This window comes from Prinia subflava, chromosome 1 (assembly GCF_021018805.1).
Source record: "Prinia subflava isolate CZ2003 ecotype Zambia chromosome 1, Cam_Psub_1.2, whole genome shotgun sequence".
Classification (NCBI taxonomy): domain Eukaryota; kingdom Metazoa; phylum Chordata; class Aves; order Passeriformes; family Cisticolidae; genus Prinia; species Prinia subflava.
In genome coordinates, this window is record NC_086247.1 from 47,783,367 (window position 1) to 47,905,262 (window position 121,896).

General features: G+C 40.1%; 1 protein-coding gene across 3 annotated transcripts; it reads right to left on the minus strand.

The window, feature by feature from the left end:
- Window positions 1-33,776: 33,776 nt before the first annotated feature.
- MIB1 (MIB E3 ubiquitin protein ligase 1) lies at window positions 33,777-111,433 on the minus strand. Of its 3 annotated transcripts, none has more exons than XM_063395519.1 (21): window positions 110,972-111,433; window positions 101,202-101,373; window positions 98,438-98,567; window positions 97,334-97,438; window positions 89,877-89,943; window positions 88,894-89,098; window positions 87,290-87,473; window positions 86,847-86,991; window positions 85,565-85,698; window positions 84,456-84,563; window positions 80,398-80,595; window positions 77,796-77,947; window positions 59,713-59,845; window positions 59,250-59,336; window positions 56,388-56,549; window positions 51,375-51,556; window positions 49,989-50,181; window positions 47,672-47,750; window positions 46,032-46,145; window positions 44,809-44,909; window positions 33,777-40,139 (listed from the first exon to the last, which is right to left on the minus strand). In XM_063395519.1, the coding sequence occupies exons 1-21, from the start codon at window positions 111,198-111,200 to the stop codon at window positions 39,999-40,001; spliced, it is 3,021 nt and encodes a 1,006-aa protein (XP_063251589.1). In that variant the 5' UTR covers window positions 111,201-111,433; the 3' UTR covers window positions 33,777-39,998. The 3 variants fall into 3 exon arrangements, with proteins under 3 accessions (XP_063251589.1, XP_063251606.1, XP_063251598.1); XM_063395536.1 differs by having other exon boundaries at window positions 56,421-56,549; window positions 110,972-111,208; XM_063395528.1 differs by having other exon boundaries at window positions 46,059-46,145; window positions 110,972-111,208.
- Between the last annotated feature and the right edge of the window lie 10,463 nt (window positions 111,434-121,896).

Here is a 121,896-nt window from a genome sequence, read left to right on the forward strand (position 1 = left end):
TCTGGCCTCATTCTCTGTCAAGCAGGATGCCATTAGCTTGAAGATCCTTGGGCAGATCCCTATTTCGGGAGCTCTGCACAGTGACAAGTGGTTCATTGACTTTCCTGGCCTTCAACAAAGCTAGCTTTCGTTAAATATAGCTCATTGTGTTTTATCAATATTGCAAATGGAAGGAGCAGCTGGGGGAGAGCAGTTAGGAAGGGGCTTAGGTTTTTGAGAGTCAGGACTGACTAATACATTTTGCTTTTCTTCTTATTTTTGACATTTGCCTCTGTGTTTAAACTGTATGAGAACTGACAAACCTTCGCTAACACAGCCTGTACTTCTCTCTGACCTTGCAGATAACCATGAACCAAAACATGCATCTCCCTAATTGCTGTTCCTGGTGGCGCTTTACAGGCTTGTGCTAAATTTAACGAGGAGGAGGATCTGACTGCAAACTTTTCCAAAAGTTTCTTTCCTATGGTATGGGGAAGGATTGGAGATGCAGGAGGATTGGAGTCGCTGTGTGCCTCCTGTGGCAGGGAACAAAAGTGCAAGAGATACAGAAATACCCAGAGGACCCAACCCTAATGTAGGGAGTTAATACAACCAGAGACTGGAGCCTGCATGCACTTTTATCCATATTTGTATGTCCATATGGCCACAGCAAACATAATCCCAGGGTTTTCTACTGGTGGTCACAGTCCCCGTGCTTCAGGTCCTGCCACACACACCCATGAGGTTCATGTGACAGCTGAGGACCTGAGGGACAAGGATCCCTTCCTTGGCCAGGGTTTCTCCTGCCCCACCAGCCCGGGGAGACCCTGCACAGGGGTAAGGACACAGGGCAGCAGCTGGGTCCACAAGGACCACACGTGGCTCCTGGAGGCGCAGTGCCAGCCAGGATGGCATTCCTGGGGCACGGGCACGCACTGCCCACGCTGGGCCAGCCTTGGTGCTGGGACATCGCACTGACGCACTGCAGCCGCTGAAGGGTATTCTCAGCTTTTTAACATGTTTTTCTCTCCCAGTTCTGTCCCTTCTGGCCTGGTATGTTCCACACTTGTGATATGTCAGAGGAAGCAGATGTTGCCCTGACCACAGAAATTGCCACAGTGTTTAATGTTATTGGTCTCTTGAGCAAAAGACTGTAGGCATCTTTCACAAGCTGCATATGCCAGCCTGAGAGCTGCAGATGACACAAGGCAAAAGCCACCCCTCAGGAGGATCACAGTGTGTCCAAAGAACAACTTCACAACAGGAGACATAGGATCAGCTTGAAATTACCTTCTTATAAAGTTAGTGTTGCAGGAAAAAATAGAGAAAAAAAGAAAATCAAAAAGAAACAAACATCAAAACCCAAACAAAAACTCCCAACTTACCAGAAACACACAAATTATATAAAAGTCATAAAGATGAGACTACTCACTGATCAAGTAAAAAGAGCTATAAAATTCAGTGGGTGACTTGGAGCCCTGAAGAGCCCTCCCTGAGCAGGAATCTGGTTTAATTATTCCTTATTCCAGCACCCATCTCCCCATGCCTCCTCTCCTTGCTGCTATCTGCCTTGTCTAACAGGACTGCAAATTTCTCAGGCCAGGGGTTGTTTCTCACTTGGGTTTTGCATATTCCCAAGACAGTTGTCTGGTTGTTTCCCCACTCTAAGCAGTGGCAACAGGAGCAGCAGCAGCAACCAAAGTCTTTGTACCTCATCAGACTCAGGCTGTTGAGGCTTTTCCAATTGTACTGTATCATTTGGCTCTGGAAAAGAGGAGAAACATATGACTTACAGGGATATGGGAGAGTCTCTCATGTTCCCCTTGCATATTTCAGTCAAGCAAATTTAACTCTTTGTGGGAGATGAAGATTTAGTGCAGGTAGGGTTACAGTGACTGTGATATTTATGGCAAGGAGGAATAGAGAAGAAATCAATTCACAAAGAGGAAACAAAAAACTGCTGCAGATAATCCAGTACAAAAAAAAAAAAAAAAAAGTGGGCCAGCTGCAGAGAGTTACCTGAGCTGAAAAAAAAACCAAAGCCTGTGCAGTGCACAAAAAAATAAAACCCAAACCATCTTGAAGGATTAGAGAGCCACATCCTTCTAGGTGCATACAGCCAGTTGGTTGTGGCTGATAAGTACCACTTATCATGGCAGAGACAGAAGCCACTTCATCTTCTCACAAAGCATTTAAATGAAGACAATGTTTTCTAACATGTGAGGGACAGGGGCGTGGAGGATATAGCAAGGGAAATGCCAGTGGATGAGCTGCACATGGGAGAGGAGCATTTAATAATACATGCTTGTGTTCCAAAGGGCCTGTTATCCATTTATTTTTCCTGAAAGAGCATTCAGCCTTAAAATAGTGTAGGAAGCACCAATTAAGGCAAATGCCCACACTCCTGTAGTGCAAGGAAATGGGCTGTCAGCAGTTAGAGTACCTCCCTAGGTTTTCTCCCAAAGGTTGTTGAGTTAAACCACCCAGCAGAAACCTAAACTTTTGCCCAAGTGTGTTGGGTGTTTTCCCACCTTCCCTCCTGCCTGAGCGTGCCTGGGTGTGTGGTTGCCAGCCTGGTGCTGCAGCATGGGGAAAGGATATCAGCAGGTGGCCCAGGACAGCGATCCCAAGGCGCTGCTGTAAGGCACCGAGCATCTGGCAAAATACCTGAATTCACTGATAGTATTTTCAGGAATAAGAAACATGAGGATGCAGGTCCAAAAGGCCCGTAGGTCTTTCCTGTCTCTAGCCATGTGTGGATGTGCTGGGATGTAGTACCTGACAGAGCCTGTATGAACGTCTGGTTTTATTTCTGCTGGAAACCAGGCTTGGAGCAATGACTCCAGCCACCTCAGGTGGCAGACAGGGAAACAGCACTACTGGCAGAGTTTGACCAAAATTGTGGCACAGCTCTTGACAGATGCACACATTTCCTCCTCTCCTTGCCAGCCCTGGCTCCAAAGTCAACTGCTATGTAAAGCAGAAGAAGCTTTAACTCTACTGCAAGCAGAGGCAGGGAAATTTTGTCCAGAATTAACTGGTTAATAATAATCCTTCCATTTGTCCTAACTGCTGTGTTCCAGGACACTTGAATTAACAATTCACCAAGCATGTTCACTTTGAATGACTGCATTGAAATCGGCACAAACTCAAACAGAAGCCCTATAAAAAGCCAAGGCTTTATCGTGTGCTCGGTGGTGGCAGCAAGGAGGCCTGTGGGAAGGAAACAATACCCGTCTGAGTGGAGGGAGGGTTTATCTGCCTGCCATCAGAACAGGCCGGCCGTGTTGTTTTTCCGTCCGTTCCCCGTGGAAGCCAGCTCCGGTGTACAGAACCAGCCTGGGCAAAAGCCCGCGGCCGGGTCCCTCTGTTTGTAGGGCTTGCTGACATAAGGTGGAGTTGAGGTTATTGTGGTGTGGGACGTTTCCTGCCCTGGCCGCCGATAACCGCAAATCCCAGCAGCCCCACAGGCTCCCTTTGTCTGCCTGAGCTGTGCACAGCCCTGCCCGCGCAGCCCGGGCAGACATCCCTGTGCCCGGGGATGCTCTGCCGCACACTGATCGCTCCCCGGCCAGCTGGCTGTGCTGGAAAACCTTTCAACACAGGGTCCAGCTGGACTTCTTACCTCCAGGAGAAAAGGAGGAGGCTGGGGATGGGTCTGTGTGGGGCAGTCCCAGCCACCAAGCACACATTCTTTCACATCAGAAGTAAAAGGATTAAACTGACTGCTAAAATCTGGCGTCATTTATACCAGCTGAGGTGTAAATGAAGACCTTGCCACGAAAACAGCATTAAGTCCCTTTGTGTTGTCCATCTCGGGGCCAGTGTGGACAGTGAACAGTGACACCTTCATGTCAATGTTTCCCCAGCCCCAGAAGTCAGTGTGGTTGTGCCAGCCGATGCACATGAGGACATGACTCTGTGTGTGGCTCTCATGAGCAGAAAAGAGGTGCAAGGGATGTGTTTTCATAAAGAGGTGATACAAGAGTAGGTGTGGACAGTCAGTCAGGAGAAGGATGAAGTGTGGGATGCAGGAGAGGGGAGCACAGGCACTGGATGGGTTGAGCACCAGCTTCCAGGATGTGGGCAGCACAGAGCTGTGCAGAGAGGGCAGGAGAGCTCTGGGAAAGTGATGGAGCAGCAAAGGGTAATGCACAACACAGTGCAAAACCAAAGGGTGTGGAGCCCAAAGCTCCTGCCTGAAGCCAGGGCTCTCTTCCAGCCTACCTGCTGCAGGATCACCCCAGGGACCATGCTGTGCCTAGTGCCAAATGCAGGCTGCAGCAGGGAAGTGTAGTTACATCTCTCTAGGTGAATAAAATCCTCCAGGGATATCCCCTGCTCTCAAAGCCTGTTAGCCCAGTGCAGTTCCCAGCCATGTGGCCAGTTCTCATACCTCTAAAAACAGACATGCCACAACTAATGTGCTCAGTAGTCACGGCCGCTGCAAACACTCAGATAACAGAATCACAGAATTATCAGGGTTGGCCACACCCTTCTCAATGCACCTCGGGATACCACAGGTCCTCCTGGGCACAAGGCACTGCCAGCTCATGGTCAACTTGTCATCCACCAGGACTCCCAGGTCCTTCTCCATAGCTCTGCTCTGCAGTGGTTTGGCCTCCAGCCCATGCTCACACTTGAGGTTGTTCTTCCTCAAGTGCAGGACCCAGCACTTGCCCTTGTTGAACCTCATTAGGTTTCTTTCCACCCGACTCTCCAGCCTACCAAGGTCCCACTGAATGGCAGCAGAGCCTTCAGGTGTATCAGCCACTGCTCCCAGATTTGTATCATCAGCAGCCTTGCTGAGGGTACAGTCTATCCCTTCATCCAGGTAAATAAACAAGTTGAATAAGACTGGGTCTTGATCCCTGGTGAATGCCGCTGACTACAGGCCTCCAATTTCAGCTCCACTGATTACAACCCTCTGGGCTCCGCCATTCAGCCAGTTCTTGATCCACCTCACTGGCCATTCATGTAACCCGTATTTCCTGATTTCCTGAGCTTACTACAAGGACGTTCTGGGAGACAGTGTCAAAAGCCTTGCTGAAGTTGAGGTAGACAACATCTACTGCTCTCCTCTCATTGTTCCACCTTGCCACACCATCACAGATGGGATGACCAATCCTCAGCTTGATCAAGCATGAATTACCCTTCATAATTCCATGTTGATTACTCCTGATTAACTTCTTTACTTCTATATGCTTGGTGACGACCTCCAGAACGATCTGTTCTGTCACCTTTCCAGGGATGGACATGAGGCTGACTGTCCAGTAGTTTCATGGATCCTCCTTCTTGCCCTTTTTGAAGATGGGAGTAACATTGGATTTTCTCTAATCACTGGGCATCCTTCCATGGTTTTTCAAGGATGATGGAGAGTGGCTTAGCAACAAAATCTCAGAGTGGTGGTAACTGGCATGGGCTGAGCTCACGTAGGTACTTGTGCTAACAATTCAGTGATACAGCTATATCCTGGCCTAATTTAATTTATTGACAGAGGTATGCCTGATGACATGGAATCCTCTTTCCTCTTTTGATTCTTTGTGTGTGGGAGACAGCCTAGGCTGGAGGCTCCCTGAGCTGCCCTGTACTGACGCTTTCTATGTCCAGAGCCACCAGCCAAAGCACGCAGACCATCACTCCCACTCAAACAGGCTCTGCTGCCCTGATCCCTCATTGTGGCAGCCATAAGAGACAAGGTGCTGGAAAGATCAGCCTAGTCTGGTAAACTGCTTTGGTGCAGGGCAGAGGGTCACAGTCCTTCCCATCAGCTGGGCATTGGGACCATGCTGTGGGAGGAATTGGACTCAGAGCCAGCCGAGGGGCAGCACACACCCTTAAAGAATGGCAAGCCCCTGGTTTCAGGACTGGTGCTGACACTTGGCAGGGAGGTGTTAAAAAGCAGCAGTATTTTACCTGGACTCACGTGAAGCCTCAGCAGGCCCTGTGGTTAAGCTGTGCTGCTGGAACAAATGGCAGTCTCCCTGAGCACTCCAGGGGGCTTATGAGGTGTCCCTGGTGACATCTGTTATCCCAGAATGGAGAATTTCTTCTCCCCACCTCACTGGTGAGCAGACATGCTCTGCATGGAGGTTGAGGCTGCACAACCTCCACCCTTGAAGAGGAAGACAAAGGTATTTCTGGCTGCCTTATGCCAGTCCTCCAACTGCTCACTGAAAATCTGGCTTTGGTGTGGGTCTGTGGATGGCAGAGCAAAGAGTGTGGTGGGAGAAATTAATTAAAATAGGGCTTGAGGGTCTTGGTGGCTAGACCTTACTTTGCATGAGGTACAATTCACTTCTTGCCTCCACAAGGAGCCCAGCAGGTCCTGTTACTGCTGGTATGGAGCTACAAATGGTGGGATGGTACATTCCTTTCACAGCAAGCCCAACTGATGAGCCCTCCAGCTAGGAGTCACTGAAGACTTTCCCTTTTATACTGTATTTGCTTTACTGCATTCACACCAGCTTGGGAAAAGAGCATTAATACCATCAGCTACCACTGTCTGCCTCTGGTAATCAAATATCCTGCTCCCTGTGAAACTCAGACATCAGGCACCCGACACTGCTACTCCCAGTAGGCTGAAAAGCAGGAAGATCCCCCATCTCTAGAGCAAATTCAAGTGAGAAAATAATCTGAATAACGTGTCCTACTCACCTCAATCTACAGCTGTGATGCCTCACACTCACAAATTACCCAGCCCTAGTAATCAGACTCATTTAACACAAGTGTTAATTTATCAGGTGTTCCATCTCTCTTTAATGTTCATTTCTCTGCTGTTGAATCAGACAACATCCACATCTTTCATTTGGTTCACTGTTTCCCCACCCTCTGGAATGCTCAGGGGTTTCATTCCTCTCTTCCACTTCGTCAGCTGAAGAGTTTGCCCTATCCAGGCGCTGCCATTCTCTCCGAGTCCTGTCTGTGCCTCTTGTGGGGACAGATTTCTCTGCCCAAGGATGATGCTGCACACATGGCAGTGGGTGTGGTGGTGAGGCTGGAAAAGGCCTTGGGAGAAGGATGTGGCAAACACAGCCAAGGTGGAGCTGCTCTTACATGACGTCTGTAACACCAGTGGCATAGTGAGTCAGACCTTGGAGACTTCTCTCACTTCTCTTACCTGTTCCTTGTCAGAACTTGGCCGTGTCAGAGGCCAAGCTGTGGCATTCCCAAGGCCCTTCCATCAGCCAGAGGGACTCATTGAGTGCTCTGCTTGGAGGAGAGACCCTTTGATCCCCTGCTTGAGGACAATTTTTTGGTGTTAACACATCAGTAAGGGAATGCCCTCCCCCTAGCCACCCTTGAGCTGGAGCTCCAGCTCTGCAAGATCCCAGCAAACTCCTCTGACCAGCCAGCTGTGCTGGCCTGCACACCAACCACAGAAGGTAAAAACCAACCCATAGAAGAGAGGAGAATAAACAGGAAGAACAAGGAGGGCTGGGAATGTCCAGGCTGGGACCGGAGCAGATCCTCTGGCTGTGCGTGGTTTGGCTGGGCTGTGCCAGTAAGAGGGAGCACAGGTTCAATTCTGCTGGACGGACAGAGCGGTGGAGAAGCCTCAGATTCCGTCCCTCTGGAAGGACAGGAGTGTGGGTACAATAAGCTAGACCCAGGGTGACATGTCAATGAAGGCCAAACACTCCATCCATCTCGCTGTGCGAGTCACTGCCGGCAAATCTCGCTGTGAATATTCCACCCAGCTCCCTCAACTCACCCGGATAATGGCATTTCTGTTCCAGTTGTTTAAACCAACAGCAGCACAATTCGCAGCCAGCGGCTTCAGCGCTTTGTGCTCATTTGCTCAATCAACATTCGCCCCCTGGTAAGTGACTTTCAGAGAAAAGTGTCACCGCACACAATGGGCTGGCAGTTAGCAGCAGCAGCTCTGTGTCTAAATGTTTGCAGACGCTCGGGTAAAACGTCTCAACCCAAATTTATAAGGACAGCCACCTCCCCGCGGTGCAGGCAGCGGGGAGAGGAGGGTGGCTTTCCTTCATCCCTGCCCTGCGCTGGCAGGGCCGGGGGAATGCGTCTGCGGGCACAGCTCGGCGCTCCTGCTGATGCTCGGCGCTCCTGCTGATGCTCGGCGCTCCTGCTGATGCTCGGCGCTCCTGCTGATGCTCGGCCTCCCGCCTTCCCCGCGACCCGCCCCGACACGGAGCTGTGTCTCCGAAGGACACGACTCCTCTCTGCAGCACTGCTGCAAACATCCCCGCCGCCTGGGCTTGACAGCCCCCTGCCACCAGCAGCTCCCTGGCATCGCCCCCAAACCTCAGAACTTCGTGAGAATAATTTGCCTCCCTTTCTGCGGCTCACGTAAAACATTTCTTTTGACAATGAAAGCGATTATTAATTCCCCCCATTGACTTATTTTTCCTAAAAGCCCATTGTTATCCCCTAAATGCGCATGATAACTTGCCATTTGAGATACCAGCAAATAGTTTATAGACTTGTCTACCAGGAAAAGCCACTTCAGTTTATAAACAGGCTGGTTAAGTGGCTCCCTTGTGGCAGTGTCCTTATTTTGCTTTGACAGTAAAGCTCGATATGGTTTGAACTGTAGACAAACCATTGCTTTTGTAAATGGATATGATTTTCTTGTGCAGCTGAGACACCCTCTTGGTTTTGATAATGCCATAGAAGTCCTACGTACCAGCAGGTCACCTAGAAGGTACTGTTAGACAACAGGGTCCTTCTCATCCTTCTGACAACGACAAGGCCTGGAATTGTGAATTTCCCTGAAACTTTTATCAGAGTCTTTTAAATAAATATCTCTGCTTTATTGCCTTAGAAAAAAGAAAAAAGGCATTTCTAGCGTTCCTGGCTGCACAGAAAATCTTGACAGATAGGTATTCCAAAGAGTCAAAAGCCAGAAAAATGGAGAGTGTCTTGGGGTTTTCTCTGTTTCTTCAGGCTTACAAGAGTCTTCAGCTCCTTAAGCCAGAGCTGACTGCTGCCTGTGTGAGCCTCTGGCAGTGCAGTCTGCCAGCCTGTCAGGTGATGGAGATCCAGGTTTTATACAGCGTCTGTTTTTTACCACCAGTGTTTCCCACACAGCATACATGAAAATGAAAGCCAAGAGGCGATGCTGACATAAATCACTTCGGGCACCTTCTGTCTGCTCACCGAGCCTTTGCCTAGCCCAAGCCCTGTGGCCCTGCAGAGGCCCCCTCTCCAGTCACACCACCAAGCCCCTGCTCATGCCAGGGATGTCCCCTCTTGGGACCGGCTGGCAGATTGATCCCAGCTCCACGACCCGGAGCAGCGAGCCTCCCACCGCACCCTGCATTTTGGGAAGGTAAACACACAACCAAAATATCCAAGCTGCAGGGCAGCGTGACCTTCGGGCGACCCTTAGCCTGACCTAACGCTGGTCACTCTCACCAGAAGATTTGTTTATCTTGGGACCTCGAACCTCCCAACCTGAAAGCACCGGGCTGGCTCCCAGCTCCAAGGCCTGCCGGAGCTGGCTGTCAGCCCCCGTTAGGATCACCCAGCGAGAGGCAGATTTTATTTTTAGTCCCATCCCCACAACCTCACGCCAGGCAAGTGGCTGTGATCGTGCTAGAAAAGCCCTGGTAAAGTTAAATTGGAGTGTGAGCCCCTTCCTCAGCCTGTGGAGCAGCTGTGGGCATTCACTCAGGAAACAGCTCCAAGAGGGGCTTTTCCTTTTGTCAAAACTAGGAGGAAATTTCACCCTAGGGTTTCCTCTCTTTTGGCTAGAGAACTGCAGTGTGGACTGGGAAGCAGTTAGGGCAGCAGATGCAAAAGCAGGGGGAGATTTTCTCTTACCATAAGATAGCAGAATGCAGGGGGCAGGGGCGGCAGCAGCACGCATCATTTCGGGAATGTCTGCTATCCCAGAACTGAGTGGAAACAACCCATCTGAAATATGCAGAGCCATTATCAGGCCAGGGCTTAAATAAACTTTACTGTCCATTCAGTGATCAACCTCCCTGGGAGCCACCGCCTCCATTCATCACTGTCACCTTTTCAAAGTGACTGTGATGACAGTTCATGATCATTAACTAGTAATGGTGTGCTTTGCATTAACAGGAGGGCACATCAAACGGGCAGGCTCGCAGCTCGGACTTTAACTGAATTATATAATAACATTCTCCAGCTAACCATGTACAGATGGTGACAAAAGGTGGGACAAAGTGACAGGCAGGAGAAAGCGGGGAGTGGGGGCATGCGTCGGGAGAAGAAGCATTTTGGTATCTATTGGGTGACTCGCCCCTCTACTTGCCATTAATTAGAAATAACACAATATGTCTCTCCAGCTGGAGGGACCAGACCCGCTTACCGAAGTTGCAGAAGTTTTGCTGTCAGAAAACTTGCCTTAAGATTTCACAGATCTGCCATGGCCATGGGATTTTTTTTCTGCACTTTGTCTTTTTTTTTTTTTTTCCTCAAATGGTATTCATTGCGGGCAAAGCTGAGGCGCTCCAGGCACAGTTCAGATGGGAAACGTTGAAAACTGAAAAGAAGAGGATGTGAGGAGGGAGATTTCAGACTTGTCCTTCATCTCAGAGGGCTGGGGTGGCTCATTACCACTTCCTACTGGCACAGAATACCAGGCTCCTGTGCAGCCCTGGTGCGTGCTCAGAGCAGAAGTGCCCACGCTCGAGTGGGCCCACCAGCTCAGCCTGTTGAGGCAAACCAGCCTTGTTTAGAGAATAGCTTGGGAGGCAAGAGCTCCTAGCACAATTTCCAGTACAATCCCTACTGACTGAGAGGCACAGAAAAAAAAAAAATCTGATTTTTTCCATCTATTCACTAGCAAAAAAGGAAAAAAAAGCCATAAATCTATTTTATTACAATTTATTATATTATACTTGTAACCAGATCATTCACACAGAGAAAAATGGTGCCTAGAGTCGGGTTTTTAAGTCCATAATTCAGCACTTTAAGGAAATGGAAATATATTTTAAGTGGGACTTCAGCAGTAGCTGCCAGATGCTCAAAGCTTTTGCAAAAGTCCAGCAAAATTCCACTAAATGCACCTCAGCAAAAGGGTCTTCTGTCAAAGAGTCCAGAAACCTCCCTACTAAAATGTCCAACTATGGATTTGAAAGGGTTTCGTTTTAGGCACCAATTTTTTAACTATTCAACTTAATGTTCTAAATTAGTGCAGTCCCAATCAGAAAAACCTTTGTGTTCCCCATGACTTAGAAATTACAAAAGAATTCATCAGTCAGGGACAGTTTGTCTTCCTTCACATCCCCACAACTCAGCCCCTCAGCAATCTCTCAGATTATGTACTTTTCCATTATTTACCCCTCTCTCATATCTATGACTTCACAAAAAATGCCCCAGAAGAGGTAATCTGGACTGAGCTTCTATCCTAACCTAAATAGATGCTGGAGGGGAAGAGAAGGAAAGAAGATGGCCTGATTTTTGTAATTCATCTTCCAACAGTTCTTCCATCTGCACTTGAAGGGCTGACATTCCTTCCTGAAACATTTTTAGACTTGTATTTTCAAAAACAGTCCCTTTTTCAATGCTTAAATTATCCCTGATTGAAGGGATTGACTTCTTCTCTGCTCATGCTTGGTTTTCAGGCACCACCAAGCAAGGTGACTTTCCCACTGGGTCACTGTAACTGTGGGAAGTGTTGCTAGAACTGAGATTTTCAAAAGAGGCTTTTAAATCTGGGTTATTTGCCATTTGGGAGCATAATTTTAAAAGCATGTGGCTTGGCTGTCTGAGGTGCCCAGAGCTCCCACTTGTGTCAGGTCTGTGGGAATTCCACGGGCATTAGGCCACTAGTACTTCCAAGGATCCACGAGACCTGCAGACAGAAGGTCCTGTCCAAGTATTTGAGCAGATAAATTGCATTTCAGAGCACAATCATCTGTAGCTGCCACCTCCCCTGTCCCAGAGGTTGCTGAGTTCCACCAGGAGGACAACAGCAGCAGAATTGAGGTCTCTCAACTCAGAACATCCCCGTTGCCTCCAGCTGCTGACAAAAAGAGGCTGATCCGATACAGCCAGCTGTGAACTGCTTTGACTGAGATACAGCCCTGTCTCTGCCCCTGAGAGAGATGGGTGGAGCAGACACCATCCACTGCCATCTGTGTTGCCTGCCAACAGCTTAAATAGGGAGGCACAGTTCTGGCTACACATCCCTTCAAGGCTAAGGACAAGAGAAAGAACCTTAACTACTCCTACAGCTGCTCTTTTCTCTTTTAAGCTGCAGGAAGAGAAGTGACAGTGTCCAAACACTAGAAAGCCTGCTAGGACACCCACTGTCTTTCACCCCCCCTCTCATGCTCTGCCAGGATCCCAGCTGGGCTCCGCCGCCTGCCCAGCACAGCATTTCTCCTCAGGATTATGTTGGGACACCAAGCGTATGCTGTCCTACAAGGGAAGAAAGCCTTTCAGAAATCAGATAGAATGAAAAAGCTGCATTATTTTCTCAGGAGATTTATATTTCTTGTGGGATGTTGCTTAACAAATCTTTCTGTCTTTCTTCCTTGGTCCTAAAACAATGTTTCTGACAGAAAAGAAAAGCAGAAAGCTACAACTGGCTTATGATTTGTTCTTTTATGCATGCAGATGTTTCACAAACATCTGTAGAATAACAATCCACCCTGGGACAGAGTGGGTGAGAGAGGCAACACAGCCGAGGACTCCTGGGCCCTGTTCCTGGTCTCTCATCTGTTGTCAGCTGTGTCATGTCACTCAGGATTACATCGTGCTTCTCTATGACTGTCTTGCAAATGAGATGTTCTGTATTTTAGCACCCACACAGTCTTTCAAGCAACCCTAGAGGTGATATTGAATGGGAGCTGATGGACTCAGATGCAGTCAAAGCAAAAACAAACAAAAAACAAACAAACAAGAGCTAAGCCATTCTCTAATATTAACCATATGCCCCATACAGGAATGACAGAGGTTTTGCACTTACTCCTGAAGGTCTGTGTTGGATTAAAGGTTACCATATGCCATAGGAATGCTCTGCAAACACCAAGTGGCCATCAAAGCTGAAAATTTGGAGTTACTATACTGTCAGATGTGGTTAATTGCAGCTTCACCAGCCTGCTTGCCTAGGTGTACAGAGCATTCAACTGCTTGGTTACCAGGGATGTTAGCTTTTCTCCTCACACATGACTGACTAATTTTCTACGTACCATTCAAAAGAAAATGCAAATAAAAGTGGTTTTCAAACAGAACACAATTTCTTCTCTAGAGTGGCCTCTACAAACCTTTATGAGTTCTACAGTGACTGGTCAGGAAGGGAAGACCAAGAGCCATAGCCAAGTGGCTTAGGAAGGAAAGGGAATGGAGTTCTAAGCACAAAAGTCAAACTCTGATTGCCAATAATGACTTTTTGGCTGTTCTGTAAGATGTTCATCTATTTTACAAGCAGTTAACTCCTTTCACACATCTCATGCATCAAGCCACTTTTCTCAGCCTCTGATGTGGGTAAGGGCATGTGATAAAGGGCATTTTATCCTAAATAAAGACTAAGAACACAGATGGACATCAAGGAACATGGATCCACAGGGGCTACATTTACAGCGACAGATGGTGACTGCCATTCTTCAAGGACTGTGAAATCAGGGACTAGCAAAGTGGTGCAGGCAAGCACCAAAAGCATGAATGAGATTGGGATTATAGCATTGTATTGTGGGATCCAGCTATGATCAATGGACAGAAAATATTCAGCTTCACCTGAATGGAGCTGTGTTCAAACTGAGAGATGGGTGACAGGTGCCCATCTCACAGGCATGGCTCAATCTGCAGAGGAAGATGTTCCTCTGCAGGAATGTGTCTCATCATACACAGAAACTAGATGAAAGAATGTGCTGGGATGAGGAATGACAAGCTAAGACACAATAAGGCACATATGGGTCTTCCTCTGTCACTGCAAGGTGCAAACTCACAAATTATAGAATACATGTAGGTGCAAATCGCACCAGAAATCAGTCTGAGTTGGAGGTGAAGGCAGAGTGGAAACTGGGACTTCCAACAGTATAATTCAGCCATTCTCCTACAGTCTTCATTCAAAAGCAGGTGGTGATTCAGGTTCTTCATTTCCAAAGAGCCCATTGAAGAACCTCTGCCCCACAGTGTATGCAGCTGAATAATCTTTTGCAAAATGACTGCCGTGGTCTCTTACTAAGGAGCTACTCCTATCCACGGGCTTTTGGAAACATCTGCCCACACACACTCAATTCCTTTTTTGGAAACAAAAAAATCCTGAAAAGCCAAGAAACTAAAAGTGACAAAGCCATTCTCACCTGGTAGAAGATATGAGAGACATCACTACTAAAGTGACTTGAGCATGAAAGCCTGCCAAAAGTAATTTTATTAATCCAGACAGACTGGAAAAGACACGGTGCAGGATTCTGATGCTAAGCTTTGCTCTAAAGGTATGACAAGTATAGGCAGCAAATATAATATACAATATAATGAGTAAAGAGGAAAACAGAACAAACCTTATATACTGAAGAGTGAAAGAAAAGTGTTTCCTGACCTGCTCCATTGCAAATTAGACCCATGCAGCTGGATTCCTACTTCCCACTTTCAGGAAAAGTGCTCCAAACAGAAAACGGCAAGCTCAGCTCTGACTAGGAAGCAGGTCTGGTTAACATTATGAAAGGAACTAAATTTCCCTTCCCCCAGCCTCTTCAAGGGCCAGAGATTTGTGTGCAAATAACTGGAGTTTTTCCCCGTGGTCAAAGACTGGTGTTTTATTTATTTGTGGTCAGTAATGCTGGACTTCTGTCATATTTTGCTGTGGTACTCCATTATTTAATAAAGTCCCAAGGAAACTGGCCAATGCCTTTGCTTGACAGGGACTGCTTTCTGATATTGCACCTGGCCAACAGGATCACTTTTTATTGAGAGAGGAGAGGAATTAAAAGTACAACAAGAAATTGGTTTATAGCCTGAAGGAAGGGGAACAGTCAGCCCTGCAGTGGTTTGGGTTTTTTTTAACACATTAGACCAATACTGCTGCTTATGCCACAGAGCATTTGTGTGTATAGCTCAAGCTGCTTTTAAATCCTTCTAAGCACCACAGGCCTTGGCAATTTCCCCCATGACCAAAGCCTTAGGCTGCCCAGCCACTGCTTAAGAAAAGCCTTGGGTCTTATCCATTCTGAAAGCCAGGAGTGAGACTCCTCAAACAGCTCCTTATTCCCACGTCCCAGGAAAGGCAGCCCAGCTCCTGCATTCCCTTGTGCTGATAGCCACCCACTGTAGTTGGATTTTAAAGCCTTTCCTTAAGGCAAGGAACCTTACCACTGCCCACCATCAGCCCAGAGCCTTTGAACCTTGAACATTATTAGGCTTTTAGGATGGAGGCTAAATGCAGCAGCACTGTAATACCAAATCCTGCAATTGCAGGGATGAAGACAGTGTGAAAACAGGGACCTCTCCGCCTTCCTAGTGAGAACATTTCGAGACAGCAGCTACTAAGCCTGGGAAAATAAACCAGGGGAACTAGACAAGAGAAAATTATAAACTGTTGAAGTCCTGGAGTACTTCCAGGTATTCAAACAGGTAATAGATTTGTTTAAATAAGTGGAAATAGTTTCAAAACGTCAACTTTGCCACATTGTCTAGCTTCTCCTTTCTGGTTCAGCTCCAGTCTGGGAGGTTTCTTCATGCATGAGCTCAGAGAAAAGCACCTACTGCAGAAATATAGCAAAATCTACAGTGTTTCAGCAAGGGGATTTTCAGCTGGCACATGTCTAATGCTTTCATGATTTCCTGTTGGACAGATAGCTCTGGGGAAACAGTTACATGACCTACTGACCAAACAGCATCAAGGAACTATGCACAGGAATAAATAAGCAAGCTAGATAAATGTGACACTTGTTCCTCTCCTCCCTGCCAGAGTCCTAAAGGCTGTTGGATTCTTGATAATCCAAACTTGTAATTTGGCCAAAACTTTACAGCTAATTTCAGTTAGGTAGGTGACACAATAGAGCAGGGCCTAATGACTTCCAAAGCCCATCAATATACAACCATATACATATATATACAATATACACATGTACACCATATATATACACACACACACACACAATACCAATCAACAGGTTCATTAGAAATAAAGAAGTATAATGATATTTCATCCAGGATGAAGCACGTAAGTCTATTGCTTCTCACAGGAATGATGGTATTTCAAACCTGTGTGAATAGCCCATTAAACTCCACACATGGTTCATTTTAAGACATTTTACCTTTTCAATATCCAACATTATTTTGTAGCAAATACCGCTATCTACATCTTTCCAAAACTGTTCTTTTTCTCTGCAGCCCTGGCTAGGACAATAATAACACACTCATGAAGTACAACTTCTGCCTGAAGGTATTCTTGCAGTTTCTGTAGCTGCTGTCCTTGATTCAGAGTTATGGGAAAACAAGGCAGACAATGATTATTGGATACTCACAAAAACTGTGGCTGGTGAGAAGATGACACAGATCTCCCAATTTTCATCAATGTTCACACACTTCAAGGCAATTCCCTTTATTTGTATAAGTGATCACAAACTGGCTGCAAGATTTAAACCAGTTTGCATTTAGCTCAGCATTCCCATGGAACCAAACCTTGGGCAAACCAAATTGCAGAAACTGAACTTCAACAAAGACTTAGAAAAATAGACAACTGCATAAAAAGGAAGAACAAGTGGGAAGGATGGGGAGAGAGAGAGAGACCCAGAGAAAGCAGCATGGTTCACAAACGGAACAGCCGGAGCTCAGAGAATCTGCTCCAGTGAAAGCTGATAAAAATCTGATTCAGTTCATTCCCTTACTCAGAGAGTGACTTGTTCCTCCATATGCTCTGTAAAAAAAACACTCCTCATGTCAGTAACATGTGGAGACAGCAAATATTTCTCAATTGTGAATGATTCATTGACTTAATAAGCATCTGGCCTAAACATCTGATATATATTTAAAATTCCATCTATTTCCTAAAAAATAGTCCTTTCTTTTTGAGTGATCAAAACCAAACGATAACAGTAAAAAAGGCAATAGGATAGTCTTTTTTATGCCATTTGTGATCGGGGGAAAACTGTTTACCATTGGTGTGGACCGGACTGGGAGCAATTCCTTGCTAAAACCCTTCAGCTGCTCCTCTCTCAAGTGGAAGAAACTGAACACGATGCGCCTGAATCTGGACAGTGCATGACCAGTGATGCTACCGGGCTCTGCTGCAGCAGGGGAGGTGATGGTGACATTCCTGTGCAGAGGGCTATTCCCAAAGGCAATCAGTGACTCAGCCTGCCAGGTGCACACCCTCTCCAGGAGGGCACGGCTCCTGGCTCCAGCTCCAAGTCAATCCCGTCACCACTGGTCCCTATCAGGTGACTTTTGCCACACACAGAAACTGGCATAAGTTACAGATCAATTTATCACTTTGGAGCTGTATCAAGCACCAGCCCTCCAGGCCACTGTGGCTCCAGCTACACATGAATCAACATTGAATATGGCATTAAAATTCTCTTGTGATTGCTTTTAACTTTTGCTCAGTGTGTGCTTAGGACCGCAGAGTAGGGGTTCTCCTGTGCAGCATTTTGTAGGCCGGTTTGAGCTGAGTGTCCAGAAATTCCTCCTCTTCTGGATGATCCAGAACATGATCCTGCTCCCATTTCCCCTGTCTCTTCTATCCAGAAACAAAGCAGCCTGAGCACAGGGATGCACAACACATCCCTCTGTGGTGTGCAGTACAGTCAGGATATGAAGGACCATAACGCAACAGCAACTTGTTATCATTCATCCTCCAGCATTTTAACTTATTTTCCTTCCCTGTTTTTAATGGATCAAGCTTTTCCAACATAACTGGGCCAACTCTGGGTGTCTGGGCTAGATTTAAAGTTCAGTGAGGTTCTTTATTTTCCAGGAAACATTCTTCCTTCCTCTCCTTCCATGATTGTTCCCACAGGTTTTAGTTTCTTCTTGTGGGGATTTTTTTCTCCCTTTCTGAGTTTGACCTTTGTCCAGCTGCTTTTTAAACAAGAGTCTTGAGGGTCTCAAAGCAGGTTTCAACACAATTGTGCTTCCAGTCTGAAAGGGGATTTAGCTGGGCAGATTGGAAGTCTCAGAGCTGGAAGCTTGGGCTCAAACACTGCTTGGTCACCTTACTCCACACAGAGATTTACACCTCCCAACAGACTGTGCAGGGGCTGCTGCTCTCATTAACTCAAAGAGCTCATTCCTGTCCCTGCCTACCACAAGCAAGGATGGCTACAAGAAATTTAAGGCAGCATACTGAAGAAGGAATACTTTCCTTCAATGCTTTTCATGTAAACTACATATATATATACCTGTTGTGCATGTGTAAAATAATATAGAAAGAATATAGAAAGCAAATCCATTGTCTTCCTTCATCACTTCTCACATCCACATAAGTCTCTTCTCCATCACCAGATGAAGCATTTGCCATCTAGCAAAACTGCATTCCAAGATGCCTAATGCCTTTATATTGGCAGGGAAGACAAGACAAGACAAGACAGTGCAATTTGACCTAAAGCCTCTGCATCTTTTCTGTCTTTCCAGCACAGTTTGTTTGGCTGAGGACTGTCCCTGCCCTTCTTTCCTAAGGATCCCTCTAACTAGGCCAGTATTACAATGAATATTGCCCTCACTGCTGCTGGCTTGATCATCTGTCTTTGCCAGTCTAATAATGTACATACTAAACACTTACACACTCACCAGGTTTTCCAAGCTGCCCATCTTGGAAGGCTCATCCAGAATCTCACAGCTCAGACTGTGGGAATCTCCCCTTCAACCTGCATTCTATATTCTTAAATCTACACTTAATTGTTCTCCCTACTATTTTATACTCATGTATACTCCTTATAGCCACTGTCCTCAGTTCCAGTTCCTCTTCTTTGCACCTTTTCCCTTCTGTGGCTTGTGAGTGAAGCTGGTTTGCCCTCTCACAAGACAGGGTTTCCAGCCTCCTGGTTGTTCTGCTAGCCTGGTGCTGCACGTACTTTCAGCATGGTCTTTTTTCCAGTTCTTCCTACAGAGCCATACAAAGCACTTCACACTAGGTCTCTCCTCAGCACCTGGCTCAGCAGGATGGCTACAATGCTCCCCTCTTGTCTGGAAAGGGTTGTACTGACACTGCATCCAACTTGTGCTTCCTGTGACTCACTGCAGCACTCTGGCTTTCTCTGAACCCTCTGGCTCCAGTTCATTGCCAAAATGTTTGTTATTTCCTAAATATGATGAGATCTTCTGAGCATTACATTTCACACCTCTTCTGCTATGTGATCATTCCTTCTCCTTGTGGAGATCCAAATTCCACTCTTTATGTAAAATGCTTCCCAACTCCAGGTCTTCAGCATACTCCTACACTGACACTTGGTGAAAATATTAATAGTGCAACTTAGTTGCCCAATTTAATTTTAGGAAACTCTGCCAAGAAAACTCCCTCAAATCTATTATTTCTTTTTACCAGATAAGTCACTTGAATTTGTTGTCTGTTAACCACACATTGAATTCTCAATGTAAATAGTTTGAGTCAGAGTTCAAATAAAAATCATGACCAATAATTTAACATGTGGGTTTTTCTTAGCTTTGTGAGACCAAAATGGAGATGAAAAAAGGTTTTCCTCTAACTCTTCCATTGGTGTTACATGTGCTAGCTCTGTCTTCAATAACCAAAGCAAAAGAAACAGGCATTCTTAATTCGAGTCAGCTGCAGTAAAAATCCATGTTAAAAAATAACGAAACTTTTAGGTCTTTATGAGCTAGTAGGTTTTAAGTTCTAACAACTCCTTTCCCACAATCTTTAATTTAGTCTGCTGCAGCATCCCTTACTTGGCTAGACTCTCCTTGGAGTTGATGCTGCATTAACACTCCTCTCCTGGCAGTGAGAAGATCTCAGATCAGCAATGTCAATGCAAGATCCTCCAAGTCTTTCACACAGCCTTTCTGGCATGTTTGGTCCACAACTGTTTCTGCCTCCCTCTCTAAAGAATCCCTTAAATACAAGTGACATGAATTGCTTTGCCAGATGCCTGATTCGATTTCTCTTGAGAAAAACACACATTGATGTTAATCTCACATGACATTGGGAGATTACAAGTATATTCCCTCTAAGGATAAAAAAAATAGAAATCATCCTGATTTTCCTCTTCCATGCTCATATAAAGCTGGTTATATGAAAGACAGAACCTCATAGGTCTCTTGTCCACCAAAGTATTTTGTTCAATACACATTCTGAATCACATTGCACTGAATTTGTGACTATGACTCTACAGCTATGAATTGTCCATGTTCCCTTCATTCCCAAACAGCCTCATAGGTTTGAAGACACATTACTGAACAAATACAGCAAGAAAAATCTTATTTCCATCTATTTGGGCCAAATCTTATGCTGGAGACTATAGAAGAAAAGGGAAAAAACCCAAACCCAAGTGGTAGGAAAGAACAAGAAGCTGCAGCAGCTGAGGACAAAACTCCAGGGCAGGACTTATCCAACATGACCACAAGCAATTCTGTTAAACTTATAAAATCTGCATGAATGCCAGGCAAGGCAAAGATATACACAACGTTTCAATCAACTCATTGGCACCATTCCACCTCCCTGGTAACCCACCACACTGCCTGTGCTTCAAGCTCCCAGTCCCCTATCATGGCAATATTGGGGACAAGGGCGCTCCGACCCTTCTGCCTTCCAGCTGGTTTTTCCATGATGGCCTCATCAGCCAGGAGCAGGCCATTGAAGATGGGCACACACACACCCTGCTTCCAATATCCATTAAAAAGCACTCAACATGCTTGCAAAGTGAGGAAAACTGGGGTCACTGAACATCAGCGAGCTTAGCATCCTTTCCTGGGGGTGCCCAGTGCCTTTGAAGATCAGGCTCTCGGGTACTCGCTACGTGAAGACATGAATAGACCTTTCTCTGCCCTCACTGGAGACACTGGCAGCATTGTTAGAGCACAAGAACAACCAAGTCTAAACTGGCTGAAAATTTGGCTGGCCTTTTTGCTTCAGCGTGATCAAATGGCAGCATTGCTCACCGAGTGTGAAGGGCATGAAAGGATTAGCCGACCTCCCCCAGCAAGCAGGTGAGCTGAAACCCTTTCCAATTCACTACATGTCAGTTTACAAGTAAAACATAAGGTATAAATGCAGCTATTGTTAAGGTGAAGCAGCCATCCTGGCTGCGGAGTAAGATTAGCAATTTACCCTTTGTAAAAGGATTAGCATAGCCCCATTGTTTCAGTGTTTATTTATCAATTTGCATTTTTAAAAGGGGACATATATCTGATGAGGGCCCACGTTCTCCAATGTACCCCGGGCCACACTATTTCCTTCCAACTCCCCACTGACAGAACTCACCAGAGCATTTTATTGACCAGGAATCGAGGAGAACCCAAAACTTTGGCACTGCTGCTGCTCACACAGCGCTTTGTTGGGCCAGCAGGCATTCCTCCATCCTTCAGCTGAGAGCAACTGCTGGGTGCTGCCAGCCATGCAGATCAAACACCAGAACTGGCTTCCCACTTCTCCTCAGAGACCTGAGCTGAGTGCAAAGGTGTTTACAGCCCATTCACCACAGTTTCTAAGGACATGGAAACCTGTGCCAGGTTCTTCCCTCACATGGACTGCAGGCACCAAAGCAATGAAGCACCTCTCTGTAATTAGCACTGGTTCCACACTTGTGGTCTTCAAACCCCTTCAGATAATTCGTATAGCTTCCACTGAGCTCACAAAAGCCTGTGTTTTTTCACTGACAAGGGTAGTGAAGAAATTACTCGGTCCCTTAAGCACAGAGGTTAGCATCAGACATAATTCCTTGGCATCCCAACATCTCCAATGGGTCCTGAACTTCAGTTGTGCTGGGCGCTTACGGAGTCTTTGGGAGCCTTGTAAAGGAGCCTTTATTGCTGCGAGGACCGGTTCAGTCTCCACGTGCCGCAGGGACTCCTTGCCGGAGTTCAAGTTGAGGGAAGAGGTTTCACACGGAGCCGCTCGCAGCACGGGAGAGCGGGAATGCTGCTCGCCCAGCCAGCTCCGCCAGGAGCACACACTGGCCATTTGGCAGAAAACAGCTGCTCACTCGGATTAGGCAAAAATTCCTTCGTTAGAGGGAACAGGGGTGTTTTGGAAGGTGAGAGAGCAGATTTTTTAATTAAAGTGACGCCAGTGCATTTGCGCTCTGGCGCAGCCCCACACCCCGCTTTTCCATAAGACAGCGATCTAGGAAGCCATTCTTTTAGACCATAAAAATAGTTTGAAAGACGAACAAGCATCCAGCTGTGCTAAATTATTTTCCTGCTCCCTCAGGACCCAGCAGCAAACCACAGCATGTATTTTACAGGCGTATGATTTATTTATACGGACTAACACACAGGTATTGATTTTGACCCGTAAACCCCCTCTGTGGCTGGGGGCCTACACATCCCAAAGCCTTCTCCCAGCCTGGGCTCCACCACCACAGCTGTGCAGGAGCAGGATCCCCATTTGTGAGAGAAGGAGAAGAAACCACAGGGTGTTCTCTGGCTTTTTCCAACTCCTTCCTCACATCCATTTCTTTTTCTTTTCCCAAACAATTCTAGCCTGTTGATCAAGCATCTCACACAGGTAATTCATTTTTCCTGGTCATGGGGGAAATGAGGAGGCTCCAGTGGGAGCTGTTAAAATCTTTAAAAACTCTCTGTGCTGCTGGCTTATTGCAGATACTCTGATTCATGGTCGAAAAGAGAGGCCGCAAGTGGGCTCCATTAAAGACATGAATTTCAGAATCATCAAGGAGCATATAAGGCAAGCAATGGATACTCTGCCCTGAGGATCATGTGCAAATGTAAAATGAAATAAAATAAAATTAAATTAAATACACACAAAAGGAAGGGAGAGAATGTAAAGACAGACCCTGTCCCACAGGGCTTACAATTTACATTTAGATTAGCACAAGTAGAAGCAACATTGCAGGGAAGGGGGAGTGAATGTTACAACAACAAAACTTTGTGGCTGGCCTGCATTGTAATTTCACTAATTAGAAAAAATGAAGTTTCTAGTTAATAAATCAGTGCTATCGACATTTCCATGAATTTGAGGGAGGTACACAAATACCTGTGGGATAAACTCTTTGATTTGATTTAGCCATTCTACTCTCTAGAGTAATGGTTTTAAATCATTAGCCTTTGAGGTCGGCTTTGAAGATAAATGAAACGCACCTCAAAAAGAAACAAGCCTATTTCCTAAACTTACATTCACTGTATGTCCCTGAGTAACGCCGGTGGGCACAACACAACAAATCACGTGATATTGCAAGCAATTGCTCCAGAATGACACATGGAGAGGATTTCTTGCTCTTTTTACTCAACTGAGAAAACCAGTCACCACATCCTCATGGACAGGGGCTGGCAATCTCCCAGTGCGTGGAGCTCCTGACCTCTCCATAGGAGCTGGACTAACCAGGCTGACCGCTGGTGAGCACTCAGGCATCTGTAAACACTGACCTACATACAGATGCCTCAACTTGAGAGCAAGTCTCCTCAGCAGACCTGCAGAGCCCTCAGTCATCTTTCAGACTGGACTAGCGTGGCTGTTAGCAATAAATATCTAATCATTCCTCAGCACAGCACCAGCCCACAGACATTCATCAGTCACCAGGTGCCATGGCTACGGCACAACACAGCGCAGCACAGCCACGGCACCACTGGCACCATCACCGTCCTTTATCGGCGCTGCCTCCCTTCACGAGGCAGCAGCGTGCTCTGGGAAGGCGGTGGCACTGGCAAACACGATTATTCATGGCTCTTTCCAAAACAGGGCCCTCTCCTGCTCCTGATTTACCTAGATTCCCCTCTCAGTGTGGAAGCGGAGAAATGACTGTGACTCTCTGATACTTCTTGACACTCCTCCAAAGGCTGCTGATAACCAGCCTAAGATTTGTGAAGACAACTGCTGATGCCAAGAACTTTACTGAAGTGTTGGTTTTGTTCAGCTCAATGTTTAAGGTTGGATAGTATAGGTGAACTACCAGATGGCATGGCTGAAATGAGCACTGTGTGGATACAACTGAATATATTGCCTCATCCAAAAAGAAAAGAAGAGAAAAGCCAATTACTCTGCATTGAGAATGCTTTCCCATTCAGCTGTCTAGAAACAGACCTGGGATCTCTTTGTATTGTTAATATTTGAGCCACTTTATTTTTCTATACCAAATTATCCCCAGGTTTTCAGCCTAATTTTCTGTTGTCATGAGCTTTCTGGATTTAAATGAGGAAACAGAAAGCAATATACATTTGAAGCCAGACAAGCTTTTGGATGGCAACCATGTTCTGGCAATTTAGCATGTTAGCACATGGTAACACGTGCTGTGTCTGGGGTGAGACTTCAGCTTCCAAAGGAACCTTTCAATGCCCCGCTTCAGATTCCCCTTCCTCACCCTGACAAAAGTGCTCAATGAGTGAAGGTGGTTTCCTGAACCCAGTGACTGGCTGCAATCATGACACTTTCTACGTTAGCTTCAGGAACATCAAAAGGCAATTCAATTATGATTTTAGAGTGCCCACAGTCAACTGTTTTAAGTCAAACAAAGGTTTAACAACACATTCTTGTTTTAAGGCAAGTTTCAAAAAATACTGTACTACTGGATGACCACAGAGTATTCCATGGTCAAGGCTAAACGGACACCACTGTACCAGGCAAATATTCTAGAGAATACCGTGGCTACTGTTTAAAGGCAAACAGATAGAGTGAATTGATAAGGCAAAGGTCAACAAGTGGTTCTGATATAAAACATTTTTAAAAAAAGCAGACCCAGGTCATGGTACAGTAACTTTTATTGCAGAGATCAGTAGGCCAGCACAGCTATTCATAAGTACTGTGCATACACAAGTGCCTCATGCTTATGCCAGCCTGCACAGGGCTAAAATGGAAGCATATAACCAATTAGTGTTAATAGGCAAACAATCATTAGAAGTGTTAACAAGTGATGGTGGAGAGGCTCTGTTTTTCATTTTATTACTGATCTCTAGTAAGTGTTATTATCCTCATAGAATAACATTCTATTATGAAATGCACATGCACAGCATTAAAGCCTTTGATAGTCCAATGCTTGCCAGCGGCAGCAAAACTGTAAACAAAGTGAAAGAATAATTTCTGAAATGCCAACAGCCATTAGTATTCACAAAGTTTAGAGGATGCAGAGAGCCAATATGCTAAAGTGTAAATAACAGGAATTCACTATGACCTGAGGATCTTCGGAATCAATTGAATATTCAGTTCCTTCCCATTTTTTTAAAGAGCCCAAACACACATGCTTAATCTCAATTGATTTGTGCCTGAACTAGGGTCTTAAGTCTGTTCAGATCTTTTTAGCCAATAGAGTCCCCTAACATTTTTCTCTTTTGTAACACAGCAAGCAGCTGCAACTAATCATATTTCATTATGGTTTTGAATATGTTTTGTTTTAAAATAAATTTTACTTAAGCAACAGAAATGCAACTGAGCAACTTCTGCTCACTATAGAAAAAGATTTTTCTGAAGACTGGCAGAATTGGACATGACATCAGATACAATTAAGACAATGTATTGATTTTAAATTTTAGCTAGGAGGACATGGGTTGAGGGAAGAAAAAAGCCACCTTGAAATGAAGAAGCTTACAGGACAAGACAGAGTTAATCCTTGCCTACTTTCTATTACTGTTCACAGACAGATGACTGGAAAATTATGGATGCATTTTATATGACTACCCATTTATTGCAACAATTTCTTCAGCTTTGACATACACCAGAACAACAAGTGAACAAGGCTTACATTTGTTTTGGAAATATGCAGTCTCCATCCACCAGGAAAAGTCTCAATGGGAACTCAACCTACAATATCCTGTATCATAACTGAGTAATACCATGTTCTACCCAAGCCATCTTCAGCACCAACACAACAGAGCAGGGAAGTGGACACAGGTCACTTTACTACCCTGCATAGGCTACATTTAGGAAACTTTACTGAACTATTAAATAACCAATTATGACAATATAAGATATTAAATACAGATAGGGTTGTGTCAACCAAGCTACTAAATTTGGGCTTTGGGCTTTTAAAATTCCCCCTGCAGAAGTATTTGGGGTATTCAAGTAAGCATTATGCATTTCCTTCCAACAAGAACCTCCTTCTTCAGAAGATACCTAAAATTCAGCGAAGAAATGAAAAAAAAGAAAAACGTAACACAGCAAAGTCCTACTGGGGAATAGGGTTTTAATGGACACACAAAGCAACTAGGTGACATCTTTATCAGCCCTCATAAACCTTGATTGAATACACAGTGATAAGGCCTGTTTAAACTGTCATCCTCACGATAACACAGGCAGAGACAACGCGGGCCTCAGCAACGACCTGTGCGAGGGAGGCCCTTCCCAAAGAGGCCACCCTTCCCACTGCTAGGCAGTGTCTGTGCTGTGAGCAGCCCACAGCCTGCAGGGCTGCCTGGCCTATGCCACACTGGGAGGCAGAGGCCTGGGGGCTGCCCAGGATGGTACAACCACATCTTCTCCCAGCATGGGCTTGGAAGAGCATCTGCATCAGAGCTCATCTGGCTTTAGGGATGGCCACCTCTCTGGGGAAGATGGGTGCTTTGAGTCAGAGCAACCCTTAGCACTCAGATCTGCAAACACCAAGGATTCCATAAAAGAGGTTTTAAAGAATTCAAGGAAAGGCTTTTGGGGGTTCTTTGGTGTTTGGTTTTGGTTGTTTTGTTGTTGGGGTTTTTTTTGAAACCACCATCATCTGTGAGGTGCACAACTGCATTCAGCACTAGGAAGCAAGTAGCCATTTGGGGCCAGCATGGCTATGGAAGTTGCCAATGACATGACTTCTATCAGAAGATTGGCCTTGGCCATCTAGGATACTTTTTTTTGGTAAGTATTTCAAACCTTTGAGCATCTCCAAGAAACATCTATGCAAATTGCCAAGTTAGTCAGCTAGGATTTAATTGTTCTTCTGCAATTATTTCTAACTTCAAGAAAATACAACCTACACTTGAACTTTCATTCTTTCTCCCCAAAATCGTTCTTCCCTCACTGCAATGCTTGCAGTGACACCCACTGGCTGTGGGAGGTGGAGTTCCAGAGAGCACTTACTAAAATGCTTCAGTGCACTGACAAGATCATAGAGACAGAAGCTCAGAGAAATGTTGCCACCCAAAAGCTGGCATTTCGTCAGTTCACTTAAAGTTATAACTCAGTAGCGGTACTGAATACAGCTCTTTCTCATTAAGACTTTAATAAGGAAGTAATGATCAACAGTTACTTGTTAAGTATAATAAAATACATATTTGTATGTAATTATTAGTTAGTTAATAACTCCCATTGCTTGGGTGGTGGAAGGTATTAGTTCATTTTATGCCTATTTGCTCTGTGGCAAGACTGAAGTAGCACTAGTACCTGGTTTCAGGTTTTCATCAGGAGAACACTGAACTGAGCTGGTACACCCCTGTGTGACTGGCTGGCAGGGGAGGCATCTTACCTACTCAGGAACTTGTTAAGGCTGTTGTAGGATTCCCTGCATACACCAGCAGATTTCCTTTCGTGCCCCCAAGCAGTAATTTCTCATTTCACACTTAAGAAAGAGAGGAAATGCAAAACTAAGAGACTTTTGTAAAGACTCCCAAGAAAATCATGGAAACTAAATCTAACAATTCATAATCTAATGGCCTCAGCCAGAGGATAACTTGTTTCTTCAACTGCATTAGAGAAACTTCTCTATAATATATACATATAGGTTCTTAATGTTTAAACAAAATTATCCAAGTTTAAGCTGAACCACAAATCACTCCTGTTACACAAGGTATTTACCAGAAGAAAAGGCTGAGTTTTAATTTAACTACACATGACGACTTGGAATGCATCAAGGGAAATTTCAGAAATACTTAGAATAAAAAAATTAGAACAAAAAGAGACCTACTTTTTGACTGCTCCATGGCATGAGCCAAGAGCAAATGGCTTCTGGCTGTTAGCATGCAAGGTGTGTTTGCTGACTTACTCATATTAAAAATATTTTAGTCACCCTTGTGTTATTTCCCGCATTTACAGCACTAATGTTCTCTCCAGAGAGTCAGAGGCAGAACTATTACATTCATGGAAAACACATTTATACAGGACTTCCCGCAGAGCCAAAAAAAAAAAAGTTATCCATTGCCTTCCCAGCCAAACTTCCTCCTGAAGTGAAAAATCCTTCCCTTTGATAAGAAAGCTGTGTCAGACCACATTTCTGTCCCTGACAAAAGAACTGCTCTCCCTTGGCTTGCTCCAGTGTTGGCAGCTGTGCTCAGCAGAACCAGGCTGCTCTTCCCAGCCAGTCACCATGCTTAGCAGCAACACCACTTTATCTTTCCTGAACAATAAAACAAAAATGAACTATGCACAAGCTAGCAGTAACTGTGGGTAACACTGCCCACAGCTCCAAGGCAGGCAGTTCTCTGGGTTAGAAATTCCATCAATAACGTAACACATCATTAAAGACCTCTCTGTCCTCCCCCCTCTCCCTTTTTTTTTTTTTTTTTTTGCCTGTCCACATTCAAAGCTATCTAAGGAGATGTTCAATGCTGCATATACACAGCCCACAGCAAAACAAGCTAGGCTTCTTAGCTTCCTTCGTTCTTTCCGTATCAGGAGGAAGCAAATTAATAAAGCGCAGGGAAGGACAGTTTTCACACAAACATGGAAAGCTGGTGCCCTATAGATCCTCTTGTTTTGAATTCACTGACAGCCAATCCACAGCTACACAAGCAAACTTGTTCTGGAGTTTTGGGCTAAGAGTACCAAGCCCTACCCAATGCTCTATGTCCAGGTTCCCTAGGGTACCTACTGACCCCATCTCAAGCTACCTACCCTTCCAGAAAAACTAGATGTACTAACTCATGAAAAATATTATGTTATCATGGATGCAGTGCACTTCTGCTCTCACTGCTAGCTCCTATGGACAAAGCACTGTGCCATGAAGATGCCTTAATCTGTATCTACCCTTCAGACACTGCAGGTCACACGGCATTTAGCATTCAGCTGTGACAGGGAAGAGCTTAACCTAGGATGTGCTAAGCCCTTCCTTATCTTCCCTAGAAAAATCTGCCAGCTCCAGGCCATCTCTATTAATACCCTTATGAGCAGAGCCGGCTAGCTTAGTGTTTAAGTACCTGTACCTCACAAAACAACTGACTTTAGGCCAACAGGCCTAATTTTGTAGGAAAGGATGGGCCAAATCCAAGAATTCCAGGCATAGCAATGATGCCGCCATTGAATTCCTCTCAAAATTAAATGCCATGTAAAAAAAAAAAAAAAAAAAGAAAAAAAAAAAAAAGAAAAAAAAAAAAAGGCATCTCAATATTTGATAATTGAAGATGGTCAGAAAGAAAAAGATCAGACCAAATCAACATTAAATTCCTCTCCCTGTCCTGGAAAGTTACAGAGGATAACACTAGCTCTCCCATAACCCCACAAGTGCATGCATACTCATATCCTTGGAAGGACATTCTGGTGTTCTGAGGAGAAGTAGTACGATGGTCAGGAACAGCCATCTGGGATATATGTTTGATTTTGGTAAATTCAGGTGGCAAGCAGCAATTATGGCAGCATTTTTGGCTAAATGAAAATTGGTAAGAGAAATGAAAAACCAGGCACAGTTGCCATCCAGTAGAGGGCAAGAACAAAAAAACCCAAAACAAACCAAAAGTCAACCAACCAATCAAAAAAAGGATAACTCTCTTTTGAAACACTCCTGCTAGTTGCTTTTTTTCTTTCCTGAGGACTATTTGACTACAGCCTCAAAGTTGAGAAACTCCCAGAAAAGTCAGTGATGAACCTTTCCTGGAGTGTAACAACTGCTTGTCAAATCTTGGTGTCACCATTTGATTTAGCACAGCAGATAAAGCCTAAAATTAAATGTCTGGTATCCCAATCTTGTTAATAAAGACATGCTTTTCAAATCTATTTCATTTCCCTGCCACTTACCAATAAAGCAATGTCAGCTCAGGATAAGTAGATGCCCAGAGGGCTTGGCCCACTCAACCCTACTTGGCAGCAACACTTTAAAAGTGTAAGTGGCTCCCAACTTCTACTTGCTGCAGGGCAAGCACCTCACACAGCTCATTACCGAGCAGTTCATTTGCAGCAGCTCCTTTAAGCTGCTGCCTGGGTGCAGACAGCCACAGTATACAGAAAATCTACGTCAAGATCACTTCTTTACATCCTCTGTGAGTGTGCCATGGGAAGAGAGCTGTGTTAAATTGAACAGCACATCCACTTTTGCACGAAGGACTGGCTTGTAACTCCCATGTCTTCCTTCTCCATGGACGGAATTGTTTCAGTATAAGACATATTCCTCCAGGGAGATTTGGTGTGGAGGGACCTATCCAGGTGGTGGGACATGCAGGACATGGCAAGGTTACAGCAGGACTCAATGTTACAGGCTCTCCAGAGAGGGTACTGAAGAATTTTAACCTCAAATTTAGTAGATCACACCTCTCTGTCAAATTTGCCGAGTTTCTCACCTCAAACTCCAGAACTAGGTCTGTGACTGTATTTTAGCTTTAGGCTTCCCCATGCCCTTAACTCTAACACACTTTTCTATCTCAACAAAGTAAGTGTGGTACTTCCAGACTCTACCTCCTCTACATGAAATGGTGGGAGAATGCAGTTTCAGAGGACAACGATATGAAGACTTCCTCAGCCTTACACAGAATCAGAATCACCTGATCAAAACCCAAGATCAATATAAATTAGTGTTTTAAGTGCCACAGTCTATAAATCAGAAAAATAGACAAAACACTTGAGCACGATGTGGCTGTACCACAAACAGCTTAACTAGGACCTCTGTGTTAGGAAAAGCCACCCTGTCTGGATAGACCTGAAGTAATCTTTATTTTACAGGTCTCATCACAGAAGAAGAAGAAGAGAGGAAGAATAATAGTATTCTATTTCAAAGCCAACAATCTGTAGTCACTGGGAAATAAATGCTATGTAATTGCTATATGGTTTATATAGCTTTCATACAGATCATGATACCTTACAACTGTAAGGTATGTACACAGTAGGGGTTATATAGTCTTAGCAGAAAAGTATTACTTGGAACATGGCTTCCATGGCAAAGAGATGGAACTCTTTTCCTAATTCTTTATGGAGGCAGCAAGAAGTCCAAAACTAGACCCCTTCTCTTTGCAAGCAATCCTACTGAACTTCCTCCAGGCAACAGAAGTGCACAGGACCCTAGATGGAAGTTTCTCTCTTCTAGTTGTTTGTAAGTTTCTTTTAAAAGAAATTCTTAAGCTGTCACCAAAAACCAAACCCAGGATACAGTAAGAATGAAAATGACAGGTGCCCTATGGGACAAAAAGACATCACCAAAGTCAAACAACCTTGAAACATTTATTTGTTTCTGAATTTTGTCATACGGTTGAGATCAGAAGTGCTCGTGTCCTTTCCTCAGGTGGTAGAGAAAATGTCTCTTATGCCACCAGTGGAGAGAAATAAGGGATGCCAATAAATTAATATGAAATTATGCCAAGACCAAATTCAGGAACTGCTCCTGTCAGTACATGAAATTCAGAGTGGAATTAGGGACAAGAGGACAGGGCTTCACTATGCTTATGCCAACCTCAAGCGTAAAAGAAAACAGGAGGACGTTCAGAAGGGACAGACCAAGAAGGAAGGGACACAGTTCTGCTATCAAAAATACAGACAAAGAAAGAATTGAAATGGAGGATTTCAGTAGCAGGGACAGAAGCACTGAGGACATAAATACAAACACCACAACAGATGTGACACAGAAGAATAACACAAGTTGCAAACACGAAGGTAAGGCAGGCTCCTCGTTAAATTCAACACACATAAGAATATGAGCTTGAATGACATTGACTATCTCAAAGATTCTAATTTGTGAAACATGACTTTGCTACAAGGGATGGAAATTTTTGTTGAAGGCATAGCTCTCTGGTCTGTTCAGCCTTTTGGGAGAAAGATTATGAGTTACTTCAAACTTCTGGCCTTCAAGTAACTTGCATACTCAGAGAAGCCTTGAGAAGCTGAACATTCCTTCCACTGAGCAGCCTGATAGGCTTCAAAGCATATTTAACTATAAGCTGTGTTACTATAGAGTGGAAAATATTAATCAGCTCGAGCCATCTAGGGAGACTGGTTATCATTAAGAATATGTGGGACACTCATACAAGAATTCTTTTCCCCTGCTCACTGGACAAGCTCTTTAATATAGTTTATCTGCTCCAACTGCATGCTTTTGAAAAAAAGCTTGACTAACTGAATACTTTCAACTAGAGCTAAAGGCAAACACTCCACTGGAACTTTGCCCTAATCAATAGTAGCAATGTTCATGTCACATGAGAGTCAGAGGATAGAATATGGTGCTTACTGAAGTCAGCAAATAACCTAATTATACTTAGCCTGCTTGAAGAAGGAGACAAGTGAGGTCTGGTCCACCCACATATTAATGCAATCATCATTATCCTTATCCCTTGTTTGCTTGCTGCTTATATTGTAATAAAAACTTGTGCCAAATAGAGGGTGCTACTGACCCCTTGTGGGAGAAATACATTTTAGGATGCAGACATGTCAGTGGGGAAATCGGCTCAGAATTAACTTTGTCTCCTTACCTCCCACAGATTTATTTCTAAGGAAAATGCAGTGAAACAGTCTTAGTGTTGCAAGAGGTCACTATAGTCTCACAAGTGTATAAGCACAATTTTAGGCAATTTTACAGAAATTAAGGTTTATTAGCTTCTCTAGGGCAGTCACATAAGCATCAATTAATCCTAATTGTAGCATTGTACTGCAATGACTTTCCCATAACTGAAAGTCTTGCATTGCTGAAGACTAAAATTTATACATTGCCATTTAGGACTGTTCTTGATTTTTAATGTAATTTAAACTATTTTAATCCATCATAATAGCATCACTTGCTCAAGACTGCAAAAAACCCCCACCTCACTATCTCCTGGAAAGCAAGGACATACTACTCGGCTGAAAAGGGAACAGACTATTTAAAACGCTGAAATATTTTTCAGCCAAAACCTTCTTGTAAGTACCAAGAAAAGTTGGTATGATTCATTCTTGAAAGCAAAAGTTTTCCAATGCATGTCACCATCATGAGCAGGGCTGCAAAAAGCACAAGAACTTCAATGATTTTATTTTTGACAACTTGTATTTCCTTTCCTTTTGGTGGAAAACTAAGTCTAAAAAGGAAGGCTAATGCTTTTTATTCCAATACTACTGCTAACCTTTACCCCCTAAATGAAACAAGGTACACCTATGAAGAACCATCCTCTGCATTTGATTCACGTCAAATCCAAAGGAAATCTCCATGCACTTTCACCACTCCCATCAAAAACAGATGATTGTAAATGGGATATAGCTGGAATGACTCAGAACAGCAAAGTGCACTATACAGAAAGTAAATGCATTACACAGCATTTCTATTACAAAATGATTATAACTATTTATATTGTACAGTATGAAACAGCCTTCTCAAAATCTAAACTCATCAATACCAAACACTAGCAAAACCTGCAGCTTCCACTGCAATCAACAGCAGGGCTGAAACCCTTGAGACACAGAGATGAAGTCTTGAACCAATCCCATTACTGCTCCCATCACGTTCAGTGAACACCTAAGAAGAAATATGTGAACAGCTTGTAAATCCCAAAGCAAAGAACAAAAGGCTACTTCAAATGTATTTCAACAATTTGCATCAATTATTTTTAGATAGAGCTTTTTCAAAAGTATTTGAAAACACTGTGTGTTCATACAGATCTGTCATATAAACCAAGGCTGAAGAAAACTTGAAAAATGGAAACTGAGAAAGAGAGCAACAAACTTTTTATTCTGTCAGTTCCTTTTTCAACCTGTACACTAGGACAAATAAAAACACTAAGCCGTATAAGTCTGGTTGGTTTTGTTGCCTTTGATTACATAGACTTTTCTTTTTTTACAAATGCATCCATTAAATTGAATCCTAAAAGTACAAACTATGATGCAGCATCTGTTGTCTCAGAATATGGAAGTTACTGTATCTGGCAGGAGATGTTAAACGATCACATTCACGTAGCCAGATCTGTAAAGGCCATTCAATTACAAGTAAACACAGAGTCTAACATACACTTAACAGCAACTCTGGTCAGTAGAACAGTACTATGAACTGCATATTTACAGAAAAATTTGCACATAATCCAGAGATTATTTTAAATCAACCTTTCTATTGTTACAACATAATCCACCCTTCGAACTTCTACTGGGCTGCTTTAACAACGTTTGAGTACCTTGGAGATTCAAAGGCACGTAAGCACTTCTGATGCTTCCACAAACTCATTCTTCAGGAACATATTATAAAAGAACCAGGTTTTTTAAGAACTTTGGACTGCAAAGTTTCTCAAGTCTGGCACACTTTTAAACACTGTATGCCAAGAAGTAACCAAGTTTGCAAATATTTTTTCAGGTATACAATTTTCTAATTCCATGGTGACATCTAGCATCATTACACCTAAGAAGGAGGAAGACAAATGAGCCACCACCCCTTTTCCAATGTTGTGTGCAAAAAATCAGTATTAATTCAGTCCAACTATACTTTAAAATCAAAGCTCTTGAAAAAGTCAGTATACATCTTATATGACAAGTTTTACTAACCATACAGTACATCATCATTTCCTTTGAAAAGCTTAGACCTTGCTAAGCAGTTTTAAAGTAAGCAATTATATAATGCTATCTGTATACAGAAATACACTACATTCACACAGGCAACCTTAAATTTCTCCTATAAACAGTCATGTCAAAATCTACAGTTTACAGAAAATACAAACTTAGTTTTAACAAAAGCAAAAATGTTCATTGTGATTGAGTAAAATCTGTTTTCTTACATGAATAGTTTGCATTCATAGAGACACTAAGGTTGGGACAAATCAAGTATTTCCTAGAAGCTCAAAATGACACAAAGTTTTCTAACCATGAAATGGCATGCAAACATACTGATTTGTTGTTGGTTATTTCTCTCTCACAAAAGATTTACTAGATCATAGTAAAGCAGGTACTTTTACATGTTATACAATGACCTCTCCCTCACACTAAAAACATCACATACAGAAAATTTTCTCAGCTGTCTTTGACACAAAAGCTGCTTCTCTAAGTTTGAATATTATGCCCTTCAGATCCTTATGACCAGTGCAACAATTAAACGGCTTTCAGAAAGCTTAACAGTATCTAAATTTGCCAATTTTCCTTTATAGAAAGTTTATACAAGTTTATAAATCCACGGCAAGGGCATTACAACTATATTAACGTCAACTTATTAGCTGAATTGAAAAGATACTTTGTGAAGACCCTATGGCTGCTGCCTATTCAATAGTTCTATCAAGGCACTGTACAGTCATTAAATCTCTAGTATTCTCCAAGATGTGCTGAAGAATATCGTGAATGTGTTTTAAGTTGTTAAAAAGCCCTGAGTCAGAACTTGTGTATTTACCACAGGCTTAGCTATAAAAATGGCACATACTAAAGCTTCTGCAGACAACAGTTTAGCTTTGTCAACACAAACAAGTTATGAAATACAGAAAAAGACAACAGTACAAATTCCAGCAACTTATGCACAGGTATACAATGTACTTTGAGGCAAATCACACACTACTGCAATTTACACAGTAATTTCAGAAAATAAAAAAACCCTCTGCAATGTATTCAGACATCACAACAGATGAAGCAAAAGAAAACCGATGCGTTTCCCATCTCTTCCCAAAGACAACAGACAGCTAGAGAAGAATTCAGCACTTTGACAGAAAGGAGGTAGCACTGCTAAAGGTTAGACCGTAGTGTTGTTGGGGTTTGGTTTTTGTAAGTGAAAACTTGACACATGCAGCACAAAGAACAGGATAGGCTCTTCGGTTCACCAGCTGCTACTGGAAGAGTAACATTAAATTTCTGACAATTAGTTTTGTAGAGGAAGCTCAGATCACTAGCTGGAGGCAGCTTCTTCAAACAATTTAGTGTTTACACTAACCGCAGTTAATACTGCTAAAGATAATTACACATACATAAACCTTCATCTCTAGAAAATATCTACACAATAAGTACTTATTTATTTTTAGAAGACCATTTCACATCTTTCAAAGAAGCTAAAATACCAATTGTAAGACTATGCTAACAAGGCACAAGTACTTGTGCAAATCTGCTCTATTCTCACCCAGTCCAAGTTAAGAACACCGCCTTCTAATCAAACTTTTACATTTACGAAGTAACTTGTTTGCTATCTCACCAGTGTAGATTTGTTATCCACTTCAAGAGAAAGGGATTTGTCCAAACCCCAACATACAAATACATAGTAATCCAACAAATGTAAAGTAGGTAATAGCAGCCCAGATTTTGAGAAGTGCCATATAAGCTTGGGCCACAGTATGTGATGATACAAGTTTTGAGGGGCAAAAAAAGTCAAAGGTAGTTTTACAAAAGTTAATAAGCTACAACTATTAGTTTATTCTGTTAACCTCTTAGGTTGTCTTTATACTTTAAATCACTGTGTAGTGATATGATTGTTTATGTTTCCTAATGAATGGAAATAAAGTATTTTACTTAAACATTTGAGCATACCTCACACTGAACAATACATATTTTTACATGTCTTGTTACTTGTTTCAAGAAACAAACAAAGATATTTCATTCCATTTAATTTCAAATTTGCTATTAAATGTTGGGGAATAGACATACAAACCTTACAACCCTTACATTCTACGATTTTACAATTAATTAGAGATAAATGCCTTACTGATTTTTCTAATTTTCACTTTGCTCAGGTGAAATTTAGACTTTAATCTTTCACTGAAGACAGATGCACAGTGATATTTCCTTAACTCTACTATTTGTTATGATCCCCTTTGGCTTTCAAGTGAACTTCTCATCTTTCAAATATGTGCTGTCCAATGAAAAATTTGCACTCCGTGCACATGGCACAGATAACAGAATAAAGTGAATGAGCTTACTGGGTCCCTCAACAACACTAAGTTCACCTTCAACATCCAGATGCAAAGAGAGGGTCTGAATATGAATATTTGTTTCCATAAATGATACAGGATTTGCAAGCATTTTTCCTCATTAAATTTTCTGAAAGGCAAACCATATTGCCATCTCCAGACAAGATACAGCTCTTCCTCCTGTCAGTAAGGGACCTATACAAATAATTCAAGCATCTTGGTTAGCTTTCCTAGTTTTTTCTAATTCAGATGTTTTTCTTGGCACCAAAATAGCATCAAGCTGACATACTTCAGCTTTGACTGACACACAACATTGCTGAATGGGTCCAATCACAAACTCCTGTGCAGTCATATACACCTGCTGTGACTGCAGTGTAGGACACCAGAGCTGCTCCTGCAGCAACACCTTCAGTCATTGTGTCCCTTTCCATAGGACTGTAATGGTATTCAAGTACTGAGGGTGTTAAACAGTAACTTACATCATACACCCAGTTTCCTACCCAGGATGCTTCAGATCTGTTCTAACTCATCTGAATTATTCAACTGATGCTAATCTGGAATACTTTCAAGTAATTCTGGCTTGTTCCAGCAAAAAAGAACTAGGAAAATGCAAACTGCTATATTGAGGTTTCAGTTTTGAGTTGCATTATCAAGAAGAGATCTACCCAGCATCTGCGAAGACAAGTTTACAGAGGTCCCCTTGAAGAATTAAGAGGGAAAAAAATGTCTGCCAGAGAGAGAGGAAATCAGGGTACAAATCTGATGCACGACAGGCTAAAACTCAGAATGGATCATCAAATTATATATCCTATTATAGAAGTATTTCCAGGGGAAGCCTGACAAGAAACTGAAGCCTACTATATAAAATTCAGCATGTCAAACTTGCTACCAAAAAAAACGCTGAAAAAAACCAAACCAAAAACCTCAGTGACGTTCGTATTGGCCAAATGAAAATTGCAGTGAACACTCAGATGCACGCAGAGTTCAAGTGGAGATACCAAAATGCTGAACTGAAAACAGGCCTTATATCAAAAACTTTCCAGAACTCCTTGAAATTTTGGTATTTTAGTATAAGAACCAAGAAACCAAAAAAAGGAAGGCTGCTTCATTTGGCCACGAAGACAGATGCAGATTATCTGAGAACAGATGACCACTAGTATACAAAATAAACCAGACTGCTACAGTGACTCCAGACTGTGATTGTGTCCAATGAAAAAATACTGAAAATCATGATGAACATTTGGAATGCTGGATGAGGATTAAAGACAGCTACTGTAAGGCTGTGTATTACATCATTTCATGATGTTAAAAGCCACTCTACATACACTTTTCCAATATATCATTGTTATTGTTTCCTGGAAAACTTTACTCAGTGTTTAAATCTTATTGCTTAAAGATCTGTCTATCTTTACAGTTTATTAGTAAGTCTTCTGAGACATTTGCCAACATTTGTACAGTTCAGGCATATCAATGTAAGTTTCAGAAGACAGATTGATTTATCTGAACAGACCACAATTATATCTTTATAATTACTTGGATCTTTCCCTGAACTATCCTTTTGTCCACATTTTAGACACATGCAATGAGAATTCAATGATAAATTAATCTTAGCTTCAAGTAAGGCACCTAAGTGACTCCAGCATAGATTTCTTCAATGTTCTGCAAGAGCATGTCCAAATGAAGTCTGCACAATGGCAAAGGGCTGCATGAACTATGCATTCAGAAAACTATTGAATCACTTAGGAGTAAGCACAGATTCCCTTTAGCTGCAAGAGACCCTTAAGTCAGCGTATTTTCTACCACCAAAAAGGATGAAAGGATGCATTTGTTTTCAAAATGTTAATAGTTTGCAGTCCCTAAATCTAACAGCAGCCTTTTGGGGGTCAGGAGGAACAGCTCTTTATCACATCAGTGACAACCAACTCCTTCAGCCAAATTCAGCTCAACTAGGCACAGCTCACAAAATTCACTGTTCTGTCAGCAGTGTCTTCATTTGCAGTATTACTCAGTAATGCTCACAGATGAGTTCTGCTGTTAACACCCTACTTGGATGAACAATCAATATTATTCTTTTGCTGTTGACACTGTTTGCCTGGAGACAATGAAACTCACTTAAAAAGAAAGGAAACTTTGCAAAATCTGTTTTTTCTGAATTCACAGACCCACAGTTTTTAAGCAGCTCCGCATGTATGTGTTCCTACACAATGGATCCAATTCACTTATCTAAAATGGATAACTGATCCACTGGTCAGATGTTCTCCTTTCCACTCAAGTTAAAAGCAATTCCATGGAAAGTCAAGTAATTAGCAGAATTATGAAGCTCACTATTTAAATTACTTAGCTTGAACCTGTTAGACTAAAGTTCCATTTTGGAAACATAATGCTTCTAAAACAGATTTTTCTTTTTACTGTTTCCTATACAACCCATCCTCTAGAACAAAAGGCATGATAAAGTCAGAATTACCTTAGCATTGTATTCTGAGGCATGACCTTATGGGAAGAGTATATTTATTACTACTGTGTGTATATTTTGTATTGATTTTTCATGACTGTGTATGTCAAGACAGTGAATCTGTCTTGACAGACTGTGAATCAGAACTGCCACAGGAAATGCCGACACTCTCCAGAAAGGCATTAAAAAAACCAACCAACCAACCAAACAAAAAAAACCACGCCTATATATTTATGTTTGGTAGTAACTGACAATATAAAAACCAAAATTCCCTTACATCACTTGACATCTGACACATACATGAACAAAACCAAAATAATATTGTCCCTTTAAACTTTAAGGGGAAGAAGAAGACAGAAACAAAACGAAAAAAGACTGCTTTAAATTAGCATTAGGCTTAGATGTTTCTTAAGAGTAAAGCTACAAGCTGACTGTTCAAATACTGTTTCTTTTATTTGGCGTGTTCACAGTCTTTAAACAATTGCTATGTAACAAACCTGTGCTACAGTATTAGAAATGTTTTCATCAGAACCCTTTACTGCCTTTCAAACTTACAGAGGTTTAAACCATTAACATGTCCTTACTCTTTCACAACCTAGTACAAGACAGTAGCCCCTGTTCAGTAGAGAAGGATCCTCCGTTCAATTGCCTTGCGGCAAATGGGGCACTCGCTCATTCGGTCTCCACACAGCTGGCACGTCCCATGGCCACACAGAAAGATCATGTTCTTCAGGCGGTCCAAACAGACAGGACACATGGTCTGCAAAAGATTTTGACAGGTTACATAGTCAGTGGTAGTAGCTACACAGTACTGAATGTGCAACATAGAAATTGCTGAAATTTAACAACAAATATGTCATCCTAAACAGAGCAGATAATTGCCATAGCCACTAAACTAAATTGGGCTCTTTTTTTAAAACCCCATTTTTATTCCACACTGACTTACAATACATGGGCTTTTCCTACTCCATCATGACACAAACAATTATGTAGCTTTTTTCCTAAATATGATTCCTTTATTTAAGGCAGTCTAATAGTAGGCTGACATATTTTCAATATCATTATGCAAGTTTGCAACATGAAAACATTCTTGAGAAACATTCTCCTTTACCATGTACTCTTGCAGGGAACAAAACATAAACAGCTTGATGTATGCAATGCTTGGGTAATGATTTACAAATTCCTTCTCAGGCTATCTAGCCATTCATATACTTACCTGTAAACACCAAGCACTCAACACCCATAGAAGGAATAAAAATGTTGCATAATCAACATGATATGTAAAAATTTAGTACTTTGTTCATGGAAGTTATCTAGATTTTTAACCAAAAGAACACTTCAAGTTTCAAATAAAGAACAGTTTAGTAAATCTGTAACCTTCACTCATAACAGCAGCACAGCAAACTTTTAAAATCAGTTTTAATTGCTGAACGTGAAGTGATAGTCAATGCCCAAAAGTTCTTCAACAGCAAAATTCATTTTGTACCAAGTCACTAAGGAACAATGTCCTTCACCTTTTGTCATGTGCAGAAATTGAAGTTTTCATAAGGCATGTTCCTTCACCATAAACATATTGCAGCCATATTAGGATTTCATTTATAACAGTTTATCAAATGTTAGTAAATGAATAAATGTTGCAACAGATGAAAATAGTTAAGACCATTCTATAGATCAGATCAAATCAAATCTAAGATGTCCTCATACCCGAGACATACTACATGTATCTAACAATTATAAATGTTGATCTCATACATAACATGAAATACTGACAAGACTTGTATTTCAAATACAAATTCATTTTATCACTATCTTGCACCTGTGACTTGCTCTTGTATTCTTCATTGGGGTTTTATTTCAAATTGCTCATCACATGAGAGAGAATCCATACAAGGTACCCTATTCAGAAAAACCCCAAAGCATGTTTTCTATGAAATCAAGAGGTATTACATCCTAGGGTAGATAGTTTAACTGAAGAACAAAAAAAATTCATTATATTTCTGATTAAGAGTTTAAACTGGCATGGAATCTGGCCAAATCTCCAGGATACTAGTATAATGGTCTAGCAGGAAAACAAAACTTCCAGGTAAAATCTTAGGTCAATTTATGTTTAAAAAAAGCCCTGAAGGGGGGTGTGCTCCAGCTTTGCCAGAATTTCTACGGTGCTGTAACAAAACATTCTCAAACTAAAAATTTACAGAGGACTGTCAGTCAGTCCTGCTCATTCTTCCATTCACACTAAGCCATCACCTTCACATCCCACACATCAACGGGACCTTTAGAGTATTCCTCCTTCAACAACTCACAGACTTCAAGTACAAGCCAAACAGCTACTTCCAAGGCAATGAATACACAGCTGTGTTACAAGTGTCTATAACTTGACAGCACTGGCATGATGGCTTTTCACAAAGGACTGACAAAGCAAACACTCATCTCATCTTTGGGAAAATCCCCCATGTGTAGCCTTTATTCTATGTTTTAGCTAATTATTTGCTTTTGTGCCTAAATATAATGTCAGAACTACTGAAGTTACAAGGGTCTGTTTCTCTACAAATGCTACACCATCATTTAAAAATGAAAACATCCATTAAGGGACACAGAAATAATAAAATACAGTCTGTTGAAACCATTAATTTGAGCTGTTTCATTCAGGAAAGGACAGAAATCCCAACATTTTCATTTTATAGATAGGTAGTATTTGAAAACTGCCCTATTTCTTCTGCTTAGTACAAAAGCAAAGTACATAAAATACATTAGTAGTTTAATTTCTTAATATGATACTATCTTAAAACACAAGTTACTTCACACAGTAGGAGGACTCAGCTGGCAGAATAACAAGCTTCCTGTTTGCTACACCATTCTTTTCTGACAGGCTCTTCTCAACCAGTTTCTCAGTTCAGCAGTTTTCCCAGTGGGATACAAGCCCAGATAACTGAGTTTTATCCAACTCTGAAGGAGAATTCCTTACTTAACCACCATCCTACATGTACTTTTACAGTGAAAGAAAGTTCACTGCAAGCCTTATGCCCCATTTGGGCAGTGGAAAATAAGGAGTGTGAAATAAGCATTTTCTGTAACTACTGCATTATTTGTTAGAACATCCTCTGCATGAAATTCCATTGTTTATCTGTCTGAAACATTTGACTCCCATTTTTTGAACAAAAACAGATAGTATAAAAGGGCAAAAGGGCACTATGCCTATTCTATACGAGAATTACTTCTTCGGGGAAGTACTCTGGGAAAGTGCTCACTGCACCTTACGTACAACTGGGTTTGCAACTCAGATAATTTTTTGTCACTAACAAGGTGTTTTAAACTGCTTGAAGTATCAATTCCTCACTATCAAAAACAGTTTTTACAACAATATATAGGTGCACAGTGACAAAATAAATTTATTTTTTAAGGAAGAAGAAAGTGATGTAAGTATGGTGAAGGAACATACATAAGATATTAGATGGATGATGATGATTATGTATGAAATGGAGTGAAGGTATTGCAATTACAGTCAAAAGGGTTCACATTCAGGGAATCCCTGAAGAATGGTGTGGTCATCAGATGTGGGAGATTCTGTTGACATCAGCATCACTTCTGCTTGGCACCAGAAATAGTTTTAAAAGCTTGCTGCACTAACATATTAGATTATCATTGAAGGTATGAGTTGAAACAAAGGCTTATACCTGCTGAAAGAGAACAAATTAATTTTAAGTAGAAAAATATCAATTGAACACAAAGACCGAACTGTTACAGCACAAATCAAAAGAATACACAATTACAGTGGAATGCTGTGCATAACTTCAAGCATGAATTTAAAAGATGAGATGATCAATTTTAATCAAATCCAACTTGCTGTTCACAAGTATGATACAACTTGCCCTGTCACAAGACTAAGCACAAAAGACACTAAAGAAAACATGAGTGTCTCAAGCCAAGAGGCACACAAGGAATGACCAGAACTATCTCTTTCTAGTCAGAGGCACTGAACAATTCTGGCTGCTGTCTAGCAAAATCCCAAAGGTTAGATAACATCATAGAGAATAAAACAGCATCTAAGGAAAACTGACAACAAACCTCTGAGACCATATCTAATGAAGAAACAAAACTGTAACAAAGTAGTTTTCTTTTCACGTGCCTATACATAAGAACATCAGCATACCCAAACAGAACTCTAATCTTCTATAACTCCTAAAGTACCCTGAAAAGATGTATCTGAAGAAAACAGATTACTTGCATTTAAGCATGCATCTGGCATCTTTTGCATAATTTCAAATCATTTCTGATGTGCATCATTTCAAATGCCAAAAGAATAACCTTATTCTTTCCACTCAATGCTAAAAAAATAAAGCAGAAGCTAAACAGTGGATGCAAAACATCAGAGATGACAGTAACATCTGGAGCTTCTAGGTAAGACAGACATCCATTTTCAAATTACAATCTTCAATCTGCATGTTCTTTACAGATAAAGACTACACAGGAAACTGTTTTGAATTTCTATTACTGGGATGCTGGCCCAGTTGCCATATGACAGGAACATCTCTTCACAGACATTCAGTTGAATATATGAGCTCCCACATTTAAGGCATTTAGAAACACAGGCCCTACAACTGGCAATCTAAATGTTCTAGCCCTGGCTTTCATGCACATGAACAGCTGAATTCAACAGCTACCAGGACTAGATGTGATGCTGCCATCACTGAAGTCCATAGACTGCTGTAAACCTACTAGAGGAAAAGGCAAGCTAGAACACCTCAGTTTCCCGTGTCCATGAAAAGTTTCTTTCAATTATGTTATACACATGGAAGCAAAAAGTCACATTTTCAGGGTTCTAAGAGAGTAAGCTAATTCAATAATCAGATTCTCCAGATCCCTTACTGCTGAAAGATCTGCAAACACTATAACTAATTACAAAGATAAACCTTAACATTGAAATTCCAAATATTTGAATTACATGTATAATAATTTCAAAGTTTTAACCTTGCAGCCACACAGTTTTTTGAAAAGTGTGTTCACTACACCCTTCATAAGACAGATAGCTGTCAGCCATTGTTCCAAGGCAGTTAATGAACAGACAAGTCAAGACTGAGGTAGATACAGAACAGTGAAGATGATCTACTTTTATGACAGCTTCTGCTGCACCTACATATTCAGGTCAGCTAAACAGAGAATATACTGAGCATCCTTTTTTAGTCACATCAACACACATACTCTAATAGATGGATTATCAAACATGGCCATTTGAGTCTTTCCTTTTAACTCTGTACTTAGAGGACATATAAGCCACATCACACAAAAAAAATTGGTCTTTTAACTGAAGTTTAAGACCCGATGCACTTCAACATGTCATTTTGCTTTAAATAACAGAGGCTGTATTGGCTTTTTCAATCAAGTGGTTCTTGCCCTTAGTGGTTCTTACAATTTTTATCCAGCACTTTTACCTGTTCCTTGATGTCTTGCAATTGTTGCTGCAGCTTCTGTACATCTGCATTGACATTAGTGTTGTCTTTGTCTTTCTGCAAAACTGGAATGTTTCCACTTGCTGTAACATAAAAAGAAAATAAAGATACGTCACTACTCAGCAATCTAATGAATCAGGAATAATTATTTCCAGTGTCACAGCTGCAATTTTTCAATTACCTGAAAAAAATGTTAGTCAACCATGTTTGATAATCTAATTAAATTCACTACACCATCACTGCAGCTCAACAAAGAATTTCTTTGAATTTAGTGACAACACTTCTTTGACAAGTACTTCCATAATAATGATGCTCCAAGTCCCTTAATGTTCTCAGAATTCTTATTTGTCAGTCAAGTTCCTAACATAAATATTTTTGCACATATTTAAAGAAAAAAAAAGCCAAATTCCTTAACACTGAAATGACTTTTTTATATACAGAGATGATTCTATTTGGTGTTCAAAACTGCCCAAATGTCTTGGAAGTAGTTCGTTCACAATTTGAACAAGATCAGATTAACATTCCTATATTTGACTGATCTGGGAAGCAACATTACTTTATGAAAGAAAAATTGCCAAGTCTTAAATTTCCAGTGTGAGTACTGAAAACCTGATTTTAATGACTATTTTTATACGTATCTATTTCAGAACATTATGACAAGAATGAACTAAAATTCCAATTCTCATAAACTCAACTGAAATACTGCGTACCAAATACATACACACAGAGCAAATACAAATAACTTATAAAAATTACTCAAATAAGTCACAAGAAGTTTAAAAACCAGTCAAAGGAGGAGACGTAAAACTGGACATTCTGTCAGGAAAGTTGCTTGTACCTAGATGCAAAATACTTACCATTCCTTCAGAGTACCAGGGGTAAAAAAAGAAAAATTCTTTGCTCATTTGCACAATCACAGACAATCTTCAGCTTTTACTTCTTAGGGCATTTGTAAGTGGCCAAGTCATCACACATGTTTTGGATTCTACTCCAAATGCTGGAAGCAACTCTCCAGTGTAATGACTGGTAGTGTTACCACATTTGCTGCTACCGATGCAGCAAGTAGTGCAAACGACAAAGCGATACCTGGGTTAACACTGTTCCCATGAAACTTCTCTTCAGAAAGGAGAGAAATATATTTACATCATTTGAGAGAATAAGTTGGTGGAGGAATGTGAAAGAGTATGGGCTCTGGAGTCACTCACAAATATCATCACTGGTATCTTCTGTACCTTTCCCTCCGCAGCACATTATGAAAGGCACTCTTCGCTCAACCACTGCCCGACACTGTACACATTTCTTCATCAAGCTTGCACAGTCTGAAGGAACAGAGAAATAAATCAGCTCTGAATCTTCCCACTTCATTTTTCTTTTTTTCTATCCATGAGTTTGTTTATTCACGGTAATTATACTGCAATGACTTAACAGATGCTTACAAGGAACTACTTCAGTTTATCTTCACATAATTTTCTGCAAATCACACCTAAACAATGTCCTGTTTGGGACTCAAAGTAAATCTGTTCTTTGTCTCCTTTTAAGATATTTCAAGTGAACAGGTTCCTCTTTCTCCAAAGGGATATCTAGTCCACAAGAATTATGGAAGTTAAAAGGTAATCACACATTTGAGACCAGAACTTCCAAGAATGTCCTGACTACCTGCTTTTTTCTTTAGAACAAAGGATCTCACTAACTGTCCTAATGCTCCAGGGGAAAAGAAGTGCAACTCTTCACCCTTAAGAGTAAACCTACGTCTTTTGATATAATCCTAGAAAGAGGACTGTAATTTTTCTAGTTATTTTCTCATAAATGCTAAAAGGTTACTGTGAATCAAGAGAGTGGATCCTATAGAACACACCCACTTGAAAATGCTCTCGTCCTGCTTGAACAAGATGTCCAGAAAAAAATCTGGAAAGAGATCATCTACAACTGTTAAACCTTTTGCTGTCCTTGTTACAGCTTAGACTTGGTAATGTGTACTGTGCTGCTGAAATCCTTCATCACAGTAATCAATCTTTTTGTTGTCTTCTTTCCTGGGAAATGATTCAGAAAAACCTCTCTCATCATCTTTCATCTGCAGACAGTGAAAGAGGCCAGATCAGGCTAACTACAGTCAGTGATTTGATGTCAGCTGCCTCAGTCAGAACAGAGGAAGAAACCAGACTTCTTTAGCAAGTGCAAGTAAGCAGTTACTCATGGGAACAATTAACTTCCCTCTTATGTAGATCCTCATCAATAAGGACTGCTCTTCTCTAGGGAAATGACCCTTCAACAAAGCCCTGAAATGTCTGGAGACAAGGATGATAATTCTCATCCACATATACTCAAAAGCAAAAAATTTCTGGAGATCTCCTACATATTTTTTCACTACACAGGATAAATCAAAGTGAACTATAACTGGTGCTCTTTGCAAGGATATATAATGTGACTTTTGAGAGACAATACAGCCCTTGTGCAAATCTGAAGGTTAGTAATGAAGTATACTAAGTATTTATCTACAACATTTTTTTAAAACAGCATTTGCATACCTGAATGCCTTCAAAAAGCTGTAACAAAACAACAAAATTAATTCTAATTACTTCCAAAGTGTTAACTATATACAGTAGGCTTCTATAATGTGAGAAAGCCTATTTCCAGTTAAATAATTCAGATGAAAGATGGTTTTGAAAATCTCCACTTTATCCTCCAATTATTACCAGCATGACAAATAATGCCAAAATTCTGATGATCATACCAGACTACCAAGTAAATTGAACCTGAAACCAGGTTACTAATGACCTTTTAGCAATCTGATTAAAGATTACTTCAAAACAATTACTTCAAAAAGAGGTTTTGTCAAGTTACTTACTCTCACAGGCACACATATGACCACAAGGCTGGAAGAGCACTGCTGCCTTTTTGTCTGAACATACTACGCATTCTTCAATCTGTAAAGCACAACACACATGTGAGCAAAGTATCTCCTGCTCTCTACATTCATTTGCAAGGTATGTGGGCTTCAAGAATCTCCATCTAGTGGGGTTTTTACTAATTCAGCATCTCAAAATGCAACTTAAATGAGTTATCACACTAACTTCTAAGAACAAGTATTTGCTGGCAATTTTTACACATTCAGTATAATGACAGGCACAGAGAAGCAGTTAGGACAGCACAAATTTCTTTTTCTTTCTCTTTTCTCCTTTTTTCCATCACAGATACTTAAATCAGGGTTGATCAGCCTGGAGAAGAGAGATCTCCAGGAAGATGTTATTACAGCCTTTCTGTACTTAAAGGGTGCTTATAAGAAAGAAGGGAACAAACTTTTGCTGAGTCTCTTGCAGTAGCACAGGGGTAATAGTTTTAGACTAAGGGAAACCTGATTTGGACTAGCTGTAAGAAAATTTTTTTTACGATGAGGGTCATGAAACACTGGAACAGGTTCCCCAGAGTGGTGGTAGTTGATCCATCCCTGGAAACATTCAAGGTCAGGCTGGACAGGGCTCTGAGCAACCTGATCTTGTTGAAGATGTCCCTGCTCATTCCACAGTATTAGGTGTCAGTTACATGACTGATTTTAAAGGCCCCTTCCAACATTTTATGATCCTATGAAATTCACTTAAAAGGTACTTTTATAGAAATGTTTTAATACGCTGGGTTAGTGTCTCTTAGGTCCTTTTATGTGAGAGCTGTATATACTGTGGAATCATTGAATGGTTTGGGTTGGAAAGGACCTTAAAGATCCTCAAGTTCCAACCCCTGCCATGGGCAGAGACACCTTCTACTAGACCACGTTACTCAGGGCCCCATCCCACCTGGCCTTGAACAGTGCCAGGGATGGGGCATATACAGTATAACCACAGACATCACATACAATTCATTCATACTGGCCTGCACCACCTGTTCCAGTTCATAGAACTGTTGTCCTGATTCATTCATTTCTTAGCCTTGCAGATACTACTGTAAGTTTTTACACAGAAAAGAGAAGTATTGAACAGATATTCCAATCTCTCAAACTAATTCAGCAAAAGGAATCGAAGGAAGGTTATCCACAAAGCTCAGCTTTCACCTGGGAAAGCTGATTTCCATAGATTAGCTTCTTTAAATGGATGAGTAGGGGCACAACCCTCACTTTGCTGCTCCAAATCACCCAGTGGCAGAACCCTTTCACTGACTATAAAGAAAGTCTAGAGAAAAGGAGCTGCCACAATGTTTACATTTGGCTTTTGAACATACTCAATGCAGAACAGTGAATAGTATAAGAAGAATAAGAGAGTGAGTAGTAAAAACAATGCAACTTTACATTTACAATTCTTATACTTACTCTGAGATGGATGAAAGAACAACATACCACAGAAGCAGACTAATCAAATATGTTTGGAAAAAGTAAAAAAAACCCAAACAACCAAACAGTTGGGTTTCCTAAAAAAACCAACCAAACAAAGGAAAAAAAACCCAAATCCAATCCAAAAATCAAACATAAGTCCAAGTGCAGAACTTGATTTCTTTTTTTAACAGCTAAAAAAAAAGCAGGACAAAACTTGGTGATTACAAGGAATAAAAGAATACTCAAACAGAAAAACAAGGAGGATGTACCCATATAGTCAAAACTACATGGGAGTAACCATTTGAGAAACCAAATCCAAAATAGGGTATGACTGGTTGACTCTCTGAAGGAAAAAGACAGCATAATGAAACTCATGTTTCCAAAGAAAAAGAAGGCGAAAGCTGAAAGTAACTATTAACTACAGAAACAAGCACATATTAATTCAGTTTACAGGCAAATCATCTTTCAAGCAGCCCTAAGGAACAGAAGAACTCAATAATACTGAGGGAAATTATAGTTCAGAAAAAGCAGCAATTTTTCTTAAGATGAAGAAAAGCTATCAGGGCAGGGTGGAAATAGTCTGTTTCAACAAAGCATCCTCAGGTGACTGTATTAGGAACTCTAAGGACCTGAACAATAAAGACATTGCAGGGCAGGGAGAGGGAGGTATGACAGCCAAACAGAAAAGAACAAGATGATATTATTATGCAAAATTAACTCAATCCAGTGAGACGTGTAAGGTATAACAATACCACATAAAAGAAGATGTATATTTCTTTGACTTTTTTTTTTTTTTTTTTTTTTTTTTTTTTACTTTTCCATTATAAAAGAAAAAGAACTAATAAATTTCAGAGGTTTTTACCTTTGTCCTAGACTGAACTTGTTCTTTACAGATGAGGCATTTTTTCACCCGGGGTGAGCACAAAGAACACGTGGCAATGTGGCCACAAGGGCCAAACAGAGTATCTCTCTTCATGTCTGAACACACCATACACTCTTCTAAGGTTTCAGAATCATTGTTGATCATAGACGGACTTCGAGAACCAACCTGGCCACTACAAAGAAACCTTGCAGTCAAACTTTCAAGAATTAAAAAACCACACTCAATTTCAAATGCACATCAACTGGCTGCTTATATACTCCTATGCACTTGGGCATCAATGTATGATAATAAAGCAATCTGAACTGCCTTTTCTAAGAAGTACAGCTGACATGGCAGTGCGAGGTCACACACTCGGATAAGGCCCTGTACAGAAGCAGGGCACACATGTCAGGATACCGTGTCGTGAAGGTAAGAAGTCCCTCCCCGTGGTCCGAGAGCTTGGTTTACCGACCGAGCCGTGCGCTGTGCCTCTGCAGGGCACACGCAGCCCCGGGCCGGAGCCCCGCGCTGCGCGGCCCGCAGGGGGCGCGCGTGCCCAGCGTCCACCGCCCCCGCCACGGGCGGCCACAGGGAACCGCCGAGGGAGGGGGGCGGGGGCACGGACACACACAGAGCCCGAGAGGAAACAAGCACCTTACGCCTTACCGGGGCAACATCAATAAAAACAGCCTCTCTTTGTCATATCTTAAAAGTACAGTTTTGATTTCCATACAGGAATTAAGGATGAGAATCATCTGCGGCTACAGGGGTGGAACATAACTAGGACAAGGTGAATCAGCTGATACTGCATGGACCTGATAACATGAAAATCACTGAAACTGTAATTCCTAAAAACATCAGACCCACCCCCTCGTTCTCTTTTCACAGAATCATACAGGTACTCAGTAGGTGACCTTCTCAAAGCAGCATCAACACTGAATTCATATCAGTTTATATTGGGCTTTGCACATTTCAGTCATTAAAGTTGTATGGACAGAGATTTCCTAACTTCCCAGGCCAACCTGTCTGCAATGCTTAGTTATTCTTCCAGGGATTTTCCCCCAGCTCCCTCGTCAAGTTCTACCAACCCCCACCTGAAGATTGTCACCTTCCCATCCTCCCCTCTCCCATACTAATATGCATGAAAGTCCTCCAAGACTCGGGTAAGTTTCCGTTAATGTATTTGTGAATAGCATTCAGTGTACCATAAAAACCTAAATAATTATAAGTAAAAAAAATATAACCACATACAAAAATCCCCACCAAACCCCTAAATTTGTATGTTTTAATTAGCTATTGCTAATTAAAGGCTCAACATTTTAAATAAATCAGTTATTCTGTGGAAAGCAGAGATTTGGAAACTGTGTACTTTCTGACTATACAAACCTGACTTTTTCTTTGTGACATTTAGCCAATGCTTTGCAGAGACTTGGATCAGGGCAGAGATCGAGAGGGGACTGACCCTTCTTGTTACGAATGCCAAGGTCAGCCCCGTTGGCTGCCAGGAAGCAGGCAATAGACGCAGCGCTCTTCTTCTCTGCTCCTTGAGTGCTAAGTCCCATTATTAACTGCAAGAAAACAAATGTGTAAGCAAGAAAGGACGCCCTAAACGGTGAAGAATTATCTGGCTAAAGGAAAGCTACTTGACATGCACACATGCAAATATATGCATAGATGTGTAAGCCCAAGGAAGCGTCTCCAGAACTAAAATCAAAACAATTGCTTCATTTTGAGTCAGCTATATTCAGCTTCCCTTTAAGGAACTAAAATTCAGCAAGGAATAGTTGAACTACTAAAGCACTCCATCTCCTGCACACCTATACACTCATGTGAAGTAGCAATCCTTCTATGTAAGCACTGTAAAGGGCAAAGTTCCAGTGGGTATATTCAGAACACACTTCAGTATATATTCAAATTGCTGAGTTCAGACAAAATGCTACTGCCACACTTGGACTGAAAACACAGTAGAGCAGGGAAATGAATGCACATCTACTTCTCATTCCGTAAGTAAAGTACCTGCCCAAGAAAGTAACTCAATTTCAGTCTTTCTCGGCCTGGATGGATTAAAACTCACACACTGTCCCGTGTCTAATCACATAATGTTACTTTGCCCTTTTACAGCTGTTACTGTATCCTCATGTTACTGCTTCATAGGTCAGCTAGAAACACTAAGAAGACTCATACCACAACCCAGTAAGGAGCCGATTCCACTACTCCAGAGCATTCTGGGCCTGCTCCCAACATCTTTTTGTATTAAAGCTCAGTCAGAGAAAATGCATTAAGTATAGCAGACTACACATAACACAGAACTGTTGGCATCACTAAGAATCCCTCAGCAAACCACACTACACTGTATTCAAAGGAAGAGCTTTGGCAAAGCTAGAGCAGCTCCATCTCAAGGAGACCCAGTTGCCTAGGGAAGACTTTTTTTAAACTTCAGTCTAAACATTTTTTTTTAAATTAGAAGTTCTTATATCAATATGTATCACCGAGGCTACAAGACTCTTGAACGTCATTTTATGAATTCAGATACTCCTCCTGCATTCTTCCTCATGATTAGGTATGAACAGTACAGCTCCAAAGGCTTTATACCAGGAAAATCAGTAAGTTATCGAAACAAATTGTTTCATGGTGTTCAGATAACAAAATTTTCATTTACCAACTGAGACCATTTTTCTGCACTTCAATTACAGCATTGGCTGAAGCAGAGATTTTATCATCTTCAGTCCTGGTACTTTGGACTGTATTATTAATCCAGCCAAGGCGGCACAACACCCAGTGAAACTGATTTGCTCCAAGGCTGCCAGAGTCATCATGGAACAGTCATCTACATTAGTCATAAAAACCCTAGGTCCTAAAATGCCTCTGCACCCTGTACAATTTGAAAATACCAGATCTCGCTGTATCCTATGACATTTCTCAGGAAGCATGCAACTTTTCAGGCACAAAGAATCAGAACATCACAAAACAACCCAAAATATTCTCTCAACAGCACAAAATATTCTCCATTATGTCTTAGTGCTCAGTATTGCTGCAGCAAGCTACCTCTGGAGGGGGCTAGCCCTGAAATGCACCAACACAGGCCAGTCCCAGTCAATTCATTACTGAGGGAGAAGTCTCAGTGTAGTCCACAAAAACTGTATAAATATCATCCGAGTAATGGTAACTGGTGAGCTACCTTTGAACCAGTGAACACTTTCCATTAGTTCTTTTCTTTTAAGTTAGAATTTAGGCAGTAGCATCACTTAAAAGCATTTTAAGGGTCAGAAAGACACCTATATTAAAATGAATTACACAAAATGACCCTGTATGGGTCAGTTTGTATGGGAATGTATGGGAATAATACATTTTTTTAGGATAAAAAGTACTCTAGGCCAGAACAGTACACCTGTAATACAGCAATTCAAATGACTTTTTTGTGGTGGAAGAGACTGTACTTCAGAAAATTTCTTCTCCTGACAGCTGCACAATCACCACAATACACTGGATGGAAAACTTAAAAGTTATTTGAAGAAATGGGGTTCACTGCTCATAGCACTTGAGCACAAAAATGTTTTTTGGAACAGTACCTAAAATGAGTAGGGCTTTGTGTACCGTCAAGATTGTTCACTACACACCTTTTAAATAGTCTATCAAAAAATCAACTGAAAAAACCTGACAAAAACTGGTTTAGATGTAACATAAAATATCCTGAATTGGAAAGAATTCACAAGGATCATCACATTCAACTCCTGCCCCTGCACAGGACAGCCCCAAGATTCACACCAGATGCCTGAGATCATTGTCCAAAAGCTTCTTGAACTCTGGCAGGCTTGGTGCTGTGACCACTTCCCTGGGGAGCCTGTTCCAACAGGCATTATGTTGGCATTCAGAAGGAACTATTAAAAAAATATCAGTGTTAAAGAATTAATTCGATTTAGTTCCATTTATGAAGTAAGTTAATGATAATCAGTAAAAAGTATTGGTTTATATTTTAAACAGTGATCAAAGTAAAAAGTAACAAATCATACAATTTCCATGAGTTGCTGTTCAACCAACTTGATCAAGTATGAAAAAACCCTAAAATCCTGCAAGTGAGATTTTTCTTTTCTGTTTATTCAACTGAAGCAGAAATAGAAGTAATTATTTGTTGAAGTACTATTTACTACAAAGAGGCACCCCACAGACCTCAGTAGGTTGTTGCAATCTCCAAGACAGCAGTCCAAAAATAATTAAAATTTAGCCAAGCAAAAATGAGCTCTAAAATACTAAATATTTACAAAGATGTGTTGCTATCACATAGCCTAATGAAATCTGATGCATTTCCCAACCTTTAAAGGAATTAATGAAGAATAATAAAAAAATCATCCAAAACAAACCCTCAGTTTAAGTCATCGCATTTACGAAAAGAAAGCCTTACCAATTCCCAGGCTAAAATGTTAATCCAATTTATCTTCTATTATCCATTACCTGTATTTGCAATTCCACACACGACAGATTACCAGATTACCTTAGACAGCTTTAAAGGTCCACATGCCTGCATATACTTCCACAGCTTTGATTCAGTCTTGGTTGATACTCAATTTTGGGCCAAAGGCACCTTAGTATTTAGAACTGTTTAATGGTAAAGTCAAATTTATAGAATTTTTACCTTACTGTCATTTAAATAATGGTAGATAGGTACAGGTATTGTTTGCATTCACTGTTTTTCCCAAAACATTTTCAAAATGGTTTGATTTACTGATCATCTTAAAGCGTTTTCAGGTATATTTACTCCATCTTTTACATTTCACATAAAATAAAAAACAAGCAAGTTTTCACCTCTTCTCTGACAGAACTTATCTTCTCCACACCACTTAAACCTCCCAAATTTGTTAATTTGGCAAAAATTTTCTCTGCAGCTAAACAAAGTGCAAAGAAATGACCAGTAGTTTGATCACACTTATAAAGAAGAGGAGGTATTGGTTGATCAAGATTTTTTAAAACTTTAAAACATTTTCAGGTAATCAGAGATACAATGATGAGGGAATTTTTTTTCTTTGTTTCTCATGATATCCTTTGCCTGCTCTTTGTCTTATTACTTCAACAGAAATTTGTTTTTAAATTACAATTTTTGGTTTAAACCAAGGATACTTGTCAAATGAAACTAGAAATAAAACTTAATTCTCTAAAACATAAAATTCCCCTAAAGAGAAGTTTAAAAAAACCCCGCTTCTTCTGTTAAAACTCTCAAAATTCAATACACAATTCTGGTTTCTTGTGGATGCCATTAATAAGACTGGGCAGAGAAACCAATTTATGAAATGCTGAATCTGAGGAAAAAAAATCATCTCTCTTTCATTCACTTCACAGTTAAACACATGAACACAAATGATTCTAGACAACTCTCACAGAGTCCATTTCAGATCATGGAAACAACTGAGCTGTAACTGCTCTTCTTGTCTCATTTCAAAAGACACACACATTTTCTTACACATTCTAGTCGTATTTCCAATCTCTTTCAAAGCTTATTCCAGTGTATTTCAGTGAGATGAAGTAACCAATTTGAAAAAAAATTTTGTACAGTGGAATTATTCTTTTGAACAAAGACTTTTCATGAAGTTGGTGTATTTGTTTTTTTTTTAATGAAATGCAAAAACAACAACAAAAATTTCTAATTTTAACCATCAGTTAAAATTAGAAAAAACATACTGGTAACTAATGGTTCAGCAGATCTGATCCATCATCACGTTTTGCATTTTTAATATCTAAAGAAAAGATTTGTTTCTTTTTCTCAATTTGAATTTCTCCATAATTTTATTTCTCCTTTGTCTCTCAGGTAAACTATAAACTTCACCTTTGCATATGGGGTTCACACAGCTTTTTGGCTGTGAGTTTCTTTTTTTCAGTAAAACACTTTGACTTTTATTACCTGGATGCTTTTTGACTATTTCCTTACTACAGTGCAATTTCTGAAATGAACTCTGCCAAAAATATACATACCAATAAACATATAACACTAAGAATTCCTTTTTCTAACAGAACATACTTTCAGAAAGTTATAGATGCAACCAAGCAATTAAAGCTATAAAGACATGCAAGATCCTGAATCACAGAAAACTATTTCAGTCTTATTCTGTACTGTAATACTGTTTAATTCTCTTTCTACTTCAATTTTCTGGCAGCCACACATGTTCACTATAGAAGAGAAATTAGTAGAAATATTTCTGAGCTACATAACCCTCTTTTTCTTAAAAAAAGGTAATGACTTCACGTGAAAAGTCACATATAACAACAATATAATTTCTGCCTACACCGCAGCTTAATGCAAAATGTCTGCATAAATTTATGCTGCCAGAAACCAGTCCAACAGTACAGAACTAGACAAAGAGACAAATATAGAGGGAGAAAAAAAAGAATAAATAAATGTGTTTTATTTACTGTGTTCTTTGATGGCTCCCAAGCAGTATCTACCTTGCCCACATCTTGCATGTCTTGGAGTTGGCGGAGCTGTGACAGGGTGTGGTGTCTCAGGGCTTCATGCAGCGGAGTATCCCCATCTTTATCCTGAATATCCAATTTAGCACCTGCACGGACTAAGAGCTGAAAAGAGAGAGAACCCAAATTAAAGCAAAACAAAATATACCCTATTTATTCCTTTTAGAACTAATTTCAGAAAATTATGGTTTAGGATTCTCTAGGAGGTTCAAAAGGGCTATTCCTATCTTGCTACAATTCACAGTTGAATTAATTTAAATTTATTTTCCATACCTGAAGCTCAGCCCTCAACCAAAGCATTTATCTGTCTCAAATATCAAGCTTATTTCAGCAGAAAGCTAACGCTTGCCTGTGCTCTGAGTGCTGCAGAAGACAATTTTAGAGGATTCTTTCTATTTCCTTAGACTTTAATTCTTGTAAGACAGCCTACAAACAAAATAATGTATTACAGAAATACGTGCAATACTTAAGATAGGTATATATTTTTTACTATTAGGTTCAGTGACCTCAGAAATCACCACTTTCACACCATGCTAAACTTTACAACTTGATTTACAGTGTCTTTGCATTAGCAAAGTAGTTAAGCACGTATTTCGGTTTACCCTAATTCAGGAGAAGACATAAAAACCAATGACACTATTAAGACTCTCTCAGAACACTTTGGAAAGTAATGAACTGTAAGACTTGTCTCTAAGGCTAATTTTAGACACCCATTCCTGTTCACATGACACAAAACAAGCACAAGGCTGCACAGGCCCTCCTATTCCTATGGCCTCTGCATACAGCCCTTCCATAATTCAACCCACCAGAACTTTCTTAAATACGCTGCTGAACAAAACAAATCAACACATGCTGACAAGAAAATACCAACTGCCCCTAAAAATTAAACCCCATCACTGTTGCCATTCAGAAAGCTGTAGGCAGCAGCTGAGGTTTTAACTTTAGTTTTTGAGCTTCTGCTACTCTGCAAAATTGGGATTAGCAGTAGAGACAAAAGGATAAACTAAAACCAGGAATACACAAAGAGAGATCTCCCTCTTTGGAACACACACGCTTGCAAGGAGCTCAGTTTCTCAGACCCAAAGAATCTCAGACTTCAGAACAGGCTAAAAGGAAAACAGCCTAAAAGGAATTCAAAGCCTAATTTTCAAGGAAGTATCTGGCTGCAATCATTTGCAGCTTACCATTTTCCCCAACCTTTTCTTCCACAAATGAAATCAAGAAAACCAGCTAATAGTTGGCACAGTCTAGTCTCAACTTCTTACACTCTCTAAATGGATTTACTCTGACCCAATTTCTTCTCTCATATTCATATCTTGTGTCTGCCACTAGCTCTTTACTTCTTAGAGTTTCTCCTGGAACCCTTGACTACCACAGAACTTCAGAGTCTTTGCAGAAGTTTAAAAAAAATAATTAAAAAGAAAGCAAAACACTGTCCTTTGTCATGGCAGTAGGACTTTTTAAAAGAACCCCGCTACCTTTGACCACTATTCCACAAATGCCTGAGGGTACAAACCCAGCCCTGGAAGGTATCCAATAGGAATTAATTTTGAAATATGGAGCCAACATGTTCTTTGCATGGCTGCATGAGCTATTTTAGGACTTCTTAAAGTTAATCCAGCTCTGAAAAACGGATACTCTACAGGGTCATTCACTTAAGCATTCTCAGACACAAGCATGTCAGTCAAACACACATGCTAGTTCCTCTACATGCCTACCTTCCTGCTCATGTGCCACATTAATATTGTATTCCCAGGTAGTGTGTAAATTCCAGAAAGGCACAAGAGTTCACTAAACACAGCTGCCAAATAGCTTGCAGTATGCAAGTGGCACTGACTCTAGGAAACCATTCTTCTAGTAGCAGGCAGTTCCAGATATAGGGCCACATCACATGTTTCACTGTAATGGGATCACACCCATCAGCCCTCAGAGAGGGAGAAACCTTATGGCAAAATAACACTAAAAAGAATGCACACCTGTATAGGGGGGACAATTCTGTGTAGACCTGAATAAGAGACAGTTCTTCATACAAGATGACTCTACAAAGACAAAAAAATTATGCCAAAGGCCAAGGCCAGGTTGATGTACCCACTCTGAGAGCAGTGAGTGCCCTCTCTGAGCCTCAAAGGCCCATGGTAGCAAGCCAAACACTCAGTCACACAGGTCCTGTACAACAGTGCACACAGGCCAGAAACAGCTATGCCAGATTCACACTTCCTATGTTAGTAACAAAGCTTTGTGAAGTTGAAATATTAACTTTTGCAACCATGCAAGCGAAAAACCAGGATAGCATTTCTTTCACCAATAAGGTACTACTGTTAACTGCTTATTGGTCTCCAAAACTAAGAACAGGGAATGTTAAACACTCAAGAGACTGAAAAGCAGTTAAGGTCGTAAAAGGATACTTCGTGTTACAATTTGCAAAAGCTATGAGCAAGAATAATTACTCATACAGCAAGAGGCATCAGAAATGCTATTTGAAGGTCTTGTTACAGCACCACAAGATTCAGACAAACACATTCTTCCTTACTAAACAAGAAGGGATGCTGGAATTGGCAACCACACAGAGGAAATCATAATGCACATGTACAAAAATTTAGCATGCCTCATGTGGCGTTCATATTGCTGACTGACCTTCTGTGCAAACTGGCAAGTTTCTGAATTAAACAAAATCCATCAAACACGCAGTGACTATATGTTGTCAAATAATTTTTTAAATGTTCATGAAGTATTCATTTTAACAGCTGCCATCAGCTTTAGTCAAATGCCATTAACCATATGGCTTACTGTAAATAAGATACTTACCCTAACAATCTGTGTATGCTGTCGTTCAACAGCAAGATGAAGAGCAGTTTGCTGGTTAACGTTCTGGATATCCAGGTTAGCATTGCCCTGCAAGATATTCTAAGCATTAGAGCATTATCATCCCAGCAATTCATCTATAGGCAAGGCACTCCATTAGGACACTGACTATGACCCTGCACACAATTCCTAGTTAGGGGATTTCAGAACAGAAGTGATTAAATACTTTAATTATTCACTGATGTTAATCTGTTGAATGAAACTAGGTATCAACTTTTTCAATCCCTCTACACCATTAGGCCATTGTAATAATCTCAAAGGCAAGTTTGACCTTTAGAGCTCAACACGTCCTTCCCTGCTCCACTGCCTCTGCATTGCGACTGCAGGCATAAAGCAGCCAACTATTTTCACATCAGATGGTTAACCAAAGCATGACATTTAAATTCTCCTGATAAAAGAGTCCTACCTGATGCACCAAAAGTTCAGCCACTTCCACATGATTATTGAGAGCTGCTAGATGTAAGGCAGTGTAACCATCATCTTTTTTCTCATCAACAATCCACGGTCGTGGTAACTTGGACAACAACACACGCATTGCACTGAAAAATATAGGCAGAGATGGCATAAACACCCCTACAACATATGCTGAATGACAACAGCAGAACAACATTAATTCTCAGAACTATGTAGTAGTGGCTAAAATAACTTAAATCTTTTTTCAAACAGAGAAAGTGGGTTAAGTAGCAACAGCTCCAAAGCAATTTGCTGTTCACGTCCTTCTAGTTAAAGCACACAAACAAACCATACAATACCTAGAACAATAGTGAGGATCAGGTTTGTTTTTTAGAAGAATGCTACCTAGCAGTAAAAATTACATTAAAGAAGTATTCAAACAAATTTTGAAATGTAGACAGAAGAATTTTCTCCCTCAAAATCATTATAGCACCCTTTACTTAAGTAGCTAATGTTCAAGTTCCACTACATTAGATTTCTTTAAAATCATCACTTTATAAACTGATGCCATGGGCTGTAAAACTCAGTTTCTGAGAAAGAAAATGGAGCAAGACCTCTTAAGCACAGACAAAATAAATGCTGAAACTGTGAAGTGAGTATTAGTGAATATTTTCTTAACTATAATGGTTGAATATAACATACCGTGGCAGTGTCTGGTAGTCAGGGGGTAGGGTGGGGAAAAGCAACTTGATTACTACAAGTATTAAAGCAGACTAAAATCCATGAAGTTCAAAGACTTACCTGAAGGTTAAGGGTATTAACAACACAACTCTAGATAAACAAATTGTTCAACCTTGTATTCTCTGAGAAATACAGTTTTCTTAAGCTTACATGTCTTCATTTAGCTTTTGGAGTACGTAAGTTACCAAACTTAAACTCCTTATTGTCTTATCTTTATAAACAGCATATGCACCTCCCTTATGACAGTTCTTTAAAGATAAACACAAAGCCAGAAACTGCTACAATTCTGTGCCAAGAAACCTCTTCTGTCATCTGATGTTTCCCTACTGTTGAAGGAACATGCTATCTACAGGAGACACAGAGCTTCTGCACAAAATCCAAACTTTCAAAATCCAAGTAATACTTGCTAATGGCAAGAGGAATCAGTCACACAGTGCCTTGCAAGGCAGACAATGTATCTGAATTAAACAGTTCTTCATTAGAGTTCTGGTATCAAAAATGTGGGATCTCAATAATCCTCAGAAATAGCCACACAAATTGAACCTCTCAGCTTTTACTTAAGAATACTCTCAAAAGGTATGAATGACTGCCCTGTCAAGTAATAACTGAGCTCCTAGTTCATTCCAATCACCTGTCACCTTGAACACTCTGAGGTGAACTGCTATTCACTCCTAAGCTCTATTCTAGAACAAGCCAATGAGTTTCCTATTAAAAAAAAAACCCTAAAACCTGTGTGTGGCTCTTGTCTGAGTTCATCCTACTAGACCCTCCTTGAGAGAAGTCTGTGAGGTAGACTGCTGTACCAGTAAGGAAGTACACTCCTTCCTACACACTGCTCAGATGCTCCCATAAGAGACCCTGGTTAATAAGCATCTCCATGTTCTCCTACTACTGAGTGCACAACACAAACCCCTGGTTTCACTCTTATGCTGCAGCTGCCAGAATGGTGTATTAAGTGACATTTTTTTGCCCCCAGAATCAGAGTGTCTAAAGGAACTGCAACTAACCAGCTGCGTTTTCAGGCCACAGGATCACACAAACCCACAGGAAACCAACTGCTACATGGAGCATCCACAGCCAGGCTGTTTGCATGTTTGTCCTCCTCAGAGTGGACAGAAGCCATTCTCAGCCTCTTAGGATTTTTTGTTTTCTTGGCAGAAAGCATCTCACTTCCTCACAGTCCAAATCACTCATAACACAGCAATTTAAAACAACAACACTTAACAGATTGTACATTGCTCATTGTGAGCCATTGCTCAGCTTCTATTCATAACACCTTATACAGCTCTTCCACGTGCTAGGAAGAAAAGACTAGAATACTTCAGAAAAAAAACCCAAACAATGGAAACAATAATTCTTTGGGAGATTCACTTACGCAGGATTTTTAAAAATTAAGGTTATATTTTACTGAAACTCAAGTTACCAAAGCTTTATGAAATGTGACAAAATAAACCAGTATCAGTTGCACTGATAAACATAGTCTATTTTGTAATGCAGTGATGCCGTATTTTCAAATCTTGGCACCATCAGAACTGTGTTTAGCTGCTTTAGGGAGGGAGCATGTCTGGAGCACTGTGGCTTGCTTGGTATCTGGGCACACCACCACACCAGCTCCTCAGAATGCTGGGCTGGTCCAAAGCACACAGTACCAACAGCACAACAAGCGTTCTACGGTGGCTTCCCACAAGGCATCATGTCATGTAAGCTCTTATCTTCACCTGCCAGGCTCAGTGCTTCTCAAGACCCCATAAAGCTGTAGGGTATCTACTGTGGATAGCCTAAAACACAAAACAAAAAATTCCTGAAAGTTCCCTATGACTGACAGAAGCACTATGATTGTGAGCAACCAGAAAAGTGGGGCAACAATAACCTAACCAAAAAAAACCCCAACAAGAAATTTTTCTCTAAAACTCCAACTACAACTTGAGGAATACTATGGAAGGGTGTCAACTTTAATTACAGTCCACCTGTCTCCAAAGTAGCTCTAGTCACTAAACAAGAAACTGTCCTAACCAACTCAATGATATTTTATATCCTTTTCTTCAGTAAGAAAGAAAATTGCCAACTCTACAGATAAATAAAATTTAAAGTACAGTCACGCTTCATCAGATGTCTCAATATGTAAATGTAAAAATTCAGAAATACTACTGACATTTCTTTAATACACCTCATCTTTGAAACAAAAATAAGAAACCAACTGACTCAGTATTTTGTATGCTGTGAAAAAAATCACTTATCTTAATATTTGTGTGAGTGTTATCCTTACCAGATCCTCTTTCAAATCTTTAGTTTGCTGTCTTATACCAGAAAAAATTTTATCTGAAGTTTGATCGAAAAATATTTGGAGGTATCTTGCTTTCAGAGAAATGAGATGCCTGCTACATTTCTGCATGCTTTTAAGATGCATTGGTCTTACTGGAAAAACAGAAGGACCACCAGAACAAATAAATGGCTTCTGAGCGGAATAGATTTTTATCTTACTGTTCACAGCAAATCATCAAAGGGCCAGGAACCACTACTCAGTTGTTTCTTTTTATTCAGAAAAAGACTATATCTCTCTTCCAGACCATGCTATATTACAGGACAGCAAGGTAGAAGGACTGTTTCATGGAATGACACTTTAAAATTCTGCAAGATATTAATATGCTACAATGGTAAATTCAGCTCAGTGGCTGCATCATCCTCCTCATCACATGAGAGGTAGGTTCTTTCAATTTTTACAGGATTTTCTAGTGCTACTGCCAAAATTTTGACAGCTAAGTGGCTACCATTCACAGCAGCACTCACTGGAACAGGCATATATCATAAGAAGTCACATTAGAGAATTAATGTTGCCAGTTACACAATAATTCTTGATTCTCTCTTCCCCATGAAGTATTTACAGAAGAAGCTGGGTTGTATTGCTCTGTTTATAAGACCACAACATAGATGTGGTCTTAGACTGCTTTTATCTTGTATATATTAAACAAACCACAGACTGCTTTCACTGTAGTTGTATTGAAAAGATCAAGAAATCAGCAAATCTATTAGTAACCCTGATCAGGAAAACAGCTAAAGAAAACTTTTCAAACTATCAACTTCTGTGTATTCAACTGTAACAGATTACATGCCTGTTTAGGGAGCTACAAAGATTATTGATGAAGTGCTTAAAACTCTTTATTGGAACACTGAACTTATGCCATCACTATGCTATTTGTACATATTACTAAAGCATCACTAATAAAAATTTTTGTAACGTGCAGGCTTTGGTATTTGTTGGTTTGCAATATTTTCAGCTTAGTGGGAAGCTAATATTGATTTTGGGCCTTTTTTAGCTGGATGACCATTTGCAATTTCTGAAAATTTCTACTGGAACAACAAGAGAAAACATCAATGAGAATTTTTGAGGGAGTTATCTGTAAAGGTTTAATAGGGATAAGTAAAATATTGCTTCTTTTCCAGAAGCTAAACACATGCTCAGTCAAAAAGAATGAGAAAGCTATAGGGGGCTGAGATGGAGCCAGGTACAGCTGCTGGGGATACACTGACTTATACTGCCCAACATAATTCGTCCCCATAAAATGACACCCCACTCTCTAATAGTTGCAAGTGTTTTGGTCAAATGAATATCCACTAATATGGTGCTACATTTAATTTGAGATGCAGAAGAGCAACAGCAAATGCTGCTGTTACGTGCATCTTTATTTGACCTTGACACATGAGTAATTATTTTTTTTCTTTTCAAATTCAGGTTTTTAGAGAGTCTAGAACCACATCTTAACATATATAGGATCAGAGAATCATTTGGGTTGGAAGAGACCTTACAGATGATTTCATTCCAACCCTTGCCATGGAAATTCAGCAGCATGAATTGTGTATTTGCAACATAAGATATGTCACAGATCTAAACAATACACTAGTTAACTTTTAGCCACATAGAGCACTTGTTCCAACACCAGTTACCAACATTAGACATAAAGAAAATAAAATTTTTCTTATGATGAGAAGTTAGCATACGGTATATTATTCATTACCAACCTACATATAAAGTGTTGGGTTTTATGCAGTACTTTGCTCACAGAATTTTTGCAGATGCATATCAATACTATCTGAGAATGTAACATATAATAACAGATTTATTTGGAAAATCTACAAGATAAAAGTACTTGCAAACAAGATGAAGCCAGCACCCCACTGTATAAAAACAATTCCAGATTTAGCAGTCTTAACTGCAAAAGCATCCTTGCACCCTGTTAAAATACATGAACAAAAACTATAGAAGATTCTCTGCCACCAAGTGCAATTTGACTGCAGAATGAGGTACATGAAGAAGATTGAGGGTTTGTGGGATAGGGGTGGGGTGGGTTTGTTTGTTTGGCCTTTCAGGGTTTTTTTATTAAGGTTTTTTAGAAACAAATGCTTAGGCAGAAAAAATTAGGCTACTTCACAATCTGCATACATACATTTAACTTAAATTGCTATTGAAAGACACAATCCTACTTTTTTCCCTGCACTTCAGTTCCTGCATTATGTTGGCTCTACAGACACATCATTTTCCAGCAAGTGAAACAACCTGCCAGACTCCTGATTTGGCAAGTTTGCTTTCAGACAGATCAATGAGATAATCCAACCTACCCCGCAACTTCACAATCACTAGGAGCAATAGCAGTAAGGAAATGACAAAGCCAGATCTGTGGGGAGGGCAGACCGCCCTTTCCAGAAGCAAAGTCTTAGATCAGCATAAACTTATCAGCAACCCTATCACCAGAGGTTGTAATGATTCACTGCACTTTCTATTACAGGTTTTTCTGCTTTCATGCCATTCTCCTCCCTCAACTCAGGTTTCCACTGTCTCAGTGTGACATGGTTTCATAATGTATTTTACAGTAATCCTGGCTTGAAGTATTCTCCACACAGTACCTCCCACCCCCACATACTCCTCTCCAGACACCCAACCCTGGCTCAGCTAAACCCCTTCACCTGCCTCCTATTAGAGCCTCAAATAGTTGAAGGAACTGTTCAGACTTAAAGACAGCTTCCATGGCAAAGTTTGCTTTTAAGACTGCATAGTCCAACATGTATTTTACAATACAACAGAAGAAAAACACATTTTACTGAATCCCTTTCTTGTCCTGTTGACTATCACTTCTGTGCAATAAAAGCTCCCACAAAAAGTGGTCCCAACACAGCATCTGAAAGGTCATCCATCCCCTTCTGTTGGATTAATTCTCATATGAATAGTACTCCAAGCCTGCTCACCGTGAAGCCAAAGAAACATTTGTACCAACATAGTGCAAGAAGTAACACAGGAGCAGGACAGTGCTATTTTTGGCAACCATAGGATCCTAAGTGCACGTCAGCACACAACTTCAAGCCAAATCAACCTCCTGATCTGATTCACACCATATTCGCTGTGCAGTACAGAGACAACCACTGGAAGAGTGAAGAAGGAAGTATCCATCTCTCAGGAACAAGCAACAGGAAGATATTAATACCAGTGTACTACTGAGCACACTGTAACTTGAAATTGGAGTTTAATATTTCATACCTGACCAATGGCCTAGTTAGTAAAAGTTTAAGTAGGCAGGCTGTTTCCTTCTGTTTGCCTCTCAGATTTTCAAGCACCTCTTGCTTTTCTATTTCAATATACATGTAACCAAAGAAACAATGAGGTATATACATTTACATGGAATTCACAAGAATGTATTTGCACAATGGCTTTGTCTTCAGTGAATAATTATGAAATCAAAGAGAAAAGAGAAAATGTGACTTTTACCAGAAAGCAACAGAAGTTACAGGGTAAACAGTTACCAAGCACAGGATAACATCAACACAAAAAGAAGCAGCAAGGGAAATATAAATCAAAGGTACTGGTCTGCTCAGGACTTCGCAATTCACTCTCTACTCCACTATACTGAACTTTGTATCTACTAATTACATCAATATTAATTGAATGGTATTTCAATTTAATAAGTTTGTTTCATTTTAGACTGAGATATTTTCACCTTTTTAACCCCTCTTGCTCCCAAGCAAAGATTTTGTCTTTGCAAAATACAGAGAAAGTCTTAAGTATTTGGGTTCCTGATTGTTGTATTTAAATGCCTAAATTTCAGTTATTCTTTTTTAAAGAAAATGTTGCATATACTCCCCATGAATATGAAAATCCCTCTTCATATTTTCAATGTGCACTTATTAGTCTTGCCATGAGCTGATTTTGTAAACATGAAAGATTAATACAATGAGCTATTCCCTTGATTTCTTTTTTTATTCTTTTCTTCTAGAACAGTTCAGGTTTGTTAAAGAATATGCATTTACACATACTCTTATTTTCTTTAGATGCAATTCTATGGATAAGCATTACAAAGAAAATATTATGCCATTAGTAAACATAATGGTATGGAATGATATGAATTTACTAGTTAAAGTTTTTTCAAATAATTTCTAACTTGATTTGAATATGGAAATGCAGGGCTACAAATGGGCACCGACTTCATTTTTATAAAATAACCGTATGATTTGCAATTGAAAACTTAAGACTGAGGCCGCTCAGACCTTGGGTTAATCGACATGTTAGTCACGGCATTTTTCAGTGATCAAGAAACCAGGTTACACAACCTGCCATGGCAGCGCAGGATATTTATTGTTCTATATCTGCGTGAAGTCCCTTGTTACTAGCAGGGCTGCCTTTTTTTTTTCCTCTCCCACTCCTCCCCCCCCGCCCCAAACGTTTCTAAGTATAGTGACAACCTCATCAGGGTTTACTAGTAGCAGCGCAAGCTCAGTGAAAACCTGGGAAATCTAACTGGAAACATGAGAGAGAGCTTTATTTGGCAGTGCTAAAAAAACCTGGGGACAAATGGCTAAGCGGCGGTGGAAGTGCAGGCTGCACAATCAATAGGCAGAGAGCCGGATAGAGGCTCCCTTCGCTGCCGGATCGACAATCGACAGCTGAGAGACTATTTTTTGCAATGGTTGACTAAATATGGTCAGGGAAGAGAGAGGCACAAGAGAGCCTGTTTGCCTGGGAGTGCATGTTTCAAATGCTTAGCTGCCTATAAAGCCGTAACAGTTTTGCTCGTGCCCTCTAAGTGGGAAATATGGTTGGTGACTTCTGTAGTGTGTGTGCGGGAGCCCTGACCTCGCGAGCAGACTTGACCTCTGAAGATGGAAAGTAGCTTCAACACAGACCTGCCTACAGTTAAGCCTGGAAACATAACCTCAAGCAAGAAAAGATGCAGTGCAATATCTAAGGAACTAGAAGAAACCAATATTTGCCGGGGGAGGGGGGAGATGATCGCTATTTTTTTGATGCCTTTTTTTGATTTTTTTTTTGGAAGCAACTCCAACTTTTGGGGGCTTGGTTTTGGTCTTTTGTTGGGTTTTTGTTTTTCTTTTTGCCTGTGATGATCTTCATCTGACAGTGGGCTAAGTTCACCTTCCCTTGGCTTCCTAGCATCTATCCTTGGAGTCTTAACTCTCAGTCCAGCAGACATAAGGTATAATTTCTATACAACATCATCTGTATTTTAGCATTCAAAAGAAAGGAAAAAGGTGCCAATTAGGCACCCATCTTCATGCCTATTGTTTTTTCTTTGAAGTTTTATCTATTTAAGGTGGTGAGGTACTGTATGCACCGACATTCGCCCCCCCCTTGCCTCCCCCTCCCATGTAACGAAGAGCTGATTCAGCGAATAGAGTGAGAGCACTCAGGATGAGATGGCTGCTGCTGATGTGTCTCTAGGTCATTACCTCTCTTCCAACTGCAAATGCTGCATGATACTAAGCTTACAGGTAACAGAACATCAGGAGACCTGCATTATTCTGCACGTTTAAAGGATGCCTATGACTTTCTGCATGTATGTCTTATTTACTAGACTGTTATTTTAATTGTTGTATTAATCCCTCTACTCTGGGAACAGCTTAATTTTGAGTGTGCTAAAGTACCAAGCATTTGTAGTGTAAAGAGCAGGTTGAAAGAAAACAACTGTTAGTCCAAATTTCATAGCAAAAAAAAAAAAGGAAGAAACAAAAAAAAAAACCAAATCCCAACTTGCTTCGTAGGCAGAATTCTTTTTAAAGAAGATAAACTAATAAATTGCAATACCATTAACTGGTTGTTCATTTCAGTGAAATATATTCTTATCTTCCTATGCACAACTGAAAATGTACAAACTTGAAAAAGGAAATCTAATAAACAGTGTTGTAGTGCAATGCTGAGTTCTCAAATAGGTCTAGGCAAAATTTTCAAGGTGCTTTATAACAGACGCACATGAAAACAGCCTACTTAAAAACTAGAATGTGACTGCTGTGATTCTAATGCTGCATTGCTGATTCTCCTTGTACTACTGTGCTAGCTACTGCTACACTCTGATTTGCTCTCTATCAGCTGCACTAGGTTTTTGTCATGAGCTGCAGAAATTCTTACTTCCTCTGCTCTCAGCTTTCCTTACAACTAGTACAGTTACTAATTGTGAAGCTTATTTCAAATTTACCTTCTAATGCTATAGAGACAAAGCTTACTCTACTGTAACCCAAATCAACTCCTGAAATATGTATTAAGCAACCATAAGCTTTATCTGACAGTCCCTGAAAAGTCAAAGCTGTACTGCACATCAAATATTTAACCACTGTTCCAAACCAAGTCGCACAAAATCTTACAAAACAGGGTTAAACCTGGGCTTTGTTTCCATTAGGTTTTTTGTTTGGTTTGGGTTAATTTTTTTTAGTTAATTATTTTAGCTGTCACAAATATTTCAAGGGTGGACAAGACTTTGACTTGAGCAGGTGAGTGCCAGTTTTAAAAAACGAGAAAAGCTGCTTGCAGAAGTGTTGAATAGGTATTAGCTTTCACATGTGACCTTCAGCCTAACAATCCAAATCCTGTCACAGCAGTTAGAGGTTGTTTTCTTAATTCAATGTCATCATCTTTATGATAAGCAGGATCACTAGTGACATGTGCTTTTGTGTTTGGGTTGGGCTTTTTGTTTTGCTTTATTTTTTGTTTTGTTTAGTTTTTAAAACCACTCTGAAATACCGCACAAATAAGTATAAACCTGAAAAGAGTTTGGAGAATAATGGATGGGATACAAAAAGCATATAAGTGAGATTTAGGGTAAGAAAATAAATTTATAACTGCTATCTTAGATCAGTCTATGCTTCCCTTCAGGACACTACATGCAAACTGCCCCCAGCATGAAAATCTGCTAGAAGACCTGCGAGGAAGCTGAAGTTTTTACAGTGGACTACAACTACGAATTCTAAGAAAAGACATTGCAAACCTACCAGCAATTCAACTCTCTACTTAAGCACAGTCACTCAGAAGAGCAAGAGGCTGCAAAAATGTGGAAAAGCAATTCTAACATCAGTGCCATCCCAAAACAATGAACTATGTCCAGCTTTAAGACATTGTGCAGGTAAATTGCATTGTAAAGTTCAGTTAGCATAGTAAGTTTATTTTCTACCATCAGTTAATCAGAACTGCTGTCCTTCCAAAGAACTGTCAGCCTGTTTTACCTAATGACAGCAAAAAAAAGCAGCTAAATACTTTTCAGTTTCATCTGACAGGCAGTAAAGCAACTGTGTGTGTACCTGCTCAGAGCACATACTTCTTTATGTACCCATATGAACATACAATGCTATGGAATGTAAAGAAGTATGTATTTTTGGCAGGCAAGGAACGACCAAGTAAGAGGAAACTAAACAGCTGCTGGAAGAAACAGGTTTCCCTCTTGTTTGAATGACATTCATGTGACAAATTGGCTTGCTAAGGGTCAGCTGGTACTGCCAAAATAACTCATACTTGTTAGTAACAAATCACAAAACATTAATCTAAGTGGCTATAAAAGTGGGTAGGAAGAATTGTTAACAGCTGATAAGCAGAATATTAGTTGCAAACAGAATTCAAAGCAAGGCTGAAAATGAAACCTTGAAATGCATCAATTAAAGACTGCAGCATAGCTGCAAAATTCATCATTACCAGTACTCCTCACTTCATAGATCTTAAACTAAACTTCAAAGCCTGGTTATCAAAATGCATCTCATAAAAACAAGCCACTGTTCTAGCAATCACAGCCTGATCTGTGTACTTCAGATAGTACTTAAATCAGCATCTACCATAGAACATATAATCCACAAGATGCAACTGAGACAAGCATTAAGAGCTAAGGAATTACAGGTGAGATCTAGAGAAAATGATAGCCAAAATAATTGACTATAACTTCTGCAATTTAATAAGACTTAAGTTAAAGTTTTCTCCAAATCAGCACTTATTATGCTCACTGAGCTCTTCGATATAAAGCGCAGTGTCAGGTTTATGCACAGAAAGTGACAATACAGAGATTTCTAGGCCAGAGTTGCTAGTCAGCGGATTAAAGCTATTGACAGATTCCTAAATGAAAACACAAATGACAACTACAGCCTAAAAGGTAAGTTATCTTAAATATTATTTTCAAATAAGCTGAATTTATTTTAAATCCAAATTTTAAAAATTTGCCAGTGCAAAAAAAATTGTAGCATTCAAAAAATCTCAAGAACTACATGAGAAATAGTCCCACAACAGATTCAAGTTCTAAAAGTGATACTAAAATACACTGGTGCATACCACCCCTAAGTAAAGATACTCAACATCAAATTCAGGAACAAGGGAAAAACATGAGGAAAGAACTCCCCACTCATCAATCCAGCCATTTCTATTCATGAGAGCAGACCTCAAAAACCAGTTATTAAATAGGATATGACCATGATAAGTAGGCACATTTGGCTCAGATTAGAGATTCTAACTGTAGCCCTTTGCTTACTAAAATGTCTGTAAGGAAAAAAAAACCCAACCAAAACAAACAAGAAAAATAAACAAAGGCAACACATGATTTTTAGATGGAGAACTTATTTTTAAATACTCAGATTATTATCAAACAGCTAATAATATACATAGCCTGATATTTTTAATGCCTGAGACTACATATTAATATATATACAAGAAGAAATGTTATCTTACCTGCTTAAGAAAGCAAAGTTTCAATATTCGTTTAAAGCTTTTTCTCTTATCAGCAAATATTTTGATGTGAAGGCTACAGTATCTTAACATCTAAATTAAAACCTGGTTTATAGTGGGAAACAAATCAAATTGCAGCAGCTTTTCGGAATAGAGCAACACTACTAAACTTGATCACGCTCACAGAAGCAATCTGGTGTAACTAACAGTTTCACTGAGGGGTTAATTGCTAAGCATTTTGTTCTTTTCCTGAAGAGCTCCTGAGCTCAGCACCAATTGATTTAGCTTCCACTATATAATGGGACACGTTTTAATTTATCTGAATAGTTTTTGGTAACAATTTATCATACTGTGTTCTCCCTTGTATAACATTGCAATGTTATTCTGACACAAAATGACAGTTCAGAGTGATACAAAAGTTAAAATTATATGTTGACATTGCTTCCTGCTAGTTCATGTTAGCATATCTCTAAGAATACATACCCAGTCACTCTAAAATGTCACATCCATCACTTAGATCAGCTGTTCAGTTTTAACCGAGCACACGCTGAACTTTGGGCATCTGCTGACACAGTTGTAACTCAAACATTTCAACTGTGTGACTGACAGGGATAACAGATGCTGACATTATCAAATGCTACACAGCTCTTTTTCCACAGCCGTTTTTTGTCCCGATATGGCCAGTACATGAAGCTGTATTGCCATCCAAAAGCACACTTGAGCAGCTGTATCTGTAAAACAGTTCCTCTGTAACTGGTAAAAATAGAAACTCATTTTATAGCCATCTTGATGCTTAAGTCCAAGTGACACACCTGCTACGTTTCTATTAGGATACATAGTGTTGGGAATACATTTACATAAATCTTCTCACCATCATCAGACTATGCAACAAACAGATGTAGACTATCCTTGACATACTCATTACTAGGGAATGGTTTCAACTAAGGTTATCCCCTACTTTCCACTGCAGTCAAAACTCAGAAAGAATTCAGTATGGCATAAAAAAAGCTATGTGAGCTCGCACAATTGTATTAAGGACCTTAGTTTAGAAGAAATCAGATGCAACCCCAGCTAAATCTTTAAAAGCTGTGTTTTTCTTGCATTGAATGGTTTTACATATACAATCAGGGTAAAAAAAATTAAATCTATCATGCTATATTATATAATCATTCCTAAAAAGTTAATACTAACCAGAGATATAGCAATGGAATTGAAAGCACTTGGCATTTATATTTGTGCTAACCAACTACAGCATAAAAGCAGCTGCAAAAGGGAACCTGCCAGAAAATGAATGAGGGGAAGGGGGGGAGGAGGGTGACAAGGAAATTGAAATGTTCTTCCCCAGTAAAGTTTAACATAAAGAAGTAAGGGAGCTGTATGTGGTGGAAGTTTTAAGACTACAGTTTCTAATCTATTCTAAAATTTGATTACACTAGACAGGAAAATGTTAAAACTGTAACTATGATCTGATTTGAGACTCATCCAAAGATCCTCAAGGAAACACTCAAGGACAGAAGAAATCTGTACAGATCTTTCTGGTATACATCTTTTAACTGTGCCATCTCCAAATTAGGAAAGAGTTAAAAATTTGCAATGACAAGAAACAAATTGTGTAAAACAGAAGAAAGCCGTGTGTTCTTTGTGCACTGCTCATGTGCTTTAAAATGTGTTACTGAATCATAAGCTTCCTGCACTCCAATGCTTTGCTAAAGCTGGTAAAATGGAACCAAATCACCTCTTCAATGGATTTGGTCCCCTTCAACCAGCTGTAGCTATGCATTGATCACTACAGGATTTCTCATGGTTTTAAAACTGGACACGAAACCTGCTCAGAGCAAAAATGTAGTCCTATCTGCAGTCCAGCCCAGCTTCTAGGCAGCTTGAAGATAGAAGGTAACCAGGAGTGTAGCAAATTCTGTATTCCAAAATTTCAAGTTTGTATTTGTAAATAAATAGCTACTGGTATTTAACATTTTGTCCATATGCAGCGAAAATCATCTCTTACAACATTTATAAAGAAGATAGGTAAGCAGTAAAATAAATATTTCCCAATTATTTATTGTCTCTTGTATTCTTCCTCAAGTCTGGTGCCCTTTCTAGCAAAACTGACCAAAAAAACCCAAAATGAAACAATCATGAACAGTACTGGTAGGGCAGATTTACTTTCTAGGCACCCCTGTCCCCTTTTTTTCATTGAACAAGGAAGGAAACTCCACAGGGCAGGAACTGTATTTGCCATTTTGTATCTGTCGGGCACATTATTTACTATTTAAAGATAACAAATTTGTCACTGACCTCAACAGCTACAGGCTAATCTGCCATCTAATAATAGGTCTGCTCATGGAGTTATACTCTTCCTCCAAACCAACTTGAACAAAAGTATTCTTCCAAAGCATTTTCTGACATAATACTTTAATAAGAGGTTTTAAACACAGGCTCTCTTTGCACTCAGCTTCAGCTAAGCTTAATCTACACTTACTGTCAGAACTGCAAATACAAAAGCAAGAAACCACTTTGATTGGTTTAGAAAATAATTGCACACTCTCATTTCTTCAGAACCTGTCTCTCTGAGGACCTCCATGACACCACAGCCCCTGAGTCCTGCAGACACTTTCTAAAAACACTCATTAACACTATGTAGAAGTGAGAAACCTCAACTCTCCAATTGCTACAGTTAGAAATTCCACTGCCAACCTGTTCAAACCATCTGCAAATTTAAAAACAAATGGAGATCTCCTAAATAATAAGAAAACTCTGGGGAAAAATTATGACTATTTTAAATCACAATCTCCTGCTTGCCAGTTTATGAACATAAAGATGACATACTTCTTGCTACTGGAGAGCAATACATGAAATCTGTATTTTACTCCAGGACTTTATTTTTTCTATTTTAAGTCCAGGAGAATTTATTGCTCAGAAGAACTAATCATACACATGTGTGAAGTCAGGTCAGCTCCAAGAGCAGCCTCTATTTAAGATGCTAGCTGCAGAGTGAATAAAGCTCTCTTCACAAGACACAATGCAAATCTAAAACTAACTGGGGCAACGGATATAAAATACGCCTACACTTCACAGTCAAGTCTTCAGCTCAAAAATCTGAAGTCACAGGTATGCGAATAGATCAAACATAAGCAAGAGATGATAACATGGCAAAAATAACCAATCTGTACAGTATTTTCAAATTTTACTCTCCTTTTTTCTGTCTGAAAAAAATCTCATTAACACTGAAGAGGCAAAGTCTGCCAAGCTTTGAGGCTCACAGTGCTTTGAAAAAAGTCCAAAATAAGTGCACTTTTAATATCACTGACTCAGTTAAAAATCACAAACAAGAAACCATGTATTAAATAAAAGTTTAACTTCCCCACATTTAATTTAAAATTTCTTTTTAGCTCAATCTCCCATGCACAAGTTTAAAGCTACCTACAGCATAAACCAACATCCGTTCTACATTTCAACATTATACATCAGCACAAAACCCAAAAGTTCTCTCTCTGTACCAATTCACAGGGTACAAAGAGAAGCAAAACATGAAAAGAAAAAACATTTTACTAAGAATAGGATGCTGTCTGAAACACACTGTACCTTGACTTGTGGAAAACACAGCCAAACTGCCATGGAAGATAAAGTGCTCAGAAAATCTAAGCTATTTGACATAAATCGCTATCTTTCTTATAATATTTATCCAATATTCAAACATTTAAAATAGAATGCATTTGTCTTCATAGGAAAAAATTAAAAACTCTGGAATGTTCTTCTCAGTACAATTTGTAGGTTTTTTTCTTGGGACATTTATCTCAATTATTTATAAAGGTCAGAACTCAAGAAACAAGAAGTTTTGCTCTGAAAATGAAATTGTTTGCAAATACCTATTTGACATCATCTAGAATAACTACTACAGAAATTCACCTCCATTTATTGTGCTGCCCATGCACTTAACACATGCATTTATTTTATTATCCTTATCAAGGAAGATGCATGTGAACTTTCTTAATTCTTGCATACACAGCACACTTTTTATTTTTAGAATTATAGCCATGCACACAAATGTATACATATTTATATACACACAAAAATACGTGTTCAACTTCTATAAGATAATACAGAAATTAAATAATACATCTATATACTTGAATATAAGGGGAATTTAGTGCACTGTATTAATATAAGGCACCACATCCTGAGGCCACAGATCTCCAGTTTAGGTGGAGCAGGGAAGCTTAGATGAGGAAATGTAGGTCTTTAAGTAAGGTTTCAAGTAGAAGCTATTGTGTACTGCTTGTGACCCACAGCAGCAACAAGCTAAAGATGAGGGGGTTATTTTTAACAGTGTTTGAAATAGCCTGTGCACATTTGACAGATCAGTATAAGCCATTGTTCTGTATCAGATTAAGAAACAAAGTGGCAAATATAAAAACTTTGGTTTCATTCCGAAACAGGTAAGTGGTAGAACTACAAAATCAACAGTGAAACAAATGAGTATCACTGAAGTCTTGAGGAATATAACTCCTAGATGAATGAAACTATTACAAAAAATTTTGGCCAGGGGAGAGAAATGAAAATAGACTTATTTTGGTTTCATTTTCAATCATTTCTTCCCAGGCTGATGGGTAGAATATCTAATGCTGTGAACATTAGATGTTTTAGATAAAACTACTCATTCCCTGATGGGAGAAAAAATTCCTTTTCTGCATGCTTGAGCAGTGCTCAAATGGAACTGCGACCAAAAAAAAAATTAAATATCTGTTTTAGATTCCAGTGAAATTCCGTGTATGGAGGGAACCCACACAGCATTCAAATTACAAATACTGGAAACATTTTCCAATATTTCCAATAAAAACTTTCGTAAAGGAGGGAGGATTCTGGTTAAAACTGCACTGTACCTCACATTCTACCAACCATCAAACTGACCCAGTCTGAACTACAACTTGGATCCCTCAATTAAAGGAATGGTCTGTCACTCCTGAAACACTGACCCACAGAAAAATCTCCAGCACATGCCTATGAAAAACATTTTTTCTCCATACACTTTTCCTGAATCTCATCTTGAGATTCAGGAACTTGAGATTCAGGAACTACCAACTACCACAAGAGCTGAGAAAAAAAGCACTGCAGGAAAAAAATGAAAAATAAAATACCATACCTAGGTAACTGAGACAGGAAACAGTGCTCTTAGCTAATGCTGTTACATAATAAGGAAGAATTCACTTTAAAGGAAGATGTTACCAAGTCAGACTTGAAAAAATTGTCTTCTGAATGCCAAAAATAAGCTCCCTTCACTTGGTCCTTGACATGTTCTCTTAAAGACCTTTTATGAGTACTGTAGAAAATGGTAAACATTTATTCATCCTATCAACACTTCCAGCCACTGCTTTTACCTCGTGAAATTATTCCATTCCACAAACATAGATAATTAATTACCTTTACTTTTAAACTATCAGTCTTGATAGCTATGTTCTAAGAGACTAACCTAAATTTTAATCTCATATATTCATAATGGGTGGAATTTATACAAATTTACAGCCTTATTTCTTCAACTTCTCTCAACTGAAAAGCCCAATTTAGTAGTAAACAAGCAAATACATACATTTCTTCTTTTTTGTAAACTACACTGAATTTTCCACCCCAGGATAAAGTATTACTGAAGTCTTGTTAGTATGCCAGCTTTGAAAAATAGCATTTATCCACAATGTAATAAGGAATCAGCAACACAACTTTTCTTTAAAGTTCTCTCTATGCAGTAGTTTTCAAAAGCTATCTGAAAATTGAATGTAAGCATATAGAATGCAGCTAGTATAAAACAAACTATGTCTTAAAATTAATTTTTTCAGTTGAGCTGCTATATAAAAGCTGCAATACAAAATTCCTTCTAGATACACTTCTATGAAAATATAAATAACTGTTTCACATACCAACAAATAAAATCTAATGCAGCAATCCTAAGGGTGCTTTAGAACTGTATGGTTTACTTAATAATTATCCACAAATAAATGTGTCAAAAAACCTCAAATCCCTTTATCAATTCCAATAGTCAAAGAAGGGAAACATAGCAGGATTTACTATTTTTATCCCATGTCAAGATTCCATCTTCAAGCTCTTACTAACTTATTTATCAAAAGTTTATTGGCAAAGTTTTACAGCCATGACAGGAAATTTCTTAGGAATTTGGAGTTATCTGAATATAGCATTAAATTGAGCAGACTCCTAGCTTCATCCAGTAAAGGCTTCCAAGCATTAAAAAGATGCATAGCTAGGCAACATCAACATTTAAAAAATACAACTACATGCAGATTTAAGGATCTTCTGAAAGAACACCATAGTTCTACCTTTATGTGCTCTTGTTTTCCTTTTACGTATGATAACAAGCATCTTTAAAAAGAAATCTGTACCTCGGGTTTCCTCTTAGTGCAGCATGGTGAAGAGCATTAAACCCATTGTTGTTGGTGATAGTAACATCTGCTCCTGCTTCTAAGAGTACAGCAAGGATATCATCACGCTTTTTACTTATTGCATCATGAAGTGGAGTGTCTCCTTCAGAATCCTAAAATCAGAAACAGTGTACATCAAGTTTTGCACATATCCACATTAAAAAGATGCTAATAAAATATCACTAGGAAACCTGACTACACAAACACAAAACAGCTCTTCTAGACTTGAGTGTTGCTATACTGCAGAGTTCAGAGCAAGCTGCTTCTCGTCTGGCTGCAGTTTTGCAAATGCTTCAGTGGGAAAGCCCACCCTGAGCTCCACCATTGTGCAGTCACACTACTGCCAGAACTATGCTTTGCATCCTGTGGTACTGAAGACACCGGGGTAGATAATGACTTCTCTATGCTTCTTACCAAGATGGAGTTGATGCCCAAAATACAATTTATGAGTAACAGAACAGCAACAAAAACTAACATGACAGAGGGAAGACTAGTTAGGCAGAAGGAGCTATGGAATTTTGAGTAATAAATGGTCAATTTAGCCAGAAATTAACCATGTAGAAGACAATACCAAAATGACAGCATGAAATTAAAGCATAGGCAAATCAAAACAAAATACAATCCAGGTACTAAAAGTAGGCATATCTGTTGTTTTAACTGAAGTACATCATTTTCCATGAAGCAAAAGCCACTGTCATAAAATAATGTTAAGCTTTTAACTTGTTACAGATAATACAAGATTATATTACACAATCTACACCGTAATACTTGACTACAAAATTGAAGAGGCAAAGAATTTACACTTTTAGCTTGATCTTTTATTTTTCAAATATCCCAAATAAGGAAAAATACTTTTTACCCCAGAAGCATTTTGTACATTACTTATTCAAAGACTCAAACGGCTGGACTGAAGAGAAATGCCCTTGACTAACAGTGAGAAAACACATCCATTTAAGCTTAAGAGCTGCTACATAGGCAAAATCTCCAGATTTATGCTTCCAGTAAAATTCTTGCACCATATAAGTCAGGAAGTCTTTTGTCACCAACACTGACTCAACTGCAAGCTGACTAATGCAGAAACTGAACACTTTAGCAATATACTAGTATGAAAACAGACCTCTACAGTGAGAATCAAAAACTGCCAAACAAAAAGTGTCAAGAGTATAGAAACACTTGAATCAATGTGAACCAATTTGCCAGAACTAGATCATGTAGCTTTCATTTAGTTTAACTGATATTTCCTGAATTTCCTGTTTACAAACTAATATATGTTTCTGTGTACACAGTGAGGAGGCCACAGTAGTAGAGCGCTGGCCAGTTAAATTCCAGTCATGCCTCAGTCTTACTCCCCTGTGCTCTCATTGACAAAATCAATCACCTACTCACATTTGCACATCACACTTCCTCAGAACACGTGCTGAATCTGAAAGTTCATTTTTTTTTCAATAGCAATTACGTTTTCCAGATGGAGCATCCTTGCACCATTCCACCGACATTTTCAACTGAAACAAAATTCTGTCATTTAAACTCAGGCAAATCCACTTTGGCTACCCATATGTTCCAATGTGACTTACAGTCACCTTTTACCGGTCTCAGCACCGGAACTCATCAAGTTCCTATTTACGCCTACTGTTCAACAAATACTAAGCAGGAGCTGGATGGACACAACAGCTCAACCTCAGCAAGATCAAGACAATACCTTAAGAGTCAGGTAGAAGGAGATAAACAATTACTATGCTCACTAATTTCAAAAAACATTTTTGCTCATCTTCTTTTATGTGTATACAGCCCTAAAAAAAACTGATTATTGACATGGCAAAACGAGGAGGCAATGTCTTACTACTGCATATCTTGATTTGCCCAGGGCACTACAGCTTCTTCTGACACAAATCTCTTCAAACTTACCTATTCTCATTTGTTATACTAATGCAGTTCATGCAGCTGCATTCAGCAGTGTGGACGCCTGCTTACCTGATAGAACATTTCCATGCTACCTTCTAAACGCGACATTGCACTTATGCTACTGCTTCCACCCCCTTCATTACAGATGAAATTCCCTGTGAAATTATGGTACTTGAGATCCTATGCATGAGGGCTTTCTAGATGAAAAGCTGAATATTTGAAAGTGAATCTGACTAAGCAGTTCTATCAATGATAGATCTATTTTGGGAAAAAAATAAAAGGTTTCTTTTAACAAAACCTTCTACAGTATCATCGGCCTCCTAAACTGTAGCTTGCAGGAGCACAGAGTTGTGGGTTCGATATAGGAGTAATTAATCAGGAAGGAAAGTTAATGATTAGAAATAACTACAGACCATGAAAATACCAATTAGTATCAATTGTCTAGAGTAAATTAATGTCAATCTAACTGTCAAGAAAACAAACAGACTTAATAGCATTTTTCTTACAGTAGATCACATGGTGGGGGTAAAGGTTGAGACAGACAACTTTACAGCATCTGTTCCTTTCAATCTCACTTTCCATAGTTTTTCTATAATCTACATGCAGCAAATCATACACTTCAGTAGCTGAAAAGTGACCCTACATTCAAAGTTTACTTTACCTGGAGACTGGGGTGGCAGCCAAAGTCCAGTAAAGTCTTGACAACTTGCAGATGACCTTTGTTGACAGCAATGTGGAGTGGAGTCTGCCTGCGCTTGTTGCGAGCGTTCAGATCTGCGCTGCCTCGGTGCAAAACCTCAATCACAGCACCCTCATCACCGAAGGCCGCATGATGGACAGCCCTGTCTCCATCCTTGTCCTAGAGTGGAAACGTTCATTTAACCTGGTATATCTCACATCTCCTTTGCATTTAAACAAGAAGATGATTTCAACTAACAACTGTCCATATTTGATGTAATAAGGAAAAGGAGATTACCATGATACCACATTAAACTATCTAATTAAATAATTGCTCAAACTGCAGCAATAGAGCATGAAGAATCAGTTCATAAATAAACACACATGTTCTACAACAGATGATACTCTACAGCATATACAACTACTGTCCTGAATCTTTGTGTGATTTGTTCATCAAACTTAAATGGCTTCATCTGGGTTTCTACTACAAAACAACCACTGTCAAGAAAAAATCCAAAAAAAAAGAACCAAAACTCCACAAACAAAATCTAACACCCAAACAGTATTACACTTAATATCCTAGGGTAATTCTTCCTGTAACCTGGGAAGTGTTACAGATTCCAAACCATAGTGCAAGACGTGAGTATTTCCTTGTTCCTACAATTAGGTCAGTATTTATTAGGATTTATTATGTGTCTTGGTTTTCACTCAATAAACTTTTTTGAAAGGAGATTTGTGACTGATGCTGACATTAACGAGAAGTTCTGATTCTGTGTTGATGATTCACAGCATTAAAACTCTGATTCAGTTTGTTTCAGTTTCACCCAAATCGAGAATTTGCCAAATTTGTCAGTTTAGGCCATTTTAACATCCAGAGAAGTTGACTGTACAACATGACACATTCTAAAATATCAATCGATTTCAACATTAATGACAGTATACAAATGATAGTAAAATGGAAGTTATACATGATGAAATAACTTCCATAAGCTAGTTTCTAACTGAGTATTTGTGCATAGTTTAATGTAACTATGCATTTGTAGGATTCAATTTTGAAAACAAACACTGAAAATTGTAAAACAAAATCTTGACTGATCAAGGGCTCACTGCCTCTCCTGAATAAGCTTAAGTTTCTCGTAAATTTGCTTATTCAGCAACATCTTTCAAAAGTATTTTTATTATATATAACACATCTCTAATATATTTCAAACCAATGCAAAAACTAATAGCTATTAGCATAGACTGTATTTGCACAATGAGACTAGTTACAGCATTTGAAATGGTGGAAGAAGACTTGTCCTCTAACTATCAAATGTATCTTTTTGAAAATATGGACATGGTTTTCAAGATAGGGTCAGGGTACTAAATAGCAGTTCCAACACCTTTTGAAAAGATACTTTTATTCCTTCCAAATCAACTCATGCTACCAAGCTGCCTTCTCAAATCACAGGATTCCTGCTCAGGCTCATCTAACATGAATGAACAGTCAAAAGAAGCCAAAGCTTGCCCATCTGGAAGGGGAAAGGATCAGGAAGGGGACTTTCTCTATATTTTTCCTCTGGTTATAAGGATCATTATGAGGCAAACCTTATCTAGAGTATGCCTGTAGCCCTAAACTGCCACAAGACTTGTATTTACAGAGCACTTGGTTTCACAGAGGCATGGTAATTTGTCTTTTCATATTTGCAATCTGAAAGGAACACCAAAATATTTATGGAGGAAACCCCGTATAATTACTGAATGTTTTAGGTTTACCATATTTCAAATCAGAGGCACAACTGCCTGATTTTATAAAGCCTTAATGTACAAAATTCCTATTTTAATGAGCAGAGGTCCAACATCATGCAGGCCTTTTTTTAGCTCAGCATCAAAACAGATCATCTCAGGAACTAAATCCTACCCAGCAGCAGTAATTCATCTAGGAAAAGCTAGGAACTAGTAATTTATCTGTCCTTAATACTTACATTTAGATATAAATCTAAATACTAAAAGCACTACATCTCTATACATTCCAACAGTATAATATTGTCAGTACAGTAACTGACAACCATTAATGTCTGCAGCCTAGAAAGTTACATATTTTTATTATGTATTATTTACATCAGGTTTTTGAGCTATGTCAATAACCAACTATTATCTCACTAAACAGAGGCCACTTCTAGTCTATATTAAGACATCAGAGAAAAAAAAAGGAGACAATAATGAGGATATTCCCAGAAAATGTCAACACCTAGGTATATACTCTGCAGTAAAGACTAACTGTAAAAATACCCCACTAAGCAATAAAGCAAGGAAAGTAAGGATTTTTATCCATTGCTTCCATGCCTCAGATCACAACAGTGAAGTAAATGGACTACATTTTTGCTCTCTGCTTAATGGGATGGCTCTGCTGAATCTTTGCATTTTATAAACAATTATGTTTCTAAATATTGTATACATAAATACTGATAAACAGTTTACTTTTTAAAGTCTGATAAATATAAATACTAATCTAATAGTATGATGAAAATTATTAATATTACAATAACCAAGTCAATTATATAATCAAGAGGGAATACCATCTTCACTTAAGCGACACAGTTATGTGAAGATGCCTTTAAAAGTCAAGTAAAATCCCTGACAATTTTTTATGCTAGTGTCATGATGTTTCTGAAGCCTGAGCAAACATGAAACTCTTCACAATTCTAGTGCTAGCAGATTACCAGGTGTATTGTTTTCAAACAGTTTAAGTAGTACTTCTACCTACCTCTTTAATGCTTCTAACCCTCCCTTCAGTCCACCATGTGATTACATGGCAGCTCTGAACACCACAGTACAGACAAAAAGCAGTTTAGACTAATTTCAACAGTATTTACTTTGTACTGCAGTGAAAGCACCACTTCCAACATGGAGTTACTTCACAGAAATTAGACCATAGCAAGTATGTATTGCATCAGTCTAAGCCATCCTTAGAATCTAGCATGAAACCTCAGTAAATTAATGGTGTATCTGTAAATACATAATTTACATAATAATTTTAATTCCAAGAATTACATTGCCTTTTAATGCTTTAACATTCTATAACTTCTGTATATCAAATACAATATAATGCCACATGCCCAAGCATGTGCAGTTATTTTTCTGTTATGCAAATATCTGTGTGCACAATTAATTTCTCAGCATCTCAGTAGGCTTCAGTTTTTATTTTTAATAAATCAAATTTAACAGATCCTTCTTGTGCCTCACAAAATGAGAAATGGTTCATATCAGTGTATTCTGTGTAAATAATTAAGTAAAAATGAACTCAAAATGCAAATATCACAGTATGCTGATAGATAATTCTCACAATTATTCTAAAAAACCTAAACAAGAGACATCCTTTCATTTTCAGTGAAGTTTAAAAAAGGCACTGAAAAACTGAATGTAGAGCTGGCAGTTTCTACCCAAAGATACTGCTGTTACCTTCTGCTTAAACTTGTTTTAGTTAAGAATTGAAAGATTTCTCCTAACTGAACTTTGTATATAAGAAGCATGGCAAGCATCTGAAGTTGGAGATCTGACATCTGACAGATCTTTCTCCCTCAATGCCACAGGCAGAGTTCCCATTGCATCTACTGTTGAAATGAAACCAAAGGAAAGAAAGAAGGGGCTTCATCACATACTGGCTTACATAGCCCTATTATGTTAGTTGTTATATTTCATTTAATAAGAAGTGTTAAAGAATTAGATATTGACCTTTTATAATCCTGTTAGTAGCGATGCATTGAGAGGCTGCCTACAACAGAGGCTAGACAGTGTGAAAGGAATAAAGCAGGTACTTTTTTAAAGGCCTTCAAAGGATACACCTTGGGCAGTACAAGAGTCTGGCTTTGGCTCTACCCAAGATGGACGGGCTGGTCACTTAAGGCAGCATTAGGAGTCTAATTTGGGTACACAATCACAGCAATAAAAGCAGTTTTTCACTCTCTCTGGCATTTAAAAAGAAGGCAAGTCGAGTAGAATTGTCATGCATGTAACACAGTTTAAGGACACACGAAGCATATTTTGAAATGGCCAGGTTACCTCTGCTTCTACATCCACATTCTGTTTCAGAAGCAACTTCAAAATGTCGACGTGGCCGTTCTGGCTGGCAGCTTGCATCGCTGTGTGCCCAGCACACTGCCCGTTCACCTGGAATGCCAACACTTGCAGGTGAGTTTCAAGGCACAGACACACACACCTGTGAGGCTGTTTAGCAGCAGAAAACTTAAAGCAACAGCACACATAACATACAATCAAATCAACAATTTTAAGATGCCTTCTTAGAACATATAGATTCCCTAGGCATTCTCTAATTCATTTATATATTAGCTAGACTGAAGGAAAGAGGAAGAAATGGATTTATAACAAACATTAAGATATTAATGATACTTAGAAAACATTCATCTTTGGGTGACTCCTGTAAAGGTAAGTTTTTTGAGAACACGCCTCAGATTTATGTCTGCTCTATGGTACATGTAACTTCCTCGCCAAATTTATGGCAATAGGAGAGGGTTTGAACAGAAACCCATGTTTTGTAAAATCTTAAGCTAAAAATCAGTGCTCAGAACCAAAGAAGCTCAGACTCTTAACTGCAAACATTACTACTGCTGTACTGAGAAAGACTAACTTTAAAACATGTTCCCTAAACAAATTCCTTTAATTCCTAAGCGTTTTCTTTTCGACTTTTCAGTATTAGACAAGTTGGTAAAAGGAATCTGACAGAGAACAGATTAGATGTTCTACCTCATGAGCTAATAAAACAAAACAAACTCACAACAACAGCAAAAAAAAAAACACCCTGAAAAATCTACCCTCCTTCCCTCTATTCCTCCTGAAAAAAGAATTGGAGGACTCTTCAATAATTGTCAACATTTGGTTCTCTGCACCAACTCTGGCAGCCAGAGGTTGAAAAGTATCTTAATTCATGGCAGACAAAAGAATACAAAATCTGTCCAGCAAGAAAGTATGTACAACTCTGTATTCACACAGCCCACATTTCATAGGACAACAAATGAGAGAAGAGACACTGGAACTAGCTGTGCTACTTCTAAGAAGACACACTACTGACTGGCAAGGAATATTCAGAACAGCTGCACCTCTTTTAATACTAGAGGCCCCCAAAAGAGATACTCCCAAAACAGAACACTCACATCTACGTCTGGCCTCTTGAGCAAGTCTTCCACTTTAGCAACATCTCCATTGGCAGCAGCTTTAACCAATTCTTCATTGAGATCTCCAGATTCTTGGGTTTCAAATAATTTTTTCAATAGCTGGGACAATCTCTCTGTAATTGTTAACCAAAGAGCTACAATTATAATTCTAATTACACACAAACAGAAAAAAAACCCAGCTACATTTGTTGTGTTTCTAAGGCCATGTACATAATAATACACAAACTACCATAAAACAGCAGCTGTAAAATTACTGAGTTTGAAATGAGAGCTGTATCCTAGTACTCTTTAGACGTGGAGACTGCCACATTAGACACTTCAGAACAAAGATGGTTGAACCACAAAAAGCTTTTCTTCCACAAAATACAAAAGGGTGGGACAGGGTAAAAACATGAACTTACGTATTGCTGTAACAGACATTCTAACATCAGCTATAGCCTGTCTTCTGTGATTTGAAACACTGAGTTGTATTACTCTTTTAGACAGTCTTATGGCCACTGTACTCGGTTCTTTATTAAGAAAACTCACTGCATCTATGTGTCCTCAGGAAAAAAAATCTAGAAAACTATGTAGAAAGTTCTCTTGGCATTAAAGCAAATATGTGAAGAGGAAAGAACAACTAGCTATGACTACAAAAAGGAAAAATTCTAATTTCAATTGATCTATGAAACTGCCAACAGAACAAAAACACACTGGACAATCCTTCTGCTTTGTTATTATATGAGTAACAGCATGTTCAACAAAACTGAAGTGGGATTACACAGACACCAAAAAATCCCACTGTAATTACTCACAGGATGCCTGACTGAATTTTAAGACAGAAATTTTAAATTAATAAATATCTTGAGTTATAATAAAAAAACACCTGCAACAGATCCCTCGCCTACGCCTGCTACCTTAAACCACCTATTAAACAAGGAGACTGCTTGTTACTGCCAGTGACACTCTCTCCATGCCTTAGTCCCTGTTTCAATCTGATGTCCCTTCCAACCATTTTGAAGTCCTTAGAGTGGACCTCCAAAGACACACCTGCACTGTGACCAAACAGAAGCAACATTAAACAACAGAAACAGAAGCAATATAACAGCATCTCCATATTGACTGGAACCTTTTTTTCTTATCTTTCTCAAGTAAAATTTCAATTACCTAAACTCCAAGTCAATTATTAACCTTGCATACAATGTATTAGTACCCAATAACAATTTTTAAATTAACACAATTACTTGCCATACATACATTACTGACTATTCTTCAAACTTACCACCAGATGCATTACTTATAGCAGATCCTGCTGATGCCACCTTTGAGACAGCTGCTGGATTATAGGTCCAAGATGTTCCACAAACCTCTACCTTTAAGTCACTGTCTGAATAGATCTGCTGAACCCGACCAACTTTACCTAAAGTCTGAATTAAAGAAAACATCAAATGCAAATAAAACATTCAGATTTAAAAATATTTTATTTTTAATATTATATAAATTTTATGAAGTTCATTTTTTAACAGTACCATCACTACCACGTTAAGAGAGGTTTCATTAGGCTAAGCACATTGCTACACCTGAGCAAATATTACAATGCGTTTGATGAAAACTTAGAAGAAAATTCTTTTCAGACTCCTGCAGCCTCCAGGTACATTCCCAACAATCATCAGAAATCCTGTACAAGCTTTACCATTCTGTGAATGCAGACACACAGCTACTCACCGGAAGCATTGCCTCAGCCCACTCTCCGTGACCTCTCTGGAGAAGCTTGATTCTCTCCAGATCGTAACATACTTGAACAAGGTCACCCACTTGGAACTGAGAGGTGCCTCCTTCTGCACCTTGAGCAGCATCGCCACTTCGGACAACATTGGCTTTGGTGAGAACAGCTGGATTAAATGTCCACCTAAACAATGAATCATTTAAAGTAGATATTATACACACAAAGCAAAATATATGTTTAAAAATTATCTGTTGGGTGAGTTTCTGCTTGTATGCCTACAAACTTTCTGCAACTGGACACTATGGATACTATATATGTTGTTATCTATTTTTTGTCCATAAACCTGCCTGTGGCTCATAAATTAATTTCAAGGATAATCTTCAGAGATATACATTTGTAAAGACAATTAAGAAATATCCTGCCTAAGGGGAAGCAAGCTGACAGCAATGTAAAAGTCCTGAAAGTAGCTATACAGTTGTTTTATTTTTCCAGGGACAGGAAATAACTACTTGAAAAACAGCACATCCAAGCTGTCTCACAAAGATTGAACTGTCAGGGAAAGACATGGGAAGAACACAGAATTTTGGCCACTCCCCCCAGGTCAAAAGATGCAACATTAAGTTATAACAATACTTTTCAATGAAATGGATGTCCCAGACATACCTCAATTTTCAATCAAACTATCCAATTGGTAGTAGAAATTTTACTGATTTAGAGGCATTTAGCTGTTTAGTCAGGGAGGAGACCACAAGACTGATCAGCTCCTGTCACTGACTCTGCTGACATGACTGCCAGAAGAAAAGCCACTTGCATCCCTTTAGCTGGGAAACAGTTTTGTTCTGCATTACTTTGCAATATTAACAAACAATATCTTGAGGGAAATCCTGAATTAACAATATACTGTTAATTCTTTCTGGACAAACTGAAAAGATTGAACCCCATCTACAACCAAAATGATATTCCATTCACCAGTTACTTTTTAAAGATCAGCCCAATACTTGACAGCAAGAGAACAGAAAACCATGGGGCCATATCAGATTCAAACCCTGCTGTACAGCTTAGCGTGGATGCAGCTAAGCAAAATTCAAACCTAAACTGCTTGCAGGGAGTGGTTTTGGCTTCCCCAACACCTCCTATTCTTGGTCTGTATTTACATGAACTAAGATTCCTTTGAATAATAAAAGGCTAGATATGGATCATCCCAAGGTGACTCCAGTTTAGCCAATATCCCCCCAAAGTTTGTCACCTCTCTTTTTAAACTATTATCCTGAAAACCAACAATGAATTGCTACTACCTTGTCTTTTGAAACCATGGAATAGGTAGTTTTTAATTAAAAATGAAGTTACTGCTTAAAACACTACATTTTGCAAATAAGATTGTCTAGAACATAATTTATTATTTTGGACTCAAATTTTCACCGAGAGAGGCAGCAAAATTCCTTTTCCCACTAAAAGATCCTCAAAGGTAAGTCCTCATTACACACCTAGAAGGAAATCTTAACAGACACAAAAGGAGAAGAGAAAGCTTCTGGCACCAAGTAATCACAAGCACTGAAGGCAAGGGAATTTTGTGAGAAGCAACAAGGAAGGCTACAGAACAAACCTGTTGCCACTCGGATATTGTACGACAATGTCATGGTCCTCATCGATGCCACAAACCGTTCCAGTTGTTGTCAAAGTTTCAAACATGCCATCAGTCCATCCTCCGTGACCATGCTGCAAAGACTGCACAATTTCTAAGTCGAGGTCAATGTTTACAAGGTCACCTATTTGCAGCCCACCAGGGTTTCTGTTACCATTTTGCTCACCTGAAAGGGAGTAAGAAAATAAAATTTACATCAGCACACTAATTTTCCAAGCAATTTAAAGAACGGAAGTTAATTTCTGCAACTCACAGAATTGTTAAGATTGGAAAAGACCCTTGAGATTTTCAAGTCCAACCACCACAATCACCACTGAATCCTGTTCCAAGTACCCTATCCACATGTTTTCAACACTTCCAGCAATGGTGACTCCACACCAATGTCTCTGCAACTGCAGTGGCCAACAGGTAAAAAAACTTTGGAACTTCCGGCAACAGAATAGTGTGCTTCTTGTTGAGTTTTCAAGACAAACAACAGTGACACTGACAAAGGCTAAATACTTGTGACAAGTTCCACTATGGGCTCTGACTGAGATCTTCAAAGCTATCATATGGTGTCAGACATCTGGACACAAAACAGCTCTGGTGTCAATACAACAGTGCTTTTGTGCAAGGAGTTAGATTTATTAGATATCTTAATATTTAAGCTAGTTCTGTAAGAACAAACAGCTATGTTTGGCTTTTTACAAATACAGTGCACAGGACACACAACACAATTTATAACTTAATGAACACTTAAAAGCTCCCTTGCCATCCCCTTGGCACACTGGTACCAAATACAATTTAGAAAAGCATGACAATTTATCATGAGTGCGTAGAAAGGTTACTATTTACATTTCACTAGTAAGGACAGTCCTTTTGGATGACATTTAAAAAGGAAAGGGAAAGCCAGAGTGAGTATAATTAATACAAACCAACATGCATTTACTTCACCCCTAACTCACCTAACACAGGACAATGGTCTCTGTAGAAGGAGCCTCCTTTTGCATCTTGAACACATTTCAGGTCAGACTACGGAGAGAGATTGAGACAACTTTAGTCCTCAGTGACCGAGTCTCCAGGTCAGTGAAACTACAACTGAAATATTTAATTAAGAAAGGCTGAAAATTATGTGTACAAAAAACACATCCCATGCTGCACACAATCTCAGATACTTTCCTATCTACCTTGACCTTCTCAAGACTTTAAGAATCTTTACAAATATAAGATGATACAAAGGATGAGAAATTTTTAGTTCAAAGACAGGAATTAACACAAAGCACTTTTGCATTGTTCTATTAAGTTATTTTTCTTTTTAAAAAAGAATTCTGTGAACACAAGCAAGGAAACATCATTTAATGCCTGCCAGTGCTGCCCACTCTTCCCAACACTTTTTGACAGATCCATGTTTAACCTGAAGAAAACTTGTCACTCAAATTCCATAAAATGAAAACGTTCCCATTAAAAATATGCAGAAGGGTATTACCTCAAAAAAGCCAACAAAATACTACACTGAGCTAAACATGTTCTTTTTAAAGACAAAAGTTCTAAAGCTCATCCTTCATAAAACTGCTTCATATTATGCGAAAGAGAAATTTCAAGTGTGGTAACCAACTCCTATTCATAAAGTCAGAGGATTTTCTATAATTGTCCTCTCCTTTAGGTTTTTTTGCCTGTGTAATGCTTAATTCCAAATAGCTATCATCTGCCACTGTTCCTTATGAAACAGTTCTCACAAAACAAAGGGCATTTTTGTGTGCAAAATAAGTTGGGGTGGAGATCGGAAACTGCAAAAATATGTCAGAATATTCTATGGCATGGGAGAAGAAGTAGGGACAGGTGGTGGTAATGCTTCAATTAACCACAACTGAACAAATACTTGAACAATTCTTTTACCCATACCCGAGATTTGTTGACAGACTGGCCTCCCGCAAAAGGATTAAAATGAAAACTCAGAACTTTTCCAAATCATCAAGCCTCTGATGAGCACAATACCACCCTTGGCAACTGGTAAGCAGTCAGAAACAATACAAAATTCAGCGTATGTCCAGCTCTACAAAGAATGTATTGCCCCTTCGGAAAAATGATGAAGACAGCTAGAGGAAAACAATGAGATTTTAGCCACTCTTGAAATCCCCCGAGAAAGCAGAGAAAGAGCTTGCTCAGCACGGCAGCAGAAGGCCTGCGACAGGATGCTGCCACCCGGTGGGCAGGTGCTGGGTTTAGCTGGGCCGCAGACAAAGGGGCTGCCGGACCAGCCCAGATGGAAACTCATTCATTCCCCGGAACGAGGGAGCCTGAATGTGCCCGGGAGCTCTGGGTCTCACCCACTGAATACAAGTCCTCCCTGTCAGGCAACAACCAGCTGTCTGTGGAAGAGACAAGGAGGGGTGCACATGCAAGAGCCGCTGTCACATTCTTCAGAACACTAAGAATAGAGCGCAGGAGAGTCCAAAAGCTCTGCTCCCTGCCAGGCAAAATCAGGGTGAAGGATTGTTTGTCTTACAGAAAGTGTTAATGCACTGAGCAGACTGATAGCTAAAACCCAGCAAAAGAAATGTTCATTAAAAGGCAAATTAGTATTTTGCAGCTGACTTTACTAGGAAGCTTGTTACAGTATCCTAAATTTTATAGAAAAAAAACCAAACTCAGAAACCTGCACTTGAATTTTGCCGTGCCTGTACTGTGCCCTGCACACAGTTTATTTCTGGAGTATAATTATATGCTTGGTTGAAAAACTAAGTGGTAGCTTGGTGTTCAACCTCAGCTTCACAACTGTCTTCCTTTCTCTTACACGATGTAGTCAATGTTATATTGCTACAGAATAAAACAAGAGTCTGTTCTGGTATTGCAGAAAAGCGAGGCAGTGCGTCTTTTTTTTCTTCTTTCCCAGAAGCCTTCAACAAGACAACAGAGGACCCAAAACACACAGAAAAATAAGACATTGACAGATATTAAGGTAGTACAAAATAAACTTATATATTCTATATAAGCAGAGTGCCTTCAGCAACTTGGCAAACAGCACTACTAAGAAAAGTATTATCAACATAATAAAGGCCTGCAAATGCTTTAAAATATAACCAAACCTAAACAAGATTCTGGACTTTTAAGACAGAAAACTGGACTTAGCTGTATTTCAGTGCCACAAAAGCTGGGTAAGCAACTACAATTTTCCTTCTAGTACTCGGCTATTATACTTCTCAGAAAAGGAAAATAAGCTTTCTCCTGCTCAAGTAATTTAAGTGAAAAATCAGGGATGATGGTAAGCTCCTGGTCACTCTGCTCTGAGGACTGAATAGCAAGAGGCCCCCCTAGTGCACATGGAGCAAAAACACACATGGATGGAGCCAGGATGCACCAGGCTTTGCACTTCAGAGAACCCCACCAGGATTTCTAAAAGTTCTGAGTTACCCTGAGACTTCAAAATCAATCAAAATAGCAGACTGTTTGGAGATGACATGTGCAAGTGTAAAAGGGAAAGCACCAAAACAAGGGATGTTAAAATACAAGTTTTCGACTCACAGTGGCACCACCAGAAAAAGAAGTAACAACTGTGAAGCTGGGTGTAATATAAATACATTGTGGAGATGAACAAATCAGCTTTTCTACAATGATTTGATGGACAAATCATTTGATAACCCCAAGTAGGGTTCTTTCAGGAAACAGAAAAATAAGCTATAGAATTTGTGTAGCATCTGTGTAGAATTAGAGCTTGAAAGGCCAGTGAAGCAGGCAGTCAATGGGAACTCAAGGAAAAGCATGGGAATCAGACATTGCACAGCAGAACACGCAGGTCAGTAGTAACAGCTGATGCACATGAGTAATTGTTTTTGCCTATAATGGAGAACTTTGGTCTTCTAGCATCCACACTTTAACTTCCCAAAAATCTGCATTCCAGCAATATGTGACTGTATTACATAGAGATGACGACTTGCCCAGTCAAATGGGAAATACAGTAAATGTAACACTTGACTTTGACATGCCATCCAATTATACCAATGGAAATAAACAGCAGCAATTTCATCTTCATAAAACTTCAGAGAATGAGAAAATGTAGAGAAATATCAGCAGTGCTGGCAGATGGTGTAAAAGCACCATTATCCCTGACCTTGAGGAGTAAAACAATGCAGCAGGAGCAGCTGACTACAGAAACAACTATTAAGTTATTCCAATCAATATGGAATGCCATCCATCAAAATCAGGGAGGGAGAGTCTACAGATTTGATAAGAAAACTAGCTGTGCTACTGAGAAAAAGCGGAATGTTTGATCCAGATGAACTGATATAGCAACTAACATCAGCAGTAAATACCAGGGGAGCAATTAATACTGATCTTACAGATAGCAGTGAATACACACAGTAAAGGTCATTTCCAAGTCTTGAAACTCACAACAGCTTTTGGCAAGAAAATCAGCTCTTCAGAGGCAAATGGAAAAAGTTCAGTGCATGTTGCTTTGTCACCAGATTAAGGTAACAAGAGCCTGGATATATTCATAAGTTTTAGCTAAATGTTTATAAGAAACGCCATATTTCAAATTTCATGAACTCAAATCCTTCTCAGTTTCAGGAAGCTGGGAAAAGTGAAGCAATAAATGGAGAATGTGGAAGATGGTAGAGAAAGTGACTGAAATGCCAAAGAAGTGTGAGGCACAGAAACAATAATAACAGTTTCTTACTGAGGAAACCAGACCTCAGGCAAATCCTGAGTGAATGGTTTGTAACCTTATTAATTACTATAGGCATTTATAAAAGCTTTGCATGGGTATTTTTTTTTTTGAAGGAAGATACAGTCTTCCTTGTCAGTTAATACTATAAAGAGAATTGGAAAATGATCAGTAAATACATTTCTGCTTAGTGGAAATATTTTTCTTTGCAACACAGAAAGATGAAAAACTAGACTTGGCTGAGACTACAGGAGAAATTTGACTCCATGAAAAAGAAGCAAACAAAGTCTGCTGACAAATACAAATAAATGCACAAAGTAAACATAAATATCTCCTTCCTCTCTGGATTCAAAAACAACTGACCACCTAATTTGCTTCCCGACATCTAACTTATACCACAGGTAATGTATTAAAAAACATCTTCTGCTTGCATAAAGGCGGCCAAAAATTCTTGATTTTGTTTTCTAGTACAATTATGGTCAGCACCTGGAAGAAACAGAAGAACACTAAACTAAGAAAATATTCTTGTTGTTCCTTCCTAAATATCTTATTTTTATTGTTGTGGTGACAAGACAAATGACCAGAGAACTGAAGATTTGACTGACATTACAGATCTGACAGTTTTAACTACAGTGGAAGGCGTACTTTTGTATATTTTGTAACAATTGCATACAATGCCTAGTATACCAAGACATTTACCTTGCTTTTATTTAAAAAAAGAAAGAGGTATCAAGCAATTCTTAAAGTTCTCTAGAGCAATTCAAATAATGTTAAATTAAATAAAATTTGATGAACAGACATTAATTATCAATCACTTAGAGAGAGGCAATCTCAACTTCCCTTACGCATTCAGTATTTGGACTTCGTGGAAAAAAGTACACCAACACAGATGGCTTACAGATCACTGTGACAATGATGGATGTTAACTACAGATACCTCTTTCAGAGGCTACACAAAGGAAAGCACAATCCTCCATAAGGAGAAACGAGGAGAGGCTAATGGCAGCAAAAATGAGCAAAGAAATTCTGAAAGAAACAGATTCCTAAATAATGACATTGATTTAGGACACTCCTGTGGATGGAACTGTTTTCCACTGAAAACCAAGGGAAGTCACCAGCTTTACATCCTCAGCTCATGTGATTCCAAGAAATAAAACCCAGACACAAGCCCCAAAACCAAAATCACAATCTTCCCATTAACTTTTTAATTCCATATGACCTCTCTTTATTGCAAAAGGGTATCTTCACACATTTCTAAAGTGGGTTATGTGGTTAATAGCTCCGTTTGGCTCAGGACTCTGAATACATAGAGATAAAAAATGTGAGCAGTGTAGCCAGCCATATAAGACAACAGTAGTTCATGCTTACTAAGGACATAGCAAACATTTTATCTGACCTAAAAGCATCATAAACACGGATTTCAATTCAGGAATTCATGGCCTGCAGCAACAGAAACGCCCAGATTTAAATGTCAGATTCACAAAAAAAAAAAAAAAAAAAAAAAAAAAAAAAAAAAAAAAAAAAAAAAGGGGGGGGGGGACACAAAAAAGGCAAGATGCACTTCTTAGCTGCTTCATATGTAAACACAGCAAACACAAATAAAACCTCCAAGTATCTGATCAGAAATAAATGCATGTTTTCAGCCAGCACCTGCTGCCCCACCAGCCAAACCTCATCTCTCCAAAGCTGGCAGGCCAGATAGATTAATTTTGAGGACCAGATGCAGCCTATCAGCTATCAAACAAGAACACTGACTTGCAATAATGAGCTGTGTTTCTTTAATCAGCTCCATTAGCATGAGTCAAGTGTTATCCATTTGCAAGTCAGGGTCTCTTCCCAGCTGTATTTACATGGGTACACACTCTTGAGCATTGTTGATTCCACATTTTCTGGACCTTTTAAACACATTTTCCAAGTACCAAAACAAGTTGACTCTAACTTTATGTGAACTTTCTGACAGTCTCAGCTTTACACAACAGCACACAAATAGTAGTAAACAATAATAATGACTTGTACCCTTAACAAATTATTAATCAGTTATACAATTAAGCTTTGCATTCAAATGACTCTCATAGATATCCAAGAATCCATTCTGTCTGAAAATTCATTTCATTTGATGAAAACACCAAAGATAAAGTTACTGTAGGAATGGATTACAATCAGGTAAGCACTACTTATACAGCCTCAAATTATTCTTTCTGTACATTCACGTGTAGATAATTTTTTCTCTACTACCCTAAATACATCTATATACATAGTCTCACACACAGTTTAACATGCTTTTTTTCAATCGACCAAATATTTCTATTTCTACAAAATTTGTCTGAAAGGTCACCATCACCCCTTCAAATTTACAGTTGCAGTACTTAATGGAGTTTTCTAGAAACATTTAACACTTTCAGAAGTGGCAAAAGTTTGGAAATTTTAGTTGATTTTAAAATAATTTTTTTTATTATGGGAATAACTATTGCGAAGCAGAATTTAACTTAGCTCCAACATAATTTTTTCCTGAGGCCAGAAGGAATCTTCAATGATTCCACAGCACTTTTACTATATAGTTCAAATATTTTAACATAGCAACTGAAGTCATAACAACCACAACAACAAAAAAATCAGTTGATCTGTATCTCATTCTATCTAGATTTTGTAACTGTTACTTTTCCACATATCACAAGAGGGAAGATACCAAACATTGATTTAATGTTCTACTACAAAATACAACATACATTTATTTTTGCCTGTATATATGGAATTTTCTTTAGAACTAGGGGACACCATAATTTAAGTACATAATTTAATACTGACTCATTTTACCCCTAGGATCTTAATGCATCAGAAAAGCTGAGCTGCACTGAATTAGTTTACTATTTTTAAATGTAACACTAAAATATGTACTTACTACAGAAACGGTATCTATTTTCATTTTAGGTATAAAAATAAACTTTAAGTGAGACTATAAGGTCAAATAGTTTACATTCAACAAAGTAACTAGTCATTGTTAAACATTTTATTACTGTTACACATCTGACAAGATGACACATCAATGTTAAATTAACATGGTTTTCCTCTGCACAATCAAACAAAAATCATGCAGAGAAAATGCTAATTAAGATGTTTTAAGCAGCTGATAATCCAAGTAACCTTTCCTTGACCCACATTAGGATAAGAAAACCCAGCAACAGAAGGCACTTAGGTCTGACCCATTTTCTCTCTAAAGCTGAAGAAGTTGCTGGAGAAGCTTCAAAAGGAAACAGAAAAATTTAGCGCTAACGCAAATTAAGGTTGTAATTTAATTCAACACCTTCCCATTTGCAAAAAGAAAATTGCTCTCAATAGCATTGAGTGTTGATAGTAATTTAAAAACTGCAAATCTTGCAGTAATCCCACCAAAATTTCAAGTCAACTGAAGAGTTCAACAGCTGAAGAACAGGGGTTTTTAAAAAGTTTGTACCTTTGCTGTTCTTTTCTGAATTTTAATTTAAACACAACAGTAGCACAGAAAGACAAATGCCTGTGATGCAAATATTTACTATGGCGGAAAGCAGCTCTTAACTTGTAGTCATTCACATTTAATAAATTCCTAGATCAGACTTTCTTACTAATACATATGCATGACCTTACAGCTGGATTCACAATGACCTGATTACCAGCATGCAAACTGACAAAGCATATCACAAAAGCAGGATCATAAAGCAGAAGTAATTCTTAGTGCCCTTCCCCCACATCATGCATTTTACTCTTTGTGTTCTCTTATACTTACCATGCCCTCAAAGCCAACTCTGTAAAGGTTTTTAGCACCATTGTCCCAAAGAACATATGCTGCGCTATGTGGACTCGACGCACTCCAATCTTGGATTTCAGTTACCTGTTCAGATGTGGAAATCAGAGAATGGTTTCTAGAGCAAAGACTCAGAAGCACAATTTAAACTTAAAAATGTACTCATTTCTTCAAAATAATTAATGATACTGCAGTTTTACTAATCCTGATAAAATTTGTTCTGAAGCTGTCTTCTGCTAGATGCAAGTGTTCCCTAGGTGTGTTAAGACAGCAGTCTGAATATATGCTTTGTAGGTCTATTTTTCTTCTGTATATTTGGAGGTTATCTAACTATACAAGCAGAGAACAAAATCTGAATTGCTTTGATACATTCTTACCAGAAGCAGAATTTAACTATGAAAAACAGGATGAAAACTATTCCAATTGCTTCAATATGTCTGGTTTAACTTGCATTAGCCTGGTGGCTGTCCACTAGGTTAAGAGACAAAGTTTTATTTCCACAGCCAGTATGTTTAACAACTGTACAAAAGGGGAGTGAAAATGTCTTTCACTCCTATGTTGTCCTAAGCCAGTAACGTAATATCCGCATACAAAACTTGAAAAGCTTTTTAATTTTAAACTGGAGAAGTCCCTATAATCATTAGGTGGAAAACCCTAGGGTGCCAGTACTGAAAACGAAGAGCAAGAGATACACAAATGTGCTGGCCCGCGAGCAGTAGAATTGCAGACTGCAGTGATGACAAAGGGCTACTCTTGACAGTTCTGTTTTTATACCAGCTCTCTATAATGCTGAAATATGCTCAAGATCTTAATGTTGATGCAAGTCAATCTTAAGCAGACAACCATGACAAAAAATTAATGATTACAAAAATGTTGTGCTGATATTGTAAATGTAAAACAACTGGCTATGGTATACACACCCTCCCCTTTCTAAATGTTTTAGTATTACAAGATTAAAAAATGCCCAGCCAATTAAAATAGGAGCTTTTATGATTGCATATTTGCTCTATAATTAAAAAGGCCACTGAGGCCATTACATGAGCAAAAAAAGGTGCAACTTCTTATTTAAACCAGTTTTATTTTTACCTTTCCTCTACGCCCATTGCCACCATCTTGATCTTCCCACTGCCAGTCAACTCCTCGCACCACCCTGGCACCTGCAAAGATTCCTCTTGCTGTAATTTTCTTTGATTTACGTCGAGACTCCAACAACACCCTGAAGTTATTAAAAGAAGAACCCACAAATGTCAAGACAATAAAAAAAGTCCAAAACAAATCTTTGGGGATGGGAAGGAGAGCATCTCAAAACACAAATAACCCACAACTGTAGATTTCAATGCATGAATCACACAAGCATTACACAGGACAAAACCTCACAATCTTCCAAAATCTGATTTACTAAATGTTTATTTTTTTTTTTTAATTCTAACAATTTTTCTCCAAACTTCCTACCACCAGCAGTCATCCTAGAAATGCTTGCATATAGATCTGTACTTACATTATTAATATCATTAAAGTACATGCAGAGCCATATAAACACATTTCTGTTTCTCTTAGATGTACTCTAAGGCAATACTTCTGTCCCACAACTGCCTTGTCACTTTTATTCAGAATTATGCCATTAAGAGTGTCTCTCTTCCCTCCTCCCTCAGTTATTCTACACATTTTTAATAGCATCTCTTGGCAAATTTAAGTCAATATAGTAGCATCTGTTTTTTCAGTCATATGATCTGGCTTTTTTAAAGCAAACCTCTTCTTTTCCTTCTGACTTCAACAGGGCTGAAGTAGATAAGCCTAAACAGAACAGTTCACGATTATTTAACTAGAAATAATCATCACAAAAGCCACCAATTTTTGTGCAATAAGGCTTCTTACTTCATGCCAGGAACATGTTGCCAGACAAAAGAACTTTTCAGCTGACATTCAGAATGTTTCCTGACCACTTCAGGAAACTTCTCAGCCTCCTGATAACTTTTAACATCCAGCAGATGGCACACAAGGAAAAAGTTCAACTGTTACAATCAATGCAAAGAGCACATGAAAATACTGGCCTTTTTTCTAAGAAAAATAAAAGTTATCAAAACCACAAAGTAATCTTGTTTAGAGAAGCTTCTTAAAAAGTTCTCAACACCTACAAAACTGAGACACAAACCTACATACATTACTTCATTATGCCACTCATATGATATCCCAAACTCAAATATAAAATAATAAGAGCTTATGCTTCCCTTCATCAAAACGTTCTTACATGTCTCTTGCCATTTTTCCTGTGGGACATCCCTCAAATTCAGCAGCACTGTTTTGCTCTTTTCTCCTCCCTAAAACAGTTAACTTCCATCATTTTTTCTCAGCTAAGCTGATCCAATAGAATCGGCTCCTTGGCAGAAGAAGCTGCCTTCTAGATAAGAGCTCAGTGAGAGTAAACAAAGAAAGGAAGAAACTGAAAAGATGCAAAAAATTTCCAGCAATATTATACACAGTGTACAATCTATCTTCAAAACGAAAACTTACACTGTATTCACCATAACCGACCTCTTAAAACTACAAAGGAAATCTCAGATTAAGAAAGAAAAAAGTCTGGCAAACATTCTCAAAAGCAACAAGACCTCCAAAAAAGAAATAAATAGAAAACATATGTATTTTGTCACCTATTTTCTTTTAATTACATTAAGCCAGTATTTCTAAGTCCAGCTTCTAAGTCTTGTTCTGCATTCAACATTACAATTGAACAGAAGTTTATGACACCCATTTGGTGTCTAAAGCTACTGGTGTGAGCCTCCAAAAGAAAAAAAAAAGCTCTTATGTTTTGATTAAGCCACTAACTTGGGCATCTGAGCTAAAGTTAAAACTTTTAAGCAAACACTTGAGAATGTAAACACAGACCCTATAAGACATAATTTGAGACCTCAGGCTGTGTGCTCCAGCCACTTCCCTTAACTGTAAAAGAACGGATTAAAGCACACCACTAATTTACAACAGACTTGTAAATCTAACTTCTCCAAGAAGATATAAATGTTGTCTTACACGTGTCACATTCAAATGAGTATCATATCTAAAAAAAAAAAGATTTTGATGATTTAATGAAGAACATTCAGGAAACACCACAGAGGTGACATCACCTTTGTGTGTAGCCTTTACGTTGTGTTTTTCCATAGCTCTCCAAGTATTTAGCAGCAGGCAAATATTTTTCTCACTTAACTGGTAGATAAATCATGACTGAGAGGGGCTTTGGACTGAGATAAGTTATTTAAAGTCAAGAACACATTAAATGCAATTTTGTTCAGAGCTCTCCACTGAGATGATAATAGATGCTTAAGAACATGAAAACCAAAGCAAGGGTAGAACAACCCTTCATACAATCTTTTCTCTGCTTCCTGTAGTGAGCAGTTTAAGCACTTCAAGTCCAAGTTTTAATTCCCAGATCATTCTGTTTTCCACAATCTTTAAGGAGGGTATTTTCCCTCAGTCTGTCCACGCCATTATTGAACTTAATTAAACCTTTACATTCAGAATTCAGTGAAAATCTTTTTGTGATTACACATGGAATAAAGATGAAATTGCCTTTGTTTTAAAGCTGCTATATGAGAACACAGAAACTAAGAAGGCCTCAAGGAGATTAAGCAAAACTGAATAATCATATCCTAACTTTTTCCTGTACTCCATTCTTCCTAAAATTTCCATGTTTTCCAAGATCCAAAGACTTATCCTAGCTATCCTCCTCCCAGCAACAGAATCTAACCTCAAGCCACTCTCTTATCTAATCCAAATTTAGTAACCAAATGTTCAGTTTAAAAGTTAACCACAAATACCTGTTTCTACTTGATTTCACGAGGAGAAAGTTGGGTTTTACCTTTCACTTCCTGGTGTGGTAATTCTGTAAAAACGATGCCTCAAGTGATGCTTGTCCCCATGATAGCAAACTGTGCACAAGTCGTAATTTGTGCATTCAGCACATTTCCATCGGATGCCAATGATGGGCTGCTGTCGACAAGTATCACACATAGTCCCGTCATGCTTGATACCTGTGCAAGGTAAACAGAAAAAAAACCTTAAAAACTTGGCTGCATCACTACACAGACTTCTGCTGCACACCATTATAATTTGAAACCATAAACTAGAAAGTTAACAATAAAAAAAGGCTGCTGCTTATACCCTGTCAGCCTATATCACTGAGGGGAAAAGATAGTGGACTTGGCCTCGTATCTCCTGTTGTCAGTCTGTTCCTGAAATATTCTATCTTCTCTCAGCTTAAAAAGCTGAGAAGGCTATGTCTGCTTCCTTGAATCTATACAAAGGAAAGAAAGAAAATGAGAAATCTTTTAACTACAAGCTAAAGGGTCAGAAATGCATTTATCAAAATACACAGGGCAATCTAGAATTTTATCTCTGGAGTAGAGCTATCAACACACGTTATATCACAAAGGCTACTGTGCTCAGCTGTGTGTGGCAGCTTGAAAATTACTGGTTTAACTTACACACTTTGTACACTGGAAAATGTAAGTGCTTGTCTCTATTGTTTTTTATACAGGAAAAAAATTAAGCTCTCTCGGATAAATGCCATTAGCTTCATGAAAATCTGTTAGCATTTTTGAAGCACTTTGCTGTTATTCTGGTTTTGTTTTTAAAAAGAATGTGCCAGAGACAGACCAGATGCAACCCACCAGCGTGGACTCTGCCAAGCCTTTCACAAAACTGATCTCAAGACTTTAGTCTTACAGCTCTGCCAAGATACAGCAGTGAAAATTATCAGTCACAGAGTTTCCATCCTCCCATTCTGAATACAGTGAACAGTCACAAGATTATTTTTAAAAAATAATCAAATTCTGCTGCTGTTTGGAAAAAATTGAGCAATAGAAGAGAGATGCACTAGCATTCAGTCTGTAGCGCTAGACAGAAATGAGCACTGAGAAGCCAGAGTAAAACAAAATTTTCCCAGTCACTTCCCCTTTAAAAAAAACCCAGATCAATTTGAAATTAGGTGAGGAAAAAGAATGGATTTTGCCCCCTCCAGCAGGGATGCTTTCAGAAATGACTGCCATTCATTATAAAGCTATTAGACACTTACACCCAACAGCTAAGCCATCTGTAGCAAAGAAAAATCAACAGTTGGAAAGGCAAAACTGAAGGAAATGCCTTCTTGTTTGATCATTTCACAGAAACACGTAATAGCTGAGGTTGGAAGTAATGTTTGGAAATTGTTTCTTCCAACAACCACTGCTCAAAGCAGGGTAAACTAGAGCTGGCTGCCCAGGACCATATCCAGTCAAGGTTTTGAGCACCACCAAGAACAGACTCAACAACAGAGCACATTCCACTGTTCAACCATCCCTGGAACAAAATGTTTCTTCTGTTTCAGTGGAAATTCCTGTACTTCAATTTATGCCCATTGCCTCTTGACACCACTGGGAAGAGCCTGGCTCCATCCTCTTTATACCATTCACCAGGTATTTATATGCACTCTTCAGTTCTCCCTGAGCCTTCTCTTCTCCAGACTAAGCATCACCAGGTCCCCCATTCTCCTCCTGCACCAGAAGCCCTTAAGATTCTTTGCAACACATTTGCAGCCCTTCACTTGACTCTCAGTACAACCATGTCCCTCTTGCTCTAGGGATTGTGTATTGAAGCATTCTACTATTGTTTTGGTTTCAAAGCCAAAGTCTTCAAGAGTGGATGCATTAAAAGCACTGAGATAACTTGTTAGTATTTTTGTCACCTTGTTTAAAAGGTATAACCGGTTATGGTGCTTGGGAGAGGTAGTACTTGTTTTGGTTTTATTTCTGATTGCTAAATTGGTATTTCACATAGAAACAAAAGTTATATATCTTTTGATTAAATTATTTTTTAATGTCTGTTGAATTTTTGGGAAGGTATTTGGCCAAGAAATACATTTATTCTGGATGTGAAAGGACCAAGGAATTGAGTGCTGCAGGATTCTTCCACTTGACCAAACACTACGAAACAGGGCAAAAGAGAGGTATAATCAGGAATCATGTGATACAGAATAGGTCGTCTCATTGTAAACTTCAATAAAAACTAAACACTTCTTGACAGTTAGGCAAAAGCAGCCATGCAAAACTCAGCAAAATTTCTTTAGGAAAGAGCAAGAAAAAATTGTACAAAGATATTTGACTCAAGTCATTTTGCTGACCACAGTGTCTGGGACTTTAAAAAAGAACAGTACATGTCTGTACTTGAAGTGTCTGATCTAAAGGGACATATCTGTATCTCACAGGTCCCTAAACACCATCCTGATAGATACAACCTTCCTTTCTTCATCCATTTCCCAACACATGATTCCAGCAGCAATGCCCACTTCAGTGTATGCGTCACCTGACCACGCTGCTCCATTCTTTCAAGTATGCGAGCAAAAGGTTTTTGCAGAGCTGAGATGCAAACTGCATCAAGAAACATACCAAGCTGGAAAACAGCCAGGAGGAAAAACGTTCAGCTGAACTGGTTTCCCAGTCCCATTCTTTGAGGTGCTGCACAACACTACTGCCACGAGAAACAGAATTGCAGGGCGGGTGCAGGCAAGTAATCCTGTTACAGAATGTCTAACCACTGCACCGGAGATCTGGAGGTAGAAGCAGATCTGTGTGCCTCTGGTCACAGTGGACTAAGAGACCTTGAACTTCAAATGCTAAAAAAAAAGGGTAGAACAAGGTGCTACTACTGATCTCATAATGTGATACTAAACTCATATTGGTGGTCATAATACAAAACTACTTAGATCTATAATACGTGTTAAAGAAGATTGAAAGAATTTAAGTTCAACTAGATATTACAGGTACACAAGGGTAGCAGGCTGACCTTGCCTGGCTATCAGGTGTCCACCCAAACAGTCTCTCACTCTCCCTCCTCAACAGGACAAAGAGTGAAACCAAAATGAAACAGCTTAAGTCAAGCTAAAAGTGAAATTATTTACCAATTTACCTCTCACCATCACAGGAAAAAGAGATTTTACTTGGAGAAAATTTATAGCTAATAAAATAAAAAAGAGGATGGTAGGGAAAACAAAAACTAAAACACCTTCTCCCTACACTTCACCTTCTTTACAGAGACAACTGCATTCCTTCATTCCAAACTCCCTGCTTCTTCCCAGGGTAGATTAAAATCACATAGTATTTTTGGTTGGAAAAGGCCCTTAAGACCAATGAGTCCAACCATTAAGCTAACACCATGAAGATCACCACTAAACCACGTCCCTAAGCATCATGTCTACACATCTTCTAAATACTTGCAGGGATGGTTATTCAACCATTCCTCTGGGCAGGCTATTCCAGTTCTTGACAACCCTTTTGGCACAGGTGGGGAATGGCGAGTCAATCCATAACAGCTCCTCACATTTTTCCTCTGCCCCATCACAGGTCCCCTCCCCTGAAGCTTTATTCCTTCAGGCAAACACTCTCCCCCGTGGGCTGCAGTGAGGATCCCTGCTCCACTGTGGCCCTCCATGGGTGGCACGGGGACAATCTGCATCGCCGAGGTCTCCATCTGCTGGTTAACCATCTACACACCAGAACTCAGCACTGGGGACCTGCCGGTGGCACCACAGGTACTCAGGGAGGGAAGGAGACATTACGGCCTGTGTTTCAGACCAGCTTGGTTCCACCCCAGTGGACTGAAGGCACATCAGCAAAGTGATCATGTATTTCAATTTACTTTTACCAAAAAACAAAGCAGCTTGTGCACTACCAAACTATCCCTGACGTAAATCAAAGCACAGTACCTTAGAACAATCAGGAGAGTGCATCAAGTGTAGGCTATAGAGCCAAACTAAAATCCTGACCCAAAAGCAAAATCTGTCACATAACCTCTTCCCCTCTTCAAAAGGAAGGCTGTTTAAGAAAGCTCGAGGAACACAAATGTTACAAAGTTTATATTAGGAAAGAATGCCTTCATTAAGCTACTGGAATAAATTAAAGTGCCATAAAAACTTCAAAATTCAAACAGCAGCCCTACAGCTGACCAGATGTGCACCAAAAGAGCACTTTAGCTCTCTAAACTGAGATAACGAAAAAATTACACTTCTAAATATTCTTCGAAATTTCCTAGAACCAGGCTGTCTTGAAATGAAATTGGTTTTGAGAAGCGTACTTTCACCATGCCTAATTACTTTTAAATAGATGCCATTTCCTCATGTGCCTTCACCTTGGGCACACCACAAAATCCAATATTCCTGATGTCCTCTTCCCAATAATGTTTTTTACTATCTGAATTTCATATTAGTTTTCTACCTCAATACCACGGTTATCTTCACTTTTCTCATCTCTTCCCAAATCCTTCCTTGATTACCTAGCCCACCATTCCTCTGTCATCACTCATTTATACATCAATTTTACAGCCTTTCACAAGTTTTTGAAATCCATGCTCAGTCTCACAGCTGTGAAAGGAAATAAAAGCAGTGCTGCTCAACTTGCTATCTGAATTGGTTTCAAATAGTTCTTTGTACTGAAGATAATTAGATGGCAATATACAGCTGTCCAATAAAAGGATTTTGCCAGTAAAATCAGATGTACAAGGGATATCCACATCACTCACTGTTAAACACAGAAGATACCAATAGTGATTTCACTTCTCAGAACAAACAAAATCTGGTTTCCAATGGAGTCATTACTCTCTACAGAACTGTAATGAACCAAAATCCCTTCATACCATGACAATACTATCATTAAGTAAGGGATACCATAAACAACTTAAAAATTGATTTGTATACACCCCAATTTAAAAAGCAGTAACAATGTTTTGTTCTTCCTACTCCTTCAAGAAAGACCATTTTTACATTTACTACAGCCAGACTCCAGGTAAATTGAAAACAAAGAATTCTTAGAGATAACCAGTCACATTCTGAAACACTGAATGAAAACTCCAATGAGTGTTCCCACAAACCTAACTCATCTACTGAATGCACCGTTTGGAAGCAGCCAGTTGACCAATTAGTTATAGACACAAAATGCCAGACTTGCTAAAGCATGTGTCCTATCTGCTACGGGAATCACAAGATACACAGGAAGGGAGAGGATTATCGGGTAGGAGACATGGGGGAAGGGCAGGAAGAACAAAGAACACGTTTATTTAAAAAAACAAAAAGGCCTCCCAACTACCACTACTCAGGAAGCTACTAGCTTTTTTAATTTGTGAGGGCTCCTGTAACTATTTACAAGTAGCCACTAAGAAAATCTTGACTACAACAAGTTGTCATAAATTACACTTGATGTTCTAAAAGCAAGAACAAATAAATAAATAAATACACAGGATAAATCGTAGGTGCTCTGTCTTTTAAAATGTTTTAACATGTTTGACTTAATGATCAATTATGCCACTTTTCAGGTACAAAAACCTATTAATACAAGTACAGAAGGCCACTCATCTTCCACAGGTAACACCTATATTTTCAATATTACCAAAATACAATACATAATGCTTTCCACACTGCACTGATGCCAACTCCAGCTAGGGGATTAATTCTGCATCAAGATTTCCATTTCCTGCCCCCAGCTCCTCTGCCACCTCCCCTTATTCAAACAAAATTTGGTAAATACTTTCAGCAGGAAAATAATATTGTGTTGGGGGTTAGATTTGGTTTTTTTTTCTTCTCACAGAACTTCTTCCCATAAGTTTCCAAGAAGCCTTAATGACTACTTAGTCAGAACAAAAAGGGGTACTTGAGGGATATGGCAGCACGAGGCTACACCTATTGTTTCTGAGTCCTTGGGAGTGTCCCTCAGAGGGGAGAGATGATGAGCTTTGGGAAAGGCAAAAAGACAGATCTGGGGAAGGGGGAGGCACTCTTGCTCTCAGCGCCGAGGAGGACGGTCAGGCTGCCCTCTGCCTCTGCCTCGTCCTGGGAAATCTATCGTCATCTGCTGTGTACCCGGGAATCCTGAACTCGCTTTCTCCAGCCTCTCCCACCACCGCCGCTGCTTCTTCGGACCTTTGAGGTTCCCCTGCTGCTCTGTAGCCCTGCACTGCCCAGCCCTGCCGGGACACCCCTGCTGCTCCAGCTGCCAGCGCAGAGCTCCTCATCTCATCCACCAGCCCGGGACTTTTCCTTCCTTCCAGTTCGGCCTCTCGGAGTCCTGCAGGGGCGCCGAGATCAAACTGCTCTGGGCTTTTGTAAAAGAAAGCCCTCAAGGTTCTTGATTCTGTTTATTATTGATGCTGTAGTTGTTGTTTGTTTGTCGTTTTGTCCTATATACTAGTAAAGAACTGTTATTCCTACCCCCATACCTCTGCCTGAAAGCTCCTTTAATTTTCCTTTTAATTGGAATAATTTGGAGGGAGGGGATTTGAATTCTCCATCTCTAGGGAGGTCCTGCCCCTTCCTAGCAGATATCTGTCTTTCAAACCAAGACATATTGTTACTTTGAACCAACTGTATAAAAAAGGAAATTAATGACAAATTAATTCTGGTCTAAGCTCTACAGAAAGCAAATCTTCAGAAAGAGAATAAACAGAAAAAGTTTCTGTAATGCTCACAACTATTATGTGAACATAGCCAGATGTGCTCTCTACAAACATGCTACTTGTCTGGCCTTTAACCTCAGGTAAAAGGCTGCCTTCCTTTCTAAAGAAAAAGCTTGGATTTATAACTTTCTTGCTTCTCTTCAGCAACTCAGAAACTACTCCTTTCTGTTTCTTTTTCACAACACTACCAAAAAAGGGGTACACTTGAGACTCGTAGATCCTGGCAAAAGGCTACTTCACAGAAAAAACAGGACTTATTTGCAAGTAATTGAACAACCACACTGCACTACTGATGCATCCTCTCTGAGCACTTTCTCCACTGAGGAGCCAGCTACGCAGGACCTACCTGCAGTTTTACTTCTGTGTGAAAGTTTGATTCTTTTCAAACCCTTGGTTTACCAATTCCCTTCAAATGCTCTCAAGTCTCACTTAAAGCAATGTAGGACGATGTAAATACGACCACACCAAAGGGCAGCTAATACAGCAAGCCTGGTAGACATAACCAAAACAACCCCGAACTTCGTATCACAAGTTCCTCATGACCCAGATGACTACATCTGGAGCAAAGAGCTTCTAAGACATTCTTCACATAAATCAGTTTCTGTTTTAAGAAGACCATCCTAGTATCATAGCTCTAAGGCTATTAAAGTTTTCCAAGATGTTCACATAGTGTCACAATACTGGTAATAGCCTACACTGAAAGACAAGATCAGTATATTTTTTAAGTCTATAAAGCATAGTTCTGGCATAAACATATATATGCACATACATGAACCAAACTCAACTTACCTTTCTTTTTTTAATAGAATGACCTTCAAATATTATTTTAATTTCCTGATGCACCACTACTGTTCCTGGCTGCTCAGGCCTCAAACTCAAAGCAGCAACTCTGGCTGCAAGCACCACTTCTAAGAACTTATAACCAAGACTGGTTTTGAACACATAATAGAAAGAACTCCCAGCAATAACCGGTTTTTATTTTTACTACTGTAGTTTTGTATTTATTCTCACTATAAACTTACAATCACATTGTGGCTGTAAAGTCATGAACCAGAGAATTTTTTTTCATTTTAAACTATAAGAGCCATGACACAGACTCCACTAAGTGTCATCAAACAAAAAGCCACCCTATGCTTTATAACATTTCCTTGCTCAACATCATCATTAATACTAGCACAAGAAATTCCTGCTACCTAACCTCACTAACATTAATGTCCCTAGAGAAGTATCAAACTATCATCCAAAGTCAGAGGCCCTTACTCTAAACAATGGACAAGTCACCATCATGGAGAAAAAATAAATCATTACCAAAAGGTAAAGAAGGGAAGGGATTTAGACGAAACTACAAAGTGAATCAGCATAAACCCAGGATTTCAGTCCAAACTGACAGCACCTTAACTCTATTAACTTTGCCCTTTTGTTACAACTACTTTACAGATTTTTACTCTTCCTGTCTCCAAGGAATAAAGACCTCAAAAGTAACTCCCTGTAGCAAAAAGCAACCCTGGGTACTTCCACACAACACTTCCATGAGGATGAGGATAAAGTTCGCCAGAAACCTCAGGAAGAGAAATACCATTTTGCTAAGCCTGAAAACAGCAATGTGTGTGATACAAAATACACGGTTTTATCTGAAACAGAATTTAAAATTCTAATACAAAAATATAAACAGAAATGAAAATCGGAAGGAATAAAGCAAAAAACGGAAATAAAAACATGACAATTTTAAAACTCAGTATTAAGTCTAGGCTTCCAGATACAGTTAAGAGGACACCATCTGCTTGCAAATACGTCAGGCAGGGCTAGAACAATGAGCATTCGAGGCTGACATGCAACATTTATGCAAATGCTTCAGTTCTAAGCAGAAGCAGTCCCACTGGTTTCTACAGGACATCAAGGTAAAAGTTTCTAAGCATAAACATCTGCAGGACAAGGACTGACAACTTGAAAGACTCTTCTTTCTTCTTTTAAGGTGCAGAAAAAAAATCATCATCACGCCAGCAGAGAGGAAGGTACCCAGTCACTGAAAAATTAAATCCATCTCAAAGAATAACCACGCAATATTTGGGGTTCTTTTCTTAGCAAGGTTTTTTGTAATTAGTTAATATAAATTCCATGATTCTGTCTCCTTAAAAGTCTTTTAGCTTAAACCCACTGATATAATTTTCCTTGCTGTAACACTACACATAGCTGGCACAAAGATGGTCTCTCCAGCATGTTCCAAATGAAAGACACATTACAAAAGTGTACAGCTCAAGTGCCTCAATAAATCTGTGCAAACACCTCATTACTGAGGCAATCCTGACCAAAAGTCCCCTCACAATATTTCTGATGAAACTTAACAATATCTGTCTTTTTCTGGGTAATTTTTCACTGTAAAAACAGGTGCTAAAATGAACATTTCCCTGCAGTGTTTGCAATACTAACACTGCCGCATAATGTCAGTGCAGATCAAATTCCATTGTTCAAAATGATTGGATTTAAAGCATAAATATCAAGAAGCCAAGTAATTAAAAGAATGAACTCATGCACTTTTTTGCCTCCCAGTACCTTTACTATTTTACAGCAGCTCTGGCAATACAGGTAAAAGGCAACGTGCAGATTACAGGCACAAACCCACAGTATTTCAACCACTTAGTGCAACATTTAGAAAAAAGGTACTACACATCTCTTCTGCAATTACTCCTATAGCTGATTCAAGGATGACTGCCCTATTTTACAAAACTGCTCTGAAATATAAATTCAAGAAGTCGGGATCGGAGTGTGAAAGCAAACCCAAACCTTGATCTATCACCCTCTCGGCTCTCCACCTCCTTCCCAGGACAATAGGAGCCTGCTGTCTGTGGCAGATCACTTTTGCTACCCCAGTTTAGCACTCCCAGGACAACTTCTGTCCCCGCGCTGTAGATCTGTCCCAAGTTTGCGTGTACACACACAGACACACGGACACGCACAGACAGACACCACGCGCGGGGCGGGGGGGGGGGGGGGGGGGTGCCTCACTCCCCTCCCCAAATCCAACAAGGCGCACCTCTAAAAGGGGAAGGAAAGGCGCAGTCCGCTCCCCAGGACGGGGCCCGCCAGCGCCCCGGGGTGCTGCCCCCGGACCCGCTGCCGTGAGGGTGGAGGTGCCTCCCTTCCCTGCCCGCTCACCGGTGGGCGCGCTGTCCAGGATGCGGAGGTCGTAGGCCCCGGAGCAGCGGTAGTTGGCGGCGGTGCCGTTGTCCCACACCACGACCACCTCCTCGGGGCTCTCGAAGCTGCGCACGGTGCCCACATGGCCCTCGCCGCCATCCTGCTTCCCCCACTTCCAGTCCGGGCCGCGGACCACCCGGGCCCCGACTCCTTCCACCATCACCCGGTTGTTCCGCGAGCTGCTCATCCCGGCGGCGGCGCCCTGGGGCGGATGGAGGGGGCGCGCAGCCCGCAGGCGGCGGAGGGGGACTCCGATGGGGGCGGCTACCTCGGGCGCCGGCCGGGAATCTCCGTCCGGCTCCTCCTCGCTCGCTCGCTTGTTCTCTTCCTTCCTCGCTCCCTACGCGCCCATTCCCCGGCCGCGGCGGCGCCCCCCACCCGCTCCCACGGCCGGCCCCGCTCCCGCCGCTACATCCGGGACCTGCGGCCGCGACGGCGGCGGCTCCAGGGAAACCGGCGGGGCCGCCCCCGCCCCGCCGCGCTGCGCATGCGCGGGCGCCGCGGCGGGCGCGTCGCTCGAGCGCCCCCTGCGGAGCCGCGGCGGGCACTGCCCCGCTCGCCCTGCCCCGGCCCGGCCCCCGGGGCTGTGCCCCAGGGAAGGGCGGGGAGCAGAGGAGGAGCTGGGGTTGTTCATCCCTGCCGGCAGGGCTGCCTGAGGCTTCCCCAGCTCGCCAGCCCGGCCGTTCCTTCTGGAATCGCGGCGTCATGCCGCCCGGGCTGCGGCGCCGCCCCGCCCGGCCCTGAGGTGATGCTGTGGTGCAGCTGCGGGAGCCGCTCCCGCGGCCGAGCTTCTCGAGCCACCCACCTGCTTCTCCATCCACACGTTGCTCCTATCGCCTATGCTTCGGTGGCAAAGGGGTTATCAATTCAATTCAGTTCTATCAACTAAGTCATGAGCGATCTACCTTAGGTATGTCACAGAATTATTGAATGGTTTGGGTTGGAAAGGTCCTTGATCATCATCTGGTCCCAACCACCCTGCCATGGGCAGGGATACCTTCCAATAGACCAGATAGCTCAAATCCCCATCTAACACAACCTTGAACACTTCCAAGGATGGGACATTTTATGAATCTACAATTCTACGATTCTAAACCTGTGTAGTGGTTTGCTCATTTTCGATTTACTTTTTTGTCCTCACGTACCATTTTCTTTTCACACTGTGGGTGTGACACTTGCATACGACCGAGGTGAGGTTGGTGGAACCGTACTTTTGTACCCAGGGCATTTTAAGCTGGTGTTCAGGTGCTCCAGTCTGCCAAAGGGAGGAATCGGTGCCTCTACCTGCCCTTCCCACCTTGGAGGATCCTTCAAGGGCGATGTACCTGCTCAAACTTTGAGCCAATACCTGCAGTGCAGTTCTTCATAAGCTACCCTCTTCATTAGCGCTCTCATGATACTGAAGGATTTCCTTTAACTCCACACATCCTTACTAATTTTTTATAGAATATGATTCTTCATTTCAAAGATGGTCCTCCACTGTTTTTGTCTCTCCTTTTTCTTTGTGTGTCACCTTTTAAAAAGCATCTGTCCTAAAGGACAGACAAATTTGAACCAGACAAAAGAAATTAATTTCTTAATCAACAGGGATATGGCTGAAAAAAGGCAGCCCAGCTACCTTATTTTTACTGTTTCTGTGCTTTATTTCACCTTTATAGTTATTAATACAGCTGGAAGAGTCTGTGAGACCATCTCCTGACTTCTTTTGCATAAAGGTATAACACAGCAGAATAATATGAACATGTAACCACCAGGCCACCACATTCCTCACATAATTTATGCCTTCTTGACCCCTGCTAGGGAATGTGACCTCAAACATGATATTATGTCCTGACAATGGGCAATCCCAAGCAGTTTCCCCTGTTCCTGCAGTGGAAACCTCGGAGCCCAACAGATAGCACGCAGTTACCAGGCAGTGTGGGTTTTACGGCAGATGCTTCTCCTTATACAAAAGCTACCCACAGCTTGTACTAGCTTATTACATTGGTACATGGCAGAATTTCCCAGAAATTCTGGAGGTTTCTTGGTGTATCAAAGGATCTAGCTGGGCTCTTGTGGGAAAAATTTGCCCATCTGCCTCATTCCACTTTTTCGTGCTTTGATAGTTATGGACAAGTATAAGGTTCACACGTGCCTAAGGATAACATGGGGCATGTTTTTCTGTTATCCTCTGGTACAGTTTGATAAAAAAGGCTTTTTGTAGTCAGGAAAGGTATACCAGAAATAACTAATAAAGTCTGAGATCAGAATTAGTTCTCCTGGAGAGAATCTAAGAAGTTCATCCATTACATAATTTTTCCACAAAAGCCATATCCTAAATTACAGACCTTAAGAGAGTCTGCTGCTGCTGCAGTTCAGCAGCAATGCATGTGGGTAGATATTATCCTGGAGTTTATTCTCTCCCAATAATCCTTCTGGTGACTCATGCTCTGTCTATCACAATGTGGGAAATATGGTTATTTAATTCATGTTTTATAAATAATTATAGATTGGGAACTGTGATATATATTGTATGAATTTCTGTAAAGCACCTCCCTGATCTTCCGGGTTCCAAAAATGGAAGGTGAGAACGACTTGCCCCTGCCTACGTGCAGCTCAACTCATTGGGACTCGCAACAGGTCAAACGCTACGTGCCAGCAAAGACGTGCCAGCGAGGACTTACACCGGTCATCACACACCTCTACGACAGTTACTCAAAGCAAGGACTAACTCTGGACATTAGCATTTGAATGTGCCCGGGGACCCTTTTGAGAATTAATGTAAATAAAGTTAATGGTCGATGATTAGAGAAACAATGGGAGGAAAGTTGCCGAGGGGGAAACTAAGTGTATTTAAGTTGGGTCTTTAGGTGGGCAAGTTTGTGAACCCAGCTAGAGACAAGGCTGCCAAGTCCTGTGTCTCTGGGGTCACCCTTGGCTCTACTTTTCCCGGGAGAACTTCGGTCAAGTAAGTTTGCTGTTCGTGGGGTTCGTATTGTTTTGTTTTTATTGTTTGAAATTGTTATAATTTGATTCTAAATTTTGTGATTTGGATGTTAATAAACCAAACTATTGAATTTGGCAATAAATTTGTCCTGGCGTTTATAACAATTTTGGCGCCCAACGTGGGGCCAGTTTTGAATATTCTACGGATCCCTGCTTCTGACCGGGGGGCGCCCCGCCGTAAAAAGCGGCCTGGCAGAGCGGGTAAGTCCGGAAGAACGAACTGGCTTTACGAACCCAGAACCCACAACAGCAAAGGGATTAGGCATTAGGACAAGCTAGCTTGGGGGGGCTCGGGAACTCAGCAGGGGTTTTCCCCTGGAACCGCGGTATTGTTTCACTCGTAAAAATCTAAGTGCACGAAGAATCCACGCAGGAAAAGGACCGTAAGTATAGCGTGGTTGAGTGGGGGTGACCAAGTGCTTGAGAACGTGTATGTGTGTGTAAGTGTGTGTGTGAATGAGACGTGATTTATCACGAAGCGAGAGCGGACCTTAAGGTCGCGTTTCCGCTGCTCCCGCGAGGGACACGGCCGACCGACGGGGAAGCGATTGGAACGTGTGATATTTCGCTTCGTGTGTGAGTGCTACCCGACGGGGTGGGGGAGGTCACCAGGAGTCCTGAAGGAAAGAGGACGTCCCTTTTTGAGTTCGGGGACGAGTAAGCCTTCTTGACCGCGACCAGGGGGGTCGCTTAATTTTTTCGGTGGCGGTTACAGAGCCCCGCCGTTAACCGAACATCCACGGAACGGTCATCCGCTGGATCATTAAGTTAACGGCATCGAGTTCGGAAACTCGGGATTTAATTTTTGGTATCCCATAACTTCTGTGCCACGGGGAGTATGGGATCAGATCTCAGCAGAGATCGGGAGGATTCTTTAAGAGAAACCTCAGCGAGGGCTGATCTTGAAATTCCTCGGAAAAGTCCATTAGGAAAGTTGTTGCAAGGTTGGCAAGAATGCCCAATTAGGAGAGGAGCATCTAAAGATCGGATGATTTATTTGTGTATGAATGTTTGGGGAGGAAAGGAGATAGGACCTAATATTATATGGCCTGTGTTTGGTACTTTTGACGAATGGGCGTGGGAAGCTCTGTGGGAACATGTAGCGAAGAAGAAAAGGAGAGAATTTGAGGAATTGGCATATGTTCTGTTATGGTATGAGGTACGAGTAAAGCTGTGTTCTGAAGAAAGGGAAACACGGAATGAACTGGACTACGGGATAAACTTCTCTCACGGCTCGGTGGCCCCCGTCCTGCCAGCCCCTACCCCTACCACTTCCTCCTCCCCGGCCTTCTCAGGGGCAGAGTTAACACTGCCATCCGAGACCCATGCGGAGCCCCGAGCTCAGCGGCCACTCCAGAAACCTCCCTCCCGTTCAAGGAGATTCCCGAGAGGGAATCCTGCCCCCGTTTCTGGTCCTGACCCCGCACCTCGGCCACCGACGCTAAAATATGGAGAAAAAGAGAAGAAGAGTAAAGAAAACGAAGGGTGGAAGAATAAACCAGACAGGTATATACCAGTTAGAGCCCTGGCTAAAACCAGGACCCCCGAAGGAGATCTTGAAGAGCCCGGGAGGGATTCGGGGTAGGACAGTTGGTGTGAGAGCAAGAATGGCCCGGGAGGAAAAATGGGGGAAAAGAAGCATTCCCGTAAGAAATTTGACAGCAGAGCAAAACAGAAATTACCAAAGGTGAATTGGAATGCATTAGAGAATAACTAGTGGTGTTGGGAAGCGTGCAAATTAGAAATGCGAAAATTCACGTGAGTCTGCAAAAGGAGAAAAAGATAGAAAAGGGATTAAAAGGAATCTTGCCTACTCTTTTCCTTGGTGGTAGTAGATCTTTTACTTCAGGCTGAATACATTTTGGAGACTCCCTAGAGTTGTGTATTTTGCTTTAAGAGTTTTTTTCTCCTGGACGAGATCGGCGGAGTTGTTTTTTTTCTTTTTCTTTTCACTAACGTGAGAATAGAACGAAACCCGCCCCTTCCCGCAAGCGGCAGGGCGAGTCAGTCCATGGTTGCCGGGAGACGAAGGAAAGCGGCAGTTTTAAAGTGATTAGACAAGGCTGCCCGGGGCAGAAAACCGCCCTGTAAGGCGAAATAAGAAGCAAAAATAGATAAAAGTATTGAGAGAAGAGACCAAGAATGGGAGCTATACTTATGCGTAAGAAATACCTAGGTGTTTGTTCTTGAAAAGCTGAAAATATATCTTCCTTTTAGTTGTCTGTCTACTGTATGTGAGGATTTTGTGCAAATCAAAAGGTTGATAGTATGGTAGATGTAGCTCGTCTATGTTTGAAACAATTGCTACATTTTGAATTCGGATTGTCAGCTTGAGCAGGAATATGGCATTTGTGTTAGCAGACAGTGTACTGCAAGGGTTTTGTGTGTTTCAGTTTTTCTTTCAAAAGGTTGAAGCATGTGGCCGGTGAAGTCCAAATTAAAGCGGCTGTTGAGAGGCAGGAAACTAAATCTTTCTGTCGAGATAGTGTTGGAATGGTAATTGGAGTCAGGATTCTAGTATTAAGTTGGGAAAGTGGTATAATTCTCTGTGTTGGTAGTTACAGGATTTTTCTTTATTCTTTGCAGTTCCTATTCTGTATGTATTTTATCTAGTTGGGAACCGGGATTCTTAATTTTAGATGGTTTGTGTTGTCCCTTTGATATTATGTCTTCTTACTTGCTCCTCAGTTTAGAGGATGTGAACCTTGAGGTTGCCCTAGTGCCTGTGTTTTTCTGGTGGAGAGTAAGTGATGTATGAGAGGCAGCATTTTGTCACCAGTGTTAAGTTTAGTCGGTGTTTGCTTGTGTATTTAAGTTTAATAATACGCAAGAATGTATAGCAAATACAGGAGCTTTACTTTGGGAATTAGGCACAAGTTATCTCGAGTTTGTTTGTTAAGAAAGGCTAAGTTTGTGAAGTTTTTTTGAACTGAAGTAAAAAGCAGTAGTGTTAATGTTCTGATAATTGTACTAGATAAAGCTGTCTGATTACCGGGGCCTGATGTTTACAGTGACTCCTGGCTTTGGAAAACTTCTGGGTTTTAAGTTCCGAATTTAAGTAATGTATAGTTTATTACAGAGTAAGTTCTGCTCTTTGTAATAGTTTCTTCTATTTAGTGTGCTTTGTTTTTTTCTGTCTTGTTAAAATACTCCCCCAGAATTATGGGTGAAGTCTTAAGTTTTTCTCTTAATTTGTACAAATTTTGCTTAAAGTTATCCTTTATTAAGTTGTACTACTCACTGACTGTTTGAATTGGCTCTCTGATGAAGGGAAGAAGTCACTTCAGCTACTGCTGCAGGATTGTATCTTGCCACGCTGAAATAGGGGTCTGCAGCTGATCCTGTCTGTGAGAAATGGTTTGTAGACGGATCTGCACGAGTAGTTGATGGGAACTGCCCCGGTATATTAACCGGGAGTTCCAGCTTTTCGTGGATGTTAGCAATCACACGGCGTATGGAGTTCTTACACAGGAGTGGGCGGGAGCCAGGAAACCGGTGGGGTATGTTTTAAATGGCTTACTGAATCCCGGCTATTGAAATATGAGGCAATTCTGGTAAATTCCCCGGAGTTAGAACTCCGTACTGCTGCTGCTTGAAACCCCGCCCAGTTTCGGTCCTGGGGAGGATCTGAGGAGTGTAGTCACAATTGCTACGAGGCAGTGGAATTACAAACCAAAATAAGAAGTGTCGCCATCAAGCTAACAGCAGAGCTGAAAGGTCCGATAGTGCTTCTAGAATTGTGTTAATTTTGCTGATCATTAGAGGTGGCTGAAGCAAGGGTGAGAAGCAGTTGTGAAGGCAGATGCTTCTTGGAGGCTGAGTGAGAATGGCCATGGCAGGGTGCACATCGAAAATAGGGACAAGGTGGTCTCATTGTCTCACTCAAGTTGCGTCCTTCTTTTGGCTGTGTGTATCTGAGAATGTGCTGAGTAGGGGTCTGGAATATAAATTTGTAGTTCAGTTAATTAGCAGCAGTGCAGACTCATTACACTGAGGCTGTAGAAACTGAGTGAGGATGTGTGTAACCTTAACAGCTGATTGTCCTGGAAACTGCTGTTGTCACCGAGCATTGTAGGATACTGGGTTTTATGAATGTTTGTTTGTATGCCAAATCACTCTGAATGTGCTGAGTTTGATTCTTGAAATAAGCCCAAATTGTTTGTGCTCATCTATGATTTTTTAAACTGAATTTTTCTTTAAAAAGCTAAAACCTGTGTTAATACTATGGGATTTAGAGTAGTCTTAGTGTTTATTGTTTGCTCGCTATATATCCAGTGGACACTGTCAGAAGTATTGGTAGGATGTAAAAAGAATTGTTTGTATGTTTCAGTATAAACCTCGTTTAATAAGAAGAAAAATTTTCTTTCTGATTTTTCCTGTAACAGTGCAAAAAAGGGGAAAAATTCTGGATGGTATGGTACATTGGGTAGATAGTGAGGTGAGAATCATAGTGATCCAGAGACAAAATTGTTTTTATGGTAAAGGTGTGAATGTACTATTAGATAACTTGTTCTAATATTCAGATTTTCTGAATAGTAGACATGACAAGGATTCTCTTTATACAATATTCTTGTAGTATTGGGCTGGTTTGGAATTTTGTATTAGGTAAATTCAATCTGAGGAAGTTGCAGGATTTCGATGTATATTCATGAGATACAACCAGGAGGTAAAGTACTGATCAGAGCTTGGAAAGCGGTGTCATTAACCCCTCATTAGGAGGGACCCTTTCTTGTCCTTTTAACTACAGATACAACCATCCGAACAGCTGAAAGAGGCTGGACACACGCCTCCAGGGTTAAGAAACTAACAGCCCCGAGGAAAAACCCCGAATGGAAGGTCATCTCTTCCCCCGGAGATCTGAGGGTCCGGCTGCACCGAGGATGCCAACACCCTGGAAACATTAAGCTGCAGCCTAGAAGAGCCTCAAAAGAAACTTAATAACCACCCGACAAGGAGGACTGAGAGAGGGAAGAGTAACCAGAAAGAAGGTGTTAGAACATCAAGAAGGGTGAATCCGGAGCTCCAGAAATTTAAAGAGAAAAAACTCCAACCCCAGGATATCAGAAACAAATGGCAGAAGAAATATCCATGCGCTGCTCTGAACCTGGATGCCCCCCTGCAATCCATATATCCATTTCAAATACAATTATTGTCTTGAAATTTGGGTGGTGCACTGCAAGTGGAGGTAAGGGGGCCGCTGGGGTTATGCCCCAGGTGTTCTGAGGAAAAACAGACTCTGACTATGCGATTCTTAAACTGTGCCACACGTTTGGGATTGATAGAACCAAAGTATCCCGGGTAGTATTCAATATACGAAAAGGGGTTAAAGGGAAAATTGGATCTAAAGGCCCAAGTGTTAGCCACGGAGTGCCGTCGAACTAATGTAGTGCCGTAAGTGGCAGAGCAAGTAAAGTAATCTCGGTGGAGAATTTTTAAAAAAGGAGGTGTGCCGTCCAAACCACCCCGAGGGTCCGAGCAGAGAGCCCCTGCTGTCGCGAAGAAACTTCCCCGTTGTTCGGTTGCAACCCGACAGACGCTGGGCCAGACAGAGGGAAGCCTCTGCGGATCACTCTAGGGAGTGTGACATAAGGCTCCTCCAAAAAGTTACCCCTGTTAAGACACAAGTAACTAGCTGGCACTCAAAGGCAGTCAGGGACATGGGAATTGGAAAGATAGAAGAAAAGCAGAAAAGGCAAACATAGTTCAAGAATCGCTAGTCAGGTGTTTCTCCAAGGAACGGGAAACTCGAGAGAGGAAAACAATTAAGTTAAATACAAAACATGAATTAAAATTATTGACAAAAGAAAAGAAATGGGGGAGTTGTGGGAAATATGGTTATTTAATTCATGTTTTATAAATAATTATAGATTGGGAACTGTGATATATATTGTATGAATTTCTGTAAAGCACCTCCCTGATCTTCCGGGTTCCAAAAATGGAAGGTGAGAACGACTTGCCCCTGCCTACGTGCAGCTCAACTCATTGGGACTCGCAACAGGTCAAACGCTACGTGCCAGCAAAGACGTGCCAGCGAGGACTTACACCGGTCATCACACACCTCTACGACAGTTACTCAAAGCAAGGACTAACTCTGGACATTAGCATTTGAATGTGCCCGGGGACCCTTTCGAGAATTAATGTAAATAAAGTTAATGGTCGATGATTAGAGAAACAATGGGAGGAAAGTTGCCGAGGGGGAAACTAAGTGTATTTAAGTTGGGTCTTTAGGTGGGCAAGTTTGTGAACCCAGCTAGAGACAAGGCTGCCAAGTCCTGTGTCTCTGGGGTCACCCTTGGCTCTACTTTTCCCGGGAGAACTTCGGTCAAGTAAGTTTGCTGTTCGTGGGGTTCGTATTGTTTTGTTTTTATTGTTTGAAATTGTTATAATTTGATTCTAAATTTTGTAATTTGGATGTTAATAAACCAAACTATTGAATTTGGCAATAAATTTGTCCTGGCGTTTATAACAACAATAACCCCTGCCTCCCCTTTGCAGCAGTGTGTGACTCTCTCCGGTCCCAGGGCACACAGCGGCCAGGGGTGCGACACCTTCCCCCTGGGGGGCTCTCACCTCCCCACCCAGGGACTCCGATGTTCTCGGCAGTGTCTATTTCGGAAGCAGAGATGGAGTGGAGGCGAGACGGGTCTTGGGGTAAACTAAGGAGATTTATTACAGGCATAACTGAAGCATAACAACTAAAAGCTGGACCCCAAAGACAGGGAGCACATGTCCCGCCGTGGGTTTTATAGACGGGGTGATACAAAGCAAACAACCAATGAGAATGCACTCGGGGAGGAGTCTAGGGCAGGGAATACAGAACTAAATCCAATGGGAATAGCAGAAGCAATGTAATGATATGAAACAGCAAATGATATATCGAGTTAGGGAAGATTGGCAAGGAAGGTTCTAGAAACAGAGGCAGGGACACAGAGAAATGACACCTAACGGCATGTATAATTTAAATCATAACACACAAATGAAATATAAAGCTAGCTTGAAAACTTAAAGTGGAAAATCCACACCACAACACCCCTTCTACTCACCTGCTTTTTCTATCACATTATTTACTTGTAAAAACCAGAATCTCTAAAGATGACTGGATCATTTCAGAGGTGTCTTAGACACACAAGGGCATAAGTAATATCTGGAACCCAGTATCTGTTGGACTGAATGTGACTGCTCCCTCAAAAGCTGACAGGGAATTCTTTACCAGCTCAAAATACAGACATTTGAACAACTTTATTCATGTGGTAGAAAATAAAGGCTGGATAGAGTGGTCTGATACATTCACTTCCCAATGACGACATGACTAATTTCTGCACTCCAATCTGTCATTTCTACTCCTGTATGGCCACAAAGTTGTGGAAAGTGCAAAATTGTCATTGGCTACGTGATTTAATTTTCCAGAATCCCAAATATTTTAGTGTATTATCTGTTTGAATCATACAATATAGTCTATATTCTGTGCACCTGTTTAGCCAACTAGTAAGGAAAAAAGATTTTTAGCTCTTGAATACTTTATTTGAATTAGCCTTCAAAATAAGCAGTAATTAATGTCTTCAGATGGAGATTTAAAAAGTGACATCAGGGCATAAAAAAAAGGATATTGCTCTGGGGAAAGATTTTCAAGTTATGTTGGACAGTTAATGTTCCTATCTTGATATTTTTCTGATATCAGCCACAAGAATATACGACAGCATTAGTGCTAGAATAATGAGCAAGAGAATCTAAATCTGAGTGAGGACCAGAAGACTACTGGAGACTCACAGAAGGGTGTAGATGGAAGGATCAGAATGTAATAGCAAAAGGAAAAAGAGAGCTTTGAGTTTTGAAAAGAAGCTGAACTAAGGTTAGAAATAAAACAAGCAAAAGTACAACCAAGATAGAGATTCCACAGG

Bases quoted from the DNA above. Each gene is read 5' to 3' on its own strand.
- MIB1 (XM_063395519.1), bottom strand. From the start codon at position 111,200: ATGAGCAGCTCGCGGAACAACCGGGTGATGGTGGAAGGAGTCGGGGCC. The intron at 47,751-49,988 runs GTAAAAACCTCT...TGTGCTTTACAG, and splicing joins AAGTTCAGTCTAGGACAAAG to ATTGAAGAATGCGTAGTATG. The intron at 46,146-47,671 runs GTAAGTAACTTG...CTGTTCCTTCAG, and splicing joins TCATATGTGTGCCTGTGAGA to ACTGTGCAAGCTTGATGAAG.